We start from the raw sequence: 111940 nt of genomic DNA on the forward strand, positions 1-111940 counted from the left end.
GTAGCTCAAGAAAAGATTCCAATTTTTCACTCCAATTGGAAAGTTGTCCCCAAATCTTTATATAACCTAATATGGGATGACATTTTTATATGTCCAGTTAATTATCCATTTTATTTGATTTTTCCTAATTTATGTTGAAAACAATGTCATTTAATAACTGTTAGAAAAAAAATTTTAATTGTAGGGAAATTTGATATTCCAGAGCTTCGATTGCCAAGAAGATGATGTCGACAGTTGCCACTAGATGGAGGCAATTTAAGTCTTCCCTGACCACTAAATACATATATGCTGCCAATGAGGGTGAAGAAAAATAGGATCCTTCTGTTAAGTATGGTCTGGATCCACAAACTTGGGAAGAATTTGAAAAAAGTTGTCAAACCCCTAATTAGAAGGTTTGGTCTCAATGGGTTTTCCTTTAAATTTAAATTCATGTAGATGGTTTTTTTTAATGTGTGTTGTAACTTATTACAATTTATCATAGGGTATACAAAAAAGGCTCAAGAAATTCAAAAATACAGTGATTGCCCCCACTTACTGTCTCGTGGGAGTTATGATTTGCTTGAAAAGAATCTCATGGAAGAGAAGAGGAAGTGACGACAACAGGAAGATATGAATACTGGGGATTTAGCAATGATTGTCGACCCTCCATCCTCCATTGCAAGACATGTGAAGTGGAAGATGACCCGCACAAAGTGGTATGGGCAAATGACATCTAACATGGCCCAATAAATATTTGATAAAATAGAGAGTTCATGATAAGGCTTAATTTGAAGGGTTTTGTTTTATATATATATATATATAATAAGAACAACCTGACATCATGTGTTATATCCATGTCATGCTTGTTATAGGACTCTTTAGAAGAAGAGACGACACAAGGTACCTTTGTCCCCCACGGTCTTCATGACATATTGAATACTGCCATTGGCTGACCAGAGCATCTAGGTCGTGTTCATGCAACAGGGATTGGTACGACCATTAGTCAATATTTTGGACAGGTGTCACGTGCCTCCAATAATACCTCTGCATGGATCAACCTACAACAATTCCTTGACATGATAAAAAACTTGAAGTAGAAAACAAGAAAAGTTTGGAGAAAACCAGAAAAGAGTTTAAGGAGGCAATCAAAGTTGAGTTATTCCAAATGTCATTACATCACTCTCCCCCGGTTGAGGCGGATATACAATTATTAGGTGCACATATCAGCACCAAGGGTAGTTGTGTTGAAGTTGCGGCAAATCCATTAGGGGAAGAGCCTTGTGTTGTTGATCTTCATACTATGGGGTTGTACGTAGTAAGTGATCATTGTACATGGCTGATGGTATTGGGAAAAGTATATGATGGGATGTCTACCACACACAACATCTCTTATGCAGATGATGTGAAACCTGTATCCCATGACGTAATTTTTTTTCTGTAACAATATTAAGTCAATGTTATTTTGTTAAAAATTGTTTAACAACATTAGCTTAATTATTATTTACATTGACCATATAGGATTCACAGATTCCTCAAAAGAAACTGGGTGAACCTGAAGAAAGGTCCAATATTGTTGATGTAGAGGATTCATTGGCTGAATTGATTAAGAACTTGTATAAACTAGAAGCCTGTTGAGTTGCTGTGGGATGAGACAAAATTTGGGATTCCTAATGTACAAGCATCATTCTTCATAACATTTTCTGATTTGAATGAAATAATATCAGGTGACAAATGTTTGAACATATCTATACTACAATTGTGGATGATGTAAGTAAATTAAATTTCAACGTGTGCTTTGCTTAACTATTAATTAGTATTGGTTATCATATATGATTAATAGTATTCATTTCAAATGTTCAATATAGTGTTATGGATAACTAGAGTACAAGCTTGGGTCATGGTTTGGTGTATGGTTTCCTTGAGCCTAGTAGATACACAATGCAAAGGATAGACGTGATGACTGTCAATATTACATTGAAACATGGGTGAAGGATTCAATATGAGAGGTGTACCTAGGAGCTTACTTGAATCAGTAAGTAAACTTTATCAAGAGCATTAATTAAAAAAATGTTTGCATTATACGTACTTAATTATAGGTGTGGAATTCAAGGCCTATTGGCAGCTTGTTGTTGTGTGTCTTAGGGACAATATCGTTGTTTGGTTTTGTTCATTGCGTGAGAAGCCTAATATTAATATCAAAGCTGCAATTAGCAAGTTAATTTGTAAATTATAACTCATTTACTCTATTATGCATTAGGAAATGTAAATACATTTATGCTCGTATATACATTTATGTTTTTTTGTAACCAGTGCAATGATGACATTAAACACTAGTTTGGATGGTAAATTTGATCAACCTGCACCTCCCTAAATTGAAGTAAAGGTTAGTCATTTAATTAATGCTTTTTTTTTTCTGACTAGTGACATTTTGTAACTTTGTAATTATGCGATTTAAATAAATTTTATGTTTTCATTTAGAGCCATGTTCAAACCGGAGACTATGAGTGTGGCTATTATGTCATGCTTGGATGTGGAATATAGTCAGTGGGGGTTTGAAGAATGAATGGAGCATTGTAGATTTACTGTAACAAGTTTGAATTGTTAGTTTCATATCACTTTTTAATAATTTTCATGTATGTGACTAATTTGTATATTTTAAATTTTGTAGTGGTTTGGTGATGGAACAATGTTAGACATGAAGGTGATAGCAACAATTCGCAAGAAATGGACAACATATTTTTTACAACAAAAAACAATGCAGTTACAAACCCTCAGATGATATAGGAGGAACCAATAAGGTGTAATTGATGTTTATTGTAAAATTTATAAACAAAGTGATTAAATTGTTGACAATTCATTCAACATTAATATATATTTCTTTTAATCAACTTTGTCTACACCAAAGTCGTTGGACAATGCTTTCCATTTGCAATGCGTAGTTGTGTTGATAGGATAAGTGTTTTTGTGTGCTTCCAGACTGCCTATTTTGCATCTCAATCCAGGTGAGATTTTCATAGTATTGCCGACAGGCCTATTCACAAGAGTATTTGTCCAAAATTGTCAAACACTGAAACATAGACAATGTGCCTTTTTGCTAGTGGTATGTGCATAGTAAAAATGGAGACATTAATTTTGTGAAAGGTTGTGCTTAACGATTTCATTTCTAATTTTAATGTACTCCATTGTTTTTCTCTGTCAACACCAAAGTGGAGTCTGGGGATTTGTACAGAAGAAAGGAGGTGTCTACACATTTTGCTGAGCATGGGGCAATCTTGATATCAAGCAAAAGTACTTTAAAAGAATGTTTGGAGAAGAGATTGCTTGGACTACCAAGCATTTTGTCTAGTGTAGTAAAAGCATCAAGGCATGAATGATTTTTTTCAGCTGCAAGTATAATTCGTATTTTATTTGTTCTTGTATTGGCTAGGCTAAATTTACTATAATCTGGCACTGTGACCTTCTCTACTTGAAGATTAGTTTCGTGATGCTATTCTTGTAATTACTTCACAACCTACAAATTCAACTTTCGTTTGTCTAAGGATTAATTATACTCTTTTCCACCTTTTGGTTGGCCATTTTTAGTCTCCTAATTTTCCTGAGCTACAAGTGTATGCAGGTGTTTCATGGGTAATATTGTGTAGTATATATACTGTTAGGAAGGCCCTAGTTAACTTGTAATTGTTACTTGAGATTATACATTATAATCTGTTAGAAAAAGTAATTTGTTATGTTGTTATACATAGAGGCAGAAGATGATAAGGGGAAGCTAGTTAGTTGGTGAAAATTAGTTTTTGTTAATACTAAGCTCTTGAATTCCATTGAATTCATTCATACATTGTTGTAGATTTTGTGACAAAAAGATCTTCATACATAAAGGCTAATGTTAAGTATGTTGCTGATTTTTTCAATTATTTATAATTGAAACCTCTCTTTATGACAAATGGCAATGCACTACATGTCCTTATCTTTGATACATTTATTCATATTAACTGATTCTTTGCCTGTAGTTCTTATGGTATTACATGGGCTACTTTTTGTAATTCTTAATTTTAGGAAAATCAATATGGCTGGTCTTGGTCGACTCTTGGAGGAAGGTCTTAAATTTGAAAAATTTACTCTGGATCCCTATAAGAAGTTTGTAAGTCAACAACTTCATGAGGTGAGTGGAAAATCTATAAAGTCTCATTCATGCCCATAAGAAGCGCAAACACACACTATCTGATGCTTACCATGCATCTTTTAAATGCAAAGCTAATAGCATTTCCTGAAGTTCCTGAACCTTCAAATAATGCTAAGACAATTGTTAAGAAAAAACCTGATACCAAAGTAACTAAAAAGGACAACAGTGAATACAACTCTGATTTTTCAGATAAGCAGACTGATGAGGAAGAGAGTGATTAGGAAGATGAAATTAAACCTATGAAAAATATTGTTCCAAAAGGCAACATGAAGACTTTTGTCCAACCCAAGAACCGTAAAGGAGAGGAGATTTATCTATCTAATAAGAAAAAGGTCAAATATGCTAAAACAACCTTAGAAGATGAGAGAGATTGAAGAAGATAATAGGAACAACTCTGAAGATGATCAATCCCCTTCATCACTAGACAAACCTTCGAAGGTCATACTAATTTATTGATCTTATGCTGATTGCAAATAAAAATGATTGGTATAATTTGAAGACTTAGGGCCATAGCTATAATTATTGAACAATCATATCACAATGTTTTGGTTGATTAACAATTCTTTTTTCAATTTTTTTTGTCAATTTCTACAAGTTAGATGTATGAGTATATTTCATTGGTTAATACTTATATATATATCTTTCTTTTTTCCCTGAACTACAGAAGAAACAAGTCTCAACTCCTGTGTATGGTAAATGTGTGGAGAACTTAAAGTCTTTTAGTAAAGCTTGTGTAATGAGGTAATTTTCTTCCATGGATTCCTTTTTATGAACCGGGATCTTTGTCTAGGATGATAGTTTGATATTATAATCAGTGTTCCTCCCATAATAATAAAAAAGTCAAGCAAGTGCCTGAATTCAAACGAGAAGTGCAGCTAATTAAGTTGTTGAAGGAAATACTGTCCAAAGAATGACTGTCTTCAAATCTGAAAAGGGTGACCTCATGTTTATTAGTACTCCCTCATCCTTGTATATTAGCTTCAATATTTCATCCTGATTGAATAAAATATGTATCCCTTTGTCTAGGTTTGGAGTTGTTGTTATCAACTATACCAATTTTCTTTCATACAACCCAAACGATTGAAACCTTTGCATGCAAAACCTTCATAATAATTGTTTAGTTCTGATTAAATTTGTGATGCGAGAAACTAAACTTAATTACTTGTGTAGTGAGTACAATATAAGAATTATTAAATTGTCCCATAATTTTTTCATACTTTAAAATGAATTGATCTATGTCATGTTCTTAAGGCCTTGCCTTCATTCAGTATGTTTATTTTGGAGTGAAACTTAACATCAAAAATTGTAAAAAAAAAAGTGGACATTTTTATTGATATATCTTGTTTTCCTTGTACAAGTATCATTCTACACCATTGTATTTGGATATCATTGTTTTAAGTAGTTTAATTAGTCAAAGATAATGGTACCTATATGGAGGGGGCACACTTGTATGTAAAACTAAAATGAGTATTTGTCCTGTAAAAAAATTAAGTTTGGTAGGTTACTCTAATATCTAAAACTAGATATTGGGTAATGTAATTTTAGTCGACCTCTAAGGAGGGTTGGCCTAATGTAAGTTTTCCTGATTATTGGGTAATCTTAAATGTAATGTCTACATTGAGCTGCAGATGCGGCAGCCTTTGATATGATTTCATTCTATTTGTTTTTCTCATTTACTCATAAATCAAGGAAGTAAAAAGGAAGAAGGCGAGAGCCAAAGAACTTGAGGGTATTGATCTAAGAAATATTGTGTCAAGTTCACGTAAAAGATCAACAAGTAGTTATACATCTTCTCCACCTACAAAGACGAAGGTTTTAGTTGAAACTAGTTCCAATCGGGTTGAAGGTAGTCATAATAATAATGAAAACAATGATAATGAAGAGGATAACAGTGACGATGATGGAAGTCAGAGTGAAGAATTTAATGATGGTAAATCTATTTTAAATATGTTAAGGCTTTACTTTGTGTATGAATTAATATTTGACTTTTTTTTATTTTAAAGAGTTATTTTTATTTTATTTTTCTTAATTAAGAGAGTATTTGTTTTTAAATCTTTTGGGAATGTTTGTTATTTGAGATGTTTATATACATGTAAAAACTAAAAAGTCAATGTTGGCATTTGCATACTAATGATAAAACACCAACCCTTTCATGTGGTTGTTGGATCAAAATGAAAAAAGAAACACCAACCCTTTCTAAGACAGTTATGTGCAGGAATCGTCTTAGAAATGTTAGAAAAAAGAACAACCCTTTCTAAGACAATTTTCAATGGAAACCGTCTTAGAAATGAGTGTTTTTTATTTTTCTATAAAAAATATAATTTCTAAGATGGTTTCATGTTAAAACTGTCTTAAAATTTGGTTATTCTAAGACGATTTTTGGAAAAAAAACTGTCTTAGAAGGACCACTTTCTAAGAAGGTTTCTGACCAAAAATCGTCTTAGAAACAATGTTTTTTTAATTTGTTTTAAAAAATATACCTCTTCTAAGATGATTTGTCTTTAAAACCGTCGTAGACACATTATCCCTCCAAGACGATCACATAACAATCGTGGAAAGTATAGACTTTTCACAACATTAGCTTCAAAGACGGGTCTATACCATTTTTAAAAGGTCCTCAGAACCTTCTTTGAAGGAAATATTTTTGTTAGTGCCACCTTAAATAGATATTGAAGAAATAGAGATAAAATAATTTGAATAAATCTAACCACTAATAACATACAAGATTAGAGTTTTAATTTTTTTACCCAATATGATTAGAGTTAATTATTTCTACTTGTAGAGAATAATTTTTTTTATCCATAGAAATTAGACATGATACCAAAGAGTTTATAACACTCACACACCTCTTACTTAATTTACTGGACTAGACCCCCTTGGTAGAGAATAAATAAATGAGAATGAGATTTACAAGATAGTCATAAGTTTTATCTTTTCTTTCGGGCCTCCGCCTGATTGATCATGGATTAAACCTTCACATTGTAAAGATAGGAAAAATATATTCGACATCCAAATGCTAGTAGACACCTAATTAGAGAGAAAAATATTGGTATGATAGAAAGAAAATAGAGAAAAATAAAAATTGTTGATGTATGTTTGAAATATTGAGATGTCAAAACATTACCATTCTTAACAATAATAATAATAATACCAAATAAATAAACTAACGTTGGAAAATCATAGTATCCAAAAAAAAAAGAACGTTGAAAAATCGTAGTCACCTACCATACAATAATTTATCTTCTGTAGCCATTGGCCCATTATTCCATTCCACGAGTCTACCATTCCTTGTGGGGCAGGAAAAAGGATAAGGGTGAGAAACCGGGAAAGTTTCATACCTAGTTGCATATCATGTATGTTTGTTTGTTGGTATTACTTTTTCTCAAGACCAAATTCAAGGTTATAGCATTAATTTTGAGGATTTCTAAAATCCCATGGTGGTAATCATAATTATAATCTATTTGTGTACAATTTTTACAATCTTAGAACCTTTTAACATTTCATAATATTAATGGTAATCACAATCTAAAACATTAGAATGGTATATGGCAAAACGTCACGTGGTTTATTCACGTTTTATTTTAAACAACCAATATTATTCACGTTTTACTATATATTGTTATATTCTTCAAACCTTCCCTTCGCTATTGTAGTCATTACTAGAAAATAAGCCTTCTACATCGGTTTTGAGGGTCTTTCTACATTGGTTATGATGCGTGGTTGTAGTTGGAGTCATTGAAAACTTGAGGTCTTACAACATCGATTGAATGACCGTCTTAGAAGGGCATGGGTACGAAGACGGGCATGGTGTCAGACCCGTCTTAGAATCATGAGGATTCTACATCGATTCTAAAGGCACAATCGATGTAGAATGGTGGTCATTCTACATCGGTTCTTTTGGAGGACCGTCGTAGTATTTGTGGGGTTCTACATCGGTTTTCAGTCAACCGATGTAGAATGGTGCCTTTTTTTAATTAAATGAATGACTTCTACATCGGTTCTCCTGGATGATCGTCGTAGTTTTTGTGGCGTTTTACATCAGTTTTCGGTCAACCGATGTAGAATGGTGCTTTTTTTATTATTATTTTCACGAAATTTAGTCAGGAACATAATGCAAATATGATGTACCTAGCTAATGTCTCATATGAGACTTAATTTATAAACCAAGGTAAAATTTTAGCTATCAAAATAGTTAATGAATAAGTACAAGAAGCTAGCTTGCTTATATATATATATATATATATATATATATATATATATATATGTTCTAGTAGCTAGCAGTACAATACAAAAAAAAACTTATAATTAAATAATAATTTGTCATTTCACACATACAAGGTATATATACATATATGTAGTTATGATCTAATAGCTACATTCAATGATTTTATTACCTTTGTCCGCATTTATATATACTTAATTCCCTACTCCAATATTACAAATCAAGTTATACAACACATATTCCTACATATACCGTACCATAAGGGATAAATTTCATAATTGACCACCCATGTCTTTGGAAGAATGTGATGCAAGGCCTTTTTTCACCTGCTTCATTTTCCATGATACCATCCCAAAAGGCCTTGTCCATTGTCTGCTTTATTTTCCCCTGCAACGCAAAAACATGGGAATCAGAAGTCAGAACTAAAATTAGCATGTCATCAGCTGTTAGTAAATTTAATGCATGTTACTGCTTTCTATAGTAATACTTAATATTGGAAATAACTGGAAAAGATTCTAGATTAGGCATACATTTCATACTTGGAGGGATAATATACATGTGTAGGTCAACATCAAAGGCCAGAGAAACAACATGAAACCAAAGGTATATCCAAGATTAGCCATTAAGTCAATGCTAACATTTATACGATAGGTACTAACCTCAACACTGTTCTGAATGTCATGAGAGACATCAAATTGATGAGTAACACTATAGTGATGCTCGTGAAGAAATTCATTTACAAGAAATCTACTTCACTTGTTATGCCAAGAAATTCATATACAAAAGATTCCGTTTTGACAAGAAAAGTGTTCACCTTTTATTTTGGGTTTAGGCGGGTCTGCACTCAGCAGATGCATTGCCAAAATGCCACTCTTAGGATGTTGGCTAACCAAAGTGAATATGATTAATCAATTAAACCCTAGCTTTTCTAATAATTTTTACATGTAGCTCACCCATTATATGTGGATATATATATTGTATTCACAGACGACAAGTACAAGTACAACCATATTTGCGACAAGAAATCAAGTCACTTAAATTAATAATTACATAGAAGAACAACACAAATATGGAATCAAATGAAGTGTTCACGATCTGGGAATTGACTTGGTACCTACGTAGGTTATTCAGTAACCAGAATACGTGTTCCTCCACATTCTTAGAACTGCATTTATATAATATTTTGGTCAACTTTATAAGCTACTTTATCATATTGCATGCCCAATGATATAATTGTGTCAAACAAACAAAAAAGTTTAATGGCTACTAATACTAATTGGTGATATATGCGGATATTCCTTTCTTTTTTCTTTCCGAGAAGGAAAGTGTTCAAATTCAAAAAAATAAAATAAAAAATCATTTTCTTATATTCGGAAAAAATATTAAAAAATAGTAGAAGTGTGGATATCCAATGAAATTAGAATGGATGGCCTATTTGGGTATGGTGAAGAGCCACACTTCGTGACCGACAAGATTCTAAAAATTGGAATGAATACTAACCTATTGTTGAAGTGTGGAGTATTGTGCATACAATTGATTTTCAATTTTTTTTATAGATAAATTATATTAACATATGTGTTTTATTAAAAATTATAAAAATTATTTTTTAACAGTGTAGTAAATTACGTTGGTTATTAATTTGTTTATGTTGTATAAATTATTTGTATTTTCTTTACAAAAAATATTTGCATTTTTAACATGGAGTATCATGTATCTTATCAATTTTGATACTTGATTGACGTAATACATAGTATTAGTAGCTTCAAGGGCTGTATATTTTCTTAGACAATGAAACTTCAGTTGACAATTTTTGATTCAAAAATTTATAAAATCATATCAATCATCATTGGTGATCATAATAATTGAGGGCATACTTCCAATTAAATGGCAAGGAAAAAAAAAGTGTGAAAATGATCAACATACCTCAGTGTCCTTGGAGTCAAAATCCATGGGGGTTGCCACATGGAAAACACCAGTGCAACCTTTAATGGCTTCATCAAAGCTTCCCTCTTGAGCAAGATCAGCCTTCCACAGAGACAATTTGGTCTTGGAATCTGGCGGCTCCACCAAATGCTTCACCTTCTTCATGTTAGCTGAAGCATGCATATAATAATAATAATAATAATAATAATAATAATAATAATAATAATAATAATAATAATAATAATAATAATAATAATAATAATGTAATAAATAAAAGTGTTAGTATTTATTTATATATATTCTAATTACAATTTAGCATCAAGATATCAACTTCTCCGCACGAGATGCTTCTTTATCGGGACATATTTTAAATCATTTGTGAAAAAATTAAGAAATCCAAGACAACTATTCAAAATTGTGACCAAAACTTCATTATAAGCAATGTAATGCACTGTTCAGGATTCAAAATTAGAAAGATTTGTAAAGGGTTAGATAAAGTTTGACAGTATGAGTTTCTAATAATTTTTCCAAAAATGCAAGTAATTTTTTTTAGGATCAGAAAATGATCAAATGCAGCACATGATAAAATGGATTGATAACAAGTGTTTCTAAGTAAAGCTGCTTCTTAGATTTTCCTTTGTTGACATATGATTAGTAGCCAGACAAAGGCATAATATGAAAAATATGTTCTCTGCATTGATTCTTTATTGATCTGTGACACGTGAAAGTTTATTATTGAGATGGACAATAGTCTATTTGAATTAATTATGATCCTAGAAAAAGGTCAAGAAGTGAGATACCATTAAACTTTGGATCAGGTCCCTGCAATTCAAGCTAGAGAAATCTGGGAAGAAATTAATGGCAAACCTTTGAGAATGCTATGATAAGTGATCCCAAGATGCAGAAAACCTCTCAGAAACCCATTGCCTGCACGTCAGAATGCAAAATAACCAAAGGTGAGCAATAGAAACATTGAAATTAGAATTAAGTGTAGCCTGACTTTGACTTACAACTCGACGACCTGCATAATCTGCTATTTTACCGCTTACAATGGGGCCATAATCTGCTATGTTTGACATTTAACATAAACATTTATTATACAATATATAAATCATGTTAAGGGGATATTGAAGGTTTTTTCTTGTTGAATGGAGAATATAACACAAACACTTGACCTTTCTCACTTTTACTTATGAATAACTTTAGCTAAATTTGCAGTGACTTCATATGTGAGACTCAAAGATGAATAGACAACAATCATTTGCAATTTGTTAAATTTGAGTATGCTATAATGTTTTTGCTAACTAAACAATGTAATTATCAAATGAATTTTATAAAATTTCTCCAAAATTATATTTAAAAAATAACCTTAATTAGCACATCATGTTTATATATATATTCTCCCCGTCACATGTTTTTATCTTTCTTTTGTTTTTATTTTTGTAGGCTTTTGTATAAAATATTATAAAACTAACATTTGTCTAAGAGATATTTTTAGATTAATTCAAGAATAAAAATAAAAATTTATAACACAAAAGTTGAAAACATACCACATTGCAATGTGTTAAATGTGATAGATTAAGTCTACCTCTCTATAATGTATTGCCTCCATTATCTTGATTTTACCAAATATTTTGACACTAGAGGTGATAAATGGAAAAATATTAATCCATCAGTAACTCTAGTGTCATGAAAATACCTTGAAGCTCAAAAGCCCAATCCGCTTGGCCAATCTTCCAGAGAAATCCTCTGTCATCACCGCCTGCAGTAGCCACCAAGGCTGCATCTATTGGGCTGCAGACAACTGAGTACAACTCCCCTAAACAAGAATTCAAGAAATCAAAAAAATAAATATCATCCCCAACTAAGTACATGACTTCAAAATTTGAAAAAGGAACAAAAAAAACATATTAGTTCGCCAACAAAGCCATTGCAGAATATTATGCTACTTAGAATCCTGAATTTGATTTCAATCTAATTAAATGCTTGGCATCAATTCAGCCATGGAGTTCCCCCATTTTGGTCTTTGAGAATTAGTTTTGTATATATTAATAGTGTATAATATTCACTAGCCAAAGAATTAAAAGATATATCATACTGTGAATGCACATAAATTGATTTTTGGATTGGCAGAATTAATTTGCTGGTAGTTACATGTGAGAAGTAGTTTTGCTTTCATTAGCCATATTTAATGCCATATTCTGTTGCCTAATTTATTTATTTGCTATACATTCATGGGTCAATATTCCATATTAAATGCATGCTTGACTTGGTTTTTCTGATCAATCTAAAACCACGATTGGGCAAAACATGATTTTCTCATGGTCAATGATAGTTTTTCTTAGGAACTATTAGACGTAACTTTCAATTTTAAGTTTTTTTTAGAATTTTAAAAATTAAAATTGATTTGGGTTTTATACACTAATTTTTAGATGTGTATAAGTTTTATTTCCACTACTAGAAATAACTCATTTCACGACGGTTGAAATGCACATTCCATGACGGTTGTTAACCATCATTATTTCTGATGATGTTGAAAGTGAAAAACATTTCATGATGGTTCATAAATAACCGTTGTTGTATTGTGAGTTTTTTTAAGACGGTTACTAACTGTTAACCGTCTTAAAAAATGTATCTTCTAAGATGGTTAATACAAAAATCTTATACGAAAGGACTTTCTAAGACGGTTGTTTGTAATAACCGTCTTAGAAAATATACATTCTAAGACGGTTGTCTGTAATGATCGTCTTAGAAAGTGTATTTTCTAAGACATTTATTACAAACAATCGTCTTAAAAAGTCTACCAGAGCTTATTTTTTAAGACGGTTATTTGTAATAATCGTTTTAGAAAGTATATATTCTAAGACGGCATTACAGACAATCGTCTTAGAAAGTCTTTCCTTATAAGCTTTTTTTAAGACGATTATTTTGTACTAATCATTTTAAAATTTTATATTATAAGATCATGCTTTTCTAGGTTATATATATATAGTGCCTTGTACAATTCACACTTTTAACACCTCTAAGATTTCATCATACTAACATAAAACTTGTTATACCAAACATGAATGACTCACAACTTTAACAAAAGAACTAAAATTAAGAATGAATATCACGTATATATGGAACCAAAATTATATTTTAACATTTTTCAAAATAGAGGGTATATTTTCTCAGCCAAACCTATTTGCATGTTATTCTAATAGTAAATATAGTTAAGAGAAACTAAGTACTTGAGTCATGCCTTTGGTTTTAGATGATGATTCATTGCTGTAGCCTAATTCATGCACAAATCTCCAAACATCCTGTGGAAAAATAGTCAATTCTTAGAGATGTACAAGATGGACTATTGAAATTTGATCAAAGTTTAACCATGAGAAGCATTGCTGATTTTACCTTACCAAAGTAATCATTCATGGGTCAAAAAATGATTCCCCAACCTCATCTTTCGAAGGTTGCAAAATATACACATTTATGCAAAATATTAATCAGTAGGAAGGCGTGATTAAAAATTAACTAGGAATGAGATTTTTAAACCAGTTCTTACTGCAAATCACACCATGCAATGAGATTTTTTAAACAAGTTCTCACTGCAAAAATATATAGGCAATATCGCTTGAATAAGGAAATATCCCTGAAAAACCTCCATTTGCTATGACCAATGGGGGAGTTCATGCACCAAAGAACTTGTCCAAGTAAGTTTCAACTTCCAAGACACAAAGTACACATAAGAATTTTTCCCTAAAAACAAAAGTGCAAATCATTCATGTACATGTCAAAAGTCAAATACTATTCAGAGTGGCTTTTTAAACTATATAAGAAAGAAAACTTTAAGATCTAATTATATATAGAGTTGCATTCATTGTAGAAGGCCTCTCCAATCCATTATTACCATACAAAGATTTGAATTTCTTGAATTCACAAACATTCCGAGTGAATAGGCAATTTAGTCCCTGAGATTGTAACCACTTTGCATATTAGTCCCTGACTTAAATTTTAATTCATAATAGTCCCTAACTTTACCTCCGTTATGCAAATAAGTCCCTGCTGTTAAAATCTAATTTCCTCCGTTAGTCAAATGTCTATTTGGCAAACGTAAGCATCCCAATGTGGCAGGTTTGAGTCCAAGTCAGCAATATTATGTGGCAAGGCAAGGACTGAATTGAAAAATTAGGTTAAAAAGAAATCAAAAATGAAGTAAACCCATTTTCCCTTTCACTATCTTACTGCTTGTAGGGTTTTTTAACTGTTTGCGGTTTGCTCTTCCCTCCCCTGCATTCTCGTGATTGAGGGTTCACGCTTTTTGTTAGGTTGGTGGTTTCATTCATTTCGTTTGCATTGTTTTGGTGGTTTGATTTGGGGTTTTATATGTTCGAGGGGTTTCATTTGCATTGTCTTCGCGCTTCGTAGGGAGGTTTATGATCCTTTATTATTTTCGTTTATGATGCTCTGTTTTTATAGATGACAATGTTTTTGGTTTCTGATTGTGTCTTCGCGCTTTTTGACAATGTCAATGTCTTCGCGCTTTTTGAGGTAGGTTTTTTTATTTCCTAATATATGACAATGTTTACGGTTTCTGATTGTGTAGAATGAATGACAATATAACTTTAGTATTGCACCATGGAGGAAGATTCACTCCACGTGCCAGTGATGGAAAGGTTGAATATATAGGCGGAGAATTTGACGTTTGGGAGGATATATCTCCAGATTGCCTGAATGCATTTATCTTATATGATCTGGTGAAAGCTTGTAAGAAGTATAGCAATATAAGAGAATGTTTTTGGTTGATTGATAAGGACTTAGATTTTAATCATGGGTTAAGGAGTTGTACAACTGATGGAGATATATTACACTTAGTTAGGGATGCTTTTGAAAATGAGAATGAGATAAATGTTTATTTTCATCATGAAGTAGATCCAATTTTAGAAGAAGTCCCACAGATGTTGTACTTGGAATGTGATCCAATTCGAAAAGCTGTTGAGAATGAGGATGATTTAGATGATGTACCTGTTGCTGGCCATGAGGAAGGTAAGTTTTAATTCATCTGTACTTGGTCCGACATGGTTACCATAATTAATTAATATGATTAATTTTTACTTGATCACCATTGATGCAGATGTTGGTGCTGGAGAGCAGAGAGATGCTGGTGAGCAGATGGATGCTGGTGAGCAGAGGGATGGGGGTGAGCAGAGGGATACTGATGCTGGTGAGCAAAGAGATGGTAGTGAGCAGAGGGATGCTGAAGCTGGTGAGGAGAGAGATGCTGGTGGTGAAGAGAGAGATGTTGCTGATAGTGAGGAGGAAAAGGAAGTTGACAGTGATGAGACAGATGCTGAGTGGTTTATAAATTTCTCTTGTATGTTGAATGAAGTTGAAGAAGCTGAAGTTGAGACAGATGGTTATCATTTAAAGGAGCTTAATATCCCCATTAGTAGTGATGATGAAGATGAGGATGTTGAAGTTTATCCTCAATATAGTCAAAGTAGTGGAGTTGGTGAACAGAAGTTGGAATTAGGGATGGAGTTTGGTACTCTAGATGAATTTAAATCCGCCTTGAGGGAGTATAGCATATTGATGGGCAGGGAGTTCAAGTGGAAGAAGAATGATAAACAAAGGGCTATAGCAAAATGCAAGAAGGCATTTTGTGATTGGGAAATCTACTGTGCAAAGAATGAAGTTAGAAACTCTTTTCAGATAAAGACATTTAAGCATAACCATAATTGCTGCAGAGAAGTGAACAACAAACAAGCAAATAGACAGTGGGTGGTCAGTAAACTTGAGGGCAAACTCAGAATGCAGCCAACCCTTAAATGTGTTGAAGCTTTGGAATATTTCAAGCAAGAGTTTGGAGTGCACATTGAAGTTACAAAGATGTGGAGAGCCATGAAAGAAGCAAAGCAATTAGTGGAAGGGAATGAGAGGAAACAATATGCCAAAGTATTTGATTATGCACATGAATTGTTGAGGAGTAATCCTGGATCAACAGTTAAGATCAACACAGTGCCAAGTCCAGAAGGTCCACCACAATTTCAGAGGCTATATATTTGTCTTGCTGGCTGTAAGAAGGGGTTTGTTGCTGGATGTAGACCATTCATAGGTCTAGATGGATGTTTCCTAAAGAGTGCATTTGGAGGAAACTTGCTCTCTACTGTTGGGCTTGATGGCAATAACCACATCTATGTTATTGCTTATGCTGTTGTGGACATTGAGAACAAAGACAATTGGAAATGGTTTTTAACTTTGCTGCATGAAGATCTTGGGGATTACATACAGAATGGGTGGAATTTCATGTCAGACATGCAAAAGGTATGACATGGTGTGATTTGAAATTGTTATCATAAGTTAGGTATTTAATTGAAGTTAATGACATAAGTTAGGGACTAGTCCAGAAGTATTTACTACTTTGCTGCAATTTTTCAGGGACTTATTCCAGCTTTACAGGAAGTCATGCCTGGTGCACCTCATAGATTTTGTGTCTTGCATCTTTGGAAAAATTTTACAAAGCAATGGAAAAGCAAGGAACTTAAAGGAATTGTGTGGCAATGTGCAAAATCCACTACTGTTGCTGAGTTTGAAGGCCATATGGCCCATTTGAAGACAATCAATTGCCAGGCTTGGGAGTATTTGAATAAATGGCCCAAACAAGCATGGACAAAAGCCCACTTTAGTACAATACCCAAGGTGGACAATATATGCAACAACACTTGTGAGGTATTGAATTCTAGAATTCTGCAGTATAGATGCAAGCCTATTATCACAATGCTTGAAGAAATTAGAAGTTATATCATGAGAACCATGGCTGCCCGCAAGGTTAAACTTTCTGGAAAGCCTGGATCATTATGTCCAGTGCAGTATAAAAGACTAGAAAAATAATTTCATTTTGCTAATCAATGGACTCCCATTTGGTGTGGTGATAACATGGGCCTGAGATATGAGGTCCACATGTGGGGGAATAAGGTTGAGGTCAATTTAGGTTAATGAACATGCACTTGTGGAGTATGGCAACTAACAGGTTGTGTTCTTTATAGTTTTTTTTTTCATTCCTAACCTACATGTGTGCTGATTTTACAACTTTGATGTAGGGATGCCATGCCGACATGCCATTGCAACAATAACTCACAAAGGAGGGAAGCCTGAGGACATGTGTCATGAGTGGCTGTCAATAGAAGTTTATAATAAGACATACCAACATTTTATTGAACCAGTCCAAGGACCACAATATTGGGCCCAGACACAGTATACACACCCTGTTCCACCACATAGAAGGGTCCAAAGAGAAAGGCCAAAGAAAAATAGAAGGAGATCTGTAGATGAGGACAATGTCACAGGACATAAGCTAAAGAGGAAATTGGCTGAGTTTACATGTGGAAGGTGTGGCCAAACCAATCATAACATTAGAAGCTGTAAAAATATTGGAGTTCCTGTTAGGCCAAAGAAATATGTTGCACCATCAACTTCAAATGAGGATGACCACCTATTATCTCAAGATGAACAAGCTTTGAATGAGGCTGAAGAAGCTGCTGCTCATGTTCAACAAGATCCGGTGGAGATTAATTTATCTCAGCCTCATTTGTCACAAGATAGTGACATGGAGTTGATGGTAAATATTTGTCACAACAAAGTAGTTTTATCTCAACCTAATTTGTTGCAGCACTCCATTTTTATATATTACAATTATTCATGTTTGGCATTTGCATGTAGGTCCCTGCAACTATTGTTCCACCAATAGCAAGGAATAAGCTAACCATAACAAGAGCCAAACAAAGGAAGGTTGCTGATAAAGATGATGCAGAAAACTGAAGAAGCATTTTTTGTTGCATTTTGAAGCTTGCTGAAGGTTGGTTGCTGAAGACCCATTTTTTGTTGCATTTTGAAGGTTGCTGAGTTTGAAGGTTGCTGATGAAGAAAACTGAAGAAGCATTTTTTATTGCATTTTGATATTAGGATGTGTAGTTGTATATTTTGAAAGCTTCACTGGCATGTGAAATGATGTAAACATTATGGCTTACTGAACAATTGCTTCTAACTACCATGTTTTGGGATGTCAAATATTATGTGAAATATTGATTTAATGTCATGTTTCTTCTCTTTCTTTTATAAATTATACACTGTGTTGGATTTGGAATTGGAGTAGGACCACCTAGTTTAGTGCTACTTCAATAACTTCAAAAAGTTATATAACAACAAATTATATTTAATAAACTTCTCTTTCTTGTGCCATCACCTAATTCTCTTTCTTTTATTTCAAGCTGTCCCTTCGAAATGATATCATGTTTCTTCTCTTTCTTTTATAAATTATACACTGTGTTGGATTTGGAGTTGGAGTAGTACAATCCATCCCAACATACATTATGAGCTGCTTCTTATTACCTAATTCTCTTTCTTTTATTAAATTATATTTAATAAACTGCAAATTTCAGCAACAAATTTCACCAACAAATTATATTTAATTGAAATGGGTAATTGACAGTAGCAACAAAAGCTGCTATTACACTACAAAAGCTACTTCCTACTACAAATTCTTCAGCAAAACAACAATTACAATTTCAAAAGCTGCTATTACACATTTTACCTAAAATACATTCCCCCTAAAACTAACATTACAATTAAAAATGAAAAACCTAACAACACAATGTTTGTTAAATTTCTCATTTTCTTCTACAAAGCTTCAATTTGTAGCCTCAAATCAGCCACTACCATTGTTTCTCTTGAGACAGAAGACGAATTAGAAAGTTGGTTTTCTTCTTCAACCCATTGAAAAAATTGACAGTTATCTGGGTCTGTTTGGGGTAATGCACAAGTATAGAATAACCTTCCTGGGTGCCTCCTTGTTCTTGCAGTTTGAATAGTTGCACGTCTTCCATGGTGGCATTGCCGAATGAAACTACCAGAAAATGCACAATAACTGCCACTTGCAGACATGGACAAATCAAGTGAACAAGCAGCAGCGACTGAGCCTCAGAGTAGAAGAAGAAGAAGCAACTCAACGTGGGAAGAAGAAGAAGAAGAAGAAGAAGAAGAAGCAACCAGCAGCTTTGTAAACCCTAATTTTTTTGGGGAAGAAGAAGCAACCTTGCGTGTGAGAGAGAATTTATTGATGCAGACCTCAGTGCCACGTTGGACAATCTACGTGGCACTGAATTGCCACCTATACACCTCACTAACGCCGTCACCTGAGAATTTAACGACAGAGACTATTTTGCAAAACTTATGTAAAGTTAGGGACTATTATGAATTAAAATTTAAGTCAGGGACTAATATGCAAAGTGGTTACAATCTCAGGGACTAAATTGCCTATTCACTCCAAACATTCCATTTCACAAAAAAGTATGCTCTAGAAGATACCAACGGTCTTGTACCAAAAAAGCTTGGCTATACTAAAAGTATTGAATATCTTGTATTTCCACTTGCTACATGCTTTCTTAGTTTCCATTTTTTTATCCTTGGGAATGAAATATAGGACCAGGGGATTTATAACGACTCATGCACTTTGCTCAACCAACTGAACTAGACGCTTTGGTTCTTAGTTTCCATCTATAGGCTAGAGCATACAAAAACATATTTTCAAAATTCTGATAACAACTCAGCTACACCACACCAACTTCAACGAGTTGATTACCTGCTCCAACTCTAAAATTCTCACTTTCCTACTCACTCAAATTCTAAAAACATCAAATATAAATAAATACATAATTTTCAAAGCACCAGCTCGACAAAGATGAACAAAGGAACACTAAACAAGCTAAGTCAAGCTTCGAACAATTCCTCTTATTATTTATTTTTTGGTGCATTTTGTCGGCAACATATGAAGAAGTGTGAAACAGAAGGAAGAGAAAGAAGAATGAAACGAGACACGAACCAGTGAGAGTGTTCCAAGTGGTTCTGTTAATGCCTTGTGCAGAGACCATAGCGAGCAACGAGTGAAGAAGAAGAAGCAAAGAGAGAACACTGGGAACGACACGTGGCTTCCACATTCTGACAAAGTTTCTGTTTCCGGTGAAGTCCCGGCTAAGCCTGTCGAAGAAAACAAGCTGAGAATTTTAGCCAGCTTACTATAGGAGTGGCAACTGACAAGGTTGTGTACTTGTGTGATATATATAGAAGGTGAAATAAAGAGAAAAGAAATTTTAAGAAAAAACAAAATTAATAAAATAGAAAAATTATATTGTTTAGATGGGTAATAATAAGAAAAATAGTCATTTCTCTTTCCTTTTCTTTTTTTTGATAAAATGGGAAATCCCCCCTACAAACTAGAAAGCACGAGAAAACGTGATTGAAAAAGTGTTTACTAATCTCTAGTATGCCCATCCAAATAGTTATTCCTCTCTTAATGAAAAGCAATTAGATAAAAATATTTGATTTTTTAAGAAATTAAAATAAAAAGAGATTATTTTTCTATATTTCATGTCAATTTGAAAGAAAAGTATTTTTTTAGGTCCTATGAAAGTAAGTTTTCTTCTTATTTTTTCCTTTCATATAAATGGTGAAAAATTAATATTTCAATCACGCCTTCCTACTTTACTAATTCATTTTGCTTCATTTTACCCCAAACAAAGAACCTACCAAATGTGTATATTTTCAATTTTATTTATAGAAGTTACTTTTTCCTTTTATTTTCAATTTTATTCACGCCTTCCTACAAAATGTTAATTTTTCATGTCAATTTTATTTATAGAACCATCAACATTTAAATTTTTATTTATAGAAGTTAATTTTTCCTTTTATTTTCTTCTCAATTAAAAAAAATATTTCATAAGTCGTATTTTTTTTATTTCCTCTCCTACCAAATGGACAAATAATTTTGATTTGGATAAGATGAAATACACAAAAAAATGAAGAAATTTTCAAATTTTCATATAGATTCTACATTTTTTTTAATTTTAATTTAAATATTTCTTTCCTTTTTTTTTTCTTTCATTCGTTACTCTTCTCTCCAACCAAATCAATCCTTAAGTCTTTTTCTTAATCATTAAGGAACTTTATATCTCCTGCATTATATTACTCGTGTTATTGAAAAAAAAATATTTTCTTAATGAGAAGTATATTAACCACTTTGCTAATTCAAGGAAGGATCATTTGCTTAAGTTTTATGTGAAGTACATTAACCACTTTTTTAGTTACTATGAGATATCTAACTATAGTTCCCTCATGCCTAAAACAATTATTATAACGTAACCGGAATATATATAACAAAAGAAAAGGAATTAATAAAATTTGAATAGTACCAGACCATATACATAATCATTAACGAAGCTCGTTGAAATAGATAGTGATCCAACCATGAGACTTGAATACCATATTAGACAAAAAAATTGAAAAGCTAGTTCAGAACCAGAAAATTGTCCAAATCCTACAAAAAAAAAAATATTTTGACTATATCCATAGCTAATGAAAGACATCTAAACAGAAAATCCTTTGAAAAATCAGTAATGGGTTACCTTTCGGTTGGAGAAATGGATCATATTTTGAAATCGTTTGCCTTTCGTTCTAGCAACTGACCCACTGGTGCAATAATGGCATGTCCTTTCCTGTTTCTGTACATCTAACAAAACCCAAAATTTGTCTTCGATCGATGTAGGAAAACTCGATCAATCATGAATTATATATACTAGTTCAAAAATTAATTAATAGAAGAAAGGAAATAAATAATATATATATATATATACACACACATGCAAATAACATCATAATTCTCCAACAGTAGTCTTGTGTTTGATCTCAATATTTGGGTAAAAAAAATACTCTTAAAACAGATTTCTGCTATAATTTCTGACTTTACTCATGATCTAGCTAATTTCTCAGTCCTAAAATAATTAACAGGATACTGTATAGAAACCACAAAATATGAGTAGCCAGCCTAATGGCTCTGAGCTGATCTCTAGATAGCTAGTGAGGCTGCCATTTTATTATTATTATTATTATTGCCCAGCCCATCACTTCCATATAAGTACATATTCAACAATAATCTCAGAGTTCATATAGAAACACATACAATAATGTCTTATAATAAAAACTTCGCAATAGTATGACCTTTGGTTATCTTTAAGACAACGGATAAAAAGCCCGAATGCTAGTAATATACTCTTAAACACACTGCATCACTTGACTATTTGTAATATACTCTTAAGGAATAGACACAAAACTACTATTTTAGTTTGAAAGTTATCACCTTTAAATCTTCATGTTTCTATGTTGTGTTAATTTCTTTCCTTTGTTTGGGAGAGGGGGAATGTAAAATGATGAAGTTATTTGAATTTAAAAACTATATACATACAATTTAACTAATGAAGCGAGTCTTACCGTGTCCTGAGTTAATAGTCCAGATGTTGGATCAAATAGTTGGCTAATGAATTCTTCTTGAGTTTTCTTCTCTTCAATGCTGACAATTCTGGGTTCATACATAATGAACCAAAGCAGAAGCCATTTCTTTCCACCTCTCCAAAATTACCAAATTTGTTATTAAATTGGACAACCTCCAATAAAAAGTTACGATTATAATAACATCCTAGAACAGATATTCACTACTATTTTAATGGGTGAGCTTGACAATGCTTTCCAGATAAAACAATTTTAATGTCAAAGGTGATTTAAGTCTTGTTAACTATGTATATCCTTATACCCAATGACTTGCTTCATGAGCTCAATGAAAATTTGACAATTGTAGCAATGATAAATTATCATATCACATGTCTCACATGCAAAAATTACTGTATTCCCTTATATTAAACATAGAAGATAATGCAAGAAAGTATGTCTTGTTTGCTTTAGTAGACACAAATGAAACTGGTAAATGACATTGGAAGAAAACAGAAATTTGAATCCTACCAATTGTATGTAGACCAAAATGAAGCCTATAAACTAACCCATCTCACCATGGTAATCTACCATAGATATAAGAATCCTACAGGCCTACACTTTATAGCATGTACTGTAGTCATAGAGAAAGAAGAGTTTTATCAATCAGATGAGAAAAGACTACATCAATGATGATGATGATGAATTAGTAAACAAATTACACTAATTCATTTAAGAAAATTTTACTCACATCCCATGCATATTTGAAGAAAAATTTGAACTTCCACCACCAGGAAGAGATCCTTGAAGCTTATTCCACCATGATTAAAAAAAAAAAGAAGATATATTAGATATGCGTATAAAAAGTAACAATAACATATTTCCTGATTAATTTTTCAGAAGCAAAATTGCAGTCAGGCTTCATAAAAATAGAACCAAATAGGAAAGTCACACCACCATTCAAACATGAATTTAAGAGACAAAAATCGCAAATCTATTTCGTCCATAAATAAATATTCATTTTTCCAAAAAAGAAAAAACATTGAAGGAATATAAATTAAAAAAAAATCCATCAATCTCACATAACACAACAAATCCAACGAAAAACCTATCAACAACATAAACAAAAAAACAAAAAATCCCTAAACAAACCTAAACCGAAGATCCCCGCAACCGAACGTGAAACAACTCGATCCGAATACACAAAACAAAATTAATGAACGCAGAGGGTTCAACGCACATGAAAAACACACAAAACAAACGCCAGTCACATCGAAGAAAAAAGCATAAAATAAAAAGGAAGAAACAGAGAGAAAAATAAAATCTATAGTTAGAAAAGGAAGAGAGATGCGGAAGCGGCGTTTAGAAGGAAGAGAGAGAGAGAGAAATAAAATATTTTACTAACACTTACGTAGCTTCGTTGGAAGTTGTTGTCTTCAATCAACAAACTAAAGCTGGTGAACCTCAAAGCGGTGAAGGCGATGAAGAGGCTATTGATGAAGGCGCATTTGGGCGCAACGGCGGTGGAGAAGGTGCTGAAAATTGTGGAAAGTCACGAGAGAATGGAAGAGTGAACAGCTAGCAAAATATTGTATTGATTTAGGGTTGTCAGTTAGCCCAATTAAAATGTGCCACGTCAGCAACAAAAAGTGGGTTTCAAAGACGGTCTTGAAAAAACAATGTTGTAAAATATTTTTAAAGTCATTTTTGAGGAAACCACATTTAAAAAGTTACAACTATTTACAAAAATGTCACCGCTTAATTTACTACATCGGTCTTTGTATGATCGTCGTAGAATCAGTGTCATAAAAAGCCTTTTTTCTAGTAGTGTTCAGAGAAAGTATAATGTCTATTATTAAAAGAATTTATTAAATGTGGTTAACTTTTCCCCTTTTAAATCAACTTGATGCAACTATTTATGATATATTGATATGGAGTACATGTAAGAGCCACTAGGTTGGGCACATGCTGATCCTACATGGACTTCTCAACAAATCTAGGCTCTAGCTTGCAAAAACTCAGGACATGGAGGTACTTAATAATTTCATCTGTTAATGTTTAAACTCAAACAACAGGTTCTTATCTTGGATTGAAACAGAAGCTTCAGAAGCTGGGCACTGTCAACAGGTTCATTGAAACAAGAGCTCAATCAGAAACTTGCAAATGACACCAAAGCATAAATAAAAAAAAAAAATTTAAGCTTGAGCAAGAACAAATACCAAAAGGGGAGTCACCAAACAAGGAATTGGTAGAGAAAGCAGTTGAAGTCAAGAAAGAGGTGGAAGAGGTGTTGAAATCAACTAAGTTGAAGATTGTTGGAGTAATGGAGAGAAGTGTGGTGAGTGCACCACCAAACATAAAACAGAAAATAACCTATTTTTAAAATTAGACCATGAATGAAATTGATAGAGTGGTAAATGAGGAAGATCTTAAGGGCAAAATCAAGGAGTTGGAGAGTAAGATAGCTCAAGGCTCAAATTCTGAGGATATGGAAAAGATAAAGGTGTTAAAGAGAGTATTCTTGCTGCATTGGATGTCTCAACACTAAAGGAAAAGATTGAGAGACTAAGGGAAGATTTGGAATCTTCATCCAAGGATGTTTATGTAAAACAATTAAGTGTTAAGTCTTGACAAATATTTTGTTAACTATGGTTGTTGTTATCCCAACCATGTAAATTAGCACATTGGCAACATAAATTTAGCTTTCAAACTGTCAGAAACCAGAATAAAAAATAAGAAAGAAACTATATATATTGAATAATATGAGGTATTACAGCAGAAGAAACTGTGGTACCTCATAGCAATGCTCTTTTTCAGTTTTTACTACTCATTTATGCGTTAGCTTGGGATGACTAAACCAAAAGCTTACTGCAATGCACTTCATCATGGTGTTCAGACACTGGTCCTTTGAAGTCACTACATGAAGAATTGTAAGCATCATTGGTTAGAAAATTTATAGCAAAGTAAAACACCCTTAAAGTAACCTTTTTTCCTCATATTTCCAATGCCATGCTTGGCTCTGTGCTTACTAATGGTAGGCAAGTCCTTTGCATTCTCAAGAAATTTGAAACCTCCAAGGCTACAGCTTGTACTCACCTACAGTTCAGATAGATGCACAAGGTTACAATTCACATCATCAAGGATAAATTACTAACATCTTTTTTTATCTGCAAATTAATAACATTGTTAAAGAGATCAACTACAAGTACAAAGCGAGACAAAAAGTGCCAACATATTATTAAAACAAATTGCATAAGGCGGAAAAAGTGTTCACTTATTATTAGCATTGATAAATGACTCCTTTGATGAAAGTATGCTTTACATAGTAAAGTTTGGAAGCACCTAACTATAATCAATAGAACTATCAAATTCTTGATATTCACCTCATTTTAACATTGTGAGTCTGCAAGTGCAGCGCTTAGGTTTGCGAGTGCAGTGGAATGATGGAGCGGCAAAGACGACGACAAGGGAAACACCATGAGTCTGCGAGTGCGGCGCTTAGGTTTGCGACGAAGAGGCATGAGGTCGAGAAGCACGTGAGCATTGTGGAGGGAAGGGAATGTCTCAGCGAAGTGCAGCACATGAGAAATGGAACACATGGAGTGCAACGCCATCATCGAGAGAGAGAAGATGAGAGTGTGTGTAGATAATAGAAATAGAAATAGAATGAGAATGAGAATAAAGATAAAAAGTAGAAGAGGGAGAGGTCAAGAAGTGGATGAGTCACACATGCCACCAACTCTTTTCACTTCACTCATTTAGATCTCCACGACGATGGAGGCGCAGGCAGAGAGAGCTAGGGTTTTTTAAAACTACGGGAGAGTGATTAAAAAGAAGAAAATAAGGACTGACAGAAAGAGTCCGTCCGTATTCCTCAATCTCGCATTCTACATCGGTTCTACGAGAACCGATGTCGTAATGCATTTTCAAATATGGTCTTCTCAAGATCGTCTTTAAAATTTTTCAGTTATTTACAAAAATGTCACCGCTTTACTTACGACATCGATTTCTATACAACCGTCGTAAAACGTGCGTCGTAAAATGCAACTTTTCTAGTAGTGTTACAACTTCTATATAAATCTAAAAGAGTGTGACAAAGAAAGATAAATAGCTCACTGAAAAACACCATCCTTTCTTTAATTTCTTTGTAAGCCATAGCTGCAACCAATTGCAATAAGGGTTTCGCCGACAGTTAGATGTTGTTGAAGCCCGAAGATGCTGGTTTCTTTGATCTCCCTCGTGCCTTGTTTAGTAAAAACTTATCACATAGGAAGTTGGTGGAATGCCATGAAAAGGGTGTTTTGGATGAAAGTTTTGGCCATCGATGGCTTATATTTATTTCTATTTTGACCCAGAAGTTCTTGCAGCTTGTGGCTAAGCCACTGGTAGGCTTTGGGAGTTTCGTTGAGAATTTTCTCAACCTTGGTGCCCTCAATGGAGGTGTTTCTGGGATCGTCCTTAACTTTTTCAGAGGTTAATTCTTATTCTTTATGTGTCAATAATGGGTTCAATTCTTCTTCGGTTACAAGAAATCTCACTTGCAACGAGAGAAAAAAAGACAAGAATATTTTGTGAGATCCAAGATACAAAATGTTTGTGTCTTTCTCTCTCGTAAAGGTGGAGAGGAAATTCAACTTGTTTTGTGTATGTATATAGTTTGCTTTGTGTTTGGAAACAAAATTTTCCAATTCCTAATTTGACCTCGATTTGTGAGAAACATCCATTTGAAGATACCAGGCATACAAAAATAGACTATTTTTTTAACTAATCTGGCTTTGTATTTAAAATTGGCTTAAGTACAAATTTTACCACTCAAATTTTATTATTATATAAATTTTATCGTTTAAATTTTATTTTTATAAATTTTATCACCCAAATTTTTAATTTTCACAAATTTTATCACTATTGACGAACAATTGATTATTTTGACTTCTGACATCAATATATTTATAACCGATGTAGAAAAATAACTTTTTACATTGGTTATAACTATAATCAATGTAAAAAGTTATTTTTTTAACACGAATTATAACTATTACTGATGTATAAAAATTTAGAAAAATAACTTTTTACATTATTTTGTTACCATGATGGTAAAGTGCACAAAAATTAAAATTTTAAATGGTAAAATTTGTCAAATGTTGAAATTAAGTTGGATGATAATATTCATAAAAAAACTTGAGTCGTAAAATTCATAAAATATGAAAGTTGAGTCGTAAAATTTGTGAAAATAAAAATTGAATGATAAAATTTATAAAATAATGAAAGTTGGTGGTAAAATTTACAATTGAGCCTTTAAAATTTTTGCTTTATTAAAGAAAAAATAAAATTAAACATTTTGTTTTATTTTCACCCTTTTTATCTATAAAAAATAAAAATGAAGTAACATTATAATCAGTTGTGGATGTCACCATTTTTTTTTGGGGGGTGGGGGGGATAATTAAACAAATATTTCTTTTACCAAAACAAATTCTATACTTTTAAAAGGAGAAGAAAAAAAATTGGAAGTTCATTACTTCTCTTGCTCCTATGAAGCTTCACCCACTACTAGAAGACACGCTTTCAACATCGGTCAAGATGGGGATTCAAAGACGGTGGTTAACCGTTTTTGATTGTAACGTTGTTGAAACTAAAAATTTTCAACAACGGTTAGTAATTCACCGATGTAGAATTACATTGTTTTTGAATACGGTGCTACCCATTTGTTCGATGTAGAAACCTTAGTTTCTACAACGGCGGTAGTTGAGGCACCGATGTTGTAAGCTGGATTTTCTACATCGTTGGCGAGGTAGGCACCGATGTAGTAACCTGGATTATTTTCTACATCGGTGGTGGCTGGGGCACTGATGTTGTAACTTGGATTTTCTACATCGTTGGCAAGGTAGGCACTGATGTAGTAACCTGGATTTTCTACATCGTTGGTGAGGTAGGCACCGATGTAGTAACATGCGCTTTCTAAGTCATTTTTTAATTAATAAAAATTATTTATAATGACAAAATTATGTATATTACAAAAATTATAAAATTATCTATATTACTAACAATCAATAAATATAACAAAATAATATTAAATTAACTAAAACAGAAGAATGAGTAAAAAATATAATACTCCTTACTAGAAATTGATGAAGTGGAAAATAAACAAATCATTATAGAAATAGTACACAACTGCATTTATTTTACGGACACAATTTGACAGCATTTGACAACTTTGTTTCAGGACGAATATGCATTTGTAACCAATCTGACCAAGAACATTAAATCATGCCACTAATTTGTTGTAAACTGTTATCCTACTTAATGTCTGTGAAATCGAATATGGAGCAATGATCACAATTCAAATTTTAATAAATACATTAAAAAATTCACAGAAAAACCAAACTTCTATCTTACCTCTCATTTCCGAAAGATAACACCAAAAGTCCAACCAATGACTTCAACTTGAGGGATTTTTTCTTGCTGTTCTGGTGTGAAGTTGTCCTTTTGTTTCTTCAAGCAACCCTAAATCAATGAAATGAAATAGTATTGAGGTATGTTTTATACAAGTTCTCCCATCTTGTCATCAGCCACAAAACACAGTACCACTAAATGGGCAAAAACTTGAATATAAATTTAATGAACAAAATTAATAATTGCACAAACATTTAGTGTTGTGGACATAACCTCACTAGCTTCTCCCTTGTCACTGGCTTCTCTCTATGGGGAATAATTAATAAAAATTTTAAAATTGTATCAGGACAAAGCACTATAGACATGTACCTTATGCAATCATTTCTACCCTATTATTGGAGGGCAATGGAGGTAAATATTGAGTATGTTATAGTTATATTGCTGGAGGTTTCATCAAATTTGTCCTAATACTCCTTACTGTGACAGTGCTATGGGAAAAATGGTAACATAAACTTTGGTTTAACACTACAACACAATCATTTCAATTGAAAATATCAAAGTGCCATCATATCTCAGACCGTACTTGAGTATGTATCCCAAAAGTTGGTAAAAAAAATTCAAAATTAACTAAATTGGCATATTATATGCATATCGTTGTTAGACATGCATTTGACACTATACTTTGCCAATTTGAGTATTTGGCTTTCATAGATCTAGACATAATTTCACAACTTCAAAATCGGCATTTAATAAATAAAAGATTAAAAAAATTTAAAATAGGTAAACCTCGATAATCTTTGGGGTGGAGCATTCCCCGGTAACGGTGAGTTGGGTGATTTCATAGCGAGAAGCCATGCAAGTAATCATTAAGCTTCCATCTTGGCCATTTTCCTCCTCCAAAACAGGATCAATGACAAGGTTATTATTAAAACATGACTACAATCATTAGAAAATAATAATGAGATTCTCAGCAGCAATCACATCATGAAGGAACAATTTATGGGATAGTCATAATAGGTAAAAGGTCATTAGTCTTCATCATGATGATCTCATTTTATCATAATGAGTTTTATGAAGAGGAACCTGGCATTAACAAGCCCAGAAGATCATCCAATAAAAATAGCACACAAACTCATGCAATTATGCCAAAGAATTTGGTATCCACTGAAAAGTAGTTGGAAAAATAAAAATTTGTTTAAAAACATATTTCTAGGTTAAAGAAGACAAAACACACATATATGAAAATATAATTTAATAATAGTGCATGAAATGTGTGATGTGGGTACCAGGTCAGAAATCTTTAGAGAAAAGGAAATTAGATGATTTTATAGTAAATCAAAATTTCATAATAAACTTAAAATGGTAGAAACAAATTATGCATCCTACAAAGCAAGTACATATTTAGTGACATTAGAGTGCAAATGTGAGCAAGATTCATACCACAGAAACTGAGGCAACAAGATCATACATCATTATTCCCGCATCTGCAAGGGCAAGGCTAGCACATGATATGACAATTGGGAGATCACCTGCAACACACTCACTAATATTATCACTTGCTATAAACTTACGATTTTGCCAAAAGGTTTCGATTAAATGGGATCATTCATCATTACTTCTTCCATTATAAAATTCAAAGGAATAATACAACATCTCAAACAAATCCATTACAAACCAGACTACCATAAATGTCCACATCTTAATATCTACATTTAAGGTGTCCATAAAAACTGCTAAATTATAGAAAATTGACATGACATTCATTTAAATAAATCATATGTTCGATCTTTTTGACTTTGTGTACTTGGAAGCCTTTATCAAAGAATACATGAATTATACTAATCGCTGTAGTAATTGACCATAAGAACATGGAAGCATTTCTCATCATAAGCAGCAAGGCCCCATACAACAGAAGCTACAGTTGACTTCTCTTACCTAAATCTACAAAAGTAATTGAACTTAAAGAAACAACTTTTATTAATCTCTAACAAGTTGTTGGCACCCCTAAAAGTGTGGCAATAATCCCCACTGAAGCACCTGGCAGTGTGGCCTTGACCACAAAGTTTGCCCATGATATTCAAAGCCGGGGCAGGTGATGTTCATTCATATGCATGGTTTGGAAAATGAAATTCACCTAGTCAGGAAACAATATCCAATCTTTAGCAAGAAAAAAAAACATATTTTAACAGTTTTTCCTGAAAATGTTGCAAACATAGTGGAAGGACAGAAAGTCAAATTAGACAACATATTTCACTGTCCCTCCTCCCACTTTCCCAAGATATCTCTCTCTGGTGTACATATACCTGATAATAAATATATTGATGAAAAGAAGAAACTAAATGAAGACCTTAATCTATGCCATGTTGAAGACAATGGAGGTATGATTCACTAAAACTAGATGATTTCATAGTTTTCTCTAGGTCTTTCGTACATTACAAATGAAGTTTGTGATGTAAATGTCTAATATATAGCTTGAGATGTTTACATTTTATCTTATCAGAAGGCATGAACTGGTAAATAAGCAAAAATGAGAAAAATTTTACTTACCTCACAGAACTAATATGCCCTTATGTAAAGGTTAGAGGGGAAACAATTTCTATTCTAAATCCATAAAGATTTATGGCGGTAGAGGAGAGGCTCATTGATATTGCTACCAAACTCCCCTTGACCTCATTTAAAAACCACATTTATTTCATCCAATCAATCAATCAATCTTTTTTATTTTCCAATGAAATCCCTAATCACCATCAAACAGAAAGGTACCTTAAACCTAGACACTATAGGGGAGTTTTGGACACCAAAAACAAATTTGTTGGAACTTGGGGATTTTTATTTTAAAAGATGGGCAAGAACTTTATTTTTAACTATTTTTCTATATATATATATATATATATATATATATATATATATTATACTCTACATTTTTTTTATTTTTTGGAGTCAAAATTAGGCGCTAAGAATAACTAATATACTATATGAAATTTAATGTCATTTATTAAGAAAACACAATACAATAACATATGAGAGAACATAGTACTTGGACAAGTTATTACCTCCTTGACTAAAGAACTCAAATCGCTTTCCAGAAGATATATTTTTTGTTCTAAACTCTTCTGCGGAACAATGTATATTAAGATTTAGTTACCAATAAAAAAAATCAAAACATGAGAGGGAGGGGAGGGGGGGACAACTAAGGTTAAATACAAAGAGAGAATGTAGTACATAATAAAATGAAGCAAGTTTTACCCCTTTCAGGCTCAAAACTGCCTTTTCATTCAGCAACTAATTGGTTCTTTCCACCAATGTAGCCTGCATATCACATGATGTATTTGAAAATATTAAATATCTTGATAAATCATTTCTCAAACTCAATGCTCCTACATCTTTTAAAAGGGTAAAAAACATATTAGCATGTTCACCTCTTTTTGAAGTAAGGAATTATTCTCACTCTGCAATTGTGCAATTCTTGTTTCAAGTCCAACATGCAGATAATCAAATTAAATGTAAGTCAATAGATAAACATATGAAAATAATTGATAGAACACTGAAAACTAAAAGGAAAACAAATATATATTAATATTGTAAAATGAACAAAGAGATTGTAAAAACAAGAAGATAACAACCAGAACCTACGGCTCCTCTAAGAGATCTCTTAAAATTTTCTTTCTCTAAAACTGCCTCCCCTTACTAATAAGCCTCCTCCCTATATACATGTAGCCTCCTCCCTATGTAACAAAAACATGACACATCAACTTCCTAATTAATTTTCTCTCTCACCCATATGGCTTGGATCCCACAGTGTTCTGAGGTCTTCAATCAATGGAGTTAGATAGACGTCAATATGATTACCTAGTTGTCTTGGTCCCGCTATCATCATGCAAACCATTATGTACTTTTGCTTCATGCACAACCAAGGAGGAATGTTGTAAATCATTAGCAAAATAGGCCATGAACTGTGATTGTTGGTTAAGTTACCAAATGGATTCATTCCATCCGAGACAAGAGCAAGCCTTAGATTTCCTGGCTCATTCCCAAAATCAGGATACAAAGAATCGAATGCCTTCCATTGCGGGCTATTAGCGGGATGTTGTAGCAATCTATCAGTTTTTCGACCTTCAGCATGCCACATAAACTATTTTGCATCATGTCCATTATAAAAAAATCGCTTGAAATGTGGTATTATTAGAAGATACCAACAAACCTTTGCTGGAAGACTATTCTCTACAGTTACAACATCACTTGTTTCATGGTTGTTGACCTTGTAGCGGGATAAACCACATGTTGGGCATGTGCGCATTTCTACAAACTCATTTCTATTCAATATGCAATCATTTGGACATGCATGGGTTTTTTGGTACTTCATTCCCACTAGACACAAGATCTTCTTGGCCTCGTATTGACTCTTGGGCAATGTGTTATTTTCAGGAAGCAATTTCTTCAATAGCAGAAGCAATTCAGTAAACCTCTTGTCACTCCATCCAAACACTATTAGAAAATACACTTTCAACATCGGTTATTTAGATTATTCTACATCGGTTCTAAAACTGATGTTGAAAGTGCCGATGTTGAATGTATCAATGTTAACATCGGTTTTGTAAAATCGATGTTAACATATATATGACATCATCGGTTCTCTAAATACTCGATGTTAAACATAATGAACAACACCAAAAAAAGTGTACGCATGATGAACGTTGACATCGATTTTGCTGTAAAACCGATGTTAATATGTTATATTAACATCGGTTTCCTAGAAAAACCGATGTTAATGTAATATATTAACATCGGTTTCTTACGATAACCGATGTTAATATATTCCACTAACATTAGTTTTTCTAGAAAACCGATGTCAACGTTGATGATGCATACACTTATCCGGTGTAGTTCTTTGTGTATAACATCGGTTATGTGTAGATAACCGATGTTAATATACAAATGTTCACATCGGTTATTTATAAATAACCGATGTTAGTATACAGGCGTTGACATCGGTTATCTATAGCTGACCGATGTTAAAATACAAACGCTGACATCGGTTATACACAAATAACCGATGTTAATATACAAACGTTAACATCGGTTTTCTATTAGAACCGATGTTAAGGTTCATGTCGACATCGGTTTTTGTAAAAAACCGATGTTGTTTATCTTATTAACATCGGTTTTTGTTAATAACCGATGTTGTTTTCAAGTATTTTTTTTATATATACTTTCTATTTTTACAGTAAACCCAAAATTGTACATGTCAAATGCAATTTCAAGCCCAATTCACAGCAAATAAACATTTTATTATGCTTTCAAGCAGTTTTAATGATAATAAACATCAAATAATTGATTTATCATAAAGAACGATCATCAAATGAATTCAATGTTCATATTACATAGAAAATGTCAAAAATGTTAAACCAAAGTAAACTAAAGCTAAAGATAATATCCCTAAATCCTAAGCCTGATCTCTAACTCGGAGATAAAACTGTGCCCACTGGATCCGCAATGCCTTTAATCTCTCTGGCTCCAATGGTCTAGGATTGTTAAAATACTGCATGATGAAATAAATCATAATAAGTTAATAATGTAATACAAATTATAAATAAATCGATTTTGTTTGAAATAAACTTACTGCTTCCCAATTATTCCTAAAAGTTCCTAAAATGATGGTGGACATCCAGTGCATCACATAGTAGCCACACTCAGTGCTTCCTTTTTGTCTATTACACTAAATACATAATGAAATTTGGATATTAATTAAACAACTAGTGTACAGACACAAAGAAATATATATAAGTGGAAGTTTTATGTAAATGATGTACCTTGACGACAATCCACCTAGCAGAAGCCTTTGATTTAGGCTGTGGAGCATCATCAAGACCTTTTAAAGCACTGTTCTAGATGAGTAACAATTAAAAACTGGTGTTGTACGTCGAGGTATTACAATGCAAATGTATTGAAAAGAACACTAACCTTTTAATAATCCCCTTAAGGTAGTTGTCTGGTCTGTTATGCTATGAACAAAACTAGACAACTAGGTGTTCCTTGGGCAGGAAGGATGACCACCATCTGCCAGTGTCCGCTGCAGTGGAACCTAAAATGGGTTAGTACATTAGTAAACATTAATTAAATTTATTTATTTTGTGACTTACCCATTCAGGTAGGCTCCAAGATAGACATCGCGTTGTGAACTATGCATCCAACTCTTTATGTAACTTTCAGACTCAAACTGCGATTGCCCAGACCTCTGAATGGACTGTGGCTCGAGGAATCCATAGATATCAGAATTCCCCACTCGCATACATATTTCAGTGAGATGTCTGTTTATGTTAAGTCAAAGTTAAATATTTATGAATTGAAAGCAATAACTTAGGTAATTAAAAGTAATATAAAATGACTTACAAAATCCACAATTGTAACACTGATATGCTGAGACATTGACCACCGTGTGCGATTTCGGAGAGGTCTTCGTGCTTTATGTAGAGGGGGAAATTTGGATTAAAGACCCTGAACACGGTGGCATCCCATCTAACCTAATAAGGCCTCAAGAAAAGCTCTGGGATGGTCAATGTCATCAGATAAAGCGGATCATCGACCTCCGGATCGGGCTTCGAAGGTGGTTTTGCCGGAGACACAACTACCTGTTCTTGAAACAAAGTTAAATAGCCTAATTTGAGGCACGCTTAATGAATTAATTTAAAAAGAAGAAACATATAGTAAGGACAATAAGTACCTGCTGTGATAAAGACTTGACCAGATATTTCGGCCAAGCAAGGAAGGTGTAAAGTGTCTGTCCCACTAAGGAAACCTCATCAGTGGGTACAGGAACTGGAGCATCTGCATTTGTAACCTCCTCCACACTCACCTTTACTTGGCCAGACAACAAAGGAGTGTTATGAACAACAGTTGATCCCTCATAAACTCTTCCATGGCAACCAGGCGGGCAAGATCTGCTTCTATGTACAAGCCACACCTGTCAGAGTCACCCGTCTTAGGATCGTTTCCTGAGGGATCAACACAACTCCCCTTTGTGCTCACTCGAGGACCAGAGGGACCAACCAGAGGCTCAGGAGGCACTGCAAGTCCCTAAGATTGCATCTGCGACTGAAGCTGGGACTGCATGTGGCTGAAGGATGCCATGACCTGCCTCGTCACTTTCTCTGTGATGGACTCCTCTAGCTGGTCCCTGATTTGCTGGGTTAGCTGCTGCAATTCGTCAGGAGGCAGGGAGGAAGCGCTGCGGGACGTCCGTGGAGCCGATCCAAAGTATTTCTTGATGGTGACACCGGCTCCAGCAGCACGGACACGTCTAGGGTGCTCTGGACGTCCAATAGCAGCGGCCAGAACATCCTGACGTTCATGGGGGATGAAGGATCCCTGTGTGGCCTGCTCCTCAAAGGAATCCTGCACAGAAAACACACAGTGGTACATGGCATTCAAAAAATATTGAAATATAATTGTAATGGTTAGTTGAAAATGACTTACAATCTTCTTAGCGATTTCCTTTGCAGCCTCAGTCGTCGTCTCCCCTGTTTTCTTCGTGCGGGCCATCTTCCACTTCACGTGGCATTTTACCGGGGATGGAGGGTCAATGACGCCATCAACGCTTCCTGATTGTGCAGCTTCCTCCAACTTCTTCTTCGTCTTCTCAGCAAAGAGCTTCTACTCCAAATAATCATAACCCCCACGAGACAAAACGTGGGGGGGTAGTATTCTGCTTCTGGATGGCCTGTGCCTTCTTGCGCACATCCTGAAAAAATTAAACAATAATGTTTGAAATTGGTAGAATGAAGTATAACAACATCATGTTTTTTCAAAAACAACTTAAATGGCAAGGAACATACCTCCCAAGAAGGGTCTCTGCAAGTCTGGCAAAACTGGGCCCACTTTTCCTTGCTGATGCCGTATTTCTCACAGACAGTGTCCTCGACACCGTCCTGATCGGCTGTAAGGGCCCATTTCCTCGTGAGGTCTGATTTAAACTGCCTCCATCTCTCCCCCACGGTCTACAGTAACTTCCTTTTCGTCCTACTGTCAGAAGCCTCTAGGATATCAAATGCCGCCTGACAACATCAAATAAAGTTTATTTGTTACAATAATGTATTTTTTGGCTATTAATTAAACAAAATCAAATAAGAAAAGAAAAATACATGAATATCCTCCCAAATTAGGTCCTTCTGAGCAGTAGGGACCTCCTTCCAATTCTCGTAGGTGACGTCCACCTTATCACGCACCACAATCCCCAAATATGTTCATAATTTCTTCCTGTGGGGACCGTCGGCCTTCCCGATAGCAGGATCAACATGCACCACTGGTCTCTCAGCACCAGGTGGTCTAGTGGACAATGATCGTAGACGTGAGGCTTTGCGTGTCCGCTTCACGGTAGACGGCGAAGCCGATGCGTCCGAAGAAGGAGGAGGAGGAGGAGGAGGAGAATGAGGAGGAGGAGGAGGAGGAGTAGTAGTGGAGGCAGGTGGAGAACCCATACAGCTCATGTTTGTCGCCAGTTTCATCATCCACCACCCTTTTCTTCTCTGCCTTCTCACGTTTGTTTCTGTTAAACCCATATTTATGCCTTCTTCCCTTCATGTCTTGTTTTATCACAACTTTAGCCGAATTTCCTATCTTTAGCACAGTTGAATCTCCTGTCTTATTCTCCAAATACACACTTTGATGGCCTGTATCTCTTTTCTTTGTATGTTCTAGTGGTTCAGCTTCAGAATGCATAGAGCAATCTGAATTTTCTAGTGATCACCAAAGGCTTCTGCATCAGCATTGACACTCTCTACCCTCTTTGGTTTATGCTTCTGTGTTGCATTCCGTGCTTCCTCCTTATAATTCTCAGATTTAGTGGAGGTCTTACTAGAAGAATCAGCACTAATCCGTGCATATTCCTCCTCTACCAGCTCAATATCTTTCGTTTCACCTTTGCTTTTGTAAACTACATTGTAATTTATAAAACAGAAGTTGAAAGGAAAGATATTGAGCTGGTAGACGAGGAAGAAGCACAGATTGGTGCTGATCGTTCTAGTGCAACCTCTAATAAATCTGAGATTTATAAGGAGGAAGCACAGAATGCAGCACAAAAGCATAAACCAAAGAGGGTGGAGAGTGTCAATACTGATGCAGAAGCCTTTGGTGATCACTGGAAAATTCAGATTGCTTTATGCATTCTGAAGCTGAAGCACTAGAACATACGAAGAAAAGAGATACAGGCCATCAAAGTGTGTCATTGGAGAAAAAGACAGGAGATTCAACTGTGCTGAAGATAGGAAATTCGGCTAAAGTTGTGATAAAACAAGACATGAAGGGAAGAAAGCATAAATATGGGTTTAACAACAATAAACATGAGAAGACAGAGAAGAAAAAGGTGGTGGATGATGAAACTGGTGACAAACATGAGCTGTATGGAGTCCTAAGGATACCATCTAAAAGAAAATACCGATGCCTCAATCAGAGAAAAATGTAGCTGTCACTTACATGCTTTGGTGACCTCTATCTGCAGAAAATTACATTAGACGATGTTAATCAATTCTCCTTCATCATGATCATTTCGATTAGTATGAACGTCGTCAGCTTCTTCTTCTTCGACAACGTTAGGAGTGATCTGAGCAGTCAAAGGACTAACATAGGTGTCCATGTATGAATCATCATCTTCTACATTAACACCAACTGTTTTGCCCTGCAGAACCACGCACCACCTTTCGTCACAAGGTTCTTGCATGTAAAATACTTGTCTAGCTTGTTCTGCCATGATGAAAGGGTCATTGTGGTAACCAAGTTTCTTTAGGTCTACCAACGTAAATCCTATATCATTGGTGCGCACACCGGTGTTGCTGTCAACCCATTTACATTTGAAAACACATACCGTAAATTTCACATGGTTAAGCTCCCAAATTTCATCAATGAACCCAAAGTAAGGGATGTAAGCTACATAGGGATTGGTGTCATTGACACTTGAAAAGGGTTGAGATTCAGCGCTTAGGGTGACCCCGCTGTTCTACATTGTACTTTTGTCATCTTGTGCTTTTGTGTAAAATGAATACCTGTTTATGTCGTATCCTTGCCAGGTTATAACATTTCTTTTAGGCCCATCTGCTAGATTTCTTAATGTTTCTGAAGCATTCTCATCTGCAAAGATTGTATCTTTAAACCAATCACAGAAAGTCTTGTTATGCTTTTTCAACACCCAATTCTTTGACATTTTCGGATTATTCTGTTTGACTAAAGCTTCATGCGTAACTATGTATGGCAAAACTTCATTACTGTTGTTCAAGACATACAAGTGAGCTTGTAACAAATCTTCTACACTTGGAGTGATCACATGCAGTCCTCTTGAACCCTTACCACCCACTCTGTCATCATGCCGAGACTCAGGAAGCCCAACAGGTTTAGCCTTCTCTAAGTATTCTGAACAAAATTCAATGGCTTCTTCTGCAATGTACCTCTCAACAATAGATGCTTTTGGACGATATAGATTCTTTGTATACCCTTTTAAGATCTTCATGTATCGCTCAACCGGGTACATCCACCGTAGATAAACAGGACCACAACATTTGATTTCTCTGACCAGATGCACAATCAAGTGAATCATGATGTCAAAGAAAGCAGGGGGAAAATACATCTCCAACTGGCACAATATAATTGCGGCCTTATTTTCCAACTCATCAAACTTGACTGGATCAATGACTTTGCTACATATAGCATGGAAGAAAAAGCACAGGCGAGTTATCGCTAACCTGACTTTGTTTGGCAAGATGTCTCGTATAGCCACGGCTAACAATTATTGCATGAGCACGTGACAATCGTGAGACTTTAACCCTACAAGCTTAAGCTTCTTCAACTGCACAAGGCTCTTAATATTTGAAGAGTATCCTTATGGAACCTTCACCCGACGAAGACACTGACAAAAACTTATCTTCTCCTTCTTGGACAAAGTATGGCAGGCTGGGGGCAAGTAAATTTTCTTCCCATCAAACCTTGGATGCAACTGTGATCATATACCCATATTAGCTAGATCTTGACGGGTATTCAAGTCATCCTTCGTCTTGCCTTGAATGTTAAGGAGCGTCCCAATCACACTGTCACAAACATTTTTCTCCACATGCATAACATCAATACAATGTCTAACGTCAAGATCACACCAGTACGGAAGACAAAAAAAAATGGACCTCTTCTTCCATTTGCAACTCTGACTTTTATCCTTCTTTTGGGTCTTCCCAAATACAGTATTCAGGTGTTGAACCTGTTGATATACCTGCTCACCAGTCAACGGTATCAGCGCAATATCATGCTCTTGACTTCCATTAAAAGCTTTTTTCAGTCGTCTGTAAGGATGATTGGGTGTTAGAAAGCGACGATGCCTACTGTAGACTGTTTTTCTCCCATGTTTAAGTTGTATGTAACTTGTGTTTTCTTCACAGATGGGGCATGCATGATGACCCTTAACACTGTAACCGCTGAGATTCCCATATGCTGGAAAGTCATTAATGGTACAAAAAAGCATTGCACGCATTTCAAAGGTCTCCTTGCGAAACACATCAAACACTACAACCCCCTCGTCCCACAACTTTCTCAGATCTTCAACCAACGGACTTAGATAAACATCAATGTCATTTCCTGGCTGTCTTGGGCCCGATATCATCATAGACAACATCATGTATTTTTGCTTCATGCACAACCAAGGAGGCAAATTGTAAATTACTAGCAAAACTGGCCATGAACTGTGTTGAGTGCTTAAGGTGCCATATGGATTCATTCCATCACTGGCTAGTCCAAGTCTAAGATTTCTTGGCTCATTCCCGAAATCTAGATACAAACCATCAATCTTCTTCCCCTGGGAGCAATCAGTCGGATGACGGACCATTCCATCAGAAATCCTTCCATTTGCATGCCATGTAAGGTCTTTTGCGTCATCCTCATTAGAAAAAAGACGCTTAAACCTTGGAATGATTGGAAGATACCACAAAACCTTCGCTGTGGGGCCCTTGTTGGAGTTTTCATCAGAACTACTTTTTTCTTCATCCTTCACTTTGTACCGTGAAGTCCCATAGATAGGGCATTTGGACATTTCTTGGAATTCATGCCTGTACAGTATGCAATCATTGGGGCAAGCGTGAATCTTCTAATACTCCATACCCATCGGACACAATATCTTTTTCGCCTTATAGTAACTTTTAGGTAATGTGTTGTCCTCTGGAAGCAGATTGTGCACTACCTCAAGCAGTGAGGTGAAACTTTTGTCACTCCACCCATACCTGGCCTTAACATTAACCAGACTTAACACAGCAGACAACAGGGTTAAGGAATTCTTGCACCCTGCATACAAAGGCTTCTTAGAATCACTCTGCAATCCTTCATACACAGGGGTGTGTGCTTGCTAGAAATACTCTTGTCCAAGGTCACGAATCATGTCCTCTAACCGATCTCCCATTTCTACATCAAACGGTTCAGATTGGGACCCACTCTGCATGTCTGTGACTTCACGATGCCATATCCACGTCGTGTAATTCTTCTTAATCCCATCACACAATAGATGGTCCCGTATGTCATCGAGTAATTGTCGTCTTCCATTCAAACAGTTGATGCAAGGACAAAAATATTTTCCTTCTTCATTCGGTCGACCTCTTTCTGAAGCAAATTGCAAGAACTGTTCAACGCCATCCTTATATTCTGGGCTCATGCGACTTTCATTCATCCAACTTCGATCCATCTAAGCAATTCCATGCTTGGAAATCTCACTTTTTTATTTATAGGTATGGCCCTATCCCATTTAGGAAAATTGTCTTTTATGTTAGCTTCAAATGTCAGGGTTGCCATTATTTACAAAAATTTGACTAAATTTCGGCAGCATTTCGCATTGGTCTCCAAGTACACGACATGACATCGGTGAAATGAATTTCCCAATAATCAAGTATGCACTCAGAGAACAACTTGAAATTCATTGAACCAAAATTTAATCAAATTAATGAAAATAATAATAACCTTCACGAATGAATCTAACATAAAAATACCAGTCTCCCCAAACTGTCCAAACGGACAATTTAAGACTCAATACAATGACTAATGCAAACTGTCTGCAAGAGTCATTGCATTCAGTCTCAAACGGGAATCTAAGGTTCACTCACCATGAACAACAATTGTTTATATAGCAAATTACACTGATCACATACAACAACATGCAAAAGGTAAAATTCAATTACAGACAAATATAGACATCAGCAGTTGTTTATGTAACTAATTTCAAATGCTGGGTTTCAAGGGTGCTTATGCTTTATTATTGTAGTTGGGTATATGTGTGTGAGTGTGTATCATGAGGGTCTGTGGGTATGAAATCCTCACCTTATGACTGCCCTTGAGCTTCCTCTGAGTGATTGGGAGGACAAATGGATTGATGTGTACTTCAACATAAGTTCAAAGTTGCTAGGCATTTGCAATGCATTTAGCTCTGAGCTTTCACGTCTGAACCAGGGAAAATATATACTGTGCACTGCATAATTTAGACTATTTTTTTTTTGCTCAGCGAAAATAGATAATATATGTGCGAGAGCCAAATTAAGGGCAGGAAGATGAAGACAATCTCTGGACATTGTGTTCCGGTAAAAGACATATCAGTTTCGAAAGCAGCTCAAATTCTCACAAAGTTTGTCTCTGCTGACAATGGTACTTATGATGTCATCAATGCATATCTCCACCGAGCTTCTGCATCTTTCAACGAGCTCAACCACCTCCACAAGGAGCTTGGATCATGTGACTCTCATAACAAGCACAAAACGCACAGAACAGAGAATGGCAATGACAGTGGGAAGGTAGTGGGAAATTCTGTTCAAAGTGTTGATATTAACAAGGAGTTGAGCCTTCGGCATGTGAAATTTGATCAGTTCAAAAGGCAACAAAGTGGCAGTGGGAATGCTAATGGTGAAAATTTTAGTCAACAACAAGAAGAAGAAAATGTGGATGGGGGTGAAATGCATAAGAAGAAGAAAAAGAAGAAGCAGGAAGTTGAGTCCTTGCATGACATACATAGCACCGTTAAATTTGGAGTGAGGGAAGCTGATGGAAAGCATGTTAGTTCTAGGAACCCTACAATTGAGGAATGTAGTTCTATGTTAGATAATCTTGTGGGCTCACTAGATCTTCATAAGGTTAATAATTCTGTCAAAGGAAAGGTTTTGATGGGCTCTAGATTTTAGAAGGTTGCTGATGGAAAGCATGTTAGTTCTTGGTTGGGGTTTGGCCGACAGCAAGAAACCCTTTTTGTGGATCATTAGGCCTGACCTTGTCATTGGAGGTTCAGTGATTTTGTCATCTGAGTTTGTGAATGAAACTAAAGATAGAAGCCTAATAGGAAGTTGGTGTCCACAGGAGCAAGTGCTGAACCATTCTTGGTGGATTCTTCACTCATTGTGGATGGAACACAACCACTGAAAGTGTTTGTGCTGGAGTACCAATGCTGTGTTGGCCATTGTTTGTAGATCAGCCAACAAACTACAGATATATCTGCAATGAATGGGAAATTGGGATTGAAATTGATTCCAATGTGAAGAGAGAAGAGGTGGAGAAGCTGGTGAATGACTTGATGGCGGGAGAGAAAGGAAAGAAAATGAGACAAAAGATCGTGGAGTTGAAGATGAAGGCAGAGGAAGGAAAATAGTATCAGACTATTATCAACTAGTAGCTACCACATTATGTAAGTGTAAGTAAAAATTTCTACATTTGATAGATATGAACATAATGAGTATCAGGCTATTTCCTAACAATTGTTGACTATTGATTAACCATTGACATCAAATGTTGCTTTTGCTAGGAATCGTTGACATTTTAACAACACATCATGGTGATGCACTGATCTGCTATTTCTTTAAGTTCTAATGTAACTTTTTTCTCTTTGCGTGTCATGGTTTTAACAGGAAGATATAGCCGTGATATTTAGCAAGGCTGACAAGAACAATTCTGGAAAATTAGATCTTAAAGAATTAAAAGAAGTTGTTGGTGACATTATTGAGAGGTATCCACAAGTGGATTTATTTAAAGAAGAACCAAATGAAAGACATGGCCAGCTTGCTAAAGAAATCTCAAGAAAGCAATATTATAGTGGAGATTGAATACTTTAAAGAAGCCCTTTCCAAAGTAGACTCTCAGATGAAAAATCTTCCTGCAACAGCTCAGGTACATGTATAACATATACCACTTAAGGGTACTGGTTAAGAAATTGAAAGATGGAAATTTATTGAAAATTATAGGAAAATGCATTTTTGTGCATTCGAATAAAATACATTTCCCTTTTACTTCTTTATCCAGTGCTCTTACTTATAAGTTGAAACTTTTCCTACTTATAAACTAGGGTTATGTTACGTATGCTTTGGTCCTTTCAACTTTGAATCATTATAGGTAGCTGCACAACAAGGAGTCTATCTTGCAAACTGTTTCAACCGCATGGAGGAGTGTGAGAAGTATCCAGAAGGCCCTCTCAGGTTCAGGGGAGTTGGACGCCATCAGTTCTGTCCCTTCAGGTATATGAGAAGTAATTGGTTGTGTGTGTGTGTGTGTGTGGCTGTCTGTGTGTGTCTGTGTGTGTGTATATGTGGGTGTGGTTGTGTGTGTGTTTTTGTGTGTGTGGTTGTGTGTGTGTGTGTATGTGTGTATGTGGGTGTGGGTGTGTGTGTGTGGCTATGTGTGTGTGTGTGTGTGTGGCTGTGTGTCGCTGTGTGTGTGTGTGTGTGTGGTTGTGTGTGTCTATGTTGGTGTGTGTGGGTGGGTGGATGTCTGTGTCTGTGTGTTTGTGTGTGTGTGTGTGTGTGTATGTGGGTGTGTGTGTGTGTGTGTGTGTGGCTGTGTGAGGCTGTGTGTGTGTGTGTGTGTGTCAACAGCACAAGCTGGATTTCAAAGATAGCTTTAGGGGAGGACTATTGACAGATAGTCATTTGATCTTAGATAAGTTAGTCAAACAAATACAACAATTTATCTACCAAACAAATACAGCAGTATATGTGTATATAAATGCTAGGACAAATGTCAAAATAGTAGTCTATCATAATACATATAAAGATAGTAGACCGTGCATACGTACCTAGAGTTGCTATAATCAAAGAGCTTCCATAGCAACACCAATTGGCAGTAGTAAATGATAACCCTAAAAAAACCAATACATAAATTGGCCACAGTGTATTTAAAGCCTTTTAAAGCCTATTATCTACATTTAAATTAAAATACAACATCCATAATCAACTTAAACCAACAGAAAAAGAAAATTTCACTGCAACAATGAACAAATTCTGGCCAATAAAACCCAAATCTGTAAACAAAAAAACTTGAATTTGAACAAAACAATCTGGCCCGCATTCTGTAACATATTTTCCCTCATTCTTCCCTCCAAATCATTCTAGGGTAAAAAAGAAATCAATAATAAAAAGAGAGGTTAAAAAAAAAACAAATTCAATCTAGGGTTTCCAAATCATTCTTCCCTCCAAACCAAACACCCGCATTCTTTCCTCCCAAGAAAGCGGGTTCACCCTTTCTCCATTCATCAACCGCATTTCTTCAACTTCAAGGTCATTCTTCCTCTTCCTTTTTTTTTCTTCTTCAAGCTAAAACCAGAGGGATCAAATTTATGCCGTGTTTATTCCTTGCAATTTTATTTTTTTTCCATTTCCGTCACTCAGTCATTGTAGATTTGTTTTCTTTTTCATTTATTGTTATTAAAATAGCTTAATGACATCACGTGATTGTTGTTTTTATATTTTTTTTTAGGTTTATGTCTCATTGGATGATTGATCCAAGGGAGAAGGTGCTTGACATTGGGTCATCCTGCAGAATTACTTAATGAACCTCCAAGTTACTTGGGCCATTCCCCCTCCAATAATAAAAATGCAATGGGATGTAATTGGCAGGTATACTCCCGTGGAAGTTGGTCCCATAGGAGACATCAAAGGCATGGAAGTTTGGAAGGAAGCCATATGCAACCAAATACCATACAACAGAGCAGCAGCAGAAATAATTCTAGAAGTGAAACAAGAGATATCAACACAGACTTAGAACAAGAGGCAAATGAAGATTCTATTCAGACCCAGGAAGCTTTTAAAATATGGAAAATGATCCAGCAATTGGGGGTGACCACGGGAAAAAAAGATGTCCAACACAGGGAAATTCTACAAAAATTAAGCAGTATGGAAACCAGAGACAGATTGGAAGCTGAGAGGTTGGGAGCTAATGTTATGGACCCATGAATATAGCCTCATATAATGTTAGAGGTCTGGGGAATGGAGTAAAATGGGCTGCCATAAGGAGATTAATCAACAAAGAAAATATTCAAATGATATGTCTGTAGGAGACTAAGAAAGACAACATTGATAAGACATTATGTCAGGCTATATGGGGTAGTGATGAAGTTATGTGGGAGATGCAACCTGCAAACAATTCAGCTGGTGGCATTTTATGCATGTGGACTGAATAAGCTTTCAAGCTACAAAATAAGGTCATTGAAAATGGATTCATTTTCTTGGAAGGAGTATGCACCAGAGAGGCCCTGAAAATATGCATTGTGACAATATATTCTCCTTGTGATATACATAACAAGAGAATATTGTGGAATTCAGTTAGACAGCTGAAACAAGCATCCCAAGTAAGATTATGGTGTGTGCTTGGGGACTTTAATTGCATAAGGAACCCAAATGAAAGAATTGGAAAAACTGACAGGCTACTGGGAGACAATAGTACGTAGGAATTCAATGAATGGATCGAAGATATGGAGTTATTGGAGGTTCCTACTGTGGGCAGACAATACACTTGGTTTAGGCCAAATGGTGAATCTAAAAGCAGATTAGACAGGGCATTAATATCCCCTGAATGGAGGGACACTTGGCCAGAAAGTGTGCAGTTTACCTTATCAAGAAATTTTTCAGATCATTGTCCTATTCTACTTAAAGCTAACAATATGGATTGGGGTCCTAAACCTTTTAGGATATTAAATTGCTGGCTAACAGATAAGTCTTTCAGAGAAGTAGTCAATCAATGCTGGAATTTTGTCCAAGTTTCAAGATGGGGACCATATGTATTAAAAGAAAAAATCAAAAGGCTGAAATGCAAATTAAAGATATGGAACAAGGAAGAATATGGGGATAGCTTTAAAAAAGTCCAGCAATTGGAAGTGGAGCTTAATAAATTAGAGGAGGACACATTGCATAGACAGATGACTGATTTGGAAATTTCAAGAAGAAAGAAGCTGCAGGAAGATTTGTGGGTGGCTGCCCAGGCCCATGAAGCATTGCTAAGGCAGAAATCTAGATCAAGATGGTTAAAGGAAGGAGACTGCAACACTACATTTTTCTATATCAGGGTAAATGCAAATAGAAATAGAAATTGCATCAAAAAACTTCTCATTGAAGGTGTATGGACAGATGAACCTAATAAGGTGAAGGAAGAAATCAGAACCTTCTTCTCCAACAGATTTCAAGAAGCAGATTTTCAGAGACCTAAAATTGATGGCATCATATTCAAATGAGTTCATACCTCAAAAAGGAATTAGACAAGGGGATCCGCTAACACCCTTCCTGTTTAATATGGTCGTGGAAGCTTTATCTGGACTGCTAAGAAAGGCAATAGCTGAAAACATGTACAAAGGCTATCCAGTGGGATCAAAAAAGGTTGACATAAGTATTTTACAATACGCAGATGACACTATATTTTTTGGAGAAGCAACTATGGAAAATGTGAGAGCATTAAAGGCTACTTTGAGGGCTTTTGAGTTAATCTCAGGCCTAAAGATTAATTACGCTAAGAGTTGCTTTGGAGCTTTCGGGGTTTCAGATCAGTGGAGGAGTGATGTTGCTAAGTATTTAAACTGCACCCTGTTATCTATTCCTTTTACATATCTTGGCATACCTATAGGGACTAATCTAAGGCGAACACAAATGTGAAACAACATTATCCACAAATATGAGAGGAAATTGGCAAAATGGAAACAAAGATACATCTCATGGGGAGGGAGAGTGACATTAATTAAGGGTGCACTAACATCAATTCCAATTTATTTCTTGTCTTTTTTCAGATTTCCAAAAACAGTGGTGGAAAGGCTCAAAAGGATACAATGTAGATTTTTGTGGGGTGGAGGACTAGAGCAGAATAGAATTGCATGGATTAAATGGGATCAAGTATGTATGCCAAAGGAAAAAGGTGGGTTGGGGATTAAAGATATTGATACCTTTAATCTTGCCTTACTAGGCAAATGGGAATGGAATTTGATGCAAGAGAAGGGAGAAATTTGGTCCAAAGTGTTGGAGTCAAAATATGAGGGATGGAGGAGCCTATATGAAGTAGGAAGGGTAGGGCATCAATCTATGTGGTGGAAAGATTTAAAACAAACTGTTAATTCTGCACAACTTGGAGACATAGTTCACAGCAAAATGAGATGGAAAATTGTAAGAGGAGATAAGGTCAGGCTTTGGGAAGATAAATGGAATCATCAACAACAACCTTTAGTAGAGAGGTATCCTAGACTGTACCAAATATCTACACAGCAAAACCAAACCATTAGACAGATGGGGCAGCACCTACAATCAGGTTGGGAGTGGCAGCTTCTGTGGAGAAGACCGCTATTTGAAAATGAAATCGAGTCAGCAATCAATTTCCTAAAGGATATCGAAGGTATACACATTCAGCAGCAAGGATCAGATGAATGGGAATGGTTAGGTGATCAAACAAGGAATTATTCCACACGCAGCGCCTACAATCTGGTTTTGGAAGCTTCTACAGGTGGTCAGCAAGAGGAATAGTGTAAGGAATTATGGAAGATTAAAATTCCTAGCAAAATAACAGTTTTTGCTTGGTGGCTAATAAAGGACAGACTACCAACAAGGATGCATCTGCATAGGAGACAAGTGCAACTGCAGGATCTACGCTGTCCTTTTTTCAGAGAAGCTGAAGAGGAGTCATCTCATTTGTTCTTCCATTGCGTCTTCATCCAACCAATTTGGTGGGAATCGATGTCTTGGTTGAATTTACAAAGTGCCTTTCCTCTTGGGCCTAAACAAAATTTTCTACAGCATATTTTCATCCAAGCAGAAGGTTTAAGGATTAAGAGATGGAGATACTGGTGGATGGCAGTAACTTGGGCCATTTGGAAATTCAGAAACATAATTCTGTTTTCAAATGCAGAATTTGATGCTAACAGATTGTTTGATGAAGCTATTTTCTTGACCTGGACTTGGCTTAGACATTTTGAGAAACATTTCTCAACTCATCTAAACCAATGGGCAAGCAATATTAGTCAGGGTTAAAGATAAGGCTAAAGACATGGAACCAAGAGCAGTTTGGAGATACATTCAAAAAGGTCACAAAGCTGGAATCAGATTTAAATAAACTGGAGGAGAACTCAATGCATAGACAGTTAACGGAGCAAGAAAAATTGGAGAGGAAGCAGTTACAGGAATCTCTTTGGGTTGCTGCCCAAGCCCATGAATCCTTACTTAGGCAGAAATCCAGATGAAGATGGTTAAAAGAAGGCGATTGTAACACACGCTTTTTCCACCTATTGATAAATGCTAGCCGAAATAGAAATTCTATCAGGGGGTATTCATTGATGGTTCATGGATTGACGACCCACAAAAGGTGAAGGAAGAGGTGAAATCCTTTTTCTTCCATAGGTTCCAAGAACCAATTGGTCAGCGGCCCAAGATTGATGGAATCAGGTTTCAAACTGTTAATCAACAGCAGAATAACGAGCTTGTGGCACCTTTCACGGACGAAGAAATTCAGAAGGCAATTTTTAAAGCTGCAGCGAAGTTTTTTATGAAGGAAGGCAATTCACAAAAGGATTGCATGTATTAAATGGAAATCAGTATACTTACCAAAAGAAAAGGGTGGCTTGGGCATCAAGGATATGGAAACATTCAACCTAACACTACTTGGAAAATGGAAGTGGCAATTAATGCAAGAAAATGGTGAGCTATGGACCAGAGTTCTGAAATCGAAATATGGTGGATGGAGGAACCTTGAAGAAACAGGAAACTCAGCAAAGCAATCTGTTTCATGGAGGGATCTAAAACACGCTTTTAATCAATCACAACAGGGAATGGTTATTCAAAACAACATGAGGTGGAAGGTGGGAGATGGAGAGAAAATTAGATTCTAGAAAGACAAGTGGATTAATCAACAGGAATCACTAGCAGAAAGGTACCCCAGGCTGTTTATCATATCCTCACAGCAGAATCACACCATTAAGTTTTAGGTTTTAAGATGACATATAGAGTTTTAGGTTTATCAAAGAATTTCCCATAACAAATCTAGCACTATATCCCAACAACGCAAATAGTACAAGAGCAAGCAATCAATATACTTTAGCATCTCACACCCATACTCCATTTCAAGCATTATAATTTTTTTTCATATTTAGACATAACTTGGCTTAGGTTCTAGGCCAATATTGGACTTTATTTTAAACCAGCTTATTGGACTTTAAGAATACATCACGCAACATCAAATGACTCAAATCCATTACTTCAAAATGCAAATACCCAAAGGAACTACAACACAACATATTTTAATTATTAGCAACAACCATATTCTCATCTTGATAAGAAGCACAAATACAAATGCATATACTCACTGATTGTCAATTGTCGTCACTAGCGGAGATATTCCTAATCAGCACTAATCACTTAGCAGCACACAGAACACAAGCAACAACGAACCTTGACAACGACTAAAGAAGACGAACAAATCACCTGAGCAGCAAAGTAGACATCATATATACAAAGTTAAGCAATTGCTTTCAAAACATGACAACAGAGACATACCTTCGATGGCTTCCCTGGGAGTCTTAAAGCCAACCACAATGGACTTCCAAAATCGCTTCCCACCCTTTCCGGGACTCTTTCCTTTCCTAGTTTTCTTCGAGCTGCGAAAGTGAGAAAATGTTAAAACGAGGAACGCCTAATGTTAAAACGAAAGGACATACCTTAATCGATAAGTGGCAGACACGAACTCCACAAAGACGAACTCCACAATGTGGTTGCAGTCACGGAAGCGCAGCCCAGTTTGCGACAAAGACGAACTTAGGCAGAAGGTGAAAGAAGAAGAACGCCCTAGGAGTCTTAAGGCGAACCACAATGCACTTCCAAAATCGATTCCCACCCTTTCTGGGACTCTTTCCTTTCCTAGATTTCTTCGACCTGCGAAAGTGAGCAAATGTTAAAACGAGGAACGCCTAATGTTAAAACGAAAGGACGTACCTCAATCGATAAGTGGCAGAGACGAACTCCACAAACACGAACTCCACAATGTGGTTGCAGTCACGGAAGCGCAGGCCAGTTTGCGACAAAGACGAACTCAGGCAGAAGGAGAAAGAAGAAGAAAGATAGGGTTCGAGCGCGCGGGTTGTGCAATTTCAGATTTTTAATATATAATGATAACAACATCGGTTTTTTAAAAATAATCGATGTTAACATCAACTAGGTAACATCGGTTTTCTTAAAACCGATGTTAACATCAACTCGATAACATCGGTTTTTCCCAAACCGATGTTAACAACGAGATACCAACATCGGTTTTTCCAAAACCGATGTTAACTACTCCATAGTAACATCGGTTATTTAAATAACCGATGTTAATATCGAGTAGTTAACATCGGTTTTTCCGAAACTGATGTTAACTATGTCTACTTATTTTAAAAAATGCCACCGCGCTTTTGTTAACATTGGTTTTGTGAATAACCGATGTTAACCGTGCGATGTTAAATCTAAAAATTGTAGTAGTGAAATCGTGCCTTCAAACTGACCAAAGCTAACACCACAAATAACCTTGTGAAAGTTGTGCACCCAGAATACAAAGGAATCTTTGAGTCATTCTTTATTTTCTTATACAAAGGTGCATGCGCTTGTTGCAAACCATCCTAGCCTAGGTCACGAATCATGTCTTCTATACGACAACCATTGCCTGCCTCGACTGACTCAGTGTGAGAGACTGATGGATTGTCTGACAATTCACCATGCCATATCCATTTTTGTAAGTTGGAATGATCCCGTGACATATTAGATGTGACCTTATTTCATTTAGCGACTAGTGTCTACCATTTGCACATTTGGCACAAGGACAGAAATATTTCCCGTGCAAGCTAGGGGCATGCATTTCAGTAAATTGGAGGAACTGTTCCACCCCATTCCCATACTCATCACTAATGCGTGATGCTCTCATCCAACTTCGATCCATGTGTTTCGTTTGCTGCATGACTTTATGTAGTTATCTACCATGCATGTAAACCTCACTTTTTTTTTATTAAAGGTGTGGCCCTAACCCATTTAGGAAGAATTTTTTTATAGTAAATTGAATACTACAAGTTATTTGTCTTTTCTAAATTTGTCAAAATTTTGGCAACATTTTGCCTAAGTCCCCAAGTACACGAGATAAAAGCGGTGACATATCATTATCCACCACATTCAAGTATGCACTCGGAGAACCAATGGGAATGAACTATACTGAAATGTTGACAATTTTAAGAAAATAAAATTAACCTATACGTAATAATCTACTATAAAAAATTAGTCTTCCCAAATTGTCCAAACGAACAATTCAAGATTCAATACATCGATTAATGCAAACTTTTCGTACTAATCGTTGTATAGAATCTCAAATCTCAAACAGGAAACTAAGGTTCACGCGCAATGATCATAATTGATTACATAATACATCACATCATATATAAATAAGCATGTAATTGTCATTGTTGTGAGTCAAACAAATACATACCTAAAAAATGACAGTAAATAACAACAAGTACGATTAGGATTAGAGTAATGACAAACCAAACACAGCAGTGTAGAATGAACTCCTCAGTAGGTGGGACAATTTAGTACTTCCAACGTTTTTCTCACAAGGTAGTACCTGGAAACAAAAAATACATTCTCATTGATTGAAAGACATTGGCAGTGCATGAAGTTTAATTAAACTTGTGTGGAAAAAAAAACAAGGCAAAAAATGCATAGTGATTTTCTTTTAAAGGTATCTGCACTATAATTTAAGGGTACATATTCCTTGATTTTGTCATAAACAACTCCCCACAGCTGCAAAGGGTAAATTGGTACAGAATCCATTGCATGTTGCTGAACAAGACATAAACAAAGCAAAATAGCAGCTAAGAAGGAACAAGATTGGCAGAAACAGATTGAAAGTGTGACGAACTACAGGAGTGGCTTATGAAGGTTCACGAACCACTATGGAAATTAATTGCATTGAACTTATTTTACATATACATGTAGATATATAGACACATGATGACTTATTTATGTACACTAGTTTGTAGGTGTTTAAGATTTACACCACTATATATATACCAAACCCATTATTTTTATCTTCGTAGCTAGCAGCTTATATCCTATAAGGCTATTAATCATTAATAGTTAGGACATCTTGGTTGAGGCAAAGGGATTGAATGGATTGGTGGGGTTGCTTGTGAGTGACAGCTAGTGTGAACACTCAATTCTACCATGGAAGCATGTCACCAATCTTCACGGGTGGATCTGACAAGGTGGCAATTACAGGAGCTTGAAAAGAGACAGACATAACTCACCTTGCTGCAATTCAGAGTTGTTAACTCTTACACCATTCTTCTAACTTCTATCCCCCCCCCCCTCCCTCTTTCTTTCTCGCATACACAGACAAAACCTCCCAGAACACAAAGGTCAACACTAATGAAGACACAAATCCTTTCACAGTATCTTAATCTTATACTCCGTCTACAACTTTTGTATTCATATGTTTCAGACTCAGCCATTACTCCATGATACTATTTTACCCCAAACATGAGTTCAATTTATGAAGTATCCTGGTTGAGTAATTTTCTGAACAAGTTGACAAATATTAGACACTTCCCATTCCAATGGTTAAGGATACATAAATTTTTCATCTGTCGTCTATGACTACTTGTAGGTAAGCAAACAAAGAGAACATTTTTCACAATTAATCGGAATGATTTAGATACAAAACATTACTTGTCCAATATCTATCTGGACCTTTACCACTAATCAATGTCTAGGCCTTGGCCCTCAATAACAAACAACCAAAGGCACAAATCCTTTTCCCAGCCCAATTCTAATCCTCAGATCAGCATCAAACACTGCCTGTAACTTAATCATACTCAACCTTTCTAATTTCTCTGCAGAAAATAAATCACTACGACAAGAATACCTAGATAAAACCAGATGCAATCATATCCAAGACATGCAACGTTTTCATGTTAATATGAATACTGAAAAGTAAAAAAGAAAGGAAAAGAAAAAACATGTTTAAGAGTCTAAGACTAAATTCTTGAATAAAAATAAAATTGTACTTCTTAGGCATCACTATTTACATGTTAGTAAAACAATGAATAGCAGGTGCCTCTCTTAAATTTAATGAAAGCATTGAGAAACCATGCGGTGCATTAATTGACACTGATAAAAGTACCCATTCCCTGCATAGCTTTGATAACATTCTTTCTGATTCACAAAAACACATTAAAAAAAGATGCTACCTTGACTGTAGAAAGAACAAGACTGGCATGTTTTTCCTGCCACTCGGTTAGGTCCTGCCTAACATTTGAAACTGCAGAAAAATCAGACAATTTCGTATCATCTGCAAATGGATGGGAACCAAAACTTTCATAACCTCCTCAAACTTGGTGGGTAGCATGCATAATGAACTGAAAATGTTTGCTATAAATAAACAAAAATAAATTTAAAACATGCTTTAAATAATAGAATGAAAAACTAGAAATAGAATGCTCCCGTTTTCACTTTAGAATAGGACACAACTTCGGTTGCAAATTATATTCATTCAATAGTCTAATTTCGATTTCTACCTTCACTAATGCACAATGCTGAACCTCTCCTTGAGAATTTTCATAAAGATCTTCATAATTTGGGAACAATTTTACCTTAGCTCTTATCTTTGAAAAATATTAAATATGAATTAAATTTAAATACCATACACAACACATTACTTTTACAGCTCAATGTTCCTCTTCAAAGCTCAAACAAGTTAAATCAAATTACAACAATTAAGAACCAAATAAACATTATTCTCCTAGAAATAACAGTTTTTAATGATGTATTTTTTTTATTGTTTTTGGTGAATTCTTGTCCATACTTTGATAAAAATCCTGATAATAATTATATATATTTTTTCAATTACTAAAGAAGTTAGAAGAATTTAAATGAACGCCACAACACCAGAAGATCTCTACCAAGAGTAAGTTCCGCCTACCAAACCATATAGATGTTTTCATATTTTTTATTTACTTATAATTATGTCAAATTCCACATTTTAGCACATATCCCTGTGTGAAATTGTCCTATACACTTATACTTATCGTTTATGTATATATCAATTGCTTGTTCCTCAAATTTTTATCACACAACTGTAACTAGGTTCAGAAATACTACTAAATACTACTAAACACTTAACTATAATGTTCATACTTTGATAAAAAAAAAAAAATATGACCAAGAGGTTCATCATGGGTAGAAAATACTACTAAATACTTTGATAAAAAAGATAAAGTGTTCTTCCTACAATTTCACACAGGTTCAGCATTGTACAGAAATACTACTAAATACAAGCCCATACATCATTCAAGGAGATAGCATGCACCAATGCCACTATGACCAAGAGTCTAAGATAGTTTCGAAAATAAAAAACAATTAGAAGAATCTAGATTATTCCAAATACACAGGGGAGTGTAATACCGAGATACTATTTGCTTGTCAAGGTCTATCTTCATCATAAAAGCAGTTCCATACATTGCCTCTGCATCACTTCATTTGTCCTGCTTGCCTAAAAAGAACAAAGAATGCAAAATTGTCGGAGGGTTGAGCGGAAAACACACCCGAATTTGACTCCAAAACAGTTCGAATAAAAAAAATCAGCTTCATGAAAATCAAATTTTAATAATTTCTTTAAAATCACAAAAAGTAGTTTGCTTGCTTGTTTGTCTGTTTTCAATAAAAGAATGAAAAGGAAAAATAGCTACAAATGTCAAAGTGGGACAAAAAAGAAAGCTTACAACAAAACAAGGGTTCAGTTTGGCCAAACATGGGAAGGGGTGACCTGAGTCAGAAGAGGCTAGGGGTGCACCGCCGCAAAAGGGGTGACCTGAGTCACGATGACCACCGTAAGTCGGGGTGAGCTGATAGAAGATGACGAAGGAGTGACGATGACTGAGGAAGGGAGAGCTGAGTGACGATGTCAACTGAGTGACAAAGGGGTCAATTGACTCTTGTTTGAGTCTTCAGCTAGGGCGCACAACTCAGTCTTCTGAGGTCACGAGAGTGTTGTTCGAGTCACGTTACTATAATGTCGTGCCAACCACGATGGTGTTCTCCAAATCAACGTCGTCAAAGTAATGTTTCCGCAATTCAAAGATGGATTTGTACATCACCGTCTTTGTTTTTTAACATTGTTATTATGAAATTGTCACCACTTATTATACAACATCGGTTTAGGAGGACCGATGTGGTTAGTGTGTCGTAAAAACCATATTTTTTAGTAGTGACCATTGGTTATAATAATTTGTAACAAAAAAATTAATAGACTCATAAATTTATCAATAAGTTTAAGGCTAATAGAAGAGATTAATCTTTCATTGATAAATTAGGATTTATATATTGACTAAAAGAAAGGAAAATGTTTAGTTAAGAAAGAAAAATGAAAGAGAAGAAAGTAGATGGAAAGAAAGACAGAGAAAAAAATGATAGAAAATGAGATAAACTTTTAATTATTTGGCATAAAAAAATTGACAAGATATCTTCTTCCGTTTTCTATTGGATAGTAAATTAGAAAAAAGAAAAGAAATATTTGTCAGACTTAAATATCCTTAAGTAAAATATGCATTTACAGTATTATTAAGGATACATGTAAAAATCTTTCAAAAAAAAGTATTATTAAGGGTACTTTTGTCTTTAACTTAAAAAGTTATTCTCTCAGCCTTTTCACCCCAAATTGGAAAGAAATATAAGTGAAGGGGTCTTCTTTCTCCTCTTTCCTCTCTTATCTCTCCCATTCCTTCTATTTTCATTTATACCACAATTAATATTATTAGTGTGTCTAACCATGCCTTCAACATGGATACATGTGTGAGAAATAAAATAAAAATTAGCCTTTTATTTTGATAAACATAAATATTCGTTTTATACTTTTTTTCCGTATTCACTTATATTCTAGTCAATATTTCTTTTGTAATTTAAGATTTTATGTGGATGTCAGAAAATAAATTTAACTACTGAAGGCGAAGCAGAAAACGAAGGTTAAATTTATGAGAGAACCCTAATATTCACGATTTATATATATATATATATATATATATATATATATATATATATATATATATTGGATTCGAAGTGTGATAATATTATTATGTCATATAACACACATATGAAATGTATGATTATTCATTTGAAGGGGATTCACTTCTTATGTATTTTATTTTTTATCCAATGTATTTATATAAATAGGCAAATTGGTAAAGGCGGATCCTAAATCAGATAAATATTTGTCCTTTATTGGAAGTTTGGATGTGCGAGTAAACATGGACGACGTCGTTCGGCGTGAAGATTCCAAGTACTATCCAGCACTTTCTATGATGGCTTCCAAAGCATCCTACAATAACGAGGCTTACCTTAAAACTACAGTGGAAAATTACTGGAAGGTATGGTAATGATGATTCTGTTAATATCAGTCCCAATTTTAATTTTAAATAAGTAAAAGTGAAATGATTTTTTAAATATTTATTAATTAAAGTTCAAAATTTCTGATATAATAAATATTTTTTGGATAAAAAATTCCTTTACTTTAATTGCATAACTCAACTACAAAAAATCATTTACTTTAATATAATAGTAAAAATAAAATTGTTGTGTTTTGATCCTTTTATCTTCAAGTTCATTTTGATGTACCTCTAATTATATTTGTTTTTTATGTGAATTTTACAGATGGAATTTGTGAAGTTTTCAATGGTTAGAACCGAAAAACATATGCCCTAGATATTTTCTAAACTTGCAATTTTTTATTTATTAAAAATGATCGCATTGAAGTTCAAACATATAAATTCATGTATATTGCTACAATCTCCCACTACTAGCCCAATCCTAATGAATTCTAGACTTGCAAATTAAATGCTTTTAAAGATTAACAAAATTACCATTAGGTTAAAAAAAACATTGGCACTTTTTTTATAAAAAAAAACGCACTAGCATGCTTTTTTGTTATACTATTTATTATTAAACAATTGCAATTGATGTTGACTTTTGAAATTATCTGGTGGTCTTATTTTTTATTCAATAAGTCTGGTAAATAATTTAAGGTTAAATTACTTTTTAGTTCCTTTTTTATATTTATTTGGTTCAATTTAATTTCTTTATTAATAAAAAGATATAACTTGTTATCTTAATTTTCAAACTCGTCTCCATTTTACCTTTTCCATCTCTTAAAAAATTAACCTTAGCAAATTAGACACATGTCACTTTAATATTTTACGTTTTCTTTAACGATGTCACTATTAATTAGACAAAAAGGACATGGTTGACACAATTTTAAAATTTAAGGGATCAAATTGAATTATTAAGTAAAACGAGGGATCAAGACAATATATAACTTAACCTTAATTTAATAATAAAGATTATGTTCTTATACACTGATATTTGACTTCACTAATCAGAGTATCAAGGAAAGCCAACAACTCAAGTCTTGATTGCCTTGGATAAGCATGAGGATCGCCATACATATGTTGTAGCCTTCAGAGGAACAGAACCCTTTGAAGCTGATGCATGGTGCACTGATCTTGACATATCATGGTATGGTATTCCTGGCGTTGGAAGAATGCATGGTGGCTTTATGAAAGCCTTAGGGCTTCAGAAGAATGTTGGATGGCCAAAGGAAATTGAACGAGATGAGAATCTTCCCCCCTTAGCCTACTATGTTATTAGGGACATTCTAAGGAAAGGTTTGAGTGAAAATGACAAAGCAAAGTTTATAGTGACAGGACATAGTTTGGGAGGAGCACTTGCAATTCTCTTTGGGACAATCTTGTGTTTGCACAATGAGACATTGTTGTTGGAGAGGTTGGAAGGAATCTACACCTTTAGGCAACCAAGAGTTGGGGATGGAGCATATGCAAATTATATGAGACAAAAATTTAAGGAACATCATGTTAGGTATTGTAGGTTTGTTTATTGCAATGAACTTGTTCCGAGGTTGCCCTATGATGACAAGGAAATGATGTTCAAGCACTTTGGGACATGTCTTTTCTTTGGGACATGCCCTATGAACTCGAGGTAAGCCATATAATGATATATAATCACAGTTAATTGCAAAAATAAGACAAACATCATGATTAGTAGTAATATTTCATTTGATACAAAAGAAAGTAGTTTTCCAATAACCTATAAAAGAGAATAGGGTAAATTATCTTTTTAATTCCTAGAAGGGTTTGGCATATCATCTTAGTTCCTTAGAGTAAGAAAATTAAAAACATAATTCTTTAGAATTGTAATATGTTAAGGGGTGTATTGGATTAGGATTTCAAAAATGATTTTAAAAGATGTTTTTTATATAAAAAAAATATTATGATATTCAATCAAGATTTTTAAATGATATAAATAAGTTTTGTGATATTTAATTAAGACTTTTAAGATTTTTTTAGTGAAGGCAACAAAATTTGATGATATTCAATTAGGATTTTTTATAACATAAAAAGTATTTTCGTATTAAAAATATACAAATTTCGATGGATTGTTTTTTAAGAAGGATTTTGATGAATTTCATCAAACTTTTTAATAGAAAACATCTATCAAACAATCTCACCCAAATCCTTGAGATTTTGTTTGACTCTTTTTTTTCTATTGATTACCAGATTTTCTTTTATTTCATCACACATACTCTCTTCTCTCTTTAATATTTTTCAAGATGTGTGTGTCATATATGTTTATTGTATTCTTTTGGAATAAAAATATATTAAATACATTCCTCCCATATGCACTTTTAATTTCCATTTGTTTTCTAAATTAATGTTTGTCTTATGTGCTAAGACTAATCATGTTTTTCTTATATTGAATATGTTTATCACCTACTCGACACAATGTTTTTGTGATTGTCACCTTTAATTTCGTCATTCACATAACTCACTAACCCTCCAACAAAATTTTCACCCTCATCACTCCCTTCTACCCATTTAAACATGTCATTGGATTTATCATGAATTAATTGAAGTATTTAAAAAAATCAGAAAACCAATATATAATTTTAAATCCATATTGTTCAATTCCAAAAGTTAGAATGAGAAAATGTTATTGAAAGAAGGGTTCGTATAAGAGAATATAAAGTTAGAATCAATTTAATTATTAAAAGATTACAAAAACTACATTGGCTTTAACTTTTTTTTATCCAAACCTCATTTTGAATGTATTTTTAAAAATTCACAGAATCCTTTTAAATCTAAAAAATCTTTTCAAATCCTTTACATTTTTATGATATAAATATATTAAAATACAAATTATCATAAAAATTTTATAAAGAAATTTGATAAGTCATAATATTCTTACATAATCTTTAAAATTCATAAAACTTTTTTATGCTAAAATAATTTTTTAAAATCTTAATCCAACACACCCCTTAATCATATATGTTAGTCTAAAGTTGTGATGTACACAATGTGTGTGACTTAAGCTTTAAAACTAACATATATTAAGGGTTTAAAATGATAGTAAAAATTAAGTTTAAAAATGTAGATCAAACAACTCACAAGTTTAAAGATTTTTTTTGAAATTTTCTTAGTTTTAGGGGTCCATATGATTTTTTTTACAACATGGGTCTAAAGATGATATATCAAAAAGAATTCTATGATGCTTTGCTTGACCCAGCTCCTAAATGAGCGTTGACTTTTAATATAAATTATATCCTTGTGTGTTCAGCTAAAGTTACCTTAGAAAAACTATATTGTGTATCTATATATAGTCATTAGATACTCATCAAAACTATATAGCCATTAGACAAGAAGGATATCATGAATATTTTACTGGAATAATACTACATACATGAACTATCTTCATAATTTTATGCTTAATTGCAAAGCATGATTTCCTTTTTAAAGTTAACAATACAAACTCTAAACACAGCCATATATAGTTAAAACTTAAATAAAGTCTCAGGTGTTAAGCTGTGTGCAGCGCTGTGATTGCAACTATATGAATGGGATGTTACATTCTATTTTTGTGAATTATAAAAAGGTTTTTGTTTTGTTTTTTCTTTGTTTTTTAGCAGAATAAAAAACTGATTGCATAAAAACCTAATATTAATTTATAGTTATTTTTTATATTTTATTTTATGCAGGTTCTTGAAGAGCAATGGAATAAGAACTACTTCTCACTCTGTTGCGTGATAACCATGACATACAATGCAATTTTAGAAATAATAAGGAGCTTCATTATTGTCCGCCAAAGTGGAGTTTACTACAGAGAAGGATGGTTTCTCTTTGCTTTCAGGACAATAGGCTTAATAATTCTCGGAGTACCTGCTCATGGTCCCCAAGATTACTTCAATTCCACTCTTTTAGGAAAGATTGAAAAACACTTCAAGGCAGACTGATGGGCATGAAGATGCATTAGTGATTCAAAAGTCGAATATGATATCGAAATAAAAAGACTATATACGTCACGGTTTAATTGAGTGCATGTTTAGATAAATGCTAGTAAAACTAATTTTGTAAAACTAATTTTGAAGTGATGTAATTTATTTTTGGATGTTTTTTTTTATAAAAGTAAGTTATAAGTAAAATTTTGTTTTAAATTTTTTTATCTATCATATAAATTATTTAAAGTTGTTCTAACTCGGAATCAATTTTAGATAAAAAATCAATTGTAAACTTTTATCGGACATGAAATTTGAAAAAATTTTAAATTTGAAATCAAACACACATTGATTCAATTGCCTGTTGTTAAATTAGAATCAAACTAAATATTACTGAAATTTTTTTGAATGGACAGTACAAAAATTTTTGTAAATAAATATTACTGAAAAAAAAAGATTTTTGTTTCATATAAGTTGTTTTCTATATTTTAGATTGGTTTGATTTATGAACTTGATTTTTCTGCTTTCTCCTTTCAAGCTATCCCTATATTGCCTTTTCAAAACTACACAGTTTTTATGATTTTCATGGAGTGGGTCCACAGTTAAATATTAACACAAGTGTTATGCAATGTTGTTTTGAATGGACAGTACAGGTACAATTTAGAAAGAGACAGAGAAGTCAGATCCTTGATTTATAGGTTTTGATTTTACGATTTCGTTTTCATATATATTTTGCATGCACACAAATAATGAGCCAGAAAAAGGCTATGGCATTGGCAGAAGTGAAGGAAGGACACTCTTAAACAAGAATGAAAAAATTTAAGTGTGATTAATTAAACAATCAAATTTTGGATTTCATCGGAAAACTAATGGTCATCATTACGGTAGTTGAAAAAAAAAAGTGAAGGAAGGGCTTGGGAGAATATTGGAAGGTGCTAGGATAGAATTCGCTACCTTCGTTGGTACGATTCCCATATCCTTTCCACCTCCTTATGAGTGTTATACTTAATCACCAACAATTCACTACCTTCCTTGGTATGATTCCTAGATATAGAGTTGCCTAACATGCAACCTACCTGGAGCTTACTTTTCTTCTTCAAATAGCTGGGGTCCAAGTTATTCACCGTGCCCTTTCCAGAGGGCTTACCGCTTCCATTCTTTGCGCTCTCTGTTGCTGTCTGTGCCTCGCCTATACCTCTGGCATCTAACATAGTATCCGATTTGGGTATTTTCACGTTTATCAAACATTTGACCCTGTCTATAGTGCCACTTTCGAGCCCCTGCGACCCAGGCTTCTCTGCTTGTTGAGTTTTTACCGGGTCGTCCCCCTTCTGTGCTTATCTTCTTACCTGGATCTTTAACTCTAGTTTCTTCCAGACCGTCATTATTTAGAGAGTGTTGCTAGGTGCACCCAACATTCTTTAAAAATGGCAAAACTGTCCCTGCTAATTTCTCCCCTTCATCCGTAAGTCTTAAAAATCAATTTACGGATCAACTTGATCCGTAAAAGACTTACGGATCAAGTTGATCCGTAAATCTTAAAAATTAACTTACGGATCAACTTGATCCGTAAGGGGTATTTTTGTCTTTTCGTGGTTAGTGCTGGGTACACCAATAATAATGTTGGGTGCACCTAACAGCACTCTTATTTACACATGTCTAGGCCCAACCAATGTTCCTTCATGGTGAGACTCATTTTTGGGTTTTGCTTTGGGCACTGACCCAACTGCTAGTACACCCAACAAATTAGGTGAAGTGGCAAAAATGCCCTTCACCTATTTTTTAAGAGCATTTTCCTTTTTCATTTTCCACGCTACAGTACTCCTCTTCTCCCTCTGTTTAAGTCCATTCTTCGTCGAGCCGTCGCCTTCGCCGTTTGTGCTGTCGTCGCGCCACTAATGACCGCCACCGTAATTGTCTTGTCGTTGTCCATCGTCGTCATAAGTGCCCTTATTCTTCTTTGTCGGGTTTTTTGCGCATTCACAGTGTGGGATTGGGGATCCGTATATTTATTTTAATTTATTTTTTCAATTTGAGATAAAAAATTGTTTTATAATTATTTTAAAATTTTAAATAAATTAATATTTTTGTTTAATATTTTTTGTAATAAATAAATATTGTTGTAAATTTTTTGTGTAATTTTATTTAATTAATTATATTTATTTTTTGAAGATGATTTTTATTAAGAGCTTAAGTAATTTGTTTATTTTAAAACAAATGTATATATATTATTGTGATTTAATTATTTTTAAAAAGTATTAGTAAATTACAATTTTTTATATTTTTTATTTTAATTACACAGTGATTGTAATTTTTAATGAAGAACTTAAGTATTTTTGTTATATTTGATATTTTAAAAAATGTTTTATAGATTTGTTAGATATAATAAATTTCAAATGTTTATTAGTATATATTTGAAAATTTAGTATTAAATATTTATATGGAAGTATAAAAACAAAATATTTTCATTAGTAAAAAAACTTGTAAGTTATTGTAATAGTAATTTGTTGAAAAATGAAATAGTTATTTGTTAGAAATAAAGACTAAAATTGTAGTTTTATTTTGGTCATTACTTTAAGTTTTTGTTAGAGTTTTTTTTTATTTACCTGATTTTATATGATTTATGTATGCAATATGATTGAACAATGTTTATTATTTAATATTATTTGTTTTAGTTCTATTTGAATTTCAAATTAATGACCAATTTACATTATTATGTTAATCCTTTAATGACCCTAATTAGTGAAACCAAGTTAATTATTCAGGTAACACTATATCCTGATTAGTGGATTAAATGTGACATAAACACACTAAGTAACTAAATGTGAAAATTTAGTGAAATACATAATTATATCAACGTTGAAAAAAACACACGTATATTATCGTATTACATGACAACCACACAAGTAACTAAATGTTCAATCTTCACCTAAATCAACAAATTCTATTTTCAACCTCGACAAATTTGTATACTACTGCATTCGACTAATATATGGTGTGGGCTACTACTTTGCCTGATGATGACAATGTATAGACCTTAACAATGCTACTGGCGGTAACAGACAACGGTCTCTTAGAAATACCTGTTACATAAGCACACACACATTAAAAATACCATGGGTCATATTTTTTTTTACAATAATTACACAAAGAGGATGATCATGAATTTACCTGAACAAAATGATTGTCATACACATGACTCGATGCACAGAAGAATCTGTTGGTGGTTGACTTCTTAAAGGGAAAAATGTCATGTTTTGTCGGAGTGCAAGAGAAACAAGGATCACATTATACCTTGATACAATGACATGTCTCATGTCAGTTATATTCATCCACTTGTCCATAATAACCTGCATGTAACAGTCAACAAATTGAATTTATTTAAAGCAAATTTAATCGAACAAAATGTAACAATAAAGTTATATACCATGGATAATCCATCAACAAGTAAGGACCGTTTTAATTCCTCAAATCGGTCTATGCCACCAACCAAGTTCATATACTCATCAAACCATTTTGTAAGTTCTTTAAGCAAATGGTTGCGCACCAATAACCATGAATCTTCACCCATACCTAATAGGGCAGCAATTGCATGATATCCACAGTTACCATCAGATTTGACATCAACAATGTTTACAATAGAATCATGAATGCATGCATGAAATTAATCCAACATCGGCATGATCCTTTTTTGAATTGGTTGCTCAGATGATGATACACTATGTTTAACTGAAGAATTACTATTCTGCACAAAATGTAATGCTTTAACATACTCCCAGTAGAACGAATCATGCTTTACTGATCTTTATTGCTTGGTCATCAGTCTCTTCTAAGCATCTTTTGTTTTCACATTTTCTGGAGGAGCACACATAGAGTTTAGATTAGGGTTAGCAATTTCCCGAAGTTTACTCTTCAAAGTAACTTTGCCACAAACATCAAGCTCTTCAAATTGCTTGGATATGGTTTTCATCTCTTCGGTTATGCTCACTTGGGGCTCAGATAATCCTTGGTCTAAAAAACTTAGCCTCTGCCAAAACATATGGATAGTCTCAAGTGGTATGGTACCAACAATGGTATGGTACCAACAACATATTTGGATAGCTCACATGCACATGGAAGACCATGAGTAGTTCTCATCACACATCCACAACGAGAAGGATTTTTGCCAACATAATGTACACGCTCAAACTCAGCAGCAATCTGATTCAAAGCATACCTTGATACCATGCCAATTAGTCTCTTGTATAAGGTAACTTTAAAAACATGTCCCACCACATGTGTACTTGTCTCAAAAGATGTCTTAGTTTTAGTGTGTTGCAACATGATCGTGTTGTTTGTTAACCGTTTGGCAAGTGTACCAAATGTCCAAGTAGTAAAGACTAGGAAGTTTGAATGTCAATTTCCACAAGGACTTTGTTTTGTACTTGTGTTAGATAATTTCTGATTTATAAGAGGAAAATATAAGATGAGGTATAAGATATGAGTCTAAAAGAACAATAACTAAATAATAGATATTAATATAAAACGAAAGGAAATAATAGGAAATTCAATGAGATGGGAACGTTAGGACCTAGCATGCCTTATTTGCCTAAGATGTATTAATTGAGATTTTTCTCTATCAATTAGGTGAATTTTTCCTACCCACATCTATTAGAATACTTGTCCCTGATGTCTCACAATGACAAACCTATTTTACCTATCTATCTCCCAAATGTCTTTGCAAAGATTCAATAGATAAAATGCATGAAGTTCTAATTCTAGATGTTTGCTTTGATGCATGGGCATAATGCAATCATTCTATGTCTAGCAATGATTTTATTAAGATACCCCTTCCTTTTAGTTCTATTAGAAATTACCCTCTGTCGAGCAACTAATTCCTAAAACCGATGTATGTAAAACCTTCCTTGTATTTTTATTAAGGATTACCCTCTGTCGAGCACCTAACCCCCAAAGATGATGCAATGATGAATGATACATGAAATTAAAAGTAAGAAATGATAATAGGAAAGAAAACACATGTTTGCATTGATAGATATGAAGTATACAATACATCTTTTGGCTTTTTAGGCCTATCAGGCCCTAACTAAGGGTTTAGCCTCTCATAGCTATAAGGGGCCTTACACTTGAAAAGGGGTTTAGAAACTGATGAAAGAGAAGGGATGGAAAAAGGGAATAGAAAATGATGGGAGAGAAGAAAGAATTCCCTAAGGAAGAGTTCTCAAGCTTTAGGTGTGTGTTAGAGTGCTCTGAAACTCGGTATGTCTTTTCTCCTTGGCTCGACTCTTTTTTTTTTTTACAGTTGCTGGAGTGGACTTGGGCCTACATACTCGCGCTAAGCTTGCACTACTCGCTGAGTGCAGCTGCCTGTATTCGCGCTTAGCGCTAGTACATGTTTTCGTGCTTAGCATGCCTCATCGTGCTTAGGGAAGGTGCCTGTATTCACGTTGAGCAGGTGCTGCGCGCTGAGCGCGTCTTTTGCTAGGCCTTTTTTTTTTCAAATTTTTGCTATTTTCTTCATCTTTTATGATTTTAATCCCTCATTTTCATATCTGCAAGCCATGAATAGGAAAAATATCAATTCTTAACAATTAAGCATGAATAACTGCTAAATAATCATTTTTAAGGATATTTCCATTATATTTTTAGTATAAAAAATAGCTCATATTTAGTAGTTATCATTGTTCAAGGCTTCCCAAACAAAACATAGGTCTCCAAGGCTATTTTGTAGTAGTCTCTTTAAGGCCTAGTGAACAGACTCAATCTTGCATATGAAATACACAACCAAGAGAAGAAACACATTATATTTTAATCCATTAAATCGTAACACTTGACAACTACAATAATTTAAAAATTCCATACTTGTTAGTTGTTGTGTTTCGGAAGTGCATTACCTTATTCGTCTAGGCTTTAACAAATCTTTCCTTGCAAGGAATCACCTATGTTTGGTTGACATAGTCAACAAACATTGGCCATGGTGAGCAAGAAATTTCAAACTTCTTAAGGCACTCATCGAATTGTTGCTTAGAAAGACAATTCACCAAACTCCCCCAGGCTTCCATTACCTAATCCCAGGAATTTTTTTGACCAACAAGGGTTTTACATTTTGCCTTCACATTCTTATCAATGTGAAATCGACACAACAAATTCGTAGCCTCAGGGAATACAATTTTCACTACATTCATCAATGCTAGATCTCTGTCGGTAACAATAATTGCAGGGAGTGCATCACGACTGAGGAAAAGACCTTGAAACCTTTTTAGAGCCCAAACAACATTATTCTCACATTCTCCCTCCAAATAGGTAAAGGTAACAGAGAAGGTCATCCATGTTGGACCTTGTGGCCTCAATAACTTAAGAGGGATAGGCTTAGAATGCAGAAGAAGCAACAACAATCAATTTAATAATGTTCTTTAAACATGAAAGGAAAAATTGATTGCAATAACATAAATGAAATAAGGGAAGAGAGAATGCAAACACAGTTTTATACTGGTTCGGCCACAACCTGTGCCTACGTCCAGTACTCAAGTAACACACTTGAGATTTCCACTATCTTTGTAAAATCCATTACAAAGTCTGAACCACACAGGGACAACCCATCCCTTGTGTTCAGGAATCCTTTACAACAAGAGACTCACAGTCTCTTAACCAATCTCATTGAATAAGAAGAATGGAAGAAGAATTCTCTCTTCAAGAGAAGAATATTACAATGAAGATCATGTAAGAATCCTTATAGATTTTGCAAGTGTTTGGTCAAGGATTTCTTTTGAGAGAGCATTTGACAATGAAGTTCTTTTGGAATCTCTCTCATTGTCTTTTGAGAGGATAAGACATTTTTGCCAAGCAAAACTCTCTCTTCAAATTTGTGCCCAAGTCACCTATTTATAGGCCTTTGATGGCCATTCATAAATCCAATGAAAAGATGTGACTGTTGGCAGTTTTTCTGAAAACTTTCCATTGGTAATCGATTACAATGTTTGTGTAATCGATTACACAATTATAATTTGAAGGGTTATGACTTTTGAATTTGAATTTCCAAAGTTCCGTTGCTGGTAATCGATTACAAACATATGGTAATCGATTACATGTTCAAAATTCAAATTCAAAACCCTTTTCAATAGCTATTTCTCAACCCTGTCTTCTGGTAATCGATTACACTTCCTGGTAATCGATTACCAGAGCCTTGCATGTCTTGAAAGCACTTTGTTTTAAGGCAAGGCTTGGTCTTTAGTGAATCTTGAAATAAGGCTTTGTTTGTTGAAGCAATCTTGAATTATTCTTGAAGCAAATGCTTATCATTTGAAGCAGCCTTGTTAGATTCTTCTTTGACATCATCAAAATCATGTATACATACATTCACATTTAATCGATTACATGTTGAAAATTCAAATTCAAAACCCTTTTCAACAGCTATTTCTCAACCCTGTCTTCTGGTAATCGATTACACTTCCTGGTAATCGATTACCAGAGCCTTGCATGTCTTGAAAGCACTTTGTTTTAAGGCAAGGCTTGGTCTTTAGTGAATCTTGAAACAAGGCTTTGTTTGTTGAAGCAATCTTGAATTATTCTTGAAGCAAATGCTTATCATTTGAAGCAGCCTTGTTAGATTCTTCTTTGACATCATGTATACATACATTCACATTCTCCCCCTTTTTGATGATGACAAACATGTGATTTCTTCTCGACACCATCAAAGCTTGCATGATTTACATCTCCCCCTTTCTCAAGCAAATTCTTCTTGATATCATCAAAATCTTCATGATTTACATTCTCCCCCTTTTTGATGATGACAACCACCTGTAGGTTAGGAGCAACAACAAAGAAAATATCTATTTGCATATAGTTTACTCCCCCTTGGTTTTACAATGATTGCTTATATGAGACAATTGAAGATTTCATATTTTTCATATATAAAAAGTTGTCTCATAAAAAATAGATAATTTTTTCTTATTATTTTATCTTTTATCTTTCTATTGTTGGACCTTGTGGCCTCAATAACTTAAGAGGGATAGGCTTAGAATGCAGAAGAAGCAACAACAATCAATTTAATAAAGTTCTTTAAACATGAAAGGAAAAATTGATTGCAACAAAATAAATAAGATAAGGGAAGAGATAATGCAAACATAGTTTTATACTGGTTCAGCCACACCCTTGTGCCTACATCCAGTACTCAAGCAACCCACTTGAGATTTCCACTATCTTTGTAAAATCCATTACAAAGTCTGAACCACACAGGGACAACCCATCCCTTGTGTTCAGGAATCCTTTACAACAAGAGACTCACAGTCTCTTAACCAATCTCATTGAATAAGAAGAATGGAAGAAGAATTCTCTCTTCAAGAGAAGAATATTACAATGAAGATCATGTAAGAATCCTTATAGATTTTGCAAGTGTTTGGTCAAGGATTTCTTTTGAGAGAGCATTTGACAATGAAGTTCTTTTGGAATCTCTCTCATTGTCTTTTGAGAGGATAAGACATTTTTGCCAAGCAAAACTCTCTCTTCAAATTTGTGCCCAAGTCACCTATTTATAGGCCTTTGATGGCCATTCATAAATCCAATGAAAAGATGTGACTGTTGGCAGTTTTTCTGAAAACTTTCCATTGGTAATCGATTACAATGTTTGTGTAATCGATTACACAGTTATAATTTGAAGGGTTATGACTTTTGAATTTGAATTTCCAAAGTTCCGTTGCTGGTAATCGATTACAAACATATGGTAATCGATTACATGTTGAAAATTCAAATTCATAACCCTTTTCAACAGCTATTTCTCAACCCTGTCTTCTGGTAACAGATTACACTTCTTGGTAATCTATTACCAGAGCCTTGCATGTCTTGAAAGCACTTTGTTTTAAGGCAAGGCTTGGTCTTTAGTGAATCTTGAAACAAGGCTTTATTTGTTGAAGCAATCTTGAATTATTCTTGATGCAAATGCTTATCATTTGAAGCAGCCTTGTTAGATTCTTCTTTGACATCATGTATACATACATTCACAATCCATGTTGGTGTCACACCAACAATATCAAGTAACGACAACCTGTACCTATTTGTTTTGTAGGTACTGTCTATCTAAAATACCAAATTACAGGCATTGGTTAATTTGACTGCATCAGGATGACTCCAAAATATGTCATGCACAACATCTTCATCCTTTAATCTATGCCAATGAATATATTGATCCCATTCAAGAAGCTTCATTAGTTGTTACATTTCAGTATTACTACCTCTTATGGAAGAACAGTAAGTATTTCTTGCATTGTATATTTGCTTGATTGTTGTATAAGTATTGACATTGTGCTCCTTCAACGTTAGAAGAATATTTCTTGGTTTCACCATTGACTTTGTCATATCAGCAACAATGATTTTCTCATCCTTAGTCAGTCGACCAACATATGGATGTCCTACTAAAGACTTCACCAATTCATGTTGTGACTCCCACAAATTAAATTCACCTTCCATCCTTTGCCTCTCACAACTAGTTTTGCACGCAGCTTAAAGGGACACCCACGTTTTCTACTGCCAGTACATGTTCTTACCAAATCCTTCTTCTTGGCCCTATACTGACCACTCCTTTCACAACCAATTAAAACAAATGAGATCCTTCCTCTAATACCATTATTTGTGTTTGACCCCATAATCATCGCCACAAAACCAATTTCATAAGCAACGAATCGAGCCCATTGTAGAACATCATCACGGGTAGCAAACACCTACGAAATGCAATCCATACAAGTTTAGTCTTTAACGCTCATTCATTTAATTACTTTAACAACAATAAATCATATTAATATCTGAGAAGTATTGAACGCATCAGAACAATCAACATGTTCTTCATTCACACCACCTTCGTCTTCATTTTGGTCATTCATATAACCTTCTATAGACATAACACTATCATACATCCACTGATCTTCGTCCATCTTAACAAAACATTTAAAATTTTTAATGATAAACAAAAAACCCCTGACCGCACCATAATTATTCTATCATATAATTTTCACATTTTTTACTACATTTATTAATATAATACATTAAATTAAAAAAAATGAAAAAGAAATAAATTTTTGTATAATTTTTTAACCCTAAATATCACTTTCTTACTATACAAACTATAACTATCAAATGAATATTTTGACTATATCTATTTAAAACTTTTATAATTATCAATTCTAATTTTTTCTAATTAAACAATTAAATAAATGTAAAAAAAACATATAAATTAAAAACCAAATTACGGATTGGTAATCCGTATGAAGCATACGAATTGAGAATCCATGTTTCATACGGATTAGTAATTTGTAAGAAGCATACGGATTGATGGATTGCCAATCTGTATGCTTCTTATGGATTACTAATCCAAATGAATATTTTGATTATATCTAGTTAAAAGTTTTATAATTATCAATTCTAATTTTTTCTAATTAAACAATTAAATAAATTTTAAAAAATAACATATAAATTAAAAACAAAATTATGGATTATCAATCCGTAAGAAGCATACGGATTGTCAATCCGTATGCTTCTTACGGATTACTAATCTGTAAAAATCATACAAATTCTCAATTCGTAAGTTAAATTAAATTTATGAATTATGAATCCATAAATTTAATTTAACTTACAGATTACCAATCCATAAGTATTACACAAAAAATGGACCACCTTACCTCCGCCTTTAATGACCAAACCAGCCACAACCATCACTTGCCGACAAACCACCGTAAACAATGTAGTTTGACCAAAGAGGACACAAGAACGAATGAAAAACTCTCACGGAACGAATAATGGTGAAGGAAAAATGAAAACAAGCTCGGACGAAAAATGAAGATGGAAAGCGCTACTTATAACACATGGGTATAATGGGCATTTTTAAAAATTTTGCTGGGTGTACCAACAAATCTGCTAGTGCCCAGAGCAAAATCCCTCATTTTTCCATATAGACGTTTCCTTTTTCTTAGGTTGGCCCAAGAGCTTTTTTGGCTTAGAATTGCAATGGTGATATTTGAGCTTAGCCACTTGGCCCAAAAATTATTGGTGCCTGAAGCAAAATCCCTCATTTTTCCCTATAGACGTTTCCTTTTTCTTAGGCTGGCCCAAGAGCTTTTTTGGCTTAGAATCATAAGGGTATTGCTTTGGGCACCCAACATTTTTGTTGGGACACCCAGCAACTAAGGTGAAAGGGCTAAAATGTCCTTTACCTTTTCTCTATAAATAAAAGCAAGTGACTTGTCCATACGAGTTACTATTCCTTGCTTCTTCTTCGTTGGTGCTTCTTCTTCCTTGGTTGCTGCTACTTCTTCCATGGTTCTTCTTCTTGTTTGCTTCTTCTTCGTTCCTTGGTCCATTCGCACAACAAGCTTCTTCTTCTTCGTTGTAGTTTCTCATCTTCTCCTTTGTTCATTGGCTTGAGGCATTTCTATTCTCCTTCGAGGTAAGTTGTTCTCTTTATCATTTTTTATTTGTTTGTGCATTGTTTTGTTTGAATCATTGTGTTTTGGTTGTTGGTTGTTGATGATGGTAGCTATTTTTGCACTTTTCCGGTGACCCTGCGTTAAAATGACATTTTTTTTTAACTCTTGGGCATACAAATTAGCAATCCATATGACCCATATGGATTACTGATTCGTATGGTTCATACAGATTGGCAATACGTATGAATTATACGGATCAGTAATTCATATGACATTTTTTTAAAATTCTATATTTATATTTCTGATTTATTTTTGAATTTGTTTTATAATGTAATTTTTTTTGTATATTAGCAATAGTTTTAGCAATTTTATAAGGATTAATTTGGTGATATTATTTTATACTGGTATAAAAACAATACAAAAAAATTAGTTTAGAAATTAGATTGGTAAAAAAATATTAAAACCAATATTTAAAAGACATTAAATTTGTTAGTTTTAAAAAATATTGAAACCAAAATTTAAAATAATTTAAATTTGTTAGTGTTTAAAAATATTGAAACAAATATTTAAAAGTGATATTAAATTTGTTAGTTTTAAAAAATGATTGAAACCAAATTATAAAATATATTAAATTTGTTAGTTTTAAAAAAATATTCAAGCCAATATTAAAAAGATATTAAATTTTTTAGTTTAAAAAAATATTGAAACCAAAAGTTAAAATAATTTAAATATTGTTAGTTTTAAAAAATTGTTAAAACCAAAATTTAAAATATATTAAAATTGTTAGTTTTAAAAAATTGTTGAAACCAAAATTTAAAATATATTAAAAGTTTTAGTTTTAAAAAATTGTTGAAACCAAAATTTAAAATATATTAAAATTGTTAGTTTTATAAAAAATATTGAAACCAATATTTAAAAGATATTAAATTTGTTAGTTTTAAAAAATGATTGAAACCAAAATTTAAAATATTTTAAAATTGTTAGTTTTAAAAATTGTTGAAACCGAAAATTAAAATAATTTAAAATTGTTAGTTTTAAAAAATTGTTGAAATCAAAATTTAAAATATATTAAAATTGTTAGTTTAAAAAAATATTGAAACCAATATTTTAAAGATATTAAATTTGTTAGTTTTAAAAAATGATTGAAACCAAAATTTAAAATATTTTAAAATTGTTAGTTTTAAGAAATTGTTGAAACCAAAATTTAAAATATTTTAAAATTGTTAGTTTTAAAAAATTGTTGAGATCAAAATTTAAAATATATTAAAATTGTTGGTTTAAAAAAATATTGAAACCAATATTTAAAAGATATTAAATTTGTTAGTTTTAAAAAATATTATGCAGATAATGGTTAGAACTAGAGGTCTCAGACGGGCTTTAGGTCGAGCAATAGGAAAAGCCCTAAGGAAGAGATAGGCTAGTGACGACGATAATGATGCCCCCCAGCGATGAAGGCCTACCACATCTGCCTGTAGGCAACGATAAGAGGCGCATGTTGTTGAGGATCGTCCTATAGCCACAGAGGAATTAAATGAAGAGCAGCAACAACCACCTATTGAAGAAGGTGTTATTGATGTTGAAGGTTTTCCAGGCGGACCCCATGACACATTAGTTTTGAGAGATTTTGAAAATCACGTTGCTTTGAGAGTTTGCAATGGAGATGTATGTAAATCTTAAAAAACATAAAGCACGTGGCTTAGAACTTATTATTTTTTTGCTACATGATCGATATTATTGTTTCCAGAAACGTCCTAAGCTTAAGCTATCTTCCTATGGAAGGAAGATGACTAAGTTTGGCAGGTTTGCTCCATAGATTGAAGGCCTTGTGGTTGCCAGTGAACTAAGTCCTTTGATCGCATGTTCCCTAGATACGAGCGATTGAGGACTTGTGGCTACTTTCATGGAACACTAGCATAAGGAGACTAGTCATTTCTATTTGCCCGTAGGAGAGGTGACTATCACTTTGGATAACGTGGCGTCGTTGCTGCATTTGCCAATCATAGGGGCGTTCCATAGCTTCAATCTGCTTCATGTCGATGACGCTGTCTAATATGTTGGTGGAATTACTTGAGGTCAGCACTGCAGAGGCAAGAGCTGAGACGATTCAATGTCATGGCTCTTATGTTCAACTATCCTGGTTACAAGACGTGTATTAGACGAAAATCATCGCATGTCACTGGATCGTAGCAGCCCTAGTGTATTTGTTGCATCTGCTTTGATGAACACTCTTTGCTAACAAGAGTGCTCTTGGATGCACTACGTGACTTGACACAGAGTAGGACTTACGCTTGGGGCACTACTACACTTGTGCATAAGCATGATAATTTAAATGAGGCGTCAAAGAGCAGGACGAGGTTGTTTGCAGGATATATCAGTCTGTTACAGGTTAGCTGACATGTTAATAAAACATTTTTTCATTGGCATTGGCTATTATATGTTGTCGCTTATTTTAATGAATATGTTTGCAAAATATCTGTAGTGTTGGATCTACGAGCATTTCTCGTCTATTGGTTCCACCATAGATGCCGATGATTATGACGAGCGGAGACCACATGCATGTCGATGGACCTCTGGCAAGGCATTACCCGTGTCAACGTATGGTAGGCGTCTAGATAGACTGACCCTTGATGTTGTGTGTTGGATTCCATCATGACCACCGTTCATTTAGAAAATTTGAGGTTATCTCCTTGTTTTTCGTCCATCTCAGATGGGGCCCCTTGACAGTCATTCACCGACCGGAGAGGGTTGTACGATGGTTTGGGTACATCTAGACCATTACGCCACATCCTATTGCACCTTTGGCCTCCGTTAAAGAAATGGATGATAGATGGATGCAGTTCAGTGACTATGTTGCACCTGTGGGGCAAATTTGTGTAGTGTCTAGCTAGTGTTCGCCAGATTACATGGAGTGGTTCTACATGATTTCACATCCATTTATGACTCCGGCACAACCAGAGGATCCTCCTAGAGTTTCGTCGATTCAGCAATATGACACATTTGTTGAACTAGATGTGACTCAACAACCAGTGGTGGCAGCGACACCTGATGAACTAGACGTTGATGTGCATCATCCTTGACATGCAGTGGTAATATTTTTTTTCGTATTTTGTGTTTGGTGTTTTGTTTTTTATTTTATTACTAAAACTTTTATGTTTGTTTTTTTTCACTTACTTGGATGGTTATGTAGCAATTGGTGATTAATTAGAGAGGCCATTGAACCTGAGGATCTTGACCGAAGGAACAGAAGCCTATACTGTTGCTGAAGAATGTCTAAGCATCGCCAGAAGCTACATTGGCCAAACAACTGTCGGCCAAAGATTGAGGCGTAGGCAACATATGGATGATCATTGAAGTTTTTTTTGCCTTATATATGTTATTTTTAATTTTGTGGATAATTTTTTTATTTGGTACATTTATTTATTGACATTGAGATTTGGTTAATTCATAAATTTGGTATGTTACTTACGGACACGTGGTTAATTATTTTATACAAATTTTTGTTATTCGTTTATCGTTAATTAATCGTTAATGTTGATTTGAGGAATAAATTAATTCGTCTGTAACAAATTATGAATGTATGTTTTTTGCAACATTTAAGCATGATAAATCATTTTCGAACTTGACAAAACATTGTAAATTGCATGCGTCTGTTTTAAAAAATCAATACTACAGCTGCATACTGACATAGAAATGACTACTCAGTTATTTTATTTTTGATAGTAACAATGCATGTTTGATGCAACTTTAAGGCTTGAAACAACAGTGTTGTACTTGACAACACATAGGAAGAGGCACGTGTCTATTTAAAAAAAAATACTACACCAATAAATCTGACATTCAATTGCCTACTAAGTTATTTAAGTCTAATTGAACAACATATATAAATACCACAAAAACACATTCAACAATCACACATTCTCACCCAATCTACCTTTAAAAACCAAATTGTAGTCTCAAAACTATGGCATTTTTGGGAGAAATAAGCAGTCAGACCATTGTCAACTCCTGTCATACCCTAATTTCGTCCGGGGACCTTTGCTTGATGACATGCGACCTTTCTTTGGTCCTTGTGAGGTGCTTGGCATCCATCATTAGGCAATTTGTGAAATTCCAGGACATGCCGAAAAACCAAAAAAATATTGATGCACAATCCGTAAGTTTCCGTGACACACCGGAAATCAAATGGAAGCATCGTTGCATAATTAAGTGAGGTTCCGTAACATTCCGTAAGTCAAGAAGGGGATGATTATGTAATCCGCAAGGTTCCGTAACATTACGGAAAGAAAACAAGTATCGTTACGAAATTCGTAAGTTTCCGTAACTTTACGAAAAAAGAATCACCAAAAAAACAGAGGGGGTGTACTTAGTAAAAATGGGGGTGCAAATAGCACCCAGGCCCACTTGGGCCCTCCAGAATATTCCTCCAGAAGGCTGTTGCTTCTGGAGGAAGCAACCTGGCTCGCCTGGGCGAGCTGGGCGGCAAGCACCTCCCCTATTTTGCTATAAATAGGGGAGGAAGTGAAGAAGAAAATGGTTCAGCCCCTTAGGCATTTCTCTCTCTTTCGAATTTGCTTGGAAAAATTGTTTCCGTGAAGAAAATCTAAGCCAAGGCGCTTCCGAAACGTTTCCGTAACGTTTTCCGTGAAGAAATTCGCAAAGGTTTCAACCGTTCTTCGACGTTCTTCATTCGTTCTTCGATCTTCAACGGGTAAGTACCTTGAACCAAGCTTTTCGATTCATTCTATGTACCCACGGTGGTCCACATTGTGTTTTGTGTATTTTTATTCCTGTTTCGTTTACTTTTTATACCCCCTCTTGACGTGCTTAAGCCATTTTACTTAAGTCATTTCTCGCTTAACTTAAAAATAAAATCAATTTCCACCGAACGTTTGAATTGTATTGTCCGTTAACTTCGGTTAAAATGAATTCCGACCGTTCGGTCATGCCGTAACCACGTTGGAAATCAAAAAGAGGTAAAAAATAATATAATAATAAAAAAACATCTTTTAGCAAAATAAAACGGAAAATCAATCGGACGCTTTCTCTTTGGGATTTCTCATTCTTAATTGAATTGATTAATAACTAAAGTGAAACTAAGGCTAAAATCAACTCGCCTAGTCAAGCTCGTCCATAAAAAAATAGGCTTTTGAAGTTTGTCATTTCAATTTCTCACTAAGTAAAATGGATCATTTTTAAGGTCCAACGCCTTAAAATGATCACCACTTAAGTAAAAAGAATCACTTGATAAGAAAGAACTACGTAGGTCTGATTTCCTCATCGCAAATTGAGGAATACGTAGGAGCAAAGGGAAACACCCTTGTCGACCACAAAAAGAGAAAAATATAAAAAGGGTATAAAGGATATAGAGACATAAAAAGGGAACATAAAAAATCAAAGTCATGTTTGCACATTCGATTAAAGGCTGCCGTCCCTTGGGACGGACGTGTGGGGTGCTAATACCTTCCCCGTGCGTAAATACAACTCCCGAACCTTTCATTTAAAAGTTCGTAGATCGCGTCTTTTCCGGTTTTTCCGACGTTTTCCTCAAATAAACGTTGGTGGCGACTCCGCGCGTATTCCTTTCGTGGAACACGCATCCCGCGAGTCACGCGTCGCCCTCCCGCCGAAGGGTAGGTTGCGACAGTTGGTGACTCCACTGGGGACTGTTTTTAGAGAGTTAGGCCATTTAATTTTGTGCAATGTTTTACCATGACTTATCCCTTTGTTAGTTTCCCTTCATTATGTTCTTGTGTGTATAAGCTCTTTATTGCTTTTAGTGCGTTTTAAAATGTATGCATGAGGTAAATATTTATTCATTTGATGCACACAAACACCAACACTATTGGCACACACTGTGAGTGAAAAAGGGCCCTATACCCGGGTTCGTGGGAACATAAGGAGTGGAGGTGAATCCGTGATCATGCTAGGTCTCCGACTTGCTTGATTACAGTGAACCCTCATCTAGAGTTTTTCTCTTTGAAAACATATTGTTGCTAGTAGTCCCTACTGCTGCAGTATGTTCTTCGAAGGGGATGATACCTCTAGAAACCATCAAGAGAGATATGACTACCTTGGGGGTTATCACTAAAAGCCTAGTTAGCTCTCTCCCTTATAGGTCCCTTAAATAGGGGCACGGAGCAAACACGCTGCGTGCCATTTTTCACACTGCCATGCATAAGTATCATATACCCTTTTGCTTATATTTGTTTGTGAATATTGTCGTACTATGTACATCCCCGTGTTGTGCCTTTCGCATATGCATCATGCGTGGGTTTCGTCTTTGATCCCCTCACTTTAGCAAACCGACGGAGGGTCCGTGTCGCCTTCTTAAAAAACATACGTTGGGTGCCATGCTGCCCAAACGTTGTATCCAAGAAGGAAACAATTTCTCGGGCTCCCGTATTCGTAAATTGCATCTGTGTCATATGCATTTCTTCATGCATTCATCCATTCCACCCATGATAGATGTAGGAGTTTTGTTTCGCACTAGATTTTATTTCACTTTAGTAAAACATGGGATCAAGTCAAAAGCCTTCGCTTAAAAAGAGGTTCTATCAAGTCAAAATCAAGAGCTTAGAGGTCACCAGTTTATGAAAGTTGGGGCAATTAATGGGTCAACTTCAACGGCAAGCCTTCCGCAAAGCCTATGGTAAGATTTGGGACCTAACTAGGGTAGAAGTCTCCATGGAACCGATTGCATCCTTTTCCCAGTATTATGACCAGCCCCTAAGGTGCTTCACATTTGAGGACTTCCAGCTAGTGCCGACTGTGAAAGAGTTTGAAGAAATCCTGGGATGCCCACTGGGAGGAAGGAAGCCATATCTTTTCTCTGGGTTCTATCCCTCCACGACAAGAGTTGCCAAGGTGGTGAAAATCTCAGCACAAGAGTTGGACCGTGTAAAGCAAAACAGGAATGGGGTAGTCGGAGTACCAAGGAAGTGTTTGGAGGAAAGGGCAAAGGCCTTGGCAAATCAAGGCGAATGGGCTTTCTTTTATTGACATCTTGGCGCTTTTGATCTTTGGAGTTGTCCTCTTTCCGAATATGGAAGGGTTAGTGGACCTAGCAGCGATTGATGCTTTCCTCGCCTTTCATCATGGCAAGGAAAGCCCGGTCGTCGCCATTTTGGCCATGTATGACACGTTCGACCGGGGATGTGAAAAGAGCGGCGCAAGAATTGTTTGTTGTGCACCAACTCTTGGCTAGCATGGAGGGGCGTCTGTTAAATGGTTCCCTCGCTAGAAGGAAGGAAGAATCAGGATTCTATCTTCATGCGAAGGATGTCCCATGAGAGGAGTGCCATCAGACGAAAGCATCACGCCTTTCATCGCACGAGGTTTCAGTGACCACAACGCGAGGGTACTCCAAGGAGTTCGCAAGGCATGGGATGCGGCGTGAAGAAAGGACATAAAGCTTAGGGGAAGCAGTAATGGGATCATCGGCGGCTATCATAAGTGGCTGAGAGTCCAAACACAAGGACTGGATTGGCTCCCAAATCTAAAGACTGTGAGAGACGATGAGGTTAAAGCTTCGGAAGAAAGTGATGAGGTACAAGCCCTAAAGGCAGAGCTTGAAAGAGCCTGGGTAGTCGAAGAGAAGTTCAAGTCCATAGCCATCAAAGTCTGAAAAGAGTATGATGAACTAAGGGATGTCAATATGGCCACCGATGAAGCCTTGGAATGAGAAACCAAGAAGGCCCGAAAGGAAGAACACGACCAAAGCAAAGTTTTGAGGGGCTTTATAGGGTAGCAATAGTGAGCTCAAGCTCCGAAGAGGTGAAAGGAATCATCACGGGTCAAAGGCATGATCTTGAAGGACGAGCTAAAGGTTTGCCTTAGGTCGAAAAGAAATTTGTCCCAACAGTTAAGCGAGACTGAAGGGAATATGTGGGCCATCATCGATAAGTGCAAAGAGAAGCTAAATCTAGCGGCGACTCACGAGCAAAGGCTAGAGGATGAGTACGCCAAGATATCAGCAGAAAGGGAAGCAAGGGAAAGGGTAATTGATTCATTGCACCAAGAGGCAACAATGTGGACGGACCGATTTGCTCTTACTTTGAACAGGAGTCAAGAACTTCCCCCATTGCTAGCCAAGGCCAAAGCAGTGGCGGACACCTACTCCGCCCCCGAGGAGATCCACGGACTTCTCAGCTATTGTCAGCATATGATAGACTTAATGGACCATATGATTAGAAACCGCTAGGAAGTTTGTATTGTCGCTCAGATCTTGACTAGTTATAACTTTTTGAAAAAAATGAGTTTATCCCACGTTTTTACTCCAAAAATCAGTGCGAATCAAGTCACTCCCACATTTTATCTCTAGCATGCATTGTATGTTGGTCTCGTCCTTTGTCACGGGAAGCCGGAAGGTCCATATCACCTTCTTAATTGTACACATGGGGCACTGCGCCCCCAAATGCGCAAGTAAGAAGAGATAATTTTCCGGGCTCTCGTGTCCGTAAAATGCATTCATATCATGCATCGCATAAGCATCTCTTCATAACATCATAATGAACATATCGTTCCTGCATTTGTCCGTTATCATATTCCAGCCTCACATTTTGCATGAGTCATTGCATCATCATGCATATGCGTTCAACATACTTTTTGTTCTACAAACTGCATACCTTTTGTTTTCATGTTTGCTCATGCATGAGCCTTGCATTTTCCTCTACAAAACGAAAACAAAAAAAGGAAGCATGAAAATTCATGATGCATTCTTGGTTGCATATATTCGGTACCATGAGCCAACCATGTTGGGATCATAAACCCGTTTCACAACAACAAAACAAAATAATTGAACATGGTACCTAATGCATGGTTAACTAGGAAATGGTGTTTCTTCGGGCATCTCAATTTCATAATTACATTTTCCATGCATAGCTTAAAGTATGCCCGAGTCATTCATCCCTATGAGATGTTGTTGAAATATTGGCGATCAGAATTGCCATTCCTTGGATTATAGGGTTGAACCAAGCTCATGCTTTTATAAAAAGGTTCATCAAGTCAAGTTGAAATATGGAAGTAACCGTCTTGCAAAATTGGGGCAAAAGATGAATCGAGTCACATCACTGCTTCGTCTACTGCCAAACATATTTAGGATTGTTGATGTCCTTGTTACTTCCAGTTTCACCTTGACAAAGATGTCATGGACCATGTTGAAAATCTAAATTGATTCAACCCCATGTCCTGCGTAAAAATTTGCAATACTTCAACTGTACATCATTCGCATACATCCATGCTTTTCATTGGTTGCATTGCTCATTGCATTATTTCCGTGAAAAATAAAATAAAATAAAATAAAATGAACTTAATCATTGTTATCAAAAAGAAAAGGACACGCTTTACGGCGCCCTTACCGAACTCGTGCTAGAGCTAGAGTAATGGGTGAAGCAGAGGAGGTGCAAGAGAAGATGAAGGCCGAAATGGAGGCCATGAAAGAGCAAATGGCCACAATGATGGAGGCCATAATAAGCATGAAAAAGATAAGGGAAGTCGATATGGTTGCAGTTGCCGCTACGAACGCTGTTGCTAAGGTGAACCCGACGTCCCCATCCGGCATCAACCAAATGTATCATCCAACCTCAAATATGATAGGCAAAGATTTGGGAAGTACGGATGACCCTATGATGTGCAAATTCAAAACGAGCACGCCTTCCCATCATATGGCTTGTCTCCCAACTATACACCACCCAATGTGGCATACACTCTCAATGAAAATCTCAATAACTCCACTCCGATACTCATTGAGAACCAATAACCTCATCAGGCACATATCTCTCAAACCATGGGGGAGACACATGAAATTCCCCACCACAATCTATCTGACTTCGAGCCTTGGCTCGGATATGCCACTGAAGGGCAAGCAGTTGGTGGTATACCCTTTGAAAACACTTTGGAGGGCCCTCAGTATCATCCACAACCACAACCCTCACGTTCCACAGTGGTTAAAAACCCTCATAACTATGGCAGAAATGGGAAAGCTGGATCATCTAGAGGAAAGGCTCAGGGCCATTGAAGGAGGTGAAGATTATTCCTTTGCTAACCTAGAAGAATTGTTCCCAATACCCAATATCATCACCCCTCCCAAGTTCAAGGTGCTGGACTTTGACAAGTACAAGGGGGACTACTTGCCCCAAGAACCATCTAAAGATGTATTATCGGAAGATGGGGGCATGCGCAAAAGATGAGGAATTGCTGATACATTCCTTCCAAGAAAATCTTACTAAGGTAGCTGTTACCTGGTACACTAACTTAGGAACCTTCCTGAGTCCATTCTTGGAAGGACCTAATGGTTGCCTTCGTTAGGCAGTGTTAGTACAATTCTGATATGGATCCGGATAGGATGCAACTACAAAAAATGTGCAAAAAGGGGGCACGAATCTTTCAAAGAACACGCCCAAAAGGTGGAGGAATCTGGCGGCCCAGGTGGTACCCCCAATGATGGAAAGGGAGACGATAATCGTGATGGTAGACACATTATCGATACCCTACTATGAAAAGATGGTGGGCTGCGCACCCTCAAAGCTTTGCGGATTTGGTCTTCGCCAGTGAAAGGATCGATGTGGGTCCGAAAAGAGGCAAATTTGATCATCCTACTAGGACGACTGAAAAACTGGGGCAAATGAAGAGGGTGAGAAAGAGGGAGAAACCCATGCTGTGACTGCCATTCCTATACGGCCAAGTTTCCCACCAAACCCAACAATGTCATTACTCAGTCAATAACAAACCTCCTCCTTACCCACCACCCAGTTATCCACAAAGGCCATCCCTAAATCAACCACAAAGCCTATCTACCGCACTTCCAATGACGAAGACCACCTTTAGCACAAACCAAAAAAAACACCAACAAAAAGGAATTTTGCAGCAAAAAGCCAGTAGGGTTCACCCCAAATTCCGTTGTCATATGCTAAACTTGATCCCATATCCACTCAATAATTCAATGGTAGCCATAACCCCAACCAAGGTTCCTCAACCTCCATTTTTCTGAGGATACGACTCGAACGCAACGTGTGCTTATCGTGGAGGAGCCCTGGGGCATTCCATTGAGCATTGTATGACCCCGAAGCATAAAGTGTGAAGTCTAATTGATACGGGCTGGCTGAAATTTGAGGAGAATCGCGTGTTGAATCATAACATTGACAAGCAACACCATACATGGGGCAATTCTGGAAGCTGTTGTTATGACTCATCAGGATTTTCAAGTTTATGCCATTATTATAAACCACAGTTACAATGCTAAATGATATGGATAAAATGGACATCCTTGTCCCTCATCTTCTCACAAACGCATGTTTGCTTATTCAACTTTCACCGGAATGTGGGTGCAAGCCATTGGTCTATTTGCTCAAGCGACCTGCGCTCCTGAGTGTTGACTTCCAAGACTGTTCAATCAGAGATTACTCGTCTTGCACGTTGGTGGGGGTGCCGTAAAACAACGAGTAAAGTTCAAAACAAATAAGTTTCAAAATAAAAAAATAAGTTTCAAAATAAAAAAAAAAATAAAAAGGCATTTGATTGACTGTGTTTTCAAGTAAAAATATAGACGTTCATGTGACTTCATTTTATCATTCCAGAAAGTTTGTCTTCTTAGAGAAGCGAGTTGTCAAGAATAGGATGTTGGACAAATGGCCTCAGTTACCTTAAGAAAAAGGGGGGTTGAATTAAGATGCAAAGACTATTCCCCAATTGAACTATCACTCTTTCTTTTTGGATTAACAATGCACCCTTAACATGAATTACTCAAAAGACAAATCAAAATAAACTTCTTTAAAGCAAAAGATAAATAGCAATAAAAGAAGTTTAAAGGAAGAGAGGAATGCAAACTTGATTTATACTGGTTCGGCCACTTCCCGCGCCTACGTCCAGTCCTCAAGAAACCCACTTGAGATTTTCCACTCTCTTTGTAAAACTCCTTTTACAAAGTCTGAACCACACAGGGACAACCCTTCCCTTGTGTTCAAGAATCCTCTACAATAAGAGACTCTCAGTCTCCTAATCCCTTTTCAGAAGTAAGAAGAAGAGAAGAAGAAATCTCTCTTAAAAGGGATAGATTGTACAATGAAGACCAATCAAAATTCCTTATTGAATATGCAAGTGGTTGACCAAGGAATCTTTTTGAGAGGATAAGACAGTTCAGTTCAGAAAAACTCTTAATCTTTTGAGAGGATAAACTTTGTGGGCAATGAAAACTCTCTTTAAATTCGTGTTTCCAAGTCACCTTTGATGGCCATTCATAAACCATTTGAATAGATGTGACTCTTGGAAATTATTTTCTGAAAATCTCTTCTGGTAATCGATTACAAGACTTGTGTAATAGATCACAGGCTTTAAAATTTGAATAAATTGCTGGTAATCAATTACCATCCATGTGTAATCGATTACACATTATAAATTTTGAATTCAAATTTCTAGTGACTGTTATAAACATTTTCAGCTGCTGGTAATCGATTACCGGAGAGCAAATCTCAATTTGAAATGATAGAATTCTTTGGTCAAACCTTTTGTTTTTTCAATTTGGAAACTTCTTCCAAAAGATTCTAGAAATCAACTTGATCATATATCTTGACTTTCTTGGATTCTTGTCTTGAATAAAACTTAGAAGCACTTGATCCTTTAGCATCATCAAGACATCAAAACATCTTGCTTCTACATAGGAGTCATTTGACTTAATCCATCAGCTGAAAAATCCTTCAACTATTTCTCGTCCTTGGAAAATTCTTTTTGCAAGAATCAATTGCGTCTTTCATTCTTCCTCACTACGAGGTTGTGAAAACAAGACAACAATTGGTACCTCTAAGCCCTACACTGGGGCAATGAAAGGCCCCATGCATAAACCTCAAGTGAACCTAGGGGCAGATTAGAAGTTCTCACCCAATAGGTTCCCTCCTACAAGGTCATGACGAAAGACAACGATTGGTACCTCAAAGCCTTACACTGGGGCAATGAGGGGCACCGTGCATGAGCCTCAAGTGAACATAGGGGCCGATCAAAAGTTCTCACCCATCGATGTTTTCAACAAAAAAAAAGGGGGAACAAACCCTAGGATTTCAATAGATTGATTAAACGACAAACAGCTCTATTGCCATCACTCCAAAATGGTCAAGTGACTAAATCAAATAGAACATACACTTTGAGGGGGTTCCCAGAGAGATTTGCAAAAGATAGGATAAGGTTGCATGAATTATCACCTCTTTCAAAAGGACAGTCAATCTGTGTTTTCCAAAAAAATTAAATCAAAATCAAAATCACAAAACAAGGAAAGAATGACATGAACATTGTACAAACTTTCCATTTCATTGCATTATTTCATATGAAGTCCGCATTTACCAAATTTCACAACAAAGGTTGCATGCATCTGCATCCCTCAAAATCATGTTGACTACATAGATTCCCTACATCTAAATGTCCAAATCTTTTGAATTTGGGATGACCGGCTCTCTCGATGAGTCGATCTCTTGCTTTCTCATAAGGATGGACCCTCGGGTACTAGTACCCTGGTCTTCAGAGGACTACACGTCCTCGCCAACAGAGGGCTGCACGCCCTCACCTTAAGAGGACTGTGTGTCCTCACTTTCAGAGGACTGCATGTCCTCACCTTCAGAGGGCTACACGCCCTCGCCATCAGAGGACTGCGTGTCCTCACCTTCAGAGGGCTACACGCCCTCGCCATCAGAGGACTGCATGTCCTCACCTTCAGAGGGTTACACGCCCTCGCCATCAGAGGACTGCATGTCCTCACCTTCGTAGGGCTACACGCCCTCACCTTTAGAGGACTACACGTCCTCGCCAACAGAGGGCTGCACGCCCTCACCTTGAGAGGACTACACGTCCTCGCCAACGTAGGGCTACACGCCCTCACCTTTAGAGGACTACACGTCCTCACCAACAGAGGGCTGCACGCCCTCACCTTTAGAGGACTACACATCCTCGCCTTCAGAGGACTCCACGTCCTCACCTTGAGAGGACTACACGTCCTCGCCAACGTAGGGCTACACGCCCTCACCTTTAGAGGACTACACGTCCTCACCAACAGAGGGCTGCACGCCCTCACCTTTAGAGGACTACACATCCTCGCCTTCAGAGGACTATACATCCTCGCCTTGAGAGGGTTGCACGCCCTCACCTTTAGAGGGCTACGTGTCCTCATTTTCAGTGTGCTCCACATCCGCACCTTAAGAGAATTTAAGGTCCTCTATCCTTAAATGCTTGCACTCCCGGTTAAGGGACCAGTAGTTTCCTTTTAACGGTTCCTGGGCCACCCCCTGATATTGGAGGACGGCCAACTATGCGAGCACAACCAGAGGGGGAGGCTATCACACAGCTACTATGCATACCGGGGCAAGATTTCACCCGTGCCGCTGCAAAGAGACGAGTGCGGATCATGCGCACCAACATGACCACTCTTACACAGATATAGATGACATTGCTACTTAGCAACATTCTGCCCAGCGACCGCAATGCCAATCTCCCCCTGCAAAAGTATCAGTTGGTCTGTGTCGTCCCGACATGGGTAAGTATGCATATGGTTCAACTGATTTCTGATACCATCTATTGTTTGCAGGGATCGCACCCACAAAGACACCCAGTGGACCTGAAGAAGTCCAACAGGGCCCTGGGGTTTCCAGCTCTGGTTACGGGCCTCTGTCGGCCCTACAGGGCGCCCGTTCCCCCCAACAAGTTCATGTCGTCGTGGCATAGGGAATGCTTGTCGCCCCCAGCAAGGTCATCAGGTCCCCCCTACCAATCGAGCTTTCATCAAGAAGTTCTGCGTCTCCAGGCAGGCGCAGGGCGAAACACCACAGCAGCCTGGCGATGGCCGGCAGCGGGCAACAGACGCACCGCCATCACCTCTAGAGTTCACCTCTGCTCATCCACAAAAAGGTTTGAGTATTGCCTACACCACATGGCCGACCAATAGGCGACCAAGTCCAAAGCCAAAGGTAAGCAAAGTACTAGGTCAGTGACCGACAAGTCATAAGGCGTCCAGCTCAAGACGTTAAAGAAGCGCTACTAGGAGGCAACCTAGTAACTTTTAAATTTCTGCTTGCTGTTTGATCACCTTTTGTTTCTCAAGTCATATTGGGACACACCTAGTTGCTCATGATCCTAAGAATTTAAATAAAACGAGCACAAGCTCGGAAGGTAGTCATACCTCACAAAATATATATATGTATGTTTAGGTAGTGAAAATACCTTAGATATGCATGTATGTAATTTAGGTAGCAAACAACTACCTCACAAAATATATATATGTATGTTTAGGTAGCAAGATACCTTAGATATGCATGTATGTAGCAAAAAGATACCTCACAAAATATATATATGTATGTTTAGGTAGCAAGATACCTTGGATATGCATGTATATAGCAAAAATACCTCACAAAAATATACATATGTTTAGGTAGCAAGATACCTCATGAAAAAAAAAACAAAAACAAACGAGAAAAAGAAATGAACAAATGAAAAAACAAAAAAAAAGGAAGAAAAAAAGAAAAATAAGTTGTCTAGCTGAAAAACCGACATGCTTTTGAAAAGAGATGATTTCCAACTTTTCTTTGAAAAAAATTCATTGATCATAACCAATTTTTGGAAAATGTGTCTACACCTGAAGAGTGAATGCTGTGAAATTTCCCCGGACGCCCGAAATGGACTCGGATGAATGCACAAGTTGATAAAAGAACATATTTTGGAAACATTGGGTTGATTTAAAATAGAGGAAATGAATCCTGAGCCCTAGCATCACATGACCATAAAAATTTGACACTTGAGCGTCCACATAGGTGCATGCATGACCAGTTTTGCATAAAATTTCCAAATCATCATTTTTTGCATTTGTGTCATGGAAATAATGTGGGGCATCCCTTTTATCCTTGAACCAAACCAAACCCTGACATGTATCATGTCTAGCCATTCTACAAGCTTTGAGCCAAAATCCTGACTCACCATAAACCTTGACCCGGGGTGAGAATGTCAATCCTTACCCTCGGAAGCGAAAAAAAAGAGAAGGAAAATTTCCAATCAAAGGAAAAAAGGAAAGAAGGAAGATTTCCAATCAAAGAGAAAGGAAAAAAGGAAAGAAGGAAGATTTCCAATCAAAGAGAAAGCAAAAAAAGAAAAGAAGGAAAATTCACAATCAAAGAGTGGGAGAAAGCAAAAAGAAAAGAAAGAAAATTCCCAATCAAAGAATGGGAGAAAGTAAAAAAGGAAGAAGAAGAAGGAAAGAAAGCTCCTGATCAGGGATCGAAGGAAAATAGAAGAAATGTGCAGAAAGGTCTTTGGACCGGACAATATCTGAACAATACAGAATTGTCACCAAATGAACAAAAAGAAGGAAAGGAAACCACGACCTAAAATGGTCTTCTCCCTTTGATTACCAACCAAAATCCCGTGCGCTAGCGACTTTTTCGCCCCGCACTAAACAAAAACAGAAAAAAGAAAAAGCCAACAAAAAAATCAAAAGCCAAAAACACACAAAAGCCGAAAAAACCCATCAAGAAAACCCATTCCCAAGGGAAGTCCTATTGATCCATGATCACGCATGTAATTTTTGATTTGATAGGAAATAATTTGCAAAGTCAAGTCATGACATATCTATGGTTCGGAATTAGGATGAAATACTTACCTGTGCGAGATTGATACACTTTGAGTGATTTTCTTCTATTTTTGTCGGACCCAGTGTTTCCTCTAAATGTTCATTTAGAAACGAAATGCTAACATCCAAAATCTCAGTTAAGGTTATGGGGGATTTCATCAGCAGACTCTCCTTCCCCGGTAAACGCATTGTTTTTCACTCAAAAAAAGCGTATGCTGCTCTAATCAGTTGGAATATTTATCTCTTTACTTAGCATGTTTGCATTTTAGCGAAGAAAACACCGAGACTTTTTCAAGTCTCACAAGTTATCCAGAACTACGTAGGTCTGAGTTCCTCATTGGAGGATACGTAGGAGCAAGAGCCTCGCTTTTGTCGACCACACCGCCTTTTGTTGCCATGACCCAAGAGCTGGTAGCCCGCGGAGACACCTTACGGTTATCCGCACCTCGTCATTCAGTCACCCCAAGTGTGATTGACGAGCAGAGGCCAATATGGTCATCTGCGCCCTTTCCGGAGATGTCAGCATTTTCCGATGGAGACTTTTCAAGTCTCACAAATTATCTAGAACTACGTAGGTCTGAGTTCCTCATTGGAGGATACGTAGGAGCAAGAGCCTTGCTTTTGTCGGCCGCCCCATAATCTTTGTCATACTGACCCTGAGGTCATGTGACATGCACCCTTGTGTCATCCAGAGGCGGCGGGCCCGATGATACGCGGAGATACCTTACGGTTATCCGCACCCTTGTGTCATCCAGAGGCGGCGGGCCCGATGATACGCGGAGATACCTTACGGTTATCCGCACCTTTTTGTCATCCAAAGGCGGCGGGCCCGATGACAAGCAGAGACAAAATTTGGTCATTCTGCACCCTTGTGTCATCCAGAGGCGGCGGGCCCGATGATACGCGGAGATACCTTACGGTTATCCGCACCCTTTTGTCATCCAGAGGCGGCGGGCCCGATGACAAGTAGAGACAAAATTTGGTCATTCTGCACCCTTGTGTCATCCAGAGGCGACAGGCCCGATGATACGCGGAGATACCTTACGGTTATCCGCACCCTTGTGTCATCCAGAGGCGGCGGGCCCGATGATACGCGGAAATACCCGAGTGGTTATCCGTATAAACATTCTTTTGCTATCTATAAGACAGAACGCTTGATAGCATGCAGAGACTGACATAGTCTTCTGCACCTTTTGTTCCTCCGGGAACAACAAGTCATTTACATGCGGAAATTTTATGGTCACCCGCGACTCTCGTCAACCGAGAGGAGCGAAATTAGTGTCATACACTAATTTTCGTCCGGGAACCTTTGCTTGATGACATGCGACCTTTCTTTGGTCCTTGTGAGGTGCTTGGCACCCATCATTAGGCAATTTGAGAAATTTCGGGAACGACAAGTCATGGTCACCCGCGACTCTCGTCAACTGAGAGGAGCGAAATTAGTGTCATACACTAATTTTCGTCCGGGGACCTTTGCTTGATGACATGCGACCTTTCTTTGGTCCTTGTGAGGTGCTTGGCACCCATCATTAGGCAATTTGAGAAATTCCGGAAACAACAAGTCATTTGCATGTTGAGATTTTATGGTCACCAGCGACTCTCGTCAAATCGAGAGGAACGAAATTAGTATCTTATCTTTACTTCCCTTTTATCTCCAATAAAAGACAAGTAAAGAGGGGCAACTGTCATACCCTAATTTCGTCCGGGGACCTTTGCTTGATGACATGCGACCTTTCTTTGGTCCTTGTGAGGTGCTTGGCATCCATCATTAGGCAATTTGTGAAATTCCAGGACATGCCGAAAAACCAAAAAAATATTGATGCACAATCCGTAAGTTTCCGTGACACACCGAAAATCAAATGGAAGCATCGTTGCATAATTAAGTGAGGTTTCGTAACATTCCGTAAGTCAAGAAGGGGATGATTATGTAATCCGCAAGGTTCCGTAACATTACGGAAAGAAAACAAGTATCGTTACGAAATTCGTAAGTTTCCGTAACTTTACGAAAAAAGAATCACCAAAAAAAATAGAGGGGGGTGTACTTAGTAAAAATGGGGGTGCAAATAGCACCCAGGCCCACTTGGGCCCTCCAGAATATTCCTCCTGAAGGCTGTTGCTTCTGGAGGAAGCAACCTGGCTCGCCTGGGCGAGCTGGGCGGCAAGCACCTCCCCTATTTTGCTATAAATAGGGGAGGAAGTGAAGAAGAAAAGGGTTCAGCCCCTTAGGCATTTCTCTCTCTTTCGAATTTGCTTGGAAAAATTGTTTCCATGAAGAAAATCTAAGCCAAGGAGCTTCCGAAACGTTTCCGTAACGTTTTCCGTGAAGAAATTCGCAAAGGTTTCAACCGTTCTTCGACGTTCTTCATTCGTTCTTCATCGTTCTTCGATCTTCAACGGGTAAGTACCTTGAACCAAGCTTTTCGATTCATTCTATGTACCCACAGTGGTCCACATTGTGTTTTGTGTATTTTTATTCCTGTTTCGTTTACTTTTTATACCCCCTCTTGACGTGCTTAAGCCATTTTACTTAAGTCATTTCTCGCTTAACTTAAAAATAAAATCAATTTCCACCGAACGTTTGAATTGTATTGTCTGTTAACTTCGGTTAAAATGAATTCCGACCGTTCGGTCGTGCCGTAACCACGTTGGAAATCAAAAAGAGGTAAAAAATAATATAATAATCAAAAAACATCTTTTAGCAAAATAAAACGGAAAATCAATCGGACGCTTTCTCTTTGGGATTTCTCATTCTTAATTGAATTGATTAATAACTAAAGTGAAACTAAGGCTAAAATCAACTCGCCTAGTCAAGCTTGTCCATAAAAAAATAGGCTTTTGAAGTTTGTCATTTCAATTTCTCACTAAGTAAAATGGATCATTTTTAAGGTCCAACGCCTTAAAATGATCACCACTTAAGTAAAAAGAATCACTTGATAAGAAAGAACTACGTAGGTCTGATTTCCTCATCGCAAATTGAGGAATACGTAGGAGCAAAGGGAAACACCCTTGTCGACCACAAAAAGAGAAAAATATAAAAAGGGTATAAAGGATATAGAGACATAAAAAGGGAACATAAAAAATCAAAGTCATGTTTGCACATTCGATTAAAGGCTGCCATCCCTTGGGACGGACGTGTGGGGTGCTAATACCTTCCCCGTGCGTAAATACAACTCCCGAACCTTTCATTTAAAAGTTCGTAGATCGCGTCTTTTCCGGTTTTTCCGACGTTTTCCTCAAATAAACGTTGGTGGCGACTCCGCGCATATTCCTTTCGTGGAACACGCATCCCGCGAGTCACGCGTCGCCCTCCCGCCGAAGGGTAGGTTGCGACAACTCCATATTAGCTTTTATTTTTCCAAATGGATCGATTATTCACAAAGAATCTGGTGTTTATTTCCAAAGTCCCACTCCAATACCCATGTGAGTACCTAATACGTGTAGTTTTGAAACACTAAAGAGAAAAATGCAGAATACCCTTCAACTAAGCAATGCTTAATATTTGGATGAAATTTACTACCGACAACCATTCCCAGATGTAGGCAACCAATTTGCCTTTCAATCTATGCAATTGAAAAATGATGATGATGTTAATACAATGTTAATGTGCAATGATCAATACTCGTGTGTTGGCCCGATTGAGTTATTATCTACCATTGGTAGAACATCGGATGGTATATGAAACATACTTCAAGCCACTATGACTCCTACTCATGATGACCTCTTATATTACAATGGCAGGTGGAACATGTCACGCCAAGGCGACTTTGTGGGTTACTTGTTCACAAGAAAAAATCCAAAAAGATTTGACATTCCTTCGAGATGTAGCATCCACAGACTCAAGTATGTGATCAAGCAAGTCGCACCTCAAGGGATTCCCCCTTATAGTATTCATGAATCACAAACGATAAGACGATTATTTTTTTGACAACCAGGTCATTCTGAGTATTAAAAAAAAGTTATCAAATTTGAAATAATTGAGTTGAAAACTGACGATGACGTGCTGAAGGTCTTAGTACAGTCTAACTACTGGAAACGATTTTGCCCAATAGAAATTTTAGCTGTTTTTAGTAAATCGGAAACCAAAATGGAAGATGACATGTCTCAGTGGCAACATGATTCAATGCAAAATTAGTATTATATAATTGTAGTTTTTGATGCATTTTCTATTTGTTTCAACTCTCTTTTAAGTCAATTTAATGTTTAAATTGATGTCCATTAGCTAATGAAACCGCATGTTTGTTATTTTCAAAGTACTTATTTAGGTCCTAACATTTTAAAGGTATCCTAAGAAAGCAACACAATTAGTGGAAATAACATGCATAACGTAACAAAATGTCAACAAAATAATTATTTACAGAAACATCAGTGGAAATAACATTTTATGTTCATTTTTCACCTAAATCAACAAATTCGATTTTCAGCCTTGACAAATTTGTGTAACGCTGCATTTTACCTATGTATGGGGTGGGCTACTGCTTTGCCTGATAATGACAATGTGCATTCCACAACAACACCAATGGTGGTAAAGGACAATGGTCTCGTAAAAAAACCTGTTACATAACCACAAACAGATTCAATGTAAGATAACCAACAACATTGTCAACATTTATACTAACATAATAATTATGCAATTACCTTAACAAAATGATTCCTATACACATGACCAATGCATATTACGCGATGCACAGAAGAATCTGGTTGTGGTTGACTTCTAAAAGGAAAAAAATGTAAATGCTTTGTTGTCGTGAAAGAGAAACAACGATCACGTTGTATCGTGAAGCAATGACATATCCTATATCCGTAATATTCATTCACTTGTCTATGGTAACCTACATGTAATAAACAACAAATAGAGGTTACTTAAATATTATTTTAAGAAAAAGTGGCATAACAACAAACTTACGCACCATAGATAATTCATCAACAAGTAGGAAACGCTTTAATTCCTCAAATCTCTCTATGCCACAAGCTGGTTGATATACTCTTCTGATCAGCTTGTGAGTTTCTTATGCAGATGGTTGTGCACCAATGAACATGAATCTTCACCCATACCTAATAAGGTAGCTATTGCATGATAACCATAGTTACCATCCGCTTTGACATCAATAATGTTTTCAATAGAATCCTGGATGCATGAATCAGATTGATCCAACATTGGAATATTTTGTCTCTATATTGGTTGCTCAGATGATGATGCTCTATGTTTCACAGAAGAATTATCATTTTGCACATAGTGTAACGCATCAACATACTTCCAATAAGACAGATCAGGTTTTGTTGACTTTTTTTGGAGCACCTTTGGTCTTCACCTTTTCTGGAAGAGGACACATAGAATTCGGATTAGGATAAGCAATTTCTCGAAGCTTTGTCTTCAAATGTACTTTGCCACAAACATCGAGGTGCTCAAATCGCTTCGATATGGTTTCCATCTCCTCAGTTATGGTCACCTCAACCTCACCTAACCCTTGATCTGAAAAACTGAGCCTACGTCAAAAAATATGGATTGTCTCTAGTGGTATGGAGCCAACAACATATTTAGACAACTTGCATGCACATAGAAGACTGTGGGTAGTCCTCATGACACATCCACCACGTGAAGGGTTTTTGCCTGCATAAGCTACACACTAATACTGAACAACAATTTCATTTAAAGCGTACCTTGATACCATACCAAGTAGTTTTTGGTACAAGGTAACTTTAAACACATGCCCAATGACGTGTGTACTTGTCTCAAAAGATGCTTTAATTTGGGTGTGTTGAAGTGTCATCATGTTGTTCATTGCTTCCAAAACACTGCATATGTCACCATGGTTGTTTTGTAGAAGTCTCTTTAATGACCAATGAGCATTCTCAACCCTACAAATGAAATATACAACAACGTATACACAACCGCAACATTTTCAATTAAGTCAACACTTAAACAAATCAACACAAACAAAAAACAATATTCATACCTGTTATTAGTTGTGTTTCCTAGATGCATCACTTTGTTAGTTCATGTTTTAACAATCTTTTCTTTGTGCAGAATCACCCATGTTGGGCACACATAGTCGGCAAACATAGGCCACAGAGAGCAAGCCATTTCAAAGTTCTTAAGGTACTCATCAAAATAACTCTCACATGGACAGTCAACCAAACTCCCCCAAGCCTCCATCACATATTCCCATGCATTTTTTTGACCCACCAGGGTTTTGCACTTTGCCTTCACATTCTTGCCAATGTGAAACCAACATAACAAGTTCGTAGCATCCGAGAATACACTTTTCACTACATTCAACAAAGCCAAATTACAAGAATTGGTTAATTTGACTGCATTAGGATAGCACCAGAACAAGTCACGTATAACATTTTCATCCTTTAGCCTATGCTAGTGAATATATTGATCTCGGTCAAGCAGCATCATGAGCTGTTGCATTTTGGAGTTACTCCCTCTTGTGGAAGAACGATAAGCATTTCTAGCATTGTAAATTTGTTTGATTGTTGTATAATTGTTGGCATTGTGCTCCTTCAACGTCAAAAGAATATTTCTTGGCTTCACTATGGACTTTGTCATATCAACAACAAAAATCTTCTCATCTTTAGTCAGTCGACCCACATATGGATGCCCAATAAATGACTTTGCCATTTCATGATTGTGAGTCCCACAAATTTACTTCACCATCCATCCTTCTCCTCCCAAAACTGGCTTCACACGCAACTTAAACAGGCATCCACATTTTGTATTGCCAGTGCATGTTCTAACCAAATCCTTCTTCTTAGGCCTATACTCACCACTCCTTTCGCAAGCTATTAACAGAAATGAGACCTTTTCTCTAACACTAGTATTTGTGTCTGACCTCATTATCACGAAAACAAATCCAATTTCATGAGCCACTGTCGCAACCTACCGTTCGGCAGGAGGGCGACGCGAGGGCTCACGGGTGCGTCTTCCAAGGGAGGAACGCGCGCAGAGTCACCATCAACGTTTATTTGAGAAAAACGTCGGAAAAACCAGAAAGGTGTTGTCTACGAACTTTAAGTGTGAAAGGTTCGGGAGTTGTTTTTACGCACGGGGAAGGTATTAGCACCTCACGCGTCCGTCACAAGGGATGACAGCCTTTAATTAAATGTGCAATATCATGATTTCAATTTTATTTTCCTTTTTTTTTATGTTTTTTGTATTTTTATGCTTTTTACTTTTTTTACTTTTTGCGGTCGACAAGGGTGTTTCCCTCGCTCCTATGTATTCCTCAATTGCGATGAGGAAATCAGACCTACGCAGTTCTTTTAGAACTAAACGTTGGTTAAGTTGTTTTTTAACGATCTCTTGGTTTTGAAAGGAGAGAAACGTTAAGGCGTTGGACCATTAACGATCTCTTGGTTTTGAAAGGAGAGAAATGTTAAGGCATTGGACCATTAACGATCTCCTAGGGTGGTCGACAAAAGCGGGGTTTTTGCTCCTACGTATCCTCAATTGCGATGAAGAAATCAGACCTACGTAGTTCTTTCAAAAGCGATAAAGTTATGGGTTGATTTTATGCTTTTGAACGGTCCATGTTAATCGATAAAAGCAAAGGGGACCGTTTAAGGCGTTGGACCTTAAAATGGTTTTAAGTGACTTTTACGGACAAATCTTGATTTGTGAGTTGATTTTAGCCTTAGTTTCACTTTGGTTATTAGTCAATTCATTCACGGAAACTTCCAAAGAAAAATGTCTGATTGATTTTTTGATTATTTTATTCAAATATATTTTGATTATTTTATTATTATTTTTTTTCAAGATATTTTGATTATTTTATTATTATTTTTCTTTTTTTGGTTTAACCGACGTTACAGCGTGAACGATCGGTTAGATTTTGCTTTAACAGTGATTAAACGACATTACAACACAAATGATCGGTTGAAATTCATTTTATCATTTATTAGGCGAGATAACGACTTAAATAAACGGTTAAAGCACATTAAAAACGGAAGAAAAGAAAATTGAAAGTGAATGAGATGAAGATGAAAGCAAACAAAACAAGAAATGAATTAAAAGTCTTGGATTCGAACACTTACCAGTTGATGAACGAAGAACACAGGAAGAATGGACAAAGAACGGCGAAGAACGACAAAATATCTTCACGAAAACATCTCGGAAGCCTTACGGAAGCACCTCGGCTTGGATTTTCTTCACCAAAAACAAGGTTTTCACCCAAAATAGCTGAAATGCATAGCCAAGGGGTTAGGGACCCTTTCGAACAACCCCCCTTCTCCTATTTATAGGAAAAGGGGAGGAGGTTGCCGCCCAACTCGCTGATTGCTTCCTCCTTAAGTAACCCAGCTTCCAAATGCGCTGGTCGAAAATTTGAAAATTGCTATATGCACGTCCATCTTGATAAGTTCACCCCCCTTTTCGTAATTTATGGAAAAGTTATGAAAGCCTTACAGAAGCATATAGGACTTGATTTTTCCTATTTTTTCTCTTCCCTTTCACCAATATTAAGTGAAATATGCTTATCCAAGGTTTTCAGAAATTTTACGAAAGCCCCGGAAGCCATTTTTCAACAAAACGGGGGAGGTAGTTGCCACCCAACTTGCCGAGGTGAGCTAGGTTGCTTCCACCTTACCCAGACTTGAAAATTGCTATTTGCACCCGCAGCTTACTAAATACACCCCCTTTTGTATTTTTCTGCCGATTTCTTTCCGAAACCTCCCGAAACTTTACGGGTTTCAAAACAATGCTTGCTTTTCCTTTTGGAATGTTGCAAAACTCTATGAACTACACAACAATGCTTGTTTTGACTTCTAGAATGTTGCAAAACTTTACAGATTATGCAACAATGTTCGTTTTGAGGGTCCCGAAGGGAACAAACAAGGTTCGAAAGCCGATCGCAAGTGTCCTCGGACGAAATTAGGGTATGACAGCCACCAATCAAGTCCAGTGTAAAACTTCACGGGTAGCAAACAATTATAACCCAATTCAAAGAAGGTTTGAGATTAATGGAAATTTATGTAATATAATTACTGTACCAATAACAAATTAGACAAATATGTAAGAAGTATTAAAGACATCAGAGCAATCAACGTATTCTACTTTCACGCCAGCATCTTCCTTATTTTCAACATTCATATCAACTTCTTCAGACATGACAATATCATACCTCCACTGTTCTTCGTCCATCTTAATAAAAAAATTAACAAATTCAATGATAACAAAAACGACTAAAAATTTTTATACAATCACCTCATTTGTTATTGACACAAATATAACTCTATACATAATTAAAAAAATGTATTGTAGATCATATAACCACAAAATATATTTTCAATACATATTTTCATTAATATATTCAATTATAAAAAATAAAAAATAATATTATAATTAAACAAATGACTAATAAATATCATATAAATTCTAATAAATACATCATTCAATTAAATATCAAAATTTTTTAATTATCATTTGTTGTAATAAATATCTAAATATATCATTCAATTAAATATCATATTTGTTTAATTTTCAATCACTGCAATAAACATCTACATACATCATTCAATTAAATACCATATTTGTTTAATTATCAATTGTTGTAATAAACATCTAAATACATCATTCAATTAAATATCATATTTTTTTAATTTTCAATCACTGTAATAAACATCTAAATATATCATTCAATTAAATACCAAATTTGTTTAATAATCAATTGCTGTAATAAACATCTAAATACATCATTCAATTAAATATCATATTTATTTAATTTTCAATCTCTGTAATAAACATCCAAATACATCATTCAATTAAATATCAAATTTGTTTAACTATTAATAACTCTAATAAACATCTAAATACAATATTCAGTTAAATTTCACATTTGTTTGATTATCACATTTTGTAAATAAATTAAATGTATAAAAAATTCTTAACATACGGATTAACAATCCATAAGAACCATATGAATTGACAATCCGTATGAACCATGCGGATTGCTAATTTGTATGTTTTGAAAAAAATACGCACCTCTTCTTCTCCGCCGACAAAAAACCACCAAACTTCACCGTATATCTATAAAACACGCACGTACACCACCGACGACAACAAACGCTCACAAAAGGACACTAACGGAAGCAAGTTACACTAAGGGAGTACAGTTTTATGAAAAAAAGGTGTTGCAAAAATGGAAAAGCTAATATGCTATTAATAACTTAAAATACCCACAAGGGCATTTTCAGTATTTTGGAAAACTGTTGGGTGTACCAGCAAAAATGTTGGGTGCCCCAAGTAGTTCCCGAATCGCAATAGTGATATTTGGGCTTAGCCACTTGGCCCAAAAACTTACCTCATCCCTTAGGTGTAGACTTTGGCCTCTCACGGAGTGGTATTCACACATTGCCACCTAACACTCCATCTAGTTTGTGGGCCATCCCCGTGGCATGTTCATCAAATACTGTCTTGCCATAATCAAAAGGCCTAGACTCTTCTCCCGAAAAAATTTCCCTAATATACAAAAAAATTACCAAAATATACAATTCCCCCCATTATTTGCTAAAATATACAACCTTACATGCAGCACTGACATGTGCACATGACATGTGTAGCTTTTGAGGTTTCCCACAATCACATGTTCTTTGATCTAGCCTGATAGTGAATTTTCCCATTTGATGCCTGATGCAATCCTCCCTAGGAAGGGACCAGTTACTAGAGTCATGAGCAAGAGGCTCCAATAGGATTGGGCTAGAGTTGCTGAAGAAGGCCCTAGGATTCTCAGGGTAGATTTTTGAGCCCGTGGGCCAAGGTTGGGTCCACTTATCTTTGTACATATTAGATTAGGATTTCATTATTTTTTATCCTTGTATTTAGGGCTCCATAATGTAGGTAGGGTACCTTAGAAATGTAGGATTTTTCAGCCCTTGTATTTTAGGGCACCTAGACTAGTTTTTGTATTAGGGGTAGTTTTGTAATTTCACATGCATTAAGTGAATATTTGATGTGTGTGTTGAGAAATAAATTTAATTGAATTGGGAGAAACCCAATCTAATTAAATTTTAGAGGGGGAGGTGAGCATTTGCTTGCTACACCCCATTGCCACATCATATAGTCACACTTTGTGCATGTCCTTCATGCTTTACATGCCTCATGACACCTAAGCACACTTAGTGGAGAATCTTGGACTTGATCTTGGATTAGTGGGCTGAACCATAACTGAAATTGATTACTAAGAATTCAAAATGCTCGTTCAGCACTAAGAATTCATTAAGCACTTAGTTTTTTTCCTAAAAGCTCTCTGGTAACCGATTACTACAATATTGTAATCGATTACCAAATGTTGTAATCAATTACAACGCGTCCCTGCTCCTATATATTCAGATTTCAAAATCAGAAATCAGAAACCTCCATTCCTCTCCCGAAACCCTCGTTCCTAATTCTTCTTTTTGCCATAACTCACTCATTTCTTATCCAAATCACTTCCCACAAAGCCCAACATTCATCTTTTTTTCATTCTCTTTCATTTCAACCAATTGAAATTTTGAATAAGTCTCTCAAATGGCAGAACCATCAAAGAAGCACAAAGGTTCTTCAAGTAGAAGCCAACGACATTCCGAGGTTCAGGATACTCCAATTCTTTCCTCCATTTCCTCATCCTCATTGTTCTCATCAGAAGAACAACGTATACGGTACACAAACCTCTTCTCCTCTCGTTCTATCATTGACCCTAAGTTCATAGATATGAATTTCTTTTCTAACGAGAGTTTTGAATGCATTCAAGTATTTCAAAACTCAAATCTCATTCCCTTTATGTCTCTAAAATTGCCTGTGTATTCTGAATTGGTAAAAGCTTTTTATTCTAATCTTGAAATTCAAGAAAGTACCTTGATTTCAGAAGTCTATGGGATAAAGATGGTCACTGACCAATCCCTCTTCTATGATTTGACCCAATTATCTAGTGACGGTATACCATTTGAAGGTGCATTGGACGATGATTGGAAGTTTGATTTTTCTGTACATAATGCCCGCTGGTTGGTTTGCACCAACCAAGTGGATATGACCGGAAGGCTTCTTGCCGATTCATTGGCTCTTGAAAGTTGCATCCTTCACTATCTTATTGTTCGTATCGTACTCCCAAGATCTTCAAACCTTGCTTAGGTTTCTGAAGAAGATCTTATAGTCATGTGGGCTTTTCATACCGACCGACAAATTGATTGGGCACATTTAGTCCGGTATCGCATGCATAAAGCATTGCGATTAAATGCTCCTTTACCATATCCACATTTAGTAACTCTTTTCCTCCAACATTTCAACATCCCTCTTGATTCTAAACCATATATTCCAATCAAGAGATCTTTCTTGATCAGTGTTGCTATGGTTGCGTCCTTTGGTTACCGCAAAGAGCGTGATGGCTCTTAAGTAAAAAAAGGGTGCTCAACCAAATGATGATGAAGAACAATTACCAGTTGAAGGGGACTCTTCTCTCCTTCAAAGTATTTTGGACAGGTTTGATGGACTCCAAACCTATGTTGGTGAAAGGTTTGATGCTTTGGAACAACAAGTGGACATGCGATTCGATGCAATGGACTCAAGGATCACAAAGATTGAAGAAGATGTCACCATCATTCGCGATTGCCTTGATTTACCTCCAGCACCATCAGTCTAGACTTTATTATTATTATTATATTTTGTTTCTAAAATCCTTGTATTTGGCTATATGCTTATGACATTTGAACACTTAGTATATTTAGTATTTGCTTAGTATGACTGAATATTTATGGATTGTGATATATGACTATGTGATTTGCATTATAATTTGGTTTATGTCTTGCTTCATGAATGGTTTAGTATCTTTTATGTTTATTTTACAAAATATGCTTTGTGTATGTTTTTGAATTATGTATGTTTTATGCACTTTGGCCTTTTTGATGTTGCCAAAGGGGGAGAGAAAAATGGGTATTTTAAGAAATAAAGATGTTATATTTTCAAGACTTAAAATTAAGCATAAATTCAAAAAGAAAGGGATGAGTGAACGGTAGAACAAAAATTGTATACATTCTCTTGATTTCAGGATTGTCATCATCAAAAAGGGGGAGATTGTGGAAGCAATGCCTTCCAAGGTTATTTTGATGATGCCAAAGAATCAAGAGTTAAGCAAAGTTTCAAGCAAAGATTCAATAATCAAGTTTCAAGATTCAAGAATAATCAAGATCAAGATTCAAGACTAAAGATTCAAGAATCAAGAGAAGACTCAATCAAGATAAGTACTAAAAAAGTTTTTCAAAACATTGAGTAGCACAAGAAGTTTTCACAAAATCATTACCAAAGAGTTTTACTCTCTGGTAATCGATTACCAAAAGGTAGTAATCGATTACCAGTGTTTTAAAACGTTAAGATTTCAAATTTCAAGAGCTACAACTTGTGTTTAAACATTTTCAACTTGTGTAATCGATTACACAATACTTGTAATCAATTACTAGAGCTTCTAAACGTTTTAATTTTCAAAATTTAAAATGAAGAGTCACATCTATTGATGTGTAATCGATTACACCTTAATGGTAATCGATTACCAGTGACTGATTTCGAAAAATAAATTTCCAAAAGTCACAATTCTTCAAGTGACTTGTTTCTGAAGATTTTTTCAAAAGTCACAACTTTTTAAGAGACTAGTTTTAAAGAAATTGCCAAGAGTCACAAGCTTTGACTTGAGTCATCAAGAGATTATAAATATGGGACCATGGCATGAATTTCAATAATAATCAATAATCTATCTTTCAATCTTCTCTCAACATCATTCAATATCTTTCAACTCTTTCTACAGAATTTTTTGATTCATTTCTGTTCATCTTTCTAAAAGTTTTTGTTCAACACTTTCTCTTCCAAGAAAAGTTCTTTGTTCAAAAACTTATGCTATTCATCTTTTTCATTCTCTTCTCCCTTTGCCAAAAGAACAGAAGGACTAACCGCCTGAATTCTTTTGTGTCTCTCTTCTCCCTTATAAAAGATTCAAAGGACTAACCGCCTGAGAATTCTTTTGATTCTTCCCTTCCCTTTAAGCAAAAGATTTCAAAGGACTAACCGCCTGAGATATCTTTTGTTTCCCCTTACAAAGATTCAAAAGACTAACTGCCTGAGAATTTTTTGTCCCAACACATTGGATGGTACATCCTTTGTGGTACAAGTAGAGGGTACATCTACTTGGGGATTGTTATACTGAGAACAAGAGAGGGTACATCTCTTGTGGATCAGTTCAAGTGGAGGGTACATCCACTTGGTTTTTCAAAGAGAACAAGGGAGGGTACATCCTTTGTGGATCTTTGGCTTGTAAAGGATTTTACAAGGTTGAAAGAAATCTCAAGAACCGCAGGTTGCTTGGGGACTGGATGTAGGCATGGTTTGTGGTCAAACCAGTATAAATCTTGTGTTTGTCTTCTTCTTCCCTACACTCTTTAATTTCCGCTGTGTAGTAAAGCCTGAATTAAATCTGGTAACATTAAGAAGGATAAGTTTTTAATTAGTCAAGGCACATTAATAATTAATTCAACCCTTCTTTCTTAATTATTCCGAGGCCACTTGATCTAACATGACTAAATATGAGAAATTCGATGATATGTTTCCAATCATCCTATCATAGAAGGGTGATTGGAGCATATCAATGAACATTGTGACCATGTCTTTTTTGGACAATGGAGGTTGTACCTGAGCTGCTACTCCCTTCCAACGTTGGGCATACTCTTTAAAAGCTTTATTCTTCTTCTTCATCATGTTTTGTAACCGTGTTTGGTCTGTAGCCATGTCCATGTTGTAATTATATTGTTTCAAGAAAACCTTTGCCAAGTCTTTCCATGTGTGAATTCATACTTGCTCTAGGTTCATATACCAGCTCAGAGCGACCCCCCATAAGACTATCCTAAAATAAATGGATCAATAGTTTATCATCATGAGCATATGAGGCCATCTTTCTACAATACATGGTGAGATGGCTCTTCAGACAAGTGTTTCCCTTGTACTTGTCAAATTTGGGAACTTTGAATTTGTGGGGGATCACGACATCTAGGACCAGGCATAAATTAGCTACATTAAAAGCATAGTGATCAAACCCTTTAATGGCTCTTAACCTTTCTTTCAAAAACTGTAACTTATCTTGGGATTGGGTATCTTTAGACTGTCTAGGGTGAAAAACAATAGTTGGGGTAAGGTTGGCATTTTGGTGGTTTGGGAAGCTTTCGGGAGAGGTTGTATTGTTTTACAGTGTATTCACAGGAGCATAGGGTATATACGCAAAGGGTTGATGCGGAATTACTGGGGAATTGGTTTCAGGTTCTTGGGTTTGGGTTTGGTCTGGAGGTGCGAAGATGAAGGTGTTGGGGTTATTAGCCACATGTGGTGTGTAACCTTGAGGAAGGCCATGTGGAGGGTTTGAAGCAACAGTGTGGCAGTTGACCTCTTCACTATTAGAGGCCATGGGTGGTGCTGACGACATATGATATGGCCAAGAGAGGTGCCTCTGACGCCGTAGTGATTAGATTAGCGCATGCAATAGAGGTTCATGATAAGACCGAAAATTGAAGGGAAGAGGGGAGGACATGAGGGAGAAAGGAAGAAGAATAGTGGAGGGAGATGCCGCCACCAAAAATTGTCTCTGGCACACTGACGTAGAGCTTTCTTTTCCTTTTTATGTTGTTTTATTTTCTTCTTTTAATGATATTTGTTGCTTTGTTTTCTGTTTAATGTGTGAGCAGATTTGGATACTAGATGGTTAAGCATACACCCCAAAGAAATCAAGTAATAGAGAACCAAAAATTATATACTAAATTGTGTAGCCTTGGTTGCTTTGATTTTCTTTACCTCTATCATTGACTTCTTTTCTCTCACAGCCAACTCTCACCTTCACTCAGGTTTCAAATTTTAAAAAATGTCCCCCTTTTTTAGCTCTCTTTCTTTCATATTTCAAACCCCTTTTCCTTGTCTGTTGTCATGGTATTTATAGACTCATATTGTGTTAAAGTTGCTTGAGATTGTTGGAATTTTCTATTCCAATAATTAATGTGGGCTAATATTATAAGACAATTATATTAGTTATTTATCATTAGTGAGTTTTATTTTATGTGATCAAATTAAGTGAGCTCGTTAGACAATCAAATAAGATGATATGGACTTAAATAAGCAGATGTTAGTATTGGCCCGTTAGGGGAACTTTATTAGGTTAACACACTATAAAAAGATATGGTCCCCAGTATACCAAGCCATCACATATAGTTTCTCTTCTCCCCATCTAAAGAGTTACGAAGATCCTATTAAGGAATAAAGAGGTTCCGGTTGAGGAAGAACCATGAAGCCACCGGTTACGCTGTTAGTCGGTTATCCGTTCTGTAACAGATCCTAAGAAGAGTACATAAATCATAAATCATATACGGATTTAGATTCCGCTACGTTTGTTTGATCAATCATTATGGATCCAGGTATTCCTAAAACTCTTATTGATAATCTAACGTAATGTATTCCTGGTGGTTATATTGGTGTTTTATAAGGATCCTCTAAAATTTCAACAAGTGGTATCAGTGCCACCACCATTACTATTAGACTATTGGGAATTAAAGGTTTTTTTTTTTTTTGCAATAGACTGGTTTTAAGAAATTGGGTTGTTTTTTTGTTTCGTCAAAAAAAAAATAATGTTGCTTAGAAGTTTCTCCGATCTCCAAGGTGCATTACACAAAGATCACAAACAAAAATCAGTACTAAGAAAATATTTTTATGAGTAATCTTATTATTTTTTATTTATATAAAATCTTTTAAAGATTTCTTTTAGGAATTTATACATGATTTTTTTAAATTCTTTTCATAAATTTGTGATAACATTATTTATGGATGTAATATTTACTTCAAGTATTTTAAGTATAAATTAATGATAGCATTAAATATAATTTAAGCATATAATATTTACTTGTCATAATTAATGTTTTATATTTTTTTGTTATCATGATTGAGTGTAAATTTAGCAGTAACAAATCCTTTCCATTTATTTGTATGTCTAGTATTTTTTTAATTAAATTGATTGACACGATATATTACAAAAGTAATCTCTATTGTGAAAATTGATTTAATTAAAATTGCATAGATTTTGTATGAAATTATTTATGCTAATTGTGTTCGGCCCAAAGGAAGACGCAATTTGGCCAAATAATATTTTGTACTTGTGATGATAAATGTGTGACAATTATAAAGGTATTTTCATGTGAATAATAGTCCGTCCAAAGAAAGACTATTATTTGGCAGAATTTATTGTCAATATTTGATCATTGCATTGAGAGTACTGATTACAAATTAATTTCTCTAGGAATTAATGTTGTGCTAGGTATCTTGCGATGGATCTATTTTACAAAATATTTGCATGTTTTGTTATATATATTTTTATATAACTAAACTATATGTGAAAGTTGTGTAATTTTAAGACCTCTCATTTATTATATTAAATTGTCTTGTATTTTTTGGTTAAATTGATTGAAACAACATGTTGCCAAAGTAACATCTATTGCGTAAGTTGATTTGATTGAATTTACATGGATGTTGCATGGAATTATTCATGCGAATTGTGCTCGGGCCAAAGGAAGACACAACTTGGCAGAATAATTACATGCTTGCAATGGTAAACATGTGGCGATTATAAATAGTGTGATTTTCCATGTAGATAATGAAATATTCAAAGGCAATCATTATTTGATCGGAATAATCATCATACAAGTTTTCCATGTGAGCAATGGAGTGTCCAAAGACAACATTTGTTTGACAAGACTTATCACCAATGTTTGATCAATGCATTGAGAGTACCACTTGCAGTTAGTCTTTTTCAATTCAAAGATTGAGGATTAATGGTGCACTAGGTATCTTGTTTGGATCTTGAAATTTACCATAATGATTATTTGTGCGTTGTATGTTTATTGTTCTCTTCTTTAATTGTTGTTGTTGTTACTTCTATGGTTTAAATTACTCATATTATTTAAATCCCAAAGTTGCATGTATAAAATTTAGAGTTTGAGGGGAGTCAGTTGAGAGTTTAAGATATTGCATAATTATTTTTTTCTAGAGAAGAAACAAGAGAACAAGATAAGGAATTTCCTTTTTTCTTTTGTAGGATGAAGCATATAAAAAAAGGTCCTATTTACACTATTTAGTGTGTGAAAATGGTAAACTTCTCATTTTATTTGTTTTAAAGTTAATTTAGTTTTGTACTGAAGGACGTTAATGGATAGATTTTGGTTCTACTACTCACAAAAGCATGTCTATACGATGCTACCTATGGAGTTATCCGCCAAGTGATAATAAAAGATTCTTCTATGTGGGTGATGACATAAAATTATAGTTGAAATTATGAGAATTTTTATGTTGCTTTAAAAGACTCAATTTCATTTGAATTTGGTTGAGACATATATTGAGCTATTTATTAAACCAAATTTTATTTCTAATTTGGACAAATATAATTATTTTTTTTCAATTAGAAATAATAAAGTTAGTTTCTTGTGTGGTTCAAATGTTGCAAGTTATGAGTTCTTTTATGGATATTTGAGTGTTCCTATTGCAAACATTTTTTGGGTGGTACAAAAATTAAAATTAAATGAGAATTTCGTTACTTTATAACCTAAGCGCTTAAGTTATATATCTTAATAGATAATTTGGATGCTTGTGTGTATAGAAAATTCTGGATCCTTTATATTGGTTGGACCTTATAGTCTATATTGAGTATATAAAGGGAAAATAAACAAACAAAATGGAATTCAGGTGCTGAAAGAAATAAGGATGTCTTAGAACTAATACATGCATATATTTGTGTTCTATTCCTTATGGATTCATGGAATGAACAAATATATTTTATTATGTTCATAGATGATTCCTCTTTATTTAAATTATGAGAAGTTTTGGCCTCTAGACATTTAGTCTTTCAAAGATGAAGTTAAACTTCAATTAAGAAAAAGAAAGAAAATTAAGGTTGTCAAATGTGACCGTGAGAAATACTATGGTATATATGATATAAGGTACAACGTTTGGAGCCTCCCATGTGTTTTTCTTCAATAATTGTGATTTTTTTTACAACATGTAATGTTAGGCAAACCTAGCATGAACAAAGTTGCAGAATGATGAAATTAGACTTGTACAAATATCGTAAGAAGTTTAATTCTTCTATACCAAAGTCACTTTGGGGAAAGACATTAAAAAATGTAATTTATATCCTTTTAGGGTACCAATTAAACTAGTCACTACCCTATAGATATGAGTCGGGGAAATTCCAACATTAGGCATATATACATTTAGGGATGTTCAGTCAAAGCAATGTCTTATAGGCTGCATGAAGGTAAGTTGAACATAAAGATAATTAGTTATAATTTTGTTTTTGTTACATTTAAAGTTCTCGCATGTATAAGTTTTACAATCTCACTTTAAGTTCATGTTTGACACATGCAAGACTCCTTGAGGAAATTGAGTTTGGAGAGGAAGGAAACACAAGAAGTGTTGTCTTTAAAGAATAATCTGTTATTGGTAATAGATAAGCCTTTATACTTACCATTGTTCAAGAAACAGATATGGTAATTAAATAATGATGTCACTCCTAACATTATTAAAAGACAAGACAAAACTAAGATTCCTTTTCAAGCACCACCTAAAGTTCAAACTCAATAACCTCAAGAAGTGTCATTAAGAAGATCCACTAGAGAAAGGAAAAATGTAATTTGATATAATTATGTCATATTTCTTTAAGAACATGAATATGACATTAGATTGACTGAGAAAGTCTAATTGACCTTAGTCAAGTCATGTTGTGCTCTAACTTTCAAGTGGATTGATGCCATAAATGATGTAATAAAACCGATGGTTGAATATGACATTTGGGATATAGTCAAATTGCTTGAAAGTGTGAAACCCATAAGTTGTAGATAAATATTTATAGTTGAAAGGGATTCAATGAGTAATTTTGAGATATATAAAGATTGTCTTGTCGCCAAAAGTTTTAGAAGAAGGAAGATATTGATCACAAATAAACTTTCTCTTTGATTTCTTAGAGAGACTTTCTTAGGACTACAATGACACTGTAGATCATTTTGATAATTGTTTTGCATAGATGAATGTAAAGATTGCGTTTCTAAATGGAAATATTGATGAAACAATTTATACGGTACAACCAGAAAACCTTGTTTAAGATGATCTAAAGTCTATGGTATGCAAACTAAAGAAATCCATTTATGCTTTTAAACAAGTCTCTCGTCTATGGTATTATAAAATTCATCAAGATTATCTCTTATGGTGTTGAGGTAAATTTGGTTGATGATTATGTGTGCTAAAAGTTTAGTAGGAGTAAATTTATTATTTTGGTATTGTATGTTGATGACAACCTATTATCATCATACAACTTATTGTTGCAAAACAGTTATATTACAATTTATCATGTATGCTTAAGTTTATTTTTTTATTGTCCTGAAATATTTTTTTGTGGGAGTCCTAAGGTGATATATAAGTAATCTTGGTATACAACACTAGAAAGTAGTAAAGTGCATTATGTGTTAATTGAAGAGAACAAGAAACTACATGTTTTCATATCGAAAGTCTAGAAGTTTTGAGATCATTGGGTATTCTAATTTCAATTTTTTCAGAATGTCTTAATAGCAATCATTTCACATAAGGATCCACATTTAACCATGTTGGTGGAGTTAATATTTTGCTATGAGACATCATACTAGAATTTATGATTGCTAAATTATTATAATTGATTTGCCTGTTGTCGCCAACATTAAGTAGCCATCAGGTGTTTATTGGGACAATATCTTAGCGGTCTTATTAAGGATTCAACTAAGTAAAAATTTGTTGACATAAAGTATTTGGTTGTTAAATAAAGAATCCAGAAAATATAGATTTGTATAGAACATATAAGGATTCATTTCATGCTAGCTGATCCACTTACTAAAGGTATGACACTTAGAGTTTTTCATGAGCACAATACTCATATGGGTGTAATTCCTGATAGTACCTTAGTTGAGTGAGAGTCTTACTTATGTTCTATATCTTATGGTTTACAAATATTTTGTTTGGATTTTTTGTAGAAATAAAGTTGAAGTTAATCATTTCATTATAAGCTTGTTTTGTTTGCAGTATTTATGTTGTGTTTGTATTGATCTCTATAAAGATTTAGACCAATTGAAAATAGGCATGACTGAGATAACATTGCATGTAATTTTCATGTTGCTTATCCATATTGACCTATGTCATTGAGTGTACTGATGTGGTGATCATTGGGGTCTAGTTACATTTGTTGTAGCGACAAAGACGCAGATGCGCGCTTAAGGATTTTTGATAAAATAGTTACAATATGTAGCTCAAGTAAGAGATTGTTTGGATTTTCTATTCCAATAATTAATGTGGGTTAATATTATAAGACAATAATGTTAGTTATTTATCATTAGTGGGTTTTATTTTATGTGATCAAATTAAGTGAGCCTGTTAGACAACCAAATCAGATGATATGGACTCAAATGAGTAGGTATCAGTGTTGGCTCATTAGGGGATAATGGAAATCCTATTAGGTTAACACACTATAAGAAGACTATGGTCCCTAATATACCGAGCTATCACATATAGTTTTTCTTCTCCTCATCTGAAGAGTTATAGGTCCTATCAAGGAATAAAGAGGTTTCGATTAAGGAAGAACCATGAAGCCACCAGCTACGCTGTTAGTTGGTTATCCGTTCTGTAATAGATACTAAGAAGAGTACATAGATCAGAAATCATCTACGAATTTAGATTCCGATGGATTTATTTGATCAATCATTATGAATCCAGGTATTCGTAAAACTCTTTTTAATAATCTAAGTTACTGGTGGTTATATTGGTGTTTTATAAGGATCCTCTAAAATTTCAATAGAGACCACCAGAACAATATGTTCACTTGTAGAAGCAATTAGTACCATTATTTCTTTCGTCTTTGATTAAGGGACTTGGTGATAGCAGAAGCCATCAAACTAGTTTGCATCATTAGTTTGAACAATAGATGAAATTTGCAGAAAGGGCATGGGGAACATGACGAATGCATTAAAGAGGGTGAGAGTTGAGAGGAGAACACATTTATTTTATCATTTTTTATTTTTTTACCTACTATCTTTTTATCAACTCTGCTAAAAAACATAACTGAATTGCTGGTCAAATTGGTCTGTTCACAGAGTGATAAAAGAAGAGAAGAAAAAAGAAATAAATAAAAACAAGAAAGTTGAAGCTTTTGAAATAAAATGATAAAAAGACATAAAATTGGGTGTTCGCATGTTGTCCAAGTTGTTATTTAATGCAGTAAAAAAACGTTCTTATTTAATTAATGGAATACTGACAAAAAGCATGCGCTACTCCTTGATCTTATATATTTATATAAACTAAACCTATATGAAATTATTGAGTG

General features: G+C 35.4%; 4 protein-coding genes, 1 long non-coding RNA gene and 1 pseudogene across 6 annotated transcripts; 3 read left to right on the forward strand and 3 right to left on the reverse strand.

Moving 5' to 3' along the window:
• Nucleotides 1–8461: 8461 nt before the first annotated feature.
• LOC114392475 (dihydroflavonol 4-reductase-like) lies at nt 8462–13524 on the reverse strand. Its single transcript, XM_028353624.1, has 4 exons — nt 12004–13524; nt 11172–11231; nt 10305–10474; nt 8462–8768 (listed from the first exon to the last, which is right to left on the reverse strand). The coding sequence occupies exons 1-4, from the start codon at nt 12176–12178 to the stop codon at nt 8607–8609; spliced, it is 567 nt and encodes a 188-aa protein (XP_028209425.1). The 5' UTR covers nt 12179–13524; the 3' UTR covers nt 8462–8606.
• A 1344-nt stretch (nt 13525–14868) lies between these two features.
• On the forward strand, nt 14869–17177 carry LOC114391515. Its single transcript, XM_028352517.1, has 3 exons — nt 14869–15332; nt 15421–16610; nt 16725–17177. The coding sequence occupies exons 1-3, from the start codon at nt 14894–14896 to the stop codon at nt 17175–17177; spliced, it is 2082 nt and encodes a 693-aa protein (XP_028208318.1). The 5' UTR covers nt 14869–14893.
• Nucleotides 17153–18126, forward strand: LOC114392474. The gene is made up of 3 exons (XM_028353622.1): nt 17153–17316; nt 17387–17904; nt 18006–18126. The coding sequence occupies exons 2-3, from the start codon at nt 17389–17391 to the stop codon at nt 18102–18104; spliced, it is 615 nt and encodes a 204-aa protein (XP_028209423.1). The 5' UTR covers nt 17153–17316; nt 17387–17388; the 3' UTR covers nt 18105–18126.
• On the reverse strand, nt 18111–24148 carry LOC114392476. 2 transcript variants are annotated; one of them, XR_003662325.1, is made up of 4 exons: nt 22605–24148; nt 21743–21846; nt 20164–20318; nt 18111–19477 (listed from the first exon to the last, which is right to left on the reverse strand). It is a non-coding gene; the product is annotated as an uncharacterized LOC114392476 (long non-coding RNA). The 2 variants fall into 2 exon arrangements; XR_003662324.1 differs by having other exon boundaries at nt 18111–20318.
• Nucleotides 24149–26041: 1893 nt separating this feature from the next.
• LOC114391516 lies at nt 26042–61580 on the forward strand (annotated as a pseudogene).
• A 3055-nt stretch (nt 61581–64635) lies between these two features.
• Nucleotides 64636–72862, reverse strand: LOC114391517. The gene is made up of 7 exons (XM_028352519.1): nt 72758–72862; nt 71387–71482; nt 71015–71272; nt 65669–65762; nt 64990–65135; nt 64857–64912; nt 64636–64645 (listed from the first exon to the last, which is right to left on the reverse strand). Exons 1-7 carry the CDS (start codon nt 72860–72862, stop codon nt 64636–64638), a joined length of 765 nt encoding a protein of 254 aa, XP_028208320.1.
• Nucleotides 72863–111940: the final 39078 nt, after the last annotated feature.

Source organism: Glycine soja, chromosome 17, assembly GCF_004193775.1.
Source record: "Glycine soja cultivar W05 chromosome 17, ASM419377v2, whole genome shotgun sequence".
Lineage (NCBI taxonomy): Eukaryota > Viridiplantae > Streptophyta > Magnoliopsida > Fabales > Fabaceae > Glycine > Glycine soja.

Coding starts and splice junctions, on each gene's coding strand:
- LOC114391515 (XM_028352517.1), top strand. CDS start 14,894: ATGAATGACAATATAACTTTAGTATTGCACCATGGAGGAAGATTCACT. Junction 15,333..15,420: donor TGTTGCTGGCCATGAGGAAG/GTAAGTTTTAAT, acceptor CCATTGATGCAG/ATGTTGGTGCTGGAGAGCAG. Junction 16,611..16,724: donor TCATGTCAGACATGCAAAAG/GTATGACATGGT, acceptor GCAATTTTTCAG/GGACTTATTCCAGCTTTACA.
- LOC114392475 (XM_028353624.1), bottom strand. CDS start 12,178: ATGTACTTAGTTGGGGATGATATTTATTTTTTTGATTTCTTGAATTCT. Junction 11,232..12,003: donor TTGGGCTTTTGAGCTTCAAG/GTATTTTCATGA, acceptor TCTGACGTGCAG/GCAATGGGTTTCTGAGAGGT. Junction 10,475..11,171: donor TTATCATAGCATTCTCAAAG/GTTTGCCATTAA, acceptor TGCATGCTTCAG/CTAACATGAAGAAGGTGAAG.
- LOC114392474 (XM_028353622.1), top strand. CDS start 17,389: ATGCCATGCCGACATGCCATTGCAACAATAACTCACAAAGGAGGGAAG. Junction 17,905..18,005: donor ATAGTGACATGGAGTTGATG/GTAAATATTTGT, acceptor ATTTGCATGTAG/GTCCCTGCAACTATTGTTCC.
- LOC114391517 (XM_028352519.1), bottom strand. CDS start 72,862: ATGGAAGAAGTAGCAGCAACCAAGGAAGAAGAAGCACCAACGAAGAAG. Junction 71,483..72,757: donor CTTTTATTTATAGAGAAAAG/GTAAAGGACATT, acceptor TGTTTTGTTAAG/ATGGACGAAGATCAGTGGAT. Junction 64,913..64,989: donor TTGTTGATGGATTATCCATG/GTATATAACTTT, acceptor TGTTACATGCAG/GTTATTATGGACAAGTGGAT.